Source organism: Cucumis sativus, chromosome 7 (assembly GCF_000004075.3).
Source record: "Cucumis sativus cultivar 9930 chromosome 7, Cucumber_9930_V3, whole genome shotgun sequence".
NCBI lineage: Eukaryota > Viridiplantae > Streptophyta > Magnoliopsida > Cucurbitales > Cucurbitaceae > Cucumis > Cucumis sativus.
In genome coordinates this window covers 19,784,259-19,921,597 of record NC_026661.2, presented here as the reverse complement: position 1 = coordinate 19,921,597, position 137,339 = coordinate 19,784,259, and the positions used below count along the sequence as shown (strand labels likewise).

General features: G+C 32.3%; 18 protein-coding genes and 1 long non-coding RNA gene across 32 annotated transcripts; 14 read left to right on the top strand and 5 right to left on the bottom strand.

Annotated features, from left to right (window-relative positions):
- The first annotated feature begins 69 nt into the window (after positions 1-69).
- Positions 70-2,215, top strand: LOC101220885 (hypothetical protein). Its single transcript, XM_011661170.2, has 2 exons — positions 70-309; positions 1,779-2,215. The coding sequence occupies exons 1-2, from the start codon at positions 173-175 to the stop codon at positions 2,020-2,022; spliced, it is 381 nt and encodes a 126-aa protein (XP_011659472.1). The 5' UTR covers positions 70-172; the 3' UTR covers positions 2,023-2,215.
- Positions 2,216-2,722: 507 nt separating this feature from the next.
- Positions 2,723-5,444, bottom strand: LOC101220647. Its single transcript, XM_004135855.3, has 3 exons — positions 5,164-5,444; positions 3,333-3,440; positions 2,723-3,195 (listed from the first exon to the last, which is right to left on the bottom strand). The coding sequence occupies exons 1-3, from the start codon at positions 5,224-5,226 to the stop codon at positions 2,977-2,979; spliced, it is 390 nt and encodes a 129-aa protein (XP_004135903.1). The 5' UTR covers positions 5,227-5,444; the 3' UTR covers positions 2,723-2,976.
- A 1,936-nt stretch (positions 5,445-7,380) lies between these two features.
- Positions 7,381-9,895, top strand: LOC101207956 (callose synthase 2). Of its 6 annotated transcripts, none has more exons than XM_011661167.2 (7): positions 7,382-7,554; positions 7,926-8,090; positions 8,248-8,348; positions 8,629-8,747; positions 8,835-8,928; positions 9,309-9,419; positions 9,548-9,895. In XM_011661167.2, the coding sequence occupies exons 2-7, from the start codon at positions 7,955-7,957 to the stop codon at positions 9,611-9,613; spliced, it is 627 nt and encodes a 208-aa protein (XP_011659469.2). In that variant the 5' UTR covers positions 7,382-7,554; positions 7,926-7,954; the 3' UTR covers positions 9,614-9,895. The 6 variants fall into 6 exon arrangements, with proteins under 6 accessions (XP_031744323.1, XP_011659469.2, XP_004136107.3 ...); XM_004136059.3 differs by having other exon boundaries at positions 9,538-9,895; XM_031888462.1 differs by lacking the exon at positions 7,382-7,554 and adding an exon at positions 7,579-7,636.
- Positions 9,896-11,732: 1,837 nt separating this feature from the next.
- On the top strand, positions 11,733-29,333 carry LOC101221120 (callose synthase 1). 2 transcript variants are annotated; one of them, XM_031888538.1, is made up of 43 exons: positions 11,733-11,884; positions 12,524-12,733; positions 12,891-12,991; positions 13,294-13,412; positions 13,500-13,593; positions 14,027-14,137; positions 14,239-14,355; positions 14,717-14,809; positions 14,891-14,982; positions 15,202-15,328; positions 15,902-16,039; positions 16,139-16,215; positions 16,300-16,393; positions 17,010-17,132; positions 17,236-17,353; positions 17,868-18,202; positions 18,298-18,350; positions 18,435-18,495; positions 20,149-20,230; positions 20,331-20,380; positions 20,479-20,565; positions 21,311-21,448; positions 21,528-21,622; positions 21,714-21,798; positions 21,879-22,045; positions 22,130-22,253; positions 22,332-22,429; positions 22,504-22,621; positions 22,816-22,967; positions 23,172-23,281; positions 23,361-23,516; positions 23,619-23,687; positions 24,237-24,399; positions 24,472-24,631; positions 25,385-25,504; positions 25,580-25,698; positions 25,813-25,896; positions 26,882-26,994; positions 27,093-27,322; positions 27,405-28,199; positions 28,305-28,355; positions 28,506-28,691; positions 28,801-29,333. In XM_031888538.1, exons 2-43 carry the CDS (start codon positions 12,550-12,552, stop codon positions 29,053-29,055), a joined length of 5,844 nt encoding a protein of 1,947 aa, XP_031744398.1. In that variant the 5' UTR covers positions 11,733-11,884; positions 12,524-12,549; the 3' UTR covers positions 29,056-29,333. The 2 variants fall into 2 exon arrangements, with proteins under 2 accessions (XP_031744398.1, XP_031744397.1); XM_031888537.1 differs by lacking the exon at positions 11,733-11,884 and adding an exon at positions 11,939-12,146.
- A 1,743-nt stretch (positions 29,334-31,076) lies between these two features.
- Positions 31,077-31,799, bottom strand: LOC116405031. Its single transcript, XR_004218088.1, has 3 exons — positions 31,785-31,799; positions 31,446-31,631; positions 31,077-31,342 (listed from the first exon to the last, which is right to left on the bottom strand). It is a non-coding gene; the product is annotated as an uncharacterized LOC116405031 (long non-coding RNA).
- A 1,538-nt stretch (positions 31,800-33,337) lies between these two features.
- LOC101208199 lies at positions 33,338-34,282 on the top strand. Its single transcript, XM_004136060.1, has one exon. The coding sequence runs from the start codon at positions 33,338-33,340 to the stop codon at positions 34,280-34,282; it is 945 nt and encodes a 314-aa protein (XP_004136108.1).
- Positions 34,283-52,620: 18,338 nt separating this feature from the next.
- LOC101221600 (homeobox-leucine zipper protein HOX11) lies at positions 52,621-54,379 on the top strand. Its single transcript, XM_004135859.3, has 4 exons — positions 52,621-53,039; positions 53,131-53,399; positions 53,526-53,605; positions 53,685-54,379. The coding sequence occupies exons 1-4, from the start codon at positions 52,736-52,738 to the stop codon at positions 54,010-54,012; spliced, it is 981 nt and encodes a 326-aa protein (XP_004135907.1). The 5' UTR covers positions 52,621-52,735; the 3' UTR covers positions 54,013-54,379.
- Positions 54,380-64,083: 9,704 nt separating this feature from the next.
- Positions 64,084-68,356, top strand: LOC101208443. Its single transcript, XM_004136061.3, has 3 exons — positions 64,084-64,711; positions 64,823-65,543; positions 67,097-68,356. The coding sequence occupies exons 1-3, from the start codon at positions 64,368-64,370 to the stop codon at positions 68,141-68,143; spliced, it is 2,112 nt and encodes a 703-aa protein (XP_004136109.1). The 5' UTR covers positions 64,084-64,367; the 3' UTR covers positions 68,144-68,356.
- A 137-nt stretch (positions 68,357-68,493) lies between these two features.
- LOC101221359 (protein EMSY-LIKE 3) lies at positions 68,494-74,608 on the bottom strand. 3 transcript variants are annotated; one of them, XM_031888603.1, is made up of 11 exons: positions 74,238-74,607; positions 73,491-73,579; positions 73,086-73,297; positions 72,886-72,995; positions 72,530-72,782; positions 72,244-72,450; positions 72,096-72,164; positions 69,605-69,844; positions 69,345-69,413; positions 69,200-69,263; positions 68,494-68,960 (listed from the first exon to the last, which is right to left on the bottom strand). In XM_031888603.1, the coding sequence occupies exons 3-11, from the start codon at positions 73,212-73,214 to the stop codon at positions 68,911-68,913; spliced, it is 1,191 nt and encodes a 396-aa protein (XP_031744463.1). In that variant the 5' UTR covers positions 73,215-73,297; positions 73,491-73,579; positions 74,238-74,607; the 3' UTR covers positions 68,494-68,910. The 3 variants fall into 3 exon arrangements, with proteins under 3 accessions (XP_031744463.1, XP_004135906.1, XP_031744464.1); XM_004135858.3 differs by lacking the exon at positions 73,491-73,579 and having other exon boundaries at positions 74,238-74,608; XM_031888604.1 differs by lacking the exons at positions 73,491-73,579; positions 74,238-74,607 and having other exon boundaries at positions 72,886-73,032; positions 73,133-73,272.
- Positions 74,609-74,918: 310 nt separating this feature from the next.
- On the top strand, positions 74,919-79,200 carry LOC101208684 (box C/D snoRNA protein 1). Of its 2 annotated transcripts, XR_004218474.1 has the most exons (7): positions 74,919-75,277; positions 75,764-76,069; positions 76,197-76,404; positions 76,836-76,904; positions 77,050-77,179; positions 77,637-78,345; positions 78,998-79,200. XR_004218474.1 is itself a non-coding variant. In XM_031889357.1 (6 exons), exons 2-6 carry the CDS (start codon positions 75,835-75,837, stop codon positions 78,249-78,251), a joined length of 1,257 nt encoding a protein of 418 aa, XP_031745217.1. In that variant the 5' UTR covers positions 74,919-75,277; positions 75,764-75,834; the 3' UTR covers positions 78,252-78,644. The 2 variants fall into 2 exon arrangements, 1 of the variants encoding a protein (XP_031745217.1); XM_031889357.1 differs by lacking the exon at positions 78,998-79,200 and having other exon boundaries at positions 77,637-78,644.
- A 5,231-nt stretch (positions 79,201-84,431) lies between these two features.
- Positions 84,432-89,046, top strand: LOC101221825 (vicianin hydrolase). Its single transcript, XM_004135860.3, has 13 exons — positions 84,432-84,651; positions 84,744-84,813; positions 86,082-86,140; positions 86,266-86,341; positions 86,446-86,523; positions 86,642-86,729; positions 86,852-87,104; positions 87,183-87,298; positions 87,369-87,586; positions 87,977-88,008; positions 88,105-88,207; positions 88,295-88,403; positions 88,505-89,046. Exons 1-13 carry the CDS (start codon positions 84,469-84,471, stop codon positions 88,671-88,673), a joined length of 1,554 nt encoding a protein of 517 aa, XP_004135908.1. The 5' UTR covers positions 84,432-84,468; the 3' UTR covers positions 88,674-89,046.
- Positions 89,047-89,228: 182 nt separating this feature from the next.
- On the bottom strand, positions 89,229-92,250 carry LOC101222061 (uroporphyrinogen-III C-methyltransferase). The gene is made up of 5 exons (XM_004135861.3): positions 91,495-92,250; positions 91,303-91,380; positions 91,138-91,207; positions 90,361-90,638; positions 89,229-90,111 (listed from the first exon to the last, which is right to left on the bottom strand). Exons 1-5 carry the CDS (start codon positions 92,038-92,040, stop codon positions 89,965-89,967), a joined length of 1,119 nt encoding a protein of 372 aa, XP_004135909.1. The 5' UTR covers positions 92,041-92,250; the 3' UTR covers positions 89,229-89,964.
- A 1,059-nt stretch (positions 92,251-93,309) lies between these two features.
- Positions 93,310-96,732, top strand: LOC101208929 (protein trichome birefringence-like 14). Of its 4 annotated transcripts, XM_031888375.1 has the most exons (6): positions 93,310-93,482; positions 93,929-94,182; positions 94,755-94,973; positions 95,156-95,351; positions 95,543-95,704; positions 95,887-96,027. In XM_031888375.1, exons 2-6 carry the CDS (start codon positions 94,026-94,028, stop codon positions 95,921-95,923), a joined length of 771 nt encoding a protein of 256 aa, XP_031744235.1. In that variant the 5' UTR covers positions 93,310-93,482; positions 93,929-94,025; the 3' UTR covers positions 95,924-96,027. The 4 variants fall into 4 exon arrangements, with proteins under 4 accessions (XP_031744235.1, XP_031744234.1, XP_011659465.1 ...); XM_031888374.1 differs by having other exon boundaries at positions 93,312-93,482; positions 94,764-94,973; positions 95,543-96,732; XM_011661163.2 differs by having other exon boundaries at positions 93,313-93,482; positions 93,935-94,182; positions 95,543-96,732.
- Positions 96,733-103,636: 6,904 nt separating this feature from the next.
- On the bottom strand, positions 103,637-106,374 carry LOC101222300 (30S ribosomal protein 2, chloroplastic). Its single transcript, XM_004135862.3, has 4 exons — positions 105,952-106,374; positions 105,109-105,210; positions 104,677-104,979; positions 103,637-103,840 (listed from the first exon to the last, which is right to left on the bottom strand). The coding sequence occupies exons 1-4, from the start codon at positions 106,261-106,263 to the stop codon at positions 103,802-103,804; spliced, it is 756 nt and encodes a 251-aa protein (XP_004135910.1). The 5' UTR covers positions 106,264-106,374; the 3' UTR covers positions 103,637-103,801.
- Positions 106,375-109,382: 3,008 nt separating this feature from the next.
- On the top strand, positions 109,383-111,784 carry LOC101209173 (FT-interacting protein 7). The gene has a single exon (XM_004136064.2). The coding sequence runs from the start codon at positions 109,383-109,385 to the stop codon at positions 111,696-111,698; it is 2,316 nt and encodes a 771-aa protein (XP_004136112.1). The 3' UTR covers positions 111,699-111,784.
- Positions 111,785-112,528: 744 nt separating this feature from the next.
- On the top strand, positions 112,529-114,309 carry LOC101222777 (60S ribosomal protein L6-1). Its single transcript, XM_011661161.2, has 4 exons — positions 112,529-112,887; positions 113,014-113,120; positions 113,700-113,881; positions 113,976-114,309. The coding sequence occupies exons 1-4, from the start codon at positions 112,637-112,639 to the stop codon at positions 114,129-114,131; spliced, it is 696 nt and encodes a 231-aa protein (XP_011659463.1). The 5' UTR covers positions 112,529-112,636; the 3' UTR covers positions 114,132-114,309.
- Positions 114,310-116,072: 1,763 nt separating this feature from the next.
- On the top strand, positions 116,073-121,168 carry LOC101222538 (chaperone protein dnaJ GFA2, mitochondrial). Of its 2 annotated transcripts, none has more exons than XM_031889255.1 (18): positions 116,073-116,396; positions 116,485-116,578; positions 116,784-116,858; positions 117,070-117,155; positions 117,334-117,417; positions 117,512-117,550; positions 117,952-118,050; positions 118,172-118,195; positions 118,276-118,363; positions 118,449-118,513; positions 118,610-118,684; positions 118,795-118,867; positions 118,987-119,078; positions 119,167-119,238; positions 119,802-119,858; positions 119,947-119,995; positions 120,566-120,632; positions 120,811-121,168. In XM_031889255.1, the coding sequence occupies exons 1-18, from the start codon at positions 116,310-116,312 to the stop codon at positions 120,905-120,907; spliced, it is 1,323 nt and encodes a 440-aa protein (XP_031745115.1). In that variant the 5' UTR covers positions 116,073-116,309; the 3' UTR covers positions 120,908-121,168. The 2 variants fall into 2 exon arrangements, with proteins under 2 accessions (XP_031745115.1, XP_004135911.1); XM_004135863.3 differs by having other exon boundaries at positions 118,151-118,195.
- A 2,448-nt stretch (positions 121,169-123,616) lies between these two features.
- Positions 123,617-126,337, top strand: LOC101209420 (histone H3-like centromeric protein CSE4). Its single transcript, XM_031889248.1, has 2 exons — positions 123,617-124,107; positions 125,713-126,337. Exons 1-2 carry the CDS (start codon positions 123,700-123,702, stop codon positions 126,130-126,132), a joined length of 828 nt encoding a protein of 275 aa, XP_031745108.1. The 5' UTR covers positions 123,617-123,699; the 3' UTR covers positions 126,133-126,337.
- Positions 126,338-131,506: 5,169 nt separating this feature from the next.
- LOC101202741 (cytochrome P450 705A12) lies at positions 131,507-134,455 on the top strand. Its single transcript, XM_004135866.3, has 5 exons — positions 131,507-132,257; positions 132,400-132,576; positions 132,662-132,827; positions 133,526-133,696; positions 133,921-134,455. Exons 1-5 carry the CDS (start codon positions 131,680-131,682, stop codon positions 134,398-134,400), a joined length of 1,572 nt encoding a protein of 523 aa, XP_004135914.1. The 5' UTR covers positions 131,507-131,679; the 3' UTR covers positions 134,401-134,455.
- Positions 134,456-137,339: the final 2,884 nt, after the last annotated feature.

Below are 137,339 nucleotides of genomic sequence, written 5' to 3'. Positions count from 1 at the left end.
TATTCATTATGAAGTTACGAAATTCAAAACAAATGTGTATTAAAAAATGAAAATATTGGTATGATAAGAAAATGACACGTAGATTACGAACGGAAGAAGCACCAACCACTCACTCTTTGTGTCCGGAGGCTCCAAAGTTTTTGTATTACGACTAAGTCACTGACGGTGAAGAATGGCTTCCGTCTTCGCTGCGCCGCCGTCTCAACTGAATCTCACATCCCGCCGGAGTTCGATTCACCGAGCCTTTCTTCCTTCTTACATTGCCAGCATTCAATTTCACTCGAACGCCTCTCCATTTCCTTCTTTCAGGTATCCTTCGTGTAATCACTCTTCTTCGATTCCTCGTATTCAACATTTTAAATCTCTTAGAAAATTTCGGGATTTTTATATGCTGTAATGAGACTAATGAGCATGCTTGCGATGAAGTTCATCTGTTACTTAGTCCTGTAAAGTGGATCGACTGTTTATTTTTGTTGAAAATGGAATGCAGCTGGTAGTTGCTAATTCCTAATTGCTTTTGGCTTCTAACGCAAAGTGCTTCACTAGTATTTGGTTTTATTTTTCTGAGTTTATATTTGACATACCTTTGATTTGATTACTACTTAAGCAGTTTTCTTCGATCTCGGTATTCAACATCTATAATCTCAGGGATATCCGGATTTTTATGTGTTGAATGGAGCATGTTAGCATTAAAGTGAATCCTCCTTGATTTGTGTGTTGAAAGTGGAATTGAACGATTGTCGCTGGCTTGCTGGTTCCTAGTTGGTTTCAGCTACTGACGCAAACAGCTTATTAACGTTCTGAATGTTTTATAGTTTAAATGTTGTGAACCTTTGATTTGATACCTATTTTAGCAGTCCTTTTCGACAAATTGCTTCTGGCTGGCATGTACAGTTTCAAAGGATATCTGAAGTTATTATTTGGTGTTGCACTGTTGTGAGCATTTTAGCATTCAAGTTCGTCTATAACTTTGTTATGTTAAGGTAATCCATTTTGATTCTTGTGCTGAAAATTGAATTTGAAGGTAGTTACTAAACCCTAAGCCCCAATTAAACACGCACAGCCCTCGGGCCAAACAAGGAAGCTCACTCCACTCCACCTAAACCCTCAGCCCAAACAGGCCCAAAGCTTAAATAGTGTTAGGATTGAGACTTCCTGATCTTGTTCGACGTCTACATGGGATGGATCTTTGATTTGATACTTATTTGGTCATTACATGAGCATGAATAGAACTTTGTCCATTATTTGTTGGTTTCTGGTGCAAATAGGGAAAGTCTTATTTGTTCGTTCTGAAGGCTCTTCTCTAATAGTGAAGCAGTTCTACTGTAGATTTCCGGGAAATAATAATTCTACAATGGCCTATATGGTTTCTTGAAAATAGAATTAAAACCTATTATCTTCTCAAATTGTCAGTTGACTCATCTGTGCATTCTCTGCCAAGTTACTCTTTAGAGTAATCTTGTGGAGTATTGGGGTGGAAAATAAAATTTCCCATCATTCTTGGTTCCATCTTTTAGGATCTTTATTGGCCTTTGTCTGTTTAGCTTTTCGCTTTTTGGTTTCTTTTCATATCATTTATTACTGGTAATTATTTACTCAGAAAGATATATATGGCAGGCTTGTATAAGGGCCAAACCAGTATCTGAAATTCTCTTTTCACATGCTAAGCAGATTTACTGGAAACTATAATACATTTAAGAATTAAGAGTATGAAATGACTGATATTTGTATTCGCAATATTTACTTAGACGAGTGCTTATGTGATTTCTTTTATACAGGTACAGGAAGAACATCATTGGATTAGAATTAAGGCAAAGATCTATAGCAGCCTCAAAATCCACAGATGGGAATTCCATCAAGGAGGAAAATAGTTCGAGTAAAGCAAGTAGTGATGATGCCCAAGGTCCTCCATTTCTTACCATTTTAGCTGGATTTTTTGTCTTATCCCTTATACTATGGATATTCAGTTCTGCTGTTACGTCACTTTTAGGTCTAGTCGTCAAGCTGATCTCAGCAAAATAATGTCGCATAATTGGAATAGTTTCATGTTTCTAAGCATAAATCTGTATGGTTATATTTGTAGCAAAACTTACTTTTTAGCCAGTTTTAGCTTTATTTGTAGTGAATAGATTTTGTTTTCATCTTATTTATGCCCTACCTTCAGCTGTCTTCAGGCAATTGAGTTGGTAAATAAATAATTGTGTAGATTAACCCATCTATTCAAATGTCCAAGTCAAGCCCTCTTTGGATCACCAATTAAATGAACTCAAATAATTAAATAAATGTTCAAGTCAAGCCAGAGCCTATTATATGTCTAAGTCTTTAAAGTTACATTGATTTCGAGTTAGTTAAAATTTGTCATGTGATTAAAGACTTGGTTGATCACTTTCAAAAGTGCACTAAAAACTAGTTTTGTTTTTCTTGTTTAGGATCATTCATGTTTAGAGATTCTAATATATATATATATATATATATATATATATATATATATATATATATATATCGTAGTAGTTTGATTGAATAAAATAAACATGTATTTAACCATTCAAGGCTTGATTTTCTTCTTTTCAACTTATTTTTTGAATTTGTATACTATCACAAGTAATTTTGATCCATTCAAGTAGATTATCTCCCGTTAAATTATGGCAAAATATCAAAATTTTACTTTTCATGCCTGATAAAGTTAATTTCGTACAAACAAAAAAATTAAAGGAAAAAAAGAAAAGGGCAATATCTCAGATTAGCATATTTATTTACATCAATATTTTTTTTTAAAAAAAGAACCTTTCCAATATTTATCTTTGGAAAATTATGAAGGATTATTTCTACAGACAAGATTGGTTGGAAGAATAGATCCAAGTTTCCAACCACTGTATAAGCTAGCTTTAAAACATATTCTTTATCAATACAACAAAATTATGATAGATAATTGAAATTACTTATCCTTTAATTAAACAAAAGAAAAAACAATGATATCTAACTTTCACAATTCGCTTCTGTTTCTGAATTTTCTCCTACGGAAGGTGTAAAATTTCGTCGTTCGTCTGCCGATGCAGTTATCACCGGCATCCAAATATCAGCAGTATCACTCAACAGAGACTGCACCTGTGGATCTGCAGCCATTGCTGAAGAAATCATTTCATCCACATTATCTAGCTTTTCAGATAGCTTATCCAACTCCTTGGCAATTTCCAGCTGAATAAAGGACATAAATAGACAAATTGGAAATAGACTTTTTAGATATTAGATAGAATCAATCTCTTCATGAAAATGCTTGCACGGTTGAACAAAGATATATGCAATGAATGTATGTAAAAGGTAACCATACTGACTTCATCAAGCTGCTTTAAGGACTTTGAGGGTACTTTTGTAACTTCAAGTCCGAGAGCTTCGATCTTTGTACGCAATTCAACTTCTTCCTGGTTGGTAAGTGATTCGACCTGCAAAATAAATTTATCTTTAGGTAAGAGAAAGTGCAGATAAATTCCCAAAATTACTAGCAAGCACCTTCCTTCCACAAGCTAGAATTCTCCTCCATGCCCTTTGGATTGTCATATTCCTTATCAGTAGTCACTACGCAAATCTTAAAAACCTTTGAAAGAGAGGCTGATCCCAACCCAAAATTGTTCCAAAAGGATGAATCTTTAGCATTTGCCACTTTAATTAAAGAACATTGCTCTATTAACTTAGATATGTTCCAAGGAATACATGGACTTCCGACTATTCCCTATTTGGCCGACCATCCCCTTCCTTCTTCCCATAGTAACTGGTAATCTCTTCCTGTAGTTCTTTGGAGGGAACCTTTGTAGCCATTTTATCAAGTGATTATGTTCCTCTCCCTAAGTTACCTATTCCAAGCCTTTCCAAACTCTAGTGTCGAGCTTCGATGTGCTAGTTAACAAGATGGCTCAACTTTTCTATGCTTGGGTCCATTGTTGTTAAATCTCTAAGAGCAGATTTGGTGGGTTTGGTTGAATCTCCCAGGAAGGGTCTTTATTCTATTATTTGGTCAGTCCATCATCCAAAGAAGATCAAAATTTTCTTTGGGACTTAGCGTTGGCGCTATATGGTTGATAGGTTACAATGATGAATGCTTTACATGCACCACTCCCACTTCTTGGTGCCTCATGTGCCGCCAAACATGCTAAATCTCCATATCAACTATTTTGCTCATTGTTCATTCGCAACTTGCTTCTGCCATGTTATTTTGGAAGCTTTTTACCAACATGTTGAATCTCTGAGGACCCAAACTATGAATGAGGTTTGATGACCCAACCCCATGCCAATATTGTTCAAAATCAAATTTGAGACAGTTCAGGAAGAGAAGACGTGTAAATTGAGAGGTTTTGGTTACTCATCACCGTACGAGGCTTCACCAATACAAGCGTTGTGATGAGTTTGGTAGGTGAAACACAAAACTGAAAACATGATATATGAATATGACAATACACAGAACAGGAGTGGTGACTGAAAGTTTGGTAGGTAAAGACCTAGTTCAGGATTTAAATCACTATGTTCCTCTTAAATGTTTACTTCCTAACACCAAGTTGACGTTCAAACCAGGACAACGCGCATCTTTTACAGAAACCATAATATCCTACTGCAACAATGCCCCGACTTCATTTATAAAGATTGAAATACCCATACCTTCTTCTATGTTTCTTAAGCATACACAAAATTCTTACATGCTTAGGACAATTTAGCTACACCCAGTATCCAACAAAAGCACAATCAAACCAAATTTTCAACTACCCAGTACTCAAAAATCAATGTTCAAATAAAGCCAAAGATACAAGAAAAGGTTTAATCAACGAAACATAGCAGGAAACACTACAGCCCCAAAATTTCCCAATACCAAATTCTGCATAAATCATAAATTTCCAAAATAAATAACAGAGAATTAAATGTCGAAGCAACACTGCGCTCGGTCCTGCTCCTGATGATTTACCTACTTTTCTAGACATCTAAAAGACACAATCAACCTAATTTGTCGTTCTAACAGAAAATCTCGACAATACCTAGATGAGAAATTAACCAATTCCAATACATAACTACTCTTAGAGCACGAATAGAATTAGAAAAATCGAAAAGGGTAGATCCCGAAAAATGAAGTAAATAATGAAAAAGTGATGAATTGGGAGGAAAGTGGTGGGAAATTTGGACCTGGTGAAGAAGATTAGCAAGAAGCTGGAAGAGTTGCTCGTCCGCCTTCCCTTCGTGGGCCATGTTTTTCTGGGATCGGGTTCGGATTTTGCTGAGTGATGTCGTGGGGATTTTGAGTTATTGTAGAAAGACAATGGCGCAAAATTTGAGTGATCTCTTTGACGTGGGATCGCCGATTATTGTGGCCAATGTGACACGCTCTCTCCTTCGCATGAACTACGGTCACACCCACTCATCAAATGAATTAAATTTTGGTTAACTCATCCAAAAATACCTATCAACGTTGGGGAACGCAAATTTAACCCAATATTTATAAAATACACTAAAAATTCAAATTCTATTCAATATTAGATATTAATAGATATATTTCTACTAATATTGATAAACACTAATAATAATATTGATAAACACTAATTATAATATTGATAGACAATGATAGAAGTTTATCAACTTTTATTATCGACAGAATTCATAATTTTACTGTATTTTGTAAATCTTTTAATTAAAAATACAAAAAAAAATCGTAGAAAAAAATAGAGTAAACATAGGAACTTAAACTTGGAACTAGAGAGCTATTTGATCAATTTATTACTGAGTTAACTAATAAGGTTGATACAAAATTAGTTATATAAATAACAAGCACAAAGTTAGAGGAGGGGTCGAGCATCCGATCATACATTAAATTAGTCAATGTTGACAAAAAAATAAAAAAAAATGATGATGATGATAAATAAATAGATCTTGAGAAAAGTGTAACAAGCACCACACCTATAGATAAGTTTCTTTTTTCTTTTCATTTTTTGAGTTCGGAGACTACATTTTTCTTCTCCTTATATAAATTCATCATTGATGTCACGTAAAAGTTATTCTTGTTTGAATTTTGGTATCAAAGACTCAAAAAGTTGGTGTGAATAAAACCTAAATATATTGTTGATAATCAAGGGATGATGGAAATGTGCTCATTACACAAATGTTGATATCGAGTTTTGAAATATAGCCATAGTTAAATGGCAGAAGTTATATAATGACATATAAAACATCCACACCATCTAACTAACCAATTATAAATGTTCAAGATGGCTATAAGGCAACGAGAGGTTGCTCCCCTTGATATAGGATGAATTGTAGATAATGCAATCAAATAGATAAGATAAAATAATTTGGTAACTTTGACTATTTGTATCGTGAAAGGTGAGAAAGTATGATGAACGTACCGAGAGATTGCTCACCCTAAAATTGAAGTTAATAAATTATTTGTACCACCTTAATTAACTAATTACCTTTGTGTTGTATCTGATTATATAGGTATTCCTTTTTTCAAATTGCTTAAACACAACTGAGTACATGTTACACATGACACTTGTATCTATTTTCATCTTATTTCTCTTGTGCAGCTAGTATAGTTATACGTATGGTAGACCATACGGTTCATATTTATACGGTATAGAAACAAATTGCATGAAGTTACATCACATGCCATATTCTTAAGTGCATTAATTCTCTGTTTTCGACCTTGACTTATCCATGAAACCTCTTGTTTCACTTACATTTAGACAAGTGAGAGGAAAACTTGTACATACACGATCTATCTTTAGACATAGTAATGTTTAAGTAAGCACCATGCATTTTTATTGTATTACCCTATCTTAGTCGCAAACTTAGAGCTATATTTCACATCCACAATACAACAGAGCACATATATTATATATCAAAACTAAGTACTCATGTCAATTAAGTTCAAAACTCACTCTGATTGATACATTATTACTTTGGTAACACTATCATAACTGTCACGAGTTACGTAGAGGCCAGGGCATGTGTCCCCTCAAAGTTCAACTTCCTTTCTTGATCTTTTTTGTTAGTCCAAAATCAGCCACATCTACTAAAGTTAATGGGTTAGTGTTCTGTACAATCCTAATTATAGTAATTAAAAATGAAATCATATGTGGAATGGCAATAGGCCATCAATAATGTCATTTAGTTACATTTTTCATACCTTGACCAAATTTAACAATGCCATGTGTTAGATTCTTCTCGATTAAGATTTACTAATGAAGACGGTTACTTTAATGTAAAATTGACAGAATATGAACAAATTCAATCTAAAGAAAACCAAAAGTATCTTTCAAAATAAACCACTAATATGCAAAAGAATAATTTATAACAAAAAGTATTGAAGTTAGGCACAAAATTTCATTTATTTACTTTTGCCACTGTTCTTTACTGTCTATACTTTGTAGCTAGCATCTTTTTGCCTTACTTTCTTCTTCCATCTCTAAACAGTCCACTTCTTTCAATCTTTATCTCCACTTTTCGTTGTTTTTTGGAATTCCAATCAGCCCTTTTGGTGATTTGATTCGGTTTCGCTGTTACTTAGCTGAACGAGCGTGGGTATGACTGGATTGAATTTGTACAGTTTTTTTTGTTGTTGTTACTTATTGGTTGTATTTTGGTATTAAGCAGCGAATTTTGGGTTGGTGGATGTATTACTTTTGAGTCCAATTACTGAAATGAATTGTGGAATTGGAATTTTTCTTGTATTTTTTGTATCTTCTTGCTCCGTTGCTTGCTAATCAAGTTTCAATCTCTTGATTAATCTACTGGTTGGTGGGGGTGGGGTTTTATTCTTGATAATTGCTTCCTTGTCTACTCATCAGACGTGTTGTGTTTTCAATTGGTTCTCTTTTTGTTAGTTCACTGTGCTACTCTTGCGAACTTTGAAGTGTGGATCATCTAAATTCATGTTGGATTTGTGTTTTTAGGATTTGGTGTTTAGTACTACTGGTTAAACATGGCTCAACGAAGGGGTTCGGATCAACAACCGGGTAATAGTGAGGTGATTATTCCTCCTTCACTTGATGAAATTGCTCCAATTCTTTGTGTTGCTGACGAAGTCGAGGCAAGTAACCCGAGGATTGCTTATCTATGTAAGTTGCAATTACTTTGCCTGGAAATTTGGAATTCATTTGAAGTACTACTTTCTCCTTTTAACTTTACTCGTAAGGCTTATTGGTTTTGAGTCAAGAATTAGTTCAAGAAGAAAAGTGATGTTAACTTCAGCGAACCATTGTATTTCTGGGTCAGGTCGATTTTACGCATTCGAAAAGGCTCACGGGTTAGATCCCAGATCAATCGAACGTGGAGTTCGGCAATTTAAAACTGCACTTCTTCAGCGTTTAGAGCGGGTATTTCAGTTCTGTCTGTTCTATATCTCTATGTTCCACTCTTTGCTTGTAGTTTTTCCTTTATGTATATTCTGCACTGCACACGTACTTGTTTGCAGCATACTGTGACTACATAGGACTATTTAGGACTAGGAGGTAATGGTTTATTTGGGTTTGCTTTGATGGTTTCTTAATTATATTTTCGTACCAAAGAAAAAGAAAATAATGCATTGTGATGAAGATAACAATTTGGACTTTACTTCTTTCATCTATGTTGTTGACTGGTATTGCTGCTTTTCAGGAAAATGAAACAACACTAGCTGAAAGGCAAAAGAGTGATGCGTGTGAAATGAAGAACTTTTATCGACATTACTACACAAAATATATAAAAGCCTTGAATGAGGCTGACAAAGCTGATCGGTAGTTTTAAAGAAAATAATGTAGTTCGCTTGGTTGTTTGAATTCGTTGCACTGCATTATTTGAACTGATGTTCTCTTCCTGATCAGTGCCCAACAGCCAGAAGTTTATAAAACTGCCGCAATCCTTTTTGAAGTTTTGAAGGCTATGAATCAAACAGAGGCTATAGATGTAGCTGATGAGGTAAAACTGATAATATTATAATGTAAACGTTGCAAGACATTTTTCTGTTCACCTTTTATTTGGTTTCTTTGCAGTCATATCTTGAACAAATGTGTTAAAGAGTATTGATATAATATTAAATTTACCATAGCCCATCAACTTAAACTTTTGTGTTGGTTGGTGATTAAGGCTCAAACTCATGTAAAGTGGTCGTTTCTTTTCCAAGTAATATTGAATTTCACCTGTGTGGGGACTTGAACAAACTTTCAGGCTGCTAGTGAAGAGGAGTGTTAGAGTGTTGATATAATGTTAAATTTACCATATACATCAACTCAAGCTTTTAACAAAGTGTTGTTTATTCACATACTTATTGTTAATATTTTTTCTTATTTGTGTCTAAGATTTTGGAAGCTCGCAACATGGTTGAGGAGAAACAGCAGATGTATCGACCATTTAACATACTTCCTCTTGATTCTAACAGTCAAAATAAGATAAACACGAAAATTCCGGAGGTTTCTTCATATTAATTATCTTTTTCATTTAATTGGTCTAGTTAAATAAGATGATTATGCATTATAAGTATCAAAAGAGTATTATGTATGTTTATTACATTTTAAAGTTTTAATGCAGAAAATTTTAGGTGAGAGAGAAGAGTAGTCGAGCAACCAACGTCAGGTGGGGGAGACACGCGACAACCTGGCGATAAGAGAACAGATGCTAGGTGATCTACATTGTGCTAGGAGTAAAAAATTGGTTGGCACAAATGTCAGAAAATGGAGCCAATGATGCTCAGAGGCTCAACCCGCATCTTGATGTTTTCACTTATATTTTTTTTATGTTGTATTTGTAATTTGAACCTCATGGCCGATAGGCCTAAAGTTTTATTTATGAATACAATTTCCTACTATTTTCATTTTCCCATTTCGAGGTTGCTCGCCTTAATATATAATGAGTTATATAATGCAACATCAAATAGATCAAATCTAAATCATCTAGTAGCTTTGAGTGTTTACATCCCGAAAGATGAGCAAGTACTAATGTACCAAGAGGTTGTTCGCAATAAATTTGAAGTTAATAAATAATTTATATTACCTTTATTGACTAATTACATTTGTGTTATATTTGATTGCGTAGACATTCCTTCATTCGCATTGCCTAAACACAACCGAGTACATATTACGCATGACCCTTATATCCATTTTCATCTTGTTTCTCTTATGCACCGTCTGGTAGATAACACGGTTCATAATTTTTATGGTATAGAAAGAAACTACATGAAGTTAAATCACATGCTATATTCTTAAGTGTATTAATTCTCTTTGTTCGACCATGACTTATCTATGAAACTTCATGTTTCACTTGGACTTAGACAAGTAAGAGAAAAACGTGTACGTACACTATATATCTTTAGACGTAGTAACGTTTAAGTAAACATCATACCTTTTTATCGCATTATCCTAATCTTAGTTGCAAACTTAGAGCCTATATTTCACACCCACGATACAAGAGAGCACATATTATATATCAAAACCAAGTAGTCATGTCAATTAAGTTAAAGTTCACTTTATGATCGATACATTATCACTTTGGTAACACTCATAATTGTCATGAGTCACGTAGAGGCTAGAGACATGTGTCTCCCTCAAACTTTAACTTCCTTCCTCGGCACTTTCACTAAAGTTAATGGGTTAGTGTTCTGTACAATCCTAGTATAGTAATTAAGAATGAAATCATACGTGCAATGGCAATAGGCCATCAATAATGTCATTTACTTACATTTTATACCTTGGCCAAATTTAACAATGTCATGTGTTAGATTCTTCTCGATTAAGATTTAATAATGGAGACGGTTACTTTAATGTGAAATTGACAGAATTTGATCAAATTTAATGCAAGCAAAACCCAAAGTATCTTTCAAATTAACCACTAATCTGCAAAAGGAAGAAGAAGAAGAAAAGAAAAAGGGAAAAAAGAAAGCAATAAACCATTATAATAAAATAACAATAACAATAGTTTAATTTGGATAGTGGAATCTCTTGGTTGTTTCTTTGAAAAAAATTAATAAAGTTTGCTTTACCTTCGTTTTGCTTTCGCACGATCGTAATTATTTCAATAATTTATAACATAAAGTATTCAAGTTTGGCACAAGTTTTGTAATTTTCAAAAACTTCAGAATAACATTTTAAGCATTGACGTCAATTTGTTCAAAGTCTTCCTTCCATTTATTATTTTTTTCTAATCAACTATAAGCTTTAAATTTAAAGTTCAAATAGAATGGAAGTAAGCAAACTTGGTCTCCGTTTCCATGTCTATTTTTGATGTCTTTATCGATATAATTAATATCAAATTTTGTCTACAACTCTATACCCTAAACAAAGAGTAGATTTGGATGAATCAAATCATCTGTAGTTAAAAAAAAAAAGATGAAAAAAGAAAAGGATTTGATTATCAAAGTGATATTTTATCCCTTTGCTTGTGGTAATGGACTTGAGATATTTAAATGTAGGGCCGTGTGTTTGCATGAGAGAAACGACTTCATGTACCCAATTTCATATGAAACCAAGTGAAAGTACACTGTCTCACATGCAAAATCATTTCTCATTCATTGGTGGGAATGGGATAATATAATAGGAGAGGGTTAAATATGTAAATTACTCAAATTTAGGGAAAGTTGTAATTTAATATTTTTGAAGGAAAACAAAAATAGTAATTTCCCGAAGTTAATAAATGGAACAGGGCCTACTTCGTAAATATTACAAGTACATGGGCATGTCAGGAAGGATGGCGGAAGTTTAATGAATTACGTGGCTTGTTGTGATTGGCTAAATGCTTAGAACTCAAAAATCTGCCCATTTTTCTTTCTTCACTGATTCGTCCACATCCGCAGTCACTCTTTAGTCTTCTTCCTCCGCCTTCTTTCCTTGCCGCTCTCTGTCTTTCTACTTCCTCTCAAGCTTCTCTCTCACTCCAACCATTTGTAAAATTTCTATTTCTTTTTTTTTTTTCTTTTTTCTTCTTCTTTCTTGAGCTATTTTGTGAACTTTCTTTTAACTTTTGCCACTCTTCTTTACTTTCTATACTTTGTAGCTAGCATCTTTTTGCTTTACTTTCTTCTTTCATCTCTAAACAGTCCACTTCTTTCAATCTTTATCTTCACTTTTCGTTGTTTTTTGGCAATCCCAATTAGCCCTTTTGGTGATTTGATTCAATTTCTCTGTTACTTAACTGAACGAGCTCGGGTATGACTGGATTGAATTGGGACAGTTTTTTTTTTTTTTCTTTTTGTTACTTATTGGTTGTATTTTGGTATTGAGCAGCGAGTTTTGGATTGGTGGATGTACTACTTTTGAGTATGATTACTGAAATGAATTGTGGAATTGGAATTTTTCTTGTATTTTTTGTATCTTCTTGCTCCGTTGCTTGCTAATCAAGTCTCAATCTCTTGATGAATCTACTGGTTGGTGGGGGTGGGGTTATATTCTTGATAATTGCTTCCTTGTCTACTCAGTAGACGTGTTGTGTTTTCAATTGGTTCTCTTTTTCTTAGTTCACTGTGCTACTCTTGCGAACTTTGAAGTGTGGATCATCTAAATTCATGTTGGATTTGTGTTTTTAGGATTTGGTGTTTAGTACTGGTTAAACATGTCTCAACGAAGGGGTTCGGATCAACAACCGGGTAAGAAGATCATGCGAGCCCAAACACTTGGGAATTTATCCGAGTCGATGATGGATAGTGAGGTGGTTCCTTCTTCACTTGATGAGATTGCGCCAATTCTTCGTGTTGCTAACGAAGTCGAGGCAAGTAACCCGAGGGTTGCTTATCTATGTAAGTTGCAATTACTTTGCCTGGAAATTTGGAATTCAGTTGAAGTACTACTTTCTCCTTTTAACTTTACTCGTAAGGCTTATTGGTTTTGTGTCAAGAATTAGTTCAAGAAGAAAAGTGATGTTAACTTCAGCGAACCATTGTATTTCTGGGTCAGGTCGCTTTTACGCATTTGAAAAGGCTCACAGGTTAGATCCCACATCAAGCGGACGTGGAGTTCGGCAATTTAAAACTGCACTTCTTCAGCGTTTAGAGCGGGTATTTCAGTTCTTCTGTCTGTTCTATATCTCTATGTTCCACTTTTTGTTTGTAGTTTTTCCTTTATGTATATCTGCACTACACACGTACTTGTTTGCAGCATACTGTAACTACATAGGATTATTTAGGACTAGGAGGTAATGGTGTGTTTGGGTTTCATTGATGGTTTATCTTAATTGTATTTTCATGCCAAAGAAAAAGATAAGCAATGCAGTGTAATTGTATGCATCTTGTGATGAAGATACCCATTTGGACTTTACTTCTTTTCATCTATGTTGCTGACTGGTATTGCTGCTTTTCAGGAAAATGTAACAACATTAGCTGAAAGGCAAAAGAGTGATGCGCGTGAAATGCAGAGCTTTTATCGACATTACTACAATAAATATATAAAAGCCTTGAATGAGGCTGACAAAGCTGATCGGTAGTTTTAAAGAAAATAATGTAGTTCGCTTGGTTGTTTGAATTCGTTGCACTGCATTATTTGAACTGATGTTCTCTTCCTGATCAGTGCCCAACTGACAAAAGTTTATAAAACTGCCGCAATCCTTTTTGAAGTTTTGAAGGCTGTGAATCAAACAGAGGCTCTGGATGTAGCTGATGAGGTAAGACTGATAATATTATAATGTAAACATTGCGAGATATTTTTCTGTTCACCTTTTATTTATTTGTTCACAGTAATATCTTGAATTATTATGTCAATGTCAAGTGTGTTAGAGTGTTTATATAATATTAAATTTACCATAGCGCATCAATTTAAGCTTTTGTGTTGTTTGGTGATTCAACATGGTGTTAAAGCTCAAGATTCTAAGCTCAAACTTATGTAAAATCGTCATTTCCTTCCCAAGTAATGTTGAATTTCACTTGTGGGGACTTGAACAAACTTTTAAGCTGTAAGTGAAGAGGAGTGTTAGAGTGTTGATATAATGTTAAATAACCCATGAACATGAACTTAAGCTTTTAAGTGAATTAGAAAGTTAACAAAGGGTTGTTTATTCACATAATTATTGTTAATATTTTTTCTGATTTATGTCTAAGATTTTGGAAGCTCACAACAAGGTTGAGGAGAAACAGCAGATGTATCGACCATTTAACATACTTCCTCTTGATCCTGACAGTCAAAATCAGATAATCATGAGAATTCCTGAGGTTTCGTCATGTTATCTTTTACATTTACTTGGCCTAGTTTGCATCTGCATCTTCATGAGCTTGAATGCTTGATGGCTATTAGCACTTATTTGGTTTTACAGATTCAAGTTACCGTCTCTGCCCTTCGTAACACCCGGGGTTTGCCGTGGCCAAAGAATCACAAGAAGAAAGTAGATGAAGATATCCTTGATTGGCTTCAGGCCATGTTTGGTTTCCAGGTGATCAATGAAGATTGTTAGACTTGTATAGAACAAATACAAATAGGAGAAAGAAAAAAAATCTTGATCTTATATGATGATTTGAAAGTGAAAACAACTATTATTTCTTCTAGCTTTTCACAGCAGAAGCCTTAAACGGCTGAAAAAACTAACAAACAGTCTTCCAAACAGCCACCAACCAATTAAAACAACGTCCTGACTACTTTCAAGACGACAAACGGTAAAAAATAACTTAGCCAGAATTCTATAAGAACAGACTAAACGAGATCTATTTCAAAGATTCTAGTAATGGAGCTAAATCACAAACATATTATTCTTAAGCAGTGGGATTCACATTTCACTCACTAGTCACTAATTGCAGGAGGGTAACGTGGCCAATCAAAGGGAACATCTGATTTTATTAATTGCAAATGTTCAAATGCGGCAGTTACCAAAGCCTGATCAACGACCCAAGGTTGTATTCTTCTCAACTTCTTTTGCTCATATTCCTTCCTTTTCATAGTCACTTATTGCTGCTAACTGTTTTACATTTTAGTTGGATGACCGTGCTCTTACAGAAGTCATGAAGAAGCTTTTCAAGAACTACAAAAAATGGTGCAGGTATCTGGACCGCAAAAGCAGCCTTTGGTAAGACTCTTTTTTTGTGCTTCTTGAATTGTTAAAATTCAACGGTCTAGTTAGTCTTTGTAGGAATGTCAACATTATAAAGTTTCTGCCTTTTGTTAGGGAATTTGGTTAGGAACTGCTATAGAGCAAGAATATCTATAATTCAAAGTCCATAGAACTTATAAACTAGTTCTATATCATTCACAGCTCATATCCAGTATGATTTTCCCTTCTTGGCAGGTTGCCAAAAATCCAACAAGAAGTTCAGCAAAGGGAGTTACTATACATGGGTTTGTATCTTCTTATATGGGGAGAAGCTGCAAATTTGAGATTCATGCCCGAGTGCCTTTGCTATATATATCATCATGTATATATTAACGTCTTTTACATTCTAGTGCAATATTTTTTGAACCTATATGCCTCTCTTTGCCTTTTCACTAAGATCAATGATAATATTTGTTCTTATAACTTTCTTGATCTTTTGCATCTTCTACCTATTGTTGGAAGATGATCTTTTTAGAATCTTTCCTTCTATATGGACGTACTTCTTTTAGTGTATACTAACTGGCCACTTGTCCCATTGAGTAAATCAGTTTACACTAGCAGAAACCCTCAATATTAGAACAATTTGTAGGATAATTTATCTTCAATAAATGAGAGTTTTCAGGCTTTGGTGACTGGTGAGGCCAGATCTTCTAGGGATATCTTATGAGGATCATAAAAAAATATATTTTCTTTTTCTTTTTCTTTTAAAAAAACTGTAATCTTCTTTTTCATCATGAAGTGAAATTATAAAAGCTTGATATGTACTTGGAACACTTGGAAGAATGTTATAAGTGGTGTAAGATAGCTAGAATCAGAAGTGCAACTGATTCCTATCTGTTAGTTGACTTGACTCTATGAATTCACTTTATAACTTTAAAACTTTAAATCTTTTTAGATGGCATTTGAACTATATGGCATGTTGGCTGGAAGTGTGAGCCCAACGACAGGAGAGCACATCAAACCAGCTTATGGTGGCGAAGAGGAGGCTTTCTTAAAGAAAGTTGTTACTCCAATATATGACATAATATCTAAGGTATTGCATATGATCTTCTTGATCATTGAAATGGGTAGGTTTTGAGTTTCTTCTGCAGATTGATAGCTGAGTATCTCCATTTAATATTTGCATTTATAGGAAGCAAGAAAAAGCAAAGACGGTAAATCAAAGCATTCACAGTGGAGAAATTATGACGATTTGAATGAATATTTCTGGTAAGCCTTTTGTCATCAATTCTCCATATCTACTTCATATTGAATTTTCAAAATTTGAAGAATTTTCGTGGTGCAACTCTGTAGGTCTATTGATTGCTTCCGCCTTGGTTGGCCTATGCGATCTGATGCTAGTTTCTTTCAACATCCTTCAGAACCAGTTAAAAGCGACAAAGATCATGTATGCAATATTTCAAATTCTGATAATTGTGTGTCCATGTTCATCTTGTAGATTCCTTTGACAGGTTATCTTTGTTTCTTTTAGAATTTATTGATCAGTCCATTTCAAGATGTTACTGTATTTACTTTTAAACACATTTTCTTCATTATGCCCAGCATTCTCGCATTCTCTTTCAATGTTTTAGATGTCTTTCAAAATAGTTATCGTCCAGATGAGAACTAGCATCTCTGATTTGATTGGAGTCTCCTGTTCTTATGGTTTGGGGAAGTGAACTTTGACATCAGCGTCATTACAATTACAAGCACAATATAATGCCAGATCCTACTCTGGACAAACAAAGAAACGAATATGAACAATGGACATGACTTGCCCTCAGTATTCATTAGAGGGACATATTCCTTCTAAAAAAGGAGGCAGCTTAATTCATCTAGCCATAAGATAAATCCTGATCCTACGCAAAACTTTATTTAGTTGTCATCCATTCTCTCCATGGTACATTAGTTGAGAAAAATTATTAGAGGGCTTTCTAAACATTTGATCTTCTCCCCCCACAGTTTCTAATCCTTAGACTTGCTGAAATAGTGTACTCATGATGGTAAAAATATATCATTTCCAGGAAAAGCAACGAAATGCCAGAAATCGATGGATGGGGAAAGTTAATTTCGTGGAAATACGTTCATTTTGGCACTTATTCAGAAGTTTTGACAGGATGTGGAGTTTTTTTATATTATGTTTTCAGGTAAATTACTTGACGTACTGGCTTCTTTTCTCCCCCCCCCCCCCCCCCCCCCCCCCCCCTTCTCTCTTAAATTGGTAATATTGTTGAAATATGTTCTTCGTAGGCAATGGTAATCATAGCTTGGAATGGTTCAGGGGATTTGGGTGCAGTATTCAAGACTGATGTTTTTAAGAAAGTACTGAGTATCTTTATAACAGCAGCAATCTTGAAACTTGCACAAGGTACTGAAAACTAGTTCATTTCTGCTAATTCTTGTCGTTTGGTTATTCATGTAAAAAAAAATTCCTCTACTTGTACTTCACTTATATTTTTAAGTTCTGTTTAGTTCTTTGGTTTCAATATTAAAGATTTTCTTATGTTTCTTCTACTTCCATTATATGATTTTTTATTCTAATATGTTGTTTAATTTCTCATAAATTTAAAGAAAAGAGTACAACAGACATAGAACATTAGATCCCAGTGACCACCTCTGCTACATTAGATCGTATGAGAAGAAATAACCTGTCAAATCTTATTGAATAACCAACCTCGCTTGAAGACAATCACACGGTCGGTTAAGCTTGAAACAACTATTTCACAATAATTTTAAAATCTAACAGACCGAATAAACTAACTCCAGTTAGTTGCCGTCTCTATTGTATTTTACACTTGATATTTAAACGAATGACAATTACAACAATTTGAGCAGTAAAATCAAATGTTGTTTATTTTTTAATTTGTTTGTTTCATTTTCAGCCATTGTTGATATTATCCTTAGCTGGAAAGCAAGGAAGAGCATGTCCTTCTATGTCAAGTTAAGATACGTTCTTAAAGTTGTATCCGCTGTGGCATGGGTTATCGTTTTATCTGTAGCCTATGCCTTGAGTTGGAAGAATCCCTCTGGCTTTACCCAGACACTTAAAAGTTGGTTTGGGAATAGTTTAAGCTCGCCTTCCTTCTTCATTGTGGCTATTGTTATTTACTTATCTCCAAACATGCTTTCTGGGCTGTTGTTCATTTTCCCAACGATTCGGCGTTACTTGGAACGTTCAAACAATAAGGCTGTGATGCTCATGATGTGGTGGTCTCAGGTAATGGGATCATTGCTTCAGACTTCATACAGACACTTCATGGATTTTGACACTCGTCTTCTGAATTATTAATCAAATGCTTGAATCCATTTCAGCCTCGGCTCTATGTTGGAAGGGGAATGCACGAAAGCTCATTGTCACTCTTGCAGTAAGAAAATTTTCTCGAGTATTGAGTAGGAAGCTTAAATCGTCACGAACTTCTCTTAATCTTAAGTTTCTATCTGACTTTCAGGTACACTTTTTTCTGGATTCTTCTGATTATGTCAAAGTTAATATTCAGCTACTATCTTGAGGTACTTCTTCGATTCAAAGCTTAGAATATGAACTTTTCTCCATAATCAAGGATTTGAAAGACCCCCATGTACTGATATTTATACAAATTTGTTTATCATAGTTCATTTGGTCAGCATAGTTACCATTCCGTAACAGGCCTCAACACTAACCATAACGGCTTAACCAGACATTACTAATATTAACACATGCCAGAAACATAAGACAAATTTTCCTGGTGAAGCTTTGGTAAAAATTCTACAATTTGATCTTTTGAAGAGACAAATTGAACCGACAGATACTTTATAAATCCATCTTTTTACACATACCCAAAAAAAATTATCAGTCTTGATGTTCTTTACATTTACACGAAACATTGGATGACTGGCTTAAGGAAATATCAGAAATATTATGGATGATGGAGGGCCCTGTAAAAAAGATGTTTAGATCACAAGGAAGTTGCCATGCCATAACCAATACAATCAATTCAGCTGTTGTGGACGGTGGAGATAAAGTTTCTTCTCTGCCTCAGTGGAAGACATTGAGATGGTTCTAAAAATTACATTTGTTCAATCAAACACGTATCCTGTACGTTATGTGGAAGCAGGGTGAAACGTTTTGAGATAAATTTTGTTAGAGTTTGGGGCTGTTGTAGGTTTCATTTGTAGAAAACAAGCACTTTTCATTATGAAAAATCAAATGTCATTGAGCCTTTAGAAGGGAGAAACGAGGCAAGAGTATTAAGTTGCCATTTGTTAGTAAGACAATGTTAGAACACTTGCTAACAAGAACAAGATCTCAATTTATTATAATGAACTATAAGAAAATACAAGATAAACCCAAGGATAAGGCACTTGGAATCTCCCTCTTGAGTATTCTCACCCAAGCCCTAAATCACTTCACAAAATAACCTCCCTCTCTCACTTACCCTCCCTCCATTTATAACAAGATGTAGCCACCCTAGTAACCACACTTACATAATAACTACTAGTAACCACACTTACATAATAACTACTAGTAACCACACTTACCCAATAACTACTAGTAACCACACTTACCCAATAACTACTAGTAACCACACTTACCCAATAACTACTAATAACTTCCTAAGTATCTAATTACCCTTACACCCCTAACCCTATACTAATCTAATTACCCTTATACAAGATAAACCCATGTATACAAAATCTAGGTATCTAATAGATAACTAGTAAGAATTGAACATCCTACGCAGTGGCCCCTGTAGGGTTTCTCCAAAGTTCTCTTCCCAAGCCATCCAATTCAGAGTGGCTCTTTATTAGTTATCAACGTTTCCGCTGTCAGTGGCAGTCTAGAAATAATTTAAACAACGATGACAGTTTATATTGTTTGTCTCCCTAAGTTCCTGTGTTTACACCGTGCACCACCATTTCTTCTTATGTTCAGTCTAGAAAGTATGAACCAAATGCATGTTATCCTAACTCTGTTAAAATGGAAAATGGATTTATGAATGAACTGTAGGGAGAGTGACACCTATTGACAACTTATATGAGTACCTTAATAGTTACCAATTTAGAAATCTAGTAATAACATGCTTCATACAATAATACTAATAAATGTTTGTCAAAATGTATTGATTTGGTTGGTGGTTTGAAAATTTTCTTAATGCATGTGCATCCATGCTGTTGCTTCTGCAGATCAAGCCACTTGTGGGTCCAACAAAAACCATTATGCGAGTTCATATTGGAAAGTATAGATGGCATGAATTCTTTCCTAGAGGTTAGAGCATATGGCAACATGAGGACAAACATTGATCCGTTGCTATGAAATGTTTTTTTAAAATTATTTTTAAATCTTCTATAATATTTTTTTATTGCAGCTCAGAATAACCTTGGTGTCGTGATCTCAATCTGGGCTCCCATTGTTCTTGTACGTGATTTTGCATTCAAAAATTATATCCGTTAATCCTCTTTTTCAAAGCACTGTTTTCTTTTTGCTGACTAGTTTAAATAAACTACTTTCTGCAGGTTTACTTCATGGATGTGCAGATTTGGTATGCCATTTTCTCCACAATATTTGGGGGAATTTATGGTGCATTTCGTCGCCTTGGAGAGGTTAGTGGACCTTCATTCCTTTTATCCTATTCCTAAAACGTCTCACTAACATGCTTCTCCTAGTCGTCACCCCTCTGTCTGGAAATATTCTGTTCATCAAATACACACAGAGACATATCTTCAAAACAATTTTGACCCGCTCTTGTGCATATGAATTTTCCAAATATTTCATTTCATAGAAAGCAAAAAGAGACTACATAAATTGGGATACTCTAGTAAAACCTTGCTAAATGATATATAATTAAATTTACCTTTATCCATAAGCTTAAGCTTCGAGTCAATTGGTTATTTAAAATGGTATCAGAGCATAAGTCCTATATTCTAGCCCCTACAATATTATTTTCTTCTTAGTTAATATTGATTTTCACTTGTTGAGTCTTCTTCCATAATTCAAGCTCCCAAGTGAGTGAAAATGTTTAACCAATATAATTAAATTTACCTTCAACCATATGCTTATGCTTTTGGGTCAATCGACAATCGATGATTTAAGAAACCCTATTACAAAATGTTAATCCCCCTCCACTTGGCAGCCAAGTTTTTTTCATCTATTAATTTTCCTCATCATTTTGGGCTGCAGATTATATTATAACAATAAAGTCATAAATTCATAGATTAATGATATTTATCAATCAGGCTTCTATGAACAATTCTCCAATGAGTTTTTAGGAGCTTTTCACATACTTTTAACCTACATATGTAAGCTTTTGAATCTTGGAACTTTACTCAATATTGATCTTGTAATTAGATACGGACATTGGGAATGTTGAGATCTAGGTTTCTATCACTTCCCGGTGCTTTTAATGCCTGCTTGATACCAGTGGAAAAGAAGGATCACACTAGAAAGAAGGGGTTGATGGCCAATTTTGGTCGTAAATTTGATGAGGTTTGGTTCTACTACTTGTACTAGATTTTAAATTTATTATAAAAGGATTATTTGAACTTATTGAGAAATTTATAAATAGATAACACCAGATAGAGATGATCAGGCTGCGAAGTTCGCTCAAATGTGGAATGAAATAATTATTAGTTTCAGGGAGGAGGATCTAATAAATAACAGGTGAAATAAGTATTCAATGTCTGTGCATCTTGACACTCCAAATACTCATTGCAGCATTTTCTAGTTCTTAATTTTTCCCATTTTGTTTCAGGGAGATGGACTTATTGCTTGTACCTAACTGGATTGACCCTGAACTATCCCTTATCCAGTGGCCTCCCTTTTTGCTTGCTAGCAAGGTGTTATATCTTTGCCTACTTGATTTTTTGTACGAGTTCTGCTTAACCTGCTATACTTTTATCTTGTCCTTGTTATGTAGATACCAATAGCATTGGATATGGCCAAAGATAGCTATGGAAGAGACCGCGAAGGGGAGCTTAAGAAGAGATTAAGTACAGACAAATATATGCTCTGTGCTGTCCAAGAGTGCTATGCTTCCTTTAAAAATATAATTAATTTCTTGGTTCTTGGAGAACATGAGAAGTTGTAGGTTTATTCTCATTAATCTTATGAAAGTACGTAATTTTGCCAATATGTTTATCTAACTTTCTGTTTGTTTGCTGTTTCCAGGGTAATAAAGGAGATCTTCACCATAATTGATGAACATATAAAAGCAGAAAATCTGATAGTTGAACTGGATATGAGAGCTCTCCCTAGTCTCTATGAACAATTTGTTCGGCTGATTGAATATATGGTGATTCTATCACTATATAACATTTATATTTTTATTTAATTCACTTGTATTAGTTCTTATTATATCTCATTGTTGTAGTTAACGAATAAAGTGGAGGATAAGGATCAGGTTGTAATAGTCTTGCTGGATATGCTAGAGGTTGTAACAAGAGACATAATCGATGAGGAGATTTCCAGGTATGTCTTTGTGGCTAGAATTGCCTTTTTGCTATTGTATTGTTTCCATTTATTCTTTTTCCCCCTTCTTGTAGTTTGGTTGAGTCAAGTCATGGTGGATCCTTTGGAAAAGATGGGAAACCAAGATCACTTGATCGGCTTTTTGATAAACTCAACTTTCCAATTCCTGAAACTGAAGCTTGGAAAGAAAAGGTAAGTTCCATGGCATGGACATTGATGCTAAACGTTGAGCTGATGAACTAATCGCATACAGATTTCATATTAAAATGCCTGGAGACCGGGCTCATGGCTGTTGATATAATCTTTTTTCCAGTTATTTCTAAGTTTTCTTTACTCTCTCTTTTGAAATAGAACTCTCCCTTGTGTTAACCTATAAACATGTGCAGATTAGAAGACTCCATTTACTGCTTACTGTTAAGGAATCAGCTATGGATGTGCCATCCGATTTAGAAGCCAGGAGGCGTATTTCTTTCTTCTCCAATTCATTGTTCATGGAGATGCCCCCTGCTCCAAAAGTTCAAAATATGCTATCATTCTCGTAATGTCTCGTCTTAGTAACTTTTTTCATACTACTACTAGCTCTTGGTTATGTACAACTTCTCTGGTTATTAGCACTTTTCTCATATGATGATAATACGATGCACCTTTCATCCGTACAATCTTTTTGTTTCTTCTACGGGTGAAGTTGTTGGTGGTAATATATTTGATAAATTTTAATGTACTTTCCTTTTTCTTGGCCTAGAATTCTAACACCGTACTACTCTGAAGATGTTCTCTTCTCCATGAATCTTCTGGAGAAGCCAAATGAAGATGGAGTGTCTATTCTTTTCTACTTGCAGAAAATCTTTCCAGGTTTTTCTTTTCTTGACTTTCTCTTGGATTTATTACGTACTGTTGAAGTTCCATTTTATAAGGCTTATAATTCCAATAGAGCAATGGACAAACTTTCTTGAGAGAGTCCAGTGTGCTAATGAAGAAGAGTTGAGAAATAAACTCGAGCTCGAAGAAATTCAACAAAAAACAGACGAGCTCAAAGAGGAGCTCCGTCTTTGGGCTTCATACAGAGGTCAAACATTGACCAAGACAGGTAAAGTAAAGACCCCCCCACCCCCACCCCCACCCCAGTGTCCGCTCTGTTATTAGTCATTGTTGTATCTTGACCCTTTTTTCTAACAAATGAAAACAATAGTCCGTGGCATGATGTATTACCGAAAAGCGTTGGAACTTCAAGCATTCCTTGATACTGCAGAACATCAAGGTATTTACAAAAAGTTTGTTTGTTATTTTTTTTTTTTTCAATCACTAGTGTGCACTAGTCCATTAACCATCCAGTGCTGATTGCTTTTCTCCTTCAAGTATGATTTTTAATTCCAACTAGCAATCACAAGAGTAGACAGTTAATCATAAATTCTTCAGATGTGGTTATAATAGGATAAACAGACCCGTTCAAATATATATACACCAGAGAAAATATAAGAGAAGGGAAGGCAGTGTGTTCTTATGTAAAGGCTCGAACCTGGGAAGCTGTAGAGTTTTCATCTTCTCACCTCATTTTCGCTATGTTGAATCAGTAGACTCTCAAGTCTCAACAATACCAATTACATTATCTGTTATCAATAAATCCACTATAAAAATTTGTGTAAATTGGTTCGAGGAATTAATGAAGTTGGGGGTAGAAGATTACAAAATTCTTAATATCCTTAATACGCTAGAAAGAGGCAAATGTGTACTAAAAGCTTAGTATTGTTCTATTTATAAATAGTATAAATGTAAGAAAAGCTTTTATAAGTTTAATGCCTTTACCCAGATTTATTGAAAGGCTACAAGGACGCTGTGGATAGCCCTTTGTGGGCGCAATGTCAGGCAGCAGTTGACATGAAATTTTCATACGTCGTCTCCTGCCAGCAATATGGTATTCACAAACGTTCTGGTGATGCTCGTGCTAAAGACATTCTAAAGCTTATGACTAAGTATGTTTCTAACAATAATTTTCCTCACTGATGCTATTGACTATATTGATGTTATAATTTCTCATTGTGTAGGTACCCATCTCTTCGGGTTGCATATATTGAAGAACTTGAAGAGCCAAGTAAAGATAAATCCCGGAAGACAAATCAGAAGTCCTACTACTCAGTTCTAGCGAGGGCTGCTTTGCCCACGAAATCAAAAGACTCCACTGAGTCAGTTCAGAGTTTAGACCAGGTATAAATCCAGTCTTTTGTTGAATACAGATTAGTGCAAGTACATGTACATCCTTGTCCAAAAAAAAAGTCCAAGTACGTGTACAATTATTGAATAGAATGTGAGATGACTCCTAACGTTGAACGTGAGATTTTCCTTTTATATTCTTTCGTTAGTTCTTCATGAATGCTTGGCTTCTCCTAGGTAAATTTATTGGAAGAGATTGTTCGTTGCAGTTAGATATATATCCTTGTGGTTCTAGAATTCTACACCGTTTGTTTAGTCTCTCATTTGCGGCCACCTGCATAGACGAATAGTCTAGAGTATTGTGGATTAGGTGGGTAAAGGCCTCACTTTTGGAAGGTGGTGTTGTAGAGATACCTCTGGACTTTCTGAGTTCCTGGAATAAGCAGAAAGGAATTTGGGATATGAGAATCCATAAAATCCACGGCCTTTCTGTTACTCTAAGCTTTGTGTGATTATGGTTATTTCTTATCAAAGCCAATTCAACTTATTGTTCTCACTATAACTAACACCAATTAAAGAATTTTTTTGTAACTTCATGGCTTTGTTTTTGCACTCTACTCTATATTGAAATTTTGGTTTCTTATAAAAAACAAATCATACAGGGGCACTTTGTCCCCTACTCCTTTAGTTTTTCTCGTGTGCTTAATAAATCATATATTTACAAGCATACTTTCCAGTATAGTTATCTACTTATCATCCACTTTTCCGACACACTGCTGATGCGAGTGTTAAATTTCCTTTATATAGACCATATATCGGGTAAAACTTCCTGGGCCAGCAATATTGGGTGAGGGGAAGCCAGAAAATCAAAACCATGCAATTATTTTCACCCGTGGGGAATGCTTGCAAACTATTGACATGAACCAGGTACCATATATTCCAATACAATGCGTAGGAAACTAGTATCTTTGCTAATAATCAGAATATTTTACCTTTTAATAGGATAATTACATGGAAGAAGCCTTCAAAATGAGAAATTTGTTGGAAGAGTTTCTTACAATGCATGATGGTGTCAGATATCCTACGATTCTTGGACTTAGAGAGCATATATTCACTGGCAGGTACTTGTCACTTTTGTTTACTGTAAATTGAATTCAAATTTTACATCGTTCTGAACAACGTGAGTTCATCACTGCAATTAAGTTTTTCACTTTTTAATCTGACCAATTTTGCAGTGTTTCATCTCTTGCTTGGTTTATGTCAAATCAAGAAAACAGTTTTGTAACTATCGGTCAGAGATTGTTGGCAAACCCTTTGAAGTAAGATTTCTACCTTGTTTTCTCACTACTTTGTTCAACAACATGGTTATATTGGAAATACTATGGTTATTATTGTAAACATCCATGACCTTACTTCAACCAGATCTATTTTATATGAAATACTCGTTAGATTGCACAACTTTGTTCTTGGGTTCTATGTAGATAGATTGCAAATGCCTTCTGTGTTTCGATCAGATTATATATTTTGAAGCAGCATCAGCTTAGAGGTTTTTCTTCTTAGTGAGGTTTAGATTTTTGGAATTCAGATTACTTTTCTGGGATGGCAGTCGTTACCACCCACATTAAAAGGAAAAGCACCTTAAATTTAGAGGATACAGCGTCTAACCACAACCACCATGAAAGACCATCAACCAATGTGAAGATAAATATTACAAATATAAATATATCATTATACAAAAAACAAAATTATAAAATAACCCTCACATAATAATATGCTTCACAACCTTGGGATCCGACATTTCATTTGGCCCTCTTGCCTATGCCAACAATGGCGACCGTCGGCTGAGATTGAAAAACTCTTGCCACAAATTACAAGGGAGAGCTTCATAATGTTGTGCTCTATATTCAATAACACACAAGATATTCCAAGAGCTTGACAGGGTACTCTTTTTAAAAGATTTTTTTTTTTAGTTTACTTTTGTATTAAATAGTTCTTGGTTAGTTCTATTGTTTCCCTATAAATGGTAGTTTTAAGGCATTTGTATTTGAAGAACTTGAGAGATCCAAAAAAAACATTTCGTTTAATAGTTCTTTGACAAATTTTAGGCTCCATCACAAGCAGAACAACTAGTATGATTCATTGTTATAACATTTTTTATAATTAGAACACAATATTAAGATCTGAACTTCATTCTATCAAATTTTTATCTAAATTATATTGATAACTACCACATATTTTGGGTGTCTTAATGCTCAATCTTACTCATCCCAAATTAATGTCTTATACCTTTGTCTTCACATTCAGAGTTCGATTCCATTACGGCCATCCAGATGTTTTCGATAGACTGTTTCACCTTACCAGAGGGGGTGTTAGTAAAGCTTCCAAAGTCATCAACCTGAGCGAGGACATATTTGCAGGCATGTTAATAGTTGTAAAAGCTCTATGTTTTGTATTCAGAGTTTCAAATAAGTAATCCGGTTTAATCATATATACCATTCGTGATTTTGATTTGCAGGTTTCAACTCCACCTTGCGTGAAGGTAATGTTACTCACCATGAATACATACAAGTTGGTAAAGGGAGGGATGTTGGCCTTAACCAGATCTCCATGTTTGAGGCTAAGATAGCCAATGGTAATGGCGAACAGACATTAAGCCGTGATATGTACAGGCTAGGTCACCGATTTGATTTCTTCCGCATGTTGTCTTGTTATTTCACCACAGTTGGTTTCTATTTCAGCACTATGGTAAGTTCGAGAAGTTTGTCCTCATCACATCTATATTCATTTTTACTTTATTCAGGAGATAAACCTAATTTTTCATCGACAGCTGACAGTGCTCACGGTCTACGTCTTTCTATATGGCCGCCTTTACCTTGTTCTCAGTGGCCTTGAGAGAGCTTTGAGTACTCATCCTGCCATTAAAGACAACAAGTCACTTCAAACAGCTCTTATATCACAGTCTGCTGTGCAAATTGGACTTCTCATGGCATTGCCTATGATGGTTGAAATTGGACTGGAAAGGGGATTTCGGGCAGCTTTAAGTGATTTCATTCTAATGCAGCTGCAGCTTGCACCTGTGTTTTTCACATTCTCTTTGGGAACCAAGACACATTATTATGGTAGGACATTGCTTCATGGGGGTGCAGAGTACAGAGGTACTGGTCGTGGTTTTGTGGTGTTCCACGCCAAATTTGCTGAAAATTACAGGATGTATTCTCGCAGTCATTTTGTCAAAGGAATTGAATTGATGATTCTTCTTCTGGTTTACCACATACTCGGCGTTTCTTATAGAGGTGTGGTTGCTCATGTCTTGATCACCATATCAATATGGTTTATGGTGGGAACGTGGCTTTTTGCACCTTTCCTCTTCAATCCATCAGGTTTTGAGTGGCAAAAGATAGTTGATGACTGGACAGATTGGAAAAAATGGATTGTCAACCGTGGAGGAATCGGAGTATCTCCTGATAAAAGTTGGGAGTCTTGGTGGGAAAAGGAACACGATCATCTAAAATTCTCCGGAAAGCGTGGCATCTTCGTTGAGATATTACTGTCAATACGATTTTTCATCTTTCAGTATGGACTAGTATATCACTTGAAAATAATAGAGTCCCAAAGCTTTCTGGTACGAATACTGTGCCCACACTCTTACCGATTCCTTGGTTTAAAGATGTTTTTGCTAATCATATAAGCATGGCTATTCTAACTTAATTATCCCTTAAAATTTCAGGTTTATGGCCTTTCTTGGGTTGTGATCATTTCAATATTGCTCCTGATGAAGGTGAGAAAAATGTTGCTGTGAATCCTCCTCCCTTGTTTGGGTCAAACCATAAACTTTGTGTTTCGAAATTGATTATTCGAAATGAGTAATATGAAACCACTACTTTCCAGTCACTGATGCGATTATCCTAATACCATTTAAACTTTGTAGGCGGTATCTGTTGGACGACGGAAATTCAGTGCAAGCTTTCAGTTGTTATTTAGGCTGGCTGAGGGTTTTATTTTCATCATTTGTGTGGCTGGCTTCATTACTTTAGTTGCAATCCCTCATATGACAATCAGGGACATCATACTTTGCATCCTCGCGTTCCTACCGACAGGATGGGGCCTACTCTTGGTTAGTTTACTTAAAAATCTCCATACTAAATACACTTTTGACATTAGCTTTACATTCCTTTGTACTCGACTCATTTATCGATTGTCTTCGTCTTCACGATTCAATACAGATTGCTCAAGCTTGTAAGCCCTTAATTCATCAAACTCCTTTATGGGGATCTGTTCGTGCCTTGGCTCGAAGTTACGAAATCGTGATGGGGTTGCTTCTGTTCACACCTATAGCATTCCTGGCTTGGTTTCCATTTGTTTCAGAGTTCCAAACACGAATGTTGTTCAACCAAGCATTCAGCAGAGGTTTGCAAATTTCTCGTATTCTTGGGGGGCCTAGAAAAAAGGAAAAGAGTTCAACCACAGACAAAGAGTAAATATTCACAAAACAATACAAAGATAAAGATGACCACAATTCTAAACTGTAGATATTATTATTGTAAATACCTCTATTTCCTCTGGCTCTCTATATTTATGGCTTGCCTTCTCTTATTGAGATGATTATTATACTGAAGATGGTGGTCATTTGTTCAAATGATCATATGTAGAGTCATCATATAGTGTGAATGCATTATACATATATTTTACTTGAATTCGGTTGTGGATTATTATAAGGATGAAGATTATGACAGCATCGCTTTTTTTTCTATTTTCATTTTTTGAAGTAGCCCTTAACTTAGATTCTCCAACTTCTAACTTCTGAGTTTGTCAAATTAGCTAAGTTTGTTATTTTATTTATATGTATTTGTTTTCATATTTAAAATCATTCTTATTTTTTATTTTAGTTTTGAAATTTTTTGTTCAACCTCCTCTCAGCTTCCTTGTTCAACTTTTATCTTCTACTTATAAGGTAAGTTTTGTAATTTATTTTCTCCTTTTAAAGTTTGTTGTTTTATTTGTATGCATTCTATTTTAATGTTTCAAATTATTGCTAAATAAGTTCGGTTAATTGAACTCTCCGACTTGATGAACAACAACATATGTGGTGACATAGTTATTCTACCATCGTTAACACACTTTGAAAGCTCAGGTATTTATATATCCATTTTCAATGTAGAACTACCATAACATTTTTTTTTTTTGTTATGAGTGTTAAACATTAAAGGTCTGTTTGGAGAAAAGAAAGTAACTGACTGAAATAGTTCTTTTCCTGATCTGGGAAAGGAATAGAGATTTAATTCCTATTTTTCCTTCTCAATCATTCACATTCTCGTTTAGTCTTTTACTTCATTTATTTGTTTTTATTATTTTGTTGGTTAAAATATCATTTTGTTCTTATTGCCCTCTTCCCTTCCCTTCTTATTTTGCTTATTAAAATTTCATAAACTAAAGTTGTTTAGTTTATTTTTATTAATTTGTTTGTTAAAATATCATTTTTTATTTTTTATTTTTTATTTTTATTTTTTATTTTTTATTTTTTATTTTTTTTTTTTTATTTTTTATTTTTTATTTTTTATTTTTAATTTTTAATTTTTGAGATTTTAATTCTAGTTATTATCCAATCAATTTTCTAAGTTTATCCTCCCCTACATTTAAGATTAATCAATTGATATTCTTTAGTATAATAAATTATAGTAGGCTAATATATGATTTCACAAGTTTAATTAGGTGAATTTTGGTAAGTTTAGTTTGACTATAAAAGTTAAAATTTTAGTCATTTAGGAAATTGATGAAACTTATTTTTTGGAAATATGACCGTAAATTAAAAATACAAATTTAAAAAAAATACAACTTGATAAGATTTGAGAAAAAAACTAGGAGAAGTACATGAGAGATTTAAGGATATGAAAATATTGTTAAAAATTTAAAAGAATTAAAATTATACTTATTCTAACAAGGTAAACTTTTCTATTCTATAGCTCTGATCATAAGAACTACAAAAGTATTCATGAATCCTATGTTGAGTGATCTCTAGAAATTTTTTAAGTTGACTTACTTCATGTAAATTTTGTTAGGATGCATGTGAATTGAATCCAAACCACCCCAAACAATCTCAACCAAATTAAATTAATAAAGAAAAGAAGTTTTGTAAGCAAAAATTGAGGGTTGAGGTATGTAGGAGCAAATAAAGTATTTACACATCTAGTCCTCGCAACAACTTTCTTCACAAGAATTACACATCTCGATCTCCTCCTCCTTCACAAACAACTTAAGAATCACTTAAATATCAATCTGAACAAGCCAGCCAAGAATCCGTTTCTTTCTAATCTTCTTCATCCTCTAAATTCTCACTTTCGCTCCAAAAATTGGAATCGCAATCACTGAACATTTCAGTTCCGAAAACAGAGCAGATTTTGAAGGATGCTGCTCTGTTTTTTTATTTTGGATTATTCTCTGTGATTGTTTCGATCAGAGTTTGGAACCAATCTAAGGCGCCTTTATCTTTGTATTGTTTTGGGAATATTTACTCTTTGTCTGTGGTTGAACTCTTTTCCTTTTTTCTAGGCCCCCCAAGAATACGAGAAATTTGCAAACCTCTGCTGAATGCTTGATTGAACAACATTCGTGTTTGGAACTCTGAAACAAATGGAAACCAAGCCAGAAATGCTATAAGTGTGAACAGAAGCAACCCCATCACGATTTCGTAACTTCGAGCCAAGGCACGAACAGATCCCCATAATCGAGTTTGATGAATTAAGGGCTTACAAGCTTAAGGAATCTGTACTGAATCATGAAGACGAAGACAATCGATAAATGAGTGAGTACAAAGGAATGCAAAGCTAATGTCAAAAGTGTATTTAGTATGGAGATGTTGAAGTAAACTAACCAAGAGCAGGCCCCATCCTGTCGGTAGGAACGCGAGGATGCAAAGTATGATGTCCCTGATTGTCATATGAGGGATTGCAACTAAAGTAATGAAGCCAGCCACACAAATGATGAAAATAAAACCCTCAGCCAGCCTAAATAACAACTGAAAGCTTGCACTGAATTTGCGTCGTCCAACGGATACCGCCTACAAAGTTTAAATGGTATTAGGATAATCGCATCAGTGACTGGAAGGTAGTGGTTTCATATTATTCATTTCGAATAATCAGTTTCTAAACACAAAGTTTATGGTTTGTTGACTCAAACAAGGGAGGAGGATCCGCAGCAACATTTTTCTCACCTTCATCAGGAGCAATATTGAAATGATCACAACCCAAGAAAGGCCATAAACCTGAAATAAGGGATAATTAAGTACAATAGCCATGCTTACATTTTTCTCCGTCCATCTTTTTGATGTCATATTGATCACTTTCTCCGTCTGATTTCTCTTCTTTCCAATCTCTCTCTCTCTCCTATATTTCTTATTCTTGTCATCTCCTTTCAGCTACATCAGTGTATGTATATGAAATTTTGACTCCATCTAATGAAGATTTTAGTCATCTTCCTTCAACTAATTTAACTAATTTAATTGTTTATGAAATTGAAGCTCTTTAGGACATTTATAAAAAATATATAACATTGAGTTCAAGTTCTAATAATGCACCCTTATTTAGGCTATAGTGATTGAAACCCCTTAAACTAGATCAATGAATGGACCTAATTGCAACGACCATAAAACTATAAGAGGTTATTCAATCAAATTAAAGTTTAGTGGTGTGATTGTAACTAACACATAGAGTAGTTTTTGCAATTTTTACTTTTTTTTTTCTTATATCATCCATTTGGTAATTTTCAAATCTAAAAGTTATTTTCTATGTTTAGTGATTATTACAACGTTACAATTTTAATTTGTTTAAAAGATTTGAACTCTCCACGTTCATTTATCAATACTAATTCTCTACACACAAAAAGAAAAATTTGAATGTAAAGTTTGTAAAATGATAACAAGTTTGAGTGTAAATAAGATTGGAGGGACTTAATATACAGTTAAAACTAGTTGAAGCTCAATAATTTTGGGTTTAAAATAAGTAAAAGTGGAAGAAAGGTGAAAGATACAAATTTGGATAATAGAACAAAGACAAAACAGAAACAATATCTATCAAAAGAAATTGTGGACTAAAATGTATTTTCTTTTACTAATAAAACAAGATGACGTGTTGGATAAAAATGAACCTTTTTAAAAAAAATAAAAATTGAGGAGGAAGAAAACGATTGGTGTGAGGGTAGTTGGATAATTTCCATAATAATTTAATACGTTAAAATATTATTTTATTTTCATTTGTAGTTTTCATGAAAACTTAATTTCAAATTATATTAATCAATTAATCGATTAAAAAAAGGTTTTCTTTTTCTTAATATAAAAATGATTCAGCGCTTAATTAATCAAATGAACAGAGGGTTTCGGTTCCGCCAACGATATCTCCGCTAAAGACGAAGCTGAAGAATTTTATGTGTTTATAATCTTCTCTCTCTCTTCTTTACTCCAAACCCTAATTTCAGATTCATAATCCCACAAATTATGAAACTACAACACAATACAGATTCACGAAGTAATTCCTTTTTTTGACTTCTCCCTTTCAATTGTGTTGCCTACTACTGACAAACTTCTCTTCTTTCCATTTCTAGGGTTTCAACAATCGGTTGGATTGTTTGTTCTTGTTCATACTTGAATCTCCCATGCCCTAATTTTCTGTTTTTGTTCTACCGGTTTCTTTCTTGCTTTTTTTTTTTTTATGTGTTTTTCTGTAATTGGGGTTTCCGAATTTTGAATTTTGTTTCGATTTGATGAATGATATGGATCATACTCAGATCTTAATGAATCATAACTTCGTTGTTTGGACTCAGCCTCCCAATTTGCCTCCGGTTCTACCGTTGGAGAATCGAGGTAAGTTTCTTCAAGCCTCTCAAAGGTCGCTCTCCACACCTTCTACTTCTATTCATGGCCGATGTTTTAGAAAAGGGAAAAGGCCTGATATGAGGCGAAAAGACTTAACTGCAATATCCTATAAAACCTCGAATTGGAACGAACTACAGTACCAAAATCGCTTGAAATCGAGGCGTTTCTATCCTAAGAAGAAGTCCAATTACCGTTTTCCTCCATTCGCGCCTCGGAATACCACTTCCTTCTTAATTCGAGCCAAACGATCCGGTGGTATTGCGTCGTTGGTTTCGCCTTATCCTGTCACTCCTGCGGTGTTGCCGACTCCCATATTTTCGCCTCTTAGAGAAGTTCTTGTTGATATGGCTAAGGAGGAGTGGGGTCTTGATGGGTATGGCTCGATGAAGGGTCTGATTAGGCTTCGGTCAGCTAAAGACTATGAGGACGAAGATGAAGAAGAAGAAGAAGATGAAGTTGGGGAATCTGGTGATAGCGATGTGGAAGGACATTTGGAGGTGGAGAGACGGCTGGATCATGATTTAAGTAGGTTTGAAATGATTTGCCCAACTTCTGTGGGTGAAGAACAGAGTACTCTTTTGGAGAATAGAGTGGATGATCGAGATTGTCACATATCCCAGCTTGAGGAAGAGAATTTAACTTTGAAGGAAAGGGTATTTTTCATGGAAAGAGAGTTAGAAGATCTAAGAAGAAGGGTTCAGTGCTTGGAAACTGAGGGTTGGCGCTTCCATCTCATGGACAATAACAAAGAGGAAACTGCAGCATCTGAGAATGCCTTTGATAATGGTGGCAACGACCTTGCATGCTCAGAGAAGAGCATTAATGACATTGGGAATGAATGAGATTACAAATTCTCATTTACCAAAGGTCAACTGAGGTGAATTTGTGCAAAATATTTGCATTAGGATTAATTTTAGAGATTTGACTTTTCAGTTTATGTAGTTTAGTAACTTTTCTTTAATCCTTTTCCTTTATGGGTCTGACTTAAATAAGAATAGATACATCTTATTAGTGTACAGAACTAACCCTTGTGTAAGAAGTTTGTTCTTCTATCTGTTCTTTTTGTTCATATTTATTATTAATCCTTTGGTCTTTATATGCATTCATTTCACTTGTTTTTATATATTATTAGAGAGGGCTGTGTTTGGTTCAGATCTTTGTGTTTTTCTAATGGAACACATTTCATAAAAGTGCTAGACGTCAGGACCCATTGTTATGAGGAACATTGTGACGATGGCAGCGGCCTAAAAATGGAAAGGTAAGTAAAAGAAAGAAGTATTTGTGGGTGAGTATCACACCTGCCTAGCCCGAAAAGAGTATGGGTTTGGTAACGTTAATAATTCACATCTTCAGGCATTGCATCACCCCCTTTGACTCCTGGAGCCTGCTGCTGCACTTAACCGATATTCTTCACAGAGCTGAATTCTGTTTCTCAAGGTAAGGTCAAATTTTGACGAGCACAGGTTGTTTTTCCCACCTAATTTTCTAGATTATAGTTTTGACTATCCCTTTTTTTTTATCAGAGTGAAATGCACACTTTTCTTTATAAATTTTGAAAGAATTATTCACTACTTAGCTGTATCATTTATACCAAGAAAAATGATTAAAAAGATTTTTAAAAATTGGAATAAGAAGAATCCGCTATGTAATAAATTATAGTTGAACTTGTAGATGTTATTTGGATGTGTATTTATATATATATATATATATATTAATTTAATTTTAATAAATCTAATGTTGGAAAAGTCTTTGGTTGCATTAAAATTATTATTTGTATTAAAAAAATAATGATTTTATGGAGTAAGTTCTTTATGTATAGAGGATGGAAGTTGAATAGGAAATGAAGCCGAAAATGGCATGGTTGTATTTGGAAGTTGATTGGAAATTGAATATATATTAGGAATGCAGTATGAGAAGTAATGCTATTTTTGAATATATGATGTTGAAAAGACTTGAACATATCTACGATGGTATATAAGAAGAGTATTTAAGGGTGAGAAGAAAAAATAAAGGGGGCCGGGCCCAATAGGGGAGAGGTGGGCCGATGTTTTCGGGGGAGGAAGAAAAGCCCAACCCAATGAGAGATTTAGAAGTAGATGGGTCTCGCACGTGCAATGGAAAAGTGGAGATTTGCGAAACATTTGAAAAAATAAAATAAAATGAAAGGCAAAGAAAAAGGGGAAATGTTTTATGATCTGAAGAGGAAGGAAGTGGTCATTGCACGTTTCTTTGTCGGTTTAAGGACTTCTCTTTGACCGGGCCCCACCAAATAATCGTATCAAATTATATTATTATTTATTCAAATTTTATTTACATTCATCCTTCTTACTTTGCTTCCTTTTGATTGTGTAATTTCAGTTTTAGTTTATTAGCTCCCATGACTTGAATGGTTTTAGCTTTTGAAAAATATGTCTATAAACACTCCTTATAATTTCAATTTCTTTCTATATTTATCTTAGAAATGAAGTAAAAATGTTATTTTATGACTAAATGCTCATTCTCCGATAATAAACATTTTGAAAGAGTAAATAAAAGTAAGTGCAAAAAAGAAGCCCTTAAAACCTGCGCTTGTGATGTGATTGGTCACATCTACTGATGGGCTAACAGCCTCCAATATATATGAAATTAAAATCACAATTAATCTTTATAAATGGACCTAAAATTCAGTTCTCAATTGGTAAATTTTCAAATGATTTATTATTAGAAGATTATAAATAATTGAAAGTGATATAAGAATAGTATCATTGACAATGTGGAGGATATGGTATAAATATTGTAAATTGTGCTTCATAGTGTAACTACGTATTTGAATGTTGAGAAGAATTTTGTAAGTACCCATTTGTTTTGTTTTGAAATTGGTAGAGAGTTAGAATGAGTGGGGGAGAAGAGTTGGGACGTGGGAAGATGTAGTAATGTTGTTATATTTAGAGATAGATTTGAAAAGGGAAGGTGGGACCGAGAAGATCCAAATGATTTGGGAGAGGATGGAGTTTGAATGATAATTGATTGGACCAATGAAATGCAATTATGAAAATTGACTTTCTGTCATTCCCACGCCTTTCCCTTTTCTTTTTCTATTTTTCATTTTACTTTCTACTTCTCTACTTCTCTACTTCTCTACTTCTCTACTTCCCCCCCTTACATATATTTACTTTTCTTTCCTTCTTTTTCTAATATGTGAGATTGTTGGAACAATAATTGTACTACTTATAAAGTTTGGTGGCACTTACAAAATCACCAAAACTCTCATACCCTCAATAACTTCACACACCATAATTTTCATATTTTTAGGTTCCACGGTCACCAACTTTTTGGACCAAACCACTCCTTCACTTAAAAACCTCTTCAAATGTTAATGAGTTGTTCTCTAGACCATAGTGAATTAAATAATCCAAACTCATGTTTGGATTTGGAGTTTTGTGCTACGTGTTCGATACAAAACCTATTTCATTCCTCCTTAGTTTTCAATTCGATCATCTTTTCTACTACTTTCTATTTTTGTTTTGCTCTCAAATTTTCATGTATTTTAATCTTGTTTCTTGAGATTTTGAAGAGAGGACACAATGTCAAAGGCATAATTTAATCGTAATAAAATATTACTTAATATAATATAAAAATCGAGAATGTTAATATGGTGTGTGTCCTCTAGTCCCTTGATAAATTTTTTCCTTATTGTAATTTGATTGTATTCCAATTCTTCAAACAGTCTAAAAGTATTTACTTTTAGTTTGTTTTTAGAAGATCTGTCGATAAGATTGGAAGTTTGTAAAACTAGTAAAAAAATTTATATAAATATAAATTTATATTTTAACATTACGTGGGGTGAGAAGTTTGAATCTCTCAATAAGTTGTATCTCAATTTAATTATGCTCTATTTTATTCGTCCTATACAATTTTAAACAATGAACTTTTAAATTTTAATTTGTGTTTATTTAGTTTCTACATATAAGATGATTTCTTAGGTATGTCTGTCTCATAACAATATGGTAATGTATATTTAAGCTTAAATTTTTTATCAGTTCTTTGGGTTCTCAACACAAACATTTTTTTCCTAATCATATTAAAACTTTACCAATGTTCCAATGTAACGAGATTATATATAGTTAACCATGTTACGCTTAAACATACTTTGAATTTTGCACAATATATTTAAGCAATACTATTAGCATCACATGCATTTCCTTGGATTTATTAAGTTAATTAAAATGGCCAATTAATCAAATATAACTTAAAAAATTTAACACTCATTCTAAAACTTCTTCTTAGCTTCAACGATACCATAAATACAAAACTGAAAGCTCAATAAGATCTAGAGAGTAACATACAAAATAGGTATATCATAAAAGCCTTGAGAAAACACATAATTTAATATTTACCCATTTTAATTTAAATAAGATAAAAATGGAAATATGTATTTATATCTAAAAACAATAAAATTAAATGTGGCCAATTATATAAGTGAAGAAGAAGAAGAAAACCCATCCAATAATTATACATATATTATTTGAGCATATGCAATAAATTAATAATGCACGGTAATAAATAAAACAATTGTAACGAATTATAACTAATACATGCTAAAATTATTTCATGACATCCCAAAATAACAATTCAATTATTAATTGAGATATAATTTATGTTCCTATATTAGCTAGCTAGCTATATAGCTACAACATTAACCTATTCCATCATTTTTTCAAAAAATAAACGTGACTAACTTAAAGAGGTGACAAATTTTGAATTATTATTCAATCCAATATACTCCACTAATTAAAATATGGATCAGATTCTGTTATAGGGTTGAAAGTTTCAATACTCATTTCCTTATTTTTGTTTTGTTGTAAAAAAGAAAAAAAGGTAATAAACAATATTGGTATGATACGATCTTAGTCGTTGAGCTTTTACGTGAGTGTAATAAATATGTAGTATAGTTCTTAACTTATCAATATGTCTAGAGGTTAAGTCTCTAATTTGAATTCTTACATGTGTTGACAACAACTCAATAATTTGGTAAGCAAAAACTCAAAAGTTATGAGTTGGATTGACATTATACACGTTCAGTATTAGAAACACCAATGATATCAATACTAACACATGTAATTGTGCTTTTGTGTTAAAGAACTTGCCTATAAAATAGTCTCGTTTAACTACGTCAATAACATTGTTCCTTTGTGTTAAAGAATTTTAACATGAGTAATTTGTATAAATTTTCTAAATAACACCTATGCAAAGGTTGGATTTGGATTTTATTAGTTTGTCCATCAAATTAATTAAAACGTTCAAACCAATATATTTTTGTTTTCTTCAAATGCAAACCAAAATGTCTATTTTTATTTTTACTAAAACCCAAAAATAAACGAGTTGAGATTAATTTAGATTGGTCTAACTTTTCAGTTTTTGGTTGACTCTCCTAAAAGAAAAGTAAGCCAAAGGTCCATTAAACAGTCGTTGTAAAGTCCAACATATGTAAGATCTTGCACAGACATATAATATAACGAAAATGTTAATTAATATGGCATTATGGAAGTGTAACTCATGAGCTATATTGGTATATACAAGAACCATATAATAAAATCTCTCCAACCTAAAAGTTAAAACTCTAGTGGATAACACTTATTGTGTTTTTGTTTTTCTGATTTTTAAATTAGATTAAAAACAGAGAGCTTAGTAAAAATATTGCTTTTTGTTTTTTTAATAAATAAAATGAAATAATTTAAAAAAGAAAAAGAAAAGTAATATTAGGAAAGTGGCCGTGAGATATTAGGGAAAAATAAAATTTGATTGATTTAAAGAAAGTGTGGGAATAATAGAGAAAATGGGGAACCTATAAATTAGAAGGGGAAGGGGAAGGGGACCGTACTAATGATTGCTATTGTCTGCGACTAGTCACCTTCACCCTTCACCCTTCACCCTTCATTATTTTATTATTATTATTTCTATTATTATTATTATTATTATTATATAATTCTTTTTTTAAAAATTTAAAATATATATATGTATATATATATATATAATTATTTATTATTACTGTTATTGTTATTTTGTGGGGTATTTAAACTTTTTCGCTTTCTTCCAAGGCTTCCCTGATTGCCTCGATCCATGGGGATGGGTTGAGGACCCAAAAACTCAAAATCTACTTTTTCTCTTCTCTTTTCTGGGTCCCACCTTTCTCTTCCCCTTCTCATTGGCCCACGTCATCTCCCCCTTCCCTTTGCCTTTCCTTTTCCCAACACTCCCCCTTCCCCCCCTCTTCTTCTTTTTTTTACCATTTCTTCATTTCTCTATTCTATCGTTCCACCATTTTTACATTCACTCCTTCTTTCATTCCTCTACTTTCTCACCATTTTCTATCTACTACGTTTTTTATATCTACAAAAAGTTTCATTAAAAGTTTTTTACCTTTCTTTTCTTTTCTACTCTCTCTCTAATACACATCAAATTTCTTTATACAAATCTCTACTACTTTCTTAAATATAAAAATATCAAATTTTATATTACATTCAAAACTTTGTTTTCATTCCAGAACTAACTTTACTAGTTCTTTAAAAAACAGTCTAACATCCTAAACATTTCATTAACTTAAAGCCTAAGATTCATTATGGTAAGTACTATATCCGTACTATGTTGTTCCATTTTGAAAGTTACATTTTTTTTGTCAAACATAGATGAGGTTCTTTGCTAAAATTTGTGCAATCACGTAAATCATAAAATTTGAAAGTACAATATTAGAATGCATCGAGTCCTAAAGTAGAGGACATCAAAATGATTTCTATAATACATTTAAAAATAGTATGTGACACGAAGTCAAGTAATTGAAGAAGGTATTTTGTCAAATCCATTTTAAAATGATTATGTAGTTCTCTTGCTACTCTAAACTAATTTAAAATGCTAATTTAACTGTGATTACTCGTATAATTGAATAACTAAATTTATAGTATGATTATCGTAATCGAATAACTAAACTTATATAAACTAAATTGTTATAATTATCGAACATTCCATGCTACATTCTTATACATCATAATTTAATATAAAAATTGAATTTTCTAATGCTTGAATTTTGAATTATTCACAATAATAGATTTTATAAATTACAATTTGTTATACTATTGTTTTTAATATATAAAAAAATCACAATAATTAAAATTTAAAGAAAACAATATTCGTTATCTTACATAAATAAAAAAAATTAGCATAAACGATCAATTGAAAAAAACAAAACCCACAAATTTAAATCAAAATGTAATTTAACAAGAATATGACGATGATGATGTTTCTATCAAACATTTATGATGAGATAATGAGTGTGTATGTAATCAAAAGTTATTTGGAAAAAAAGAAAATGAGAATAGAGTGGAGAAAAAATTATTGGAAGGGATGTATATGGAGGAAGAGTAGAAAAGAGGGTAGAATTATAGAAGTAGGTAAAGGGCATGGCTTTAAAGAATATTATGATATCAATAAAAAGTAGGGATAGGGACATTAACGTTATTATTATTATTCTAAAGTCAAAAGATACAACGCATGCTCTGACATCAGATACTCCCCATGCACTACCAAATGTAAACAAATTTGTAATTCTAAATATAATCTCATCTTTCTCATTCTCTCTCTTTTTTTCAACTAAAACAAACCCTAATTTCCTCTTCATCTGCCTAACCCATCTAAATCATATTTACACTTTTTTTTTAATATGCAAAAAATAGTTAGTGCATCCGAGATTATATTTGTCTTATAGAAAATTTTCAGTCTTCTTTCTCCATTTATATATATCGTGTGTGTTGTATTATCAATTTTTCTAAAAAAATATAGTAAGATCTACTTACAATTACAACCTTTTGGCCTAAACTTAGATGAATGTTGTAGTATATGAAGCTGTAAATTTGACCATGTAGGAAGTACTACAGTTTTTACACTTTAGTAAGTTTTTTTTTTATAAATGCAGTCACTATATTTTATCAAACTATGGTATAAAACCGACATTGTTAGTGCTAATCTTTAAAACCAGTGAACTCTACACTTTTCTTTTTAATGAATTTTGAAAATTTGAAAATTTATATAATTTTAAGGATGTGTGACAAAATATAATATTTTGACATCTATAACAAAAGAGTACGATTGAAATCTAGGTATGTGATTGGAGATATGATATTTGAAATTAAAAAAAAAAAATCCTATTTTTTTCATGTGTTAAAAACTCTTCTTAAGTATTATTTAATACCGTTGTCACCATCAATTTGTTTCCCATATGTGTAATGATTGTCATACTTAAATAATAATAATACTCACATTTTAAAATCTCAAATTAGTTAAAAATAAACATGTCATTACATAAATCACTATGTATTTTCAAAATTGTCTTCATCAACCTTCTCTCTTTCTTACTTTCTTAATCTTTAATACATACTTTTCCTTTTATACATAAACTTGATTAAAAGGTTCATTCAACTTCTTTACTAAACATAATTTTGACCATCATGGTTTACTATCATCCATCACCCATAAAAACAAATAAATGTTGTTACATTTATAGATATTTTTAACTATAAATCTTAATTAATTACATGCAAGAATTAACTTTAAAATAAGTCAAGTAATTAGGATATATAAATCAAGTACCGTATGATTAAATGTTGTGTCAAAAGTTTGTATTTTTCATTTGAGTTGAACCACACAATAAATGAAATTTGAAGGCCTTGAATTTATTTTCAACCACTAGACGTTTTTAGGTGGAAGGGAAGAATTAGAAAAATGATATTCAAATTCTAAAATTTGATTTTTAAGAATGTAATTATTATATATGATCGACTTTTCATATCATCTCTGCTGGGTCTTCTGCCCATATCCCGGGGGTCATTTTGATTTTTGTTAATGGCCATTAAAAATAGTCAACCTTTCTCTCCCAAAGTCTCATTTTACCTTGCATGGATGCCACGTGTCATTGCTTAAATAAGCCTTTAACACATTGCTATTCATTTTTCTTGAAACAAAATATTCTCACCTACTTGTTTGACTTGGTCAAATCAAAAGATTTCTATACTAACCTTTATATCAAGTAAATTATTCAATGTGTTCAATAATTAATAATAGAGCTTAATGTATGAATTATCACGAGACAGACTAGAAATTTCCTCGTCAAACCAAAGTCTAAACCCATTCAGTTTATGGTTCAATTTTTTCATTAAAGTATACGTGTGTAATTTTAATATTTTATATTTGACTAATACATACCCACTACTTATTAATTTCCAGTTAACTAATTAAAAATAAATCAAACAATCATTGACTTGCATATAGATGTTAATAAGGGATAAATAGATTTGTGGTTTGAAAATAATAACATTAATAATAGACTAGCTTTCTAAAATTTTATTTAAACCGTGATAAAAATAAACAAAAACTACTTTATTTTATTATTTTCAATTTAGTATTATATATTTTGAAATCTAACAACAAAGTTAAGATCTTAAAAAATAGAGTAAAATAGAAAACGTTAAGGTAGAGATGTACTAGATAAAACTTAAGATTTTAGCTAATCATGTAATCGTTAAGTTGGATTAAAATTTTATTAAAAAGATTTGTGTGGAAGTAAAAGTTGATGTTAGGTGGAGACAAAATTTATAGGTATTTTGATGTGTGTGTCTATTTACCAAATTGAGAATGTGGGCACTTTACACGAAATGATTTACATAGCCTAACTTTGAAATTTGGTTGCTAAAATAAAATTAGTCCATTCACATGACTTTATTTTTATTCTAAAAGTCATATCATCCAAATAATTATTATTTTTATATTTTTGATAAGAAGCAAAATTGGAATTATTGTGAAGGTTGAAAAAAGGAAGTTATGATTATCATTATGCTTTCCTAACAGTGAATTTTCATTACGATATCATTGAATAAGGTTTGCAACAATTATTCATTCATCAATGTCTCTTTTTTTAGTGAAAAAAAACATATTATTAAGGTTAAATTAAATCTTTTATATCTCAAAACTTTTAAAAAAATGGGTAATAAATCACTTGAAGTTTTGATTTAATTTCCAACAAACCCTAAACTCTAAAATTTGTATAGTTTTATGTTCATTAAAAACTTCAATTTAAATAATTATGTTGATTATATGAATGCATTCATTATTTGTCACAAAAACAACACTTAAAAAGTCGGTTGAATTCGTGAAAGTTGATAATATGTTAAATAATCAATATAAGCAGTAATTTCGCATAGAAGCAAACATGATAGATCGAAAAATCAAGTTGATCGACAAAACTGAAGTCTGGCAGTTGAAAATCGAAAGAGGCTAGTTTCGAAAATTTTAAATCCATTACTTTTTAAAAAGTATTTTTAAGTGTTACAATTGTTACTCGTCAATATCGAAGTTGATTTAAATATTTACTAAATAGATTATGATCAGTAGTCTTGGATAATAAGATAAAAATTGTAATGGAAAGGTACGAATAATTAGAAATATTATTTAGTTTGAGAGATGAATAAATGAAAAGAATGAGGGTGATGTTTTGAATGAGAGGATGAATGCAATATAACGAGGAGAAGTGGGGAAATGTGATATAAAGGCTTTTTGGGGTTTCAAGGCACAGACATTTTACCTGATTTTATTTAATTGTTTGTTTAAAAAGAAAAAAAAAAAGAATAAGGAATAATAAATGATATATAATAATTAATTTTAAATTTGCATGACTTCAATAATTACAACGCTCCTAAAAGCGTGACAATTGGCCAACACTGTCATCCCATAGTTGACCTGTTACCGTTCCTTCCTGTCTTTTCTCACCCGTCACCTCCTCTCTCGCTCTCTCTCTTTTTCCTATTTATTATTATTGTTTCGTTAGGTTAATTATTGTCTCCTCATTAATCTCTCATTATTTTTCAAATCTATTTTAAGCATAATTCTTTTTACCTTTTTCTTTTCCCATTTTAACTCTCTTATTCCTCCCAAAAATAAAAACAACAGTATATTAATAAATTATTAATATAATTCAAAATTTTACTATTGCGCGTAAATATGCTAATTAAAATTAAAATTGTTATCACTATAACAGTAATCAGGACGTAGTTAACGTAAATTTTCATTTTATAATAATAGTAAAAACTGTGGTGATAATTACTATAATGTCTAAACTAATGTTATGGGTATTTTAGAATATGTAGGCAAAACATGGTAATCAAATTTTAGCTTTTGAAATTACACCAACAGAGTTAGAATGAATAACAATTTGAAATTGCCTTCAAAATACTAATTACATGTGTAAATAGGTTGAGGACATCAGACATGTGATCATAGTTTTTTTAAGAAAGTGATTGTGGATACGTTTTATTAATTAAAAGTATGTTGATTAAAATAAAAATTTGAAAGTTGCACAAGTTCATTGAATGCAAATTATATTATACGATATTTTGGGATTAATTTTTTTTTCTTTTTAGGGAAAATAGATAAATTTGTGGAGTTAGGTTTGGTATCAATCTTATCAACTAAGTCAAATAAAATACGTGAGAAGCTTGTGGAATTCTCAACTATCAAATTGATTTGAACATTGTTTTCTTAAAAAACGTATTAATGATAATGGAAAATACATAAATGCATGTTTTATGTATAACCCTTTTTTCCTTTTTCTTTCTTCACATGAGTCCCTAAATGTTATACTTTTACTCCTAAATTTTGATTTTTGTCTCTTACTTAGTTCTTAAATTCAAAATGTACTTCTTCTTCTACCAATTTTTAGCTTATCCAATGGAAAAAGTTCATTATTTTATAATTTTATCTCTTAATAACTATTAATGCTTGTTTTAGTCTCACGTCTTAACTTTTCTATTCATTAATAATTTAAAATAATTATGTGTACAAAATAATTAAATTAATTTAAATCAACTGATAGATATTAACTTTAAAAACCGAGACTCGTGTTTAGTAAAAATTAAAGTTAAAGAGTTTCGACCTTAAAATGTATATAAAGTTGAAACAAAACTCAAAATTTAGAAAAAAAAAATATATGGACGTTCGTAAATGTAGCAACTAGATTCAAAATATCGGCATATATAGCAATATTTTAAAAAAGTTGCAAATATAACCGAGTCTATAGGATTTGCTATATTAATTGGCATCCATTTTACATGTTGCTATATCATTCATTTTTATCTTAAAATCGTTACCAATTATAATTACTAAACTTCTATTTTCATTAGAATCACTGGAGAAACATGTCAGAAAACTATACGGAAAACCTAAAAGTAAGAAAAGCAATTGTAGTAAAAAGGAAGAAATTGAAGTTTGTGGTTTGTGGTTTGTGGTGACGGGAGAGAGAGCGCCGCCGCATGCGGTGGTTCGGTGGCTATAACAAAAGAAGAGAAAAAGAAAAAAAGACCTGAGAATTGATGTTTATTTAGTAAAACAAGTTCCAAAAAAAGCTGCAGAAAAAAAAAGTAAAATTGATTTTGTTGGGTTTTCTTTATAGGAAGAGCACTTGATTTTGTTCAGAAGGGAGATTTCTTGGGTAAACCAGAAAGGCTGCTCACAAATCTTTTGGAGTTAATGTTTGACTTATCACTTCAATAACTCACCATTTTCTTTTTCATTCTCCCCTCCCCCTCTTTTCTAAATTCATTATCTTACTCACTCCCTTCTTCCTTCATTCATCATTAATGGACTATCTACTTCTAACTATTTCCTTCTTCACATTAAATCACATTTTTTCATAATAGAATCAATACTTTTATATAATGCAAATTCTACTATGTAAAAATAATAGAAATCAACTTTTAAGTTACGTGATTAAATTGTTACACTATGGACTAAATTTTTATAAAAAAATTAAAAGTATAAGGAAGGATATGAATCAATTTTAAAAGATAATAGTGTGCTATATTAATGAATGACTAGAAAAATACCGATGAGTTTTAGTACTTTATCTATTTATTCCTTGAAAAAAATGTAGTTTATTTATTTTATAAAACTTATTTGACATGTGTGAGGGCACTGTTTGGCTGCTTAATTAGATTTTGAACAATGTTGTAGGTGGCTAAATTAATAATGACAACAATGACAATGATGAATGGACGTTTTTATTTGATTAATTGAGACAATAATTTAGAGTTTATCTACTGTTTAAATAGTGCTAATACAGTTAAAGTTCCATAAAACTTATTTAAAATGTGTAGGACAAACTATATTGTTTCGTTGATAAGTTAGATTTGAAACGAGGTTGTGGTGACTCTATTAATAATAATAACAATAGCGACAATGATGAATGGACTTTTTTTTTTTTTTTGTTAATTAAGCCAATAGTTTAAAGTTTATCCACGATTAAAACAACGTTATTAAACTCGAACTTTAAAATTTAAAACCCAAGTTTCATAAAACTTATTTAGAACATGTGATGTAATCAATACCGTTTTAGTGATAAATTAGATTTATAACGATGTTGCGGTGAGTCCATTAATGATAAGGAGGGAATAACGTTTCTATTATTTGACCTAATAACTTAGAGTTACTCTCACAATAATCATTTTGTTTTTAAACTTTGAGATTTTAAGTTTATAAACACTATTCCTAGGTCAATTTGGGTCATTTTCAAAAACCTAAATTGATAATAAAAAAAAACAAGTTTAGTTTTATTTTTAAAATTTGAATATTTCTCTTCAAAATTTAAGTTCTCATTTTAAAGAAGATTTGAAAAAAATCATTAGTAAAAAATAGGAGTATTTATATTTTTTTTTTGTTTGAAATATAAACTTCAAAGATTAATATCCTTTTTCATTCCTTTTCTTTTTAAAACAAATTCAAGTAAATATATCTATTGCCTTAACAAAAAAAAAAAAAAAAAAACCACTGTTTTTTCATAAAGCTTTTGTTTTAAAAAGGTTATCTTAAAAACTAAAGTTGAGTAAAATTTTAAATAGATTATCTTCATGAAGACGACACAAAAAGAAAGTACTAACTTTCTCATAATTCTAAAAAATTTCCAATGAGTGTCAATTTCTCTATGGTTAGAACTTTTTGTAAATATTCATGGCTAAAGGGTTTTTTTTCTTTTTTTCTTTTTTAAGTTAGGCACAAATTTGGAGATAATTTTAGACTATTGATTCTAAATTCCAAGTTTAAACAATGATTAAATATTTCATGTGTAATGATAAAAGTTGTTTTCCTTGCATTAAAGTATTGTTTGAATGATAATTACAAGTTAAAAAGAGACTGCTTTTGTATTACCCCATCATTTCTATTAAGAAAATTATTGAAAGTAATTAATAGTTATATTATGATTGTCACTTTTTAACTATTAAGACCCCTTTTTAAAAAATAATTCAAAACTTTTTCCTACACACTTCACAATCACAAAACGGAAATTTTGCATGTAAATTTTTTAAAAAATTATTACTGCAGAATATAACAAAATCTTGTTATTACTATCTAGATATTTTGACATTTGACTATATTTGAAAATGTCTGTTATAATTACTAAGATTGGTGGAGAGATTTGAATATTATACTAAGAATAGCTTTCCACCTCTAGAATGGTTCAAGACACATAGATTATTACTTAGCTTGAAACCCAATATTTTCTTTTCAATTATATGCAATATGACATGTTCAATTATTCATAATGCATTATTTAAAAAGAAAAAAAAAAGTTGAACTATGATGACTTTTGTTTTTTCCTTGATGAGAAATAGTCAAATTTGAATGATGTGTTACTAGAATGGTAGATTGAAAGTTCAATTACAATAAGAAAATAATATCACTAATAATATGATTAAGTTGTTTTGATTAAAAGTCAAATATTGTATTTAAGTGGGTGATTATATGGGTAACATTTAGTTAATTAAGGAAAATATGAATGATGGTAATATAATGTGTAAATTGACAATTAATTCTAAAGGGGAGTGAGTATTAGTTGTTAGTTTGGTGATTTGACAAATATCAGTCTCAATTAACCACCAATCACTCACCCAAATGATAAACACAAATTTTGGCTTTTTTTAAAACTTTTCTTTCCCCTTCTTCCAATAAAATTTAAGCAAACAAAACAAAACAAAAAATGCTTTTTCAAAATTCTTCTTCTTCTTTTTTTTTTTTCCTAAACCATTTTTTGCGTATGTTAAACGCAGCTTTATTTATTTATTCAATAAATTAAAAAGTCTTTAAAATATATAATATATTGGAAGAGAAAATCATTTGAAACGATGCTCCAATGCTATATAATTAATCTAACATGACTGTTTGTTATGTTTATGATTGTGACCAAATTGACAAATCAAACTTTTTGGTAATAATAATAATACCAATAATAGTAATGACCTTTTTTTTTTTTGGTTGAATGGAATTTTTGGGTATCAATTGCTAGTAGGAAAATAGGGATTTTGGTAGTAGGAATGACCTAATTGTTGTTGTTGTTTTCTTTTTTCTTGAAAAAAAATTGAAAATTGATTGGCCTTTTATTATCCTCGCATCATATCCCTATTATTATGGTTTTGTTAGCTCAATTTTTCATGGTTTTTTTTTTCCTCCATACTTGATAATTTATACTTAAACTGAAAATTAGGAAAAAATAACAAAATTTTGAATAAAATATAAAGTTAAGTGTTATAAAAAGTATAAATAGTTTATGAAGTTTTTCTATCTAAAAATGAGTGATGTTGTAATAGATCTAGAAAATTGGATTTTGAGAGAAAAGATAATAAAGTGAAATATTTTTAAAAAATAAACATATTATAAAACACAATTTTGAAAAGAAAAAAAATCAAACCAAAATAATATTTTGATCCAACTTTTTAAGTCAGTCCATCAAATAATCCAGGAAAATACCAACAAAATCTCCCAAATCTTTGTGTGTGGAACAAATCTACCATCAAAATTTGTGGCCCCTCTTCTAAGTTAAATTTAAATATTTTTATGGTAATTTTATTTTATTTTAGTTTCGACACTTTAATTACTAAAAAATAATCAATTGAATAAACAACATTAAAACAAACAATACAATTCAAATATACAGCTGCTACCAATATTAGTTTTCAATTTGATGGGTAAACTTTAAATTTTAAAAAAATTACAATCATCTAATCAATATTTGTAGTATTTGCAAAATGTTTTAAAGTAGTACTATATTTTCATATTATTTGCTATAAATTTTCACATTTTCATTATAAGGTTAAATAATGTGAGATAAATAAAATATAGAGAAATAAAAGTATAATAATTACATAGTTTTTTTAAAAAAAGAATATTGGAGTAAGAAATGAAATAATGATATGTTATAATAGATGTCATATCTAATAAATAAAGTACTATTGAAAACAATAATAAAACATGGAAGTTATTGAAAGAAAAAAGAAAAAAAGAAAAGGTGTGGGTGACATATTTGAGTTAGTAATAGCATGTGAATGGATGATATGCATTTATGAAAAATTTAAAGAGGCATTATCATGAGGATGAACCCCTCTTGTAACCTTCATCACAGACAAATAAACCTCCACCTTTTATTACCATAATAAATATTATTTATTACTATTATTATTATATATATTCATGAATTTAAAAAAAAAATACCAATTTTTTGTTCCTGTTTCTTTTCTCCACTTTTTCAAAAAGATTGGGACGTGATTAGGGCAATCTTTCCAATTTTTTGTTCACATATCATAATGTGAATGACCAATTATTTTAATCTATATTAATTTATGTGTGTTATGGACCATGTATTTAAATATTACTTTATATATCACAAAATATTAGAGCTTAATTAGATTAGTTTTCTAAGTGTTTAAATAAGTATTTTCAATTTTTTTTTAGTTTAAGCAAGTAATAAGATAAAATTAGTTTTCAAAAATTTAACTTATTCATTGGATAAGGAAAAGGTGAAACATGGTTCAAGGGGCTACACTCCGATTTGGTTAAGGATTTGTTCACACCAAATTCCAAATATCTATTTCTATCTATATATTTATATATTCAACAATAAAAAGAAAGTATAATTATTTGTAATAATTATTACATATTTAAACTTGAAATTATTAAAAATAATAGAAGCAGTCAAATGGTGTTGCATGAAAGGAGCAGGTAGGTCCATGGTGTAATTGCAAAAGCTCAAATAAATAATATAGATAAGATGCGGATGACGCTTTCATTCTTTGTCTTTCTCCACCATATATAATTTCATTTTTTTAAAAAAGTTAAATCCATTTTTATATATTCATCCTAAAAATACAAAATAACTTATACCCAAAATATGGTTGCATGCCAATATTAATCTCTTTAAAGTTTTATTATAAAGCACACCCAACAAAACAAAAATGTCTTTAAAAAAACAAGAATCATACTAGCTCCATACAAGATATATAATCACTTACAAACAACAAATTAAAACATTCAATCTAGTAAAGACGCAAGATAGCATCATGATATACACACATATTACACTCATGTCAAATATGATAATAACAACATTGTAGAGTGTAGCATAGATTTTGTTCCTCAATCACAGTAGCAAAGTTTGAGTCTACTTATACTAATTTGAAACAAACACTTCTAAGCATCAATAGGTTAGAGATTCAAATCCTCTCCTTTCATTATTGTTTTGAAAAAGGAAGTGATGATATATAGAATATTTTTATTAATCTTTCTTTAGATTAAAACCTACGATATTTGATTAACGTGTGTTGTGTGTTTTAAACTATGTGTTGAATTAAGATGTAGATGTAGGGATAAATCATAAATTTAAAATGAAGATAGAGAAAAGGAAAGTATAGAGTTTAGGGAGGGGGTAGGGAGAGTTATTTTGACATGAAAAGAAAGGGAAAAAAGGTAAGGGTGACCTTATTCTAAAGAGAGCATATAGGCTATGAACATGCATGCAACCCCAAATCCAAGGTTTTACTATTAGTAATTAATAGTAAAATTTGGAAGAAAAATACATAAAGAATATATATAGAAAATTGAAAAGAAGAGTCCGTATAATGGAGAGGAATGGAGAAACGTAGGAAAAAGGTTTGAAAGAAGAGAGGATAGAGTATTTGGAGCGTGAGATGGACGTGAAGAATGTATAGGATCTGAGGCGTTAAGAGGGGATGATGAGCACGTAATAATCCGTGGACCCCGATTTGACTCTTGAGTATTCTCACGCGCTTCTTTTTTTTATATATAATTTTTCTTTTTCCCCCACACGACAACCTTAACCACCAAGCCACTGCCACCAAAATCATCCTCTTTTTTTTTTTTTTCTTTAAATAAAATAAATTCTATTTTTTTAATTTCAAATTTCAAATTATACATTATATAATTTAAATTGGAAAAATAAAAATGGGGTATCACGTGTGTTTGTCAACCTGAGAGATGTATGTCGGTCAAACTGGTTTCCCACACACCATATGAACAACTAAACAATAATATTGCTTCTCTTTTTCTTTTTTCCATTCTAAGTTTTAATTCCTTTTTTAACATAACCTTTCAGTGTAGCTCAACTTATTTTGGTCATACAGATATAAGAGTTTTCAAACTTTTAATTTAATGATATATTTGAGTGAATATATCTTTGTATGTCTTATGTACACAATATACGTGAATCGTACTACGTACTATGTACCTAAGATTTTTATTTTAAGGTTTTACTTAAATAAACTTGAAAATAGAAAGAAACTTTAAAGTCAAGTATTCTTATAAATTCTCACATTACGTTAAATTAATGTTATTTTAAACATATTTACTTATTTGTTGTCGAATGGAACTTAGTTTGATAATTATTGATATGACATTTGATTTTAGAAATAACAGGTTCAATCTTTATCTTTATTAATTAAATATGTAAACAGTACGGATAGTTGAATATATATATATATATTTATTTGTAAATTGTCTACCATAAGGATCAGCAATAAAATGATAGATAATAGATTTCATTTTATCCAAACTATTAATAATAAATTGATTTGTATGTTACGACAAAAATATAAAATTTCTTAAGACAAGTTAAATTTGAATAAATAAATAAATAAACAAATACTAATAAAATGAAAGTTTAAAAAGAAAAATAGAAATTAAAAAGAAAAAAGAAAAAAGAAAAAAGAAAAAAGAAAGGAGAAAATCTTGAGATTTAAATGCACACAGCGTTTTAAGGCTAATTAATATAGTGATTTTCTAATTTATTTTTTGGAGTCTGCATCTGCCTTATATTTATTTGACTCATCGTATCGATATTTCTGTACTCTCTTTTTCCATTTTCCCGCAGTCCTCTCCACTCCCGAACTCCCCGTTCACTCCATTCCTTACCTTTCTCCCTCTGCGCCGCCGCACAGATGGAGCTTGGCCTCAGCTTGGGCGACGCCCCCAAGCCCTTTCGCTTTGTCGAGAAGCAATCTCAAGTCCCCTCCCCCCAGCGCCGACTTTCCCGCAAAGATTTGGGCTTCTGTGTCGACTTATCGATTGGCCGTTCCGTCGCCGGAGATAAAGAAGACGACGAAGACAAACCTAATCAAGGAGAAGATGAATCCGACGGTAATGAAGATCCACCGACTCAACTCGATCTTCTCCCTCATAATCCCGTTCCTCGAAACCTAACTAACCCGTACCAAGGATTTCCATGGCCGTCGTCCGAAAACGGTAAGAATCTCGAAAGGCCGTACTAAATCACTACAAAAATCATCGAATCATTTCCCCCCTAATTTTTCTAAAGGAAATCGATTATTTGCAGATGAAGGCGAAGATCGAACCGCATCGCCGAATAGCGCAGCGTCCTCGTTTCAAATGGAATTTGGACTGTACGGCAGCGGAGGTAACATTTCTTCCCGGAGAGATCAAATGGAAAATGGCGTAATGAACGAAGTAGGTGAATCTGAAAGAGCTTCTTCAAGAGCTAGTGATGAAGACGAAAATGGTTGTACAAGGAAGAAACTCAGACTCTCTAAAGAACAATCCGCTTTTCTTGAAGAAAGCTTCAAAGAACACAACACATTGAACCCTGTAAGTCCGAAATTTCAACCAAGAAAAAAAAAAAAACCCATCGATCGATTCGTCAAAGATTATTTCCGAATCCGAATCCGAATCCGATTTTTTTTCTTCTTATTTTTCTTTTTATATCGATTGCAGAAACAGAAACAGGCACTGGCTAAGCAACTGAATCTCCGTCCTCGCCAAGTGGAAGTTTGGTTTCAAAATAGAAGAGCAAGGTTGGTTTTGGGTATGGATTTTCGAATTGAATTGGGTTCATCTATGGAATTTGTTTTCTAATTTTAGTGAAACTAACAGGACGAAATTAAAGCAAACGGAGGTAGATTGTGAGTATTTGAAAAGATGTTGTGAGACATTAACAGAAGAGAATCGACGGCTTCAAAAGGAGCTTCAAGAATTAAGAGCTTTGAAAACCACAAATTCACTCTACATGCAATTACCAGCTACAACACTAACCATGTGTCCGTCTTGTGAAAGAGTAACCTCATCTTCCGCCGCTTCCACCGTCGCTGCGACGGAGGGAGTTACAAAACGATCTGGGTTAGCCATTGGTGGTGGGCGACCAGGTTCTTCATCTTTCCCATTTTCTGCTAAAACACAGTCCCACCAGTCAACAGCTTCATGATAACGAGATGGGTTTAGGCGAATCATGATGGTGGTCCCTTTTGTACATAAACCCTTTTCCCAAAAGCAAAAGATGAAAAACAAAAAAAAGGAAAATCAGTAGAATCCGAGAAAAAGAAGAATGAAGAAGAAGAAAAAAAAAAAGATAAAACAGGTTATTATTTATCATCATCATCATCACATTTCTCTTTCTCCTCCCCTCTCCACTCTTCTTTGAGGTGTTTCTTCACCATTTTGGGGGTTGTTTGTTTGTTCAAGATATTATTTCTTTTTTCTTTCCCCCATGGATTTTCTTTCTGATATATTGTGAAGAAAGAAATCTATAAGAAAAGAATTCTTATATACAATCATTAGTGATTTGTGTTTCTTGTTGGTATTCCTTATTTATTTATCTGCTGTTTGTTTGTGTAAATATGATTACTAGAAGAAGGGGAAGTGAGGAAAGAGGTTTATTTTGTTAACGATCATGATGTTGGCCATTGAGTTAAATGACCCGAGAAAACAGAGTTTCTTGAGGAAGAAGATGATACAGTAAAAAAAAAACCAGCGGATGGGGTAGGGGAGAGGGGGGGTAATAATGTAAATTGACGTCTTCTTGTTCCTCGTGGATGTTCCAATTATTATGACTGTGGTGTCCCCAACCGGCATTTCGTACTTTTATGTTTGCGTTTTTAAATTTTATTTATTTTTTAACCTCACTAAAATGTATTTCAAATTTGTTTGCTTATTTATTAACACTTTATTTATTATTAAATAATCTCTCATCATAATTACACATTCAGGCTGGATATATGTTTTTCGGCCATTTTGTTATCTCAATATACCAAATTTACATCTTTAAGACTTCTACAATTTCTCCATCTACTTTTATTTTATTTTAAAACTTATTAATTTTTAAATGTAGTTGATTAATAATAATTATTGTTATTATATTTAGAAAATAGATGAATGTGTTTCAAACATTATTATTCAAAAGCAGTTTAAAAAATAATTGAATTAATAATTTATTTATATTTTATAAGTAAGATTAATTTTTAAATTTATTAAAAATGTATAGACTGAAATTAAATTAAACTTAGAAATATATGGATATAAATGGTTTTTTCTCTCTTAAAGTTCAAGTTGAGGTTGAGGGAATTTAAATGGTATTTAAAATTATTGTTATTATTTTGAGTTTAATTGCACGTGAGTACTCACGTGATTGATCTGCCGCCTCCCTCCCAATCTTTCTCTTTGCGCGTGCTTTGACTCGTGAAAAGAAAAACCTCAACAATTTTTAATACAATTCTTTTACTTCAGAGGTCCTTTTTTGTTTTACCCATTTCAATTTAATATATTCTTTATACCTTTTGTATTCCTTTTTCCCTATAACGTAGTTTAATTATAATTGGTTCCTGAATAGAGGAGAAAGAAGTTTGTTAGACCTTTTGATTTAACAAATTATTTCCTCTTAATAAAAAATTAAAAAAAGAAAAAAGGAAAGAAAAAAAAACGATATTTTAAAGATCATGAATCAAAATAGTTTTTTGTTTTCAAGTTTAGAGAGTAAAATAATTATAAAACAAATCTAAATGTAAAGAATTATAAACTAAAACAATCAAAAGGTGTTGTGGTGATGATGATGTGGTGTGTTAGAAGTATTCCACGTCACCCAACATGATTTGATTAAATACTCAATTAAATTAACAAATTAGATATAAAAAGAGAAAGAATAAAGTATGAAACCGACCAGGGTCCCATTTCCAAATCATTATTTATAAAAAGAAAAATATATTAAATTAGGTGTATGTGAAAAGAAAAAGGGTAACGCAAACGATGAGCTGATGTGTAATTAGAAAGTTAAGTTTGCTTAATTATAGAGGTAAAACAATAGTGAAAGAAAGGTTAATTAATTTTATAATAATGTGTGTTAAAATCTAAAGAGATTTAAAGAGAAAGGAAAAAGAAAGAGGTTTAGAATAGTGTGTAACAAAATTTGGGGTTTTAATGGTTCAAAGTTGGTGTCTTGGAATATAATATAAAGTTTTTAAGATGATGATGATGCATGGTAAGAGAGGCATGATTAATTAATTAATACATGTTGGGGAGGAGATTTCCTAGTAAACTCAAGTGGGGTCTTCAACTTTTCAACCATTTCAAAGATTGTGATCCATCAAATATTGGTGGGTGGGAAAAATCTAATGCTTAATCAATTTTTACAATTATATGACTTTTTCAAACTCTCTAACATTTTATTTACAAAATAACGTTCTTTGTTCTTCTGCCTAATTTTACATTTGGCAATAAAATCATAATTTATATACTTTTTAAAAAAATTAACAGTGGTATGGTGCAATTTAAACTCTAAAAATAAAATTTTAATGCTCCACCTATTTTGATGACTATTTTATTTGCTTTCTCATCATCAATAGTATTGTCAAAACTCTCTGTTTGATTGATTATTTGGTTTTGAAAATTAAATCTATAAATATAAAAAAATTTGAAAAATCAGAAAAGGGTTATTACCAAAGGGTGAAGTAAAATTTCTTCTTGGGGGTAAGAATTAGTAGTGGATATAAAAGAAAAGTAATTATTGAAGAAGTGTATTATATGGTCCCCTTTGAAGAAAGAACTCACTCCCACCTTCACCTCTTCCAAAGCTAAATGTCACCAAGCATGAATATGTACAATTTGTCATAATGAACATCTCTTCATCTTTTTCTTTATTGTGTCACTATCCCTATTCAAATTCAATCTCATTCTTTAGGTCCACTTTCCTAAATCCTTCAAATATACTTCTTCTAATTGCTAAAATCTAATTCATTACTATTTAACTTAATCGCAACTTATTTAATCTAAATCTGTTACTTTCCTTTCCACTTTAATCTAAGTATGTAATGTTATCATCGTAAATATTTTTTAAATTAGATGCTTTTAGGTCAAGTTCAAAACTATCGATATCATTAGTAAGAACTTAATAAAAAGAATGAGGCAATAAGGCAATAAACTCTAGGTTGTTGTAGAGTTTTTGTGTATTCAAAAAATCAACTTTAATTTCTTCACTCCCTTCCATTTGCACATGACGAACTCTTACACAATCAAATACGTACCATAAGAAAATGTTGTTATATCCTTTTGAGTCAGCAATGAAAGAAAGTCTACTCAAGTACTAACCAAATAGACGATTCATATACAAAAAAAAAGAAAAAAGAAAAAAAACCATTCTTTCACAAAGCATAATGATCTTATCGTGACAACAATACCAATCATAGTGTCCAACAGCTACGGATCAATAATTAAAATATGAACTTCAAATTAAACAACACATTCAACATGTTTTCTAAATTTTTGATTGGAACACCAATTAGTAAAACTATTAGACTTTTTAGGGATAAAAAAAGTCGGAGGAAAATTTCGTTCTTTTCCAAGAAATTTCATAGAAAGGGAGGGAGAGAAAACAAATATAAACCAAAAGAAAGAAAGAAAGAAAGTAAAATTTAAGAGGAAGATTATGACATTTGATTAGAAGCATAATGTGTTGTATATATTTAAGGTTTAGGGGCATATACCAAAATTGCTTTTTGAAGAAAGCAAAAGCAATTTCATTTCGCTTTTAGGAGTTTGGATAAGGCCAAAGATTTGCACGAAAAAGAAGAGCTTGCGCATGCACTATGCTCCCCTTGAAAAACCCAACCAATACACACACACACACACACACACATCATTTTTATTAAACTATATAAAGTAGTCCTCATATATACTAATACTATACCATTAATTAATTTAAATTTTGCCCATCATTCAACTAAATATAGGCTCACAAATTTAAAACTTTTAATCTTATCTCAATATAAGTGATTAGACTATGAAGATTTGTTAAATATGATTTTTAATTAAAAAAGAAAAAGGTTGTCTCTAATGTTTATGTACATAAGATATTGTATGTCATATTATATAGTTGATCAAAGTATGTTTTAAAAACTTACTTAAATATTGTCTTTGACTTTTCATACAAGTGTGAATTTTAAATTAGCTCAATAAATTAAAACCATTTGTCTAAACAGAAAAAGAAAAGGTAAAATAAGTTTTTTTTCATGTTGATTTGAAAAAATCTAATTAAGTAGCTAAACATAAATGAACTTTTTAAAAATTTGGATAGGGCTATAAAAAATTTTGAAAAACAAAATTGATATCTACTACAATTTATGTTTGAATTGATTATATACCACATATTTAATAGCGATGTGGCCGTGGAAATTGGAAGGCAATTCCAAAAGTAATTTTGCATAATCATTGAGATTAGAAAATTAGAATTGGATTTTCTTTTTATTAAAAAAGTTCCTATTTTGACTCCTCTTTTTTTCTTTTTCAAAAAAACTTTATAAAATTATGCTTCCTTTCTTTATCCGTTGAATCTTTGCAAGAAAAAGGAAAATTCCACAATGCAAATGACCTAAGAAAAAGAATTCAACTTTTTTTACTCTTTAATATATACATAATTGAAAAAGAAAAGTCAAGAGATAAACCAATGGTGGTAGTTGGGGTTTTGGTGGATTAACATTAAACATTCAAAGTAAAATAATCATAATAATATATTATTGTTACTTATTATTATTATTTATGCCTATGAATTGGAAAAAAATTGCAATAACTTAAAAGAAAAGGCCAATTTTTGTTTTTAAAATCATGGCCATCCAAATATTCTAGAAAACGAAAACACTTTTTTTCCATAAATTTTAATGACCATGTAAATAGCTACCATCCAATTTGATTCATACACTTTTAAATTAATTATATTTTCAATTTTCGTTTCCGAATCTACTAATAATAAGTTGTCGTTTGAACCTCCATTCCAAAGAAAAAAAAATTGCATTTGTCTCCCTTGGTCGCAAATAATTTTACGAAGAAAAATAAAATTTAAAGTAATAACTATTTTATAAACATATATGTTTGTATTATTTGCATTAAGTATGAATGGAATGAGATGGACTAATAAAGATTTGACAGTTTATCAACTTGTCTCAAAAGTATATATTTCATAAAATAAAAGCAAAACTTTAGTCATACTAATTAAAATAGTTGTATCATTTGAATTTGGACATTTGATTTATGATTGAGGAATTCTTCCGTCATTTATCACAACTAAATTTCATTATCTAAGTAAAAAGTTTCCTTACTTTATCATTCCTTTGTGTACTAGTGGAGACAATTAATTTTTATTAGACTTCAATTAAGTATAAATAAAAAATTCAATAAAGAACACAACATATTTAAAATTTTCACGTAGCTCAACTGAATTTGACGTAAATGAAACATTTTACCCGTAAAAATAGATTTATTCGGTAACTTTGATTGGAATTGAATGTAATTTTGGGGACACAAAGTTTGGCCTAAGTTGGATAAGAATGGGGTTAGGGTAAGTGTGATTTTATATGGTTAGATAGTCAAATACGGCAAGAATTGACTAAACATTCTAAGCAAAGATCGAGTCGTATTAATTTGTCAATTATAAATTTCACAAAAATAATTCAGAAATATTCCTTTTCCCGAAATAAATAATAAATAATTACTTTTCCTTTTTAAAAATATTATTTAAAGAGTAATGAAATCTTTCCATTTTCTTGAAAGAAAGAAATATTGACTCCCTTCCATTATAATAATAAATATAATTTAATCTTGGAAAGCATAGGTTAAAAACATCAAAGTACTTTTAGATTAATAATTAATTTTGATATGAATATGTTGTAGTTATATGTTTATAATATTGATAATAATCGTATTGATGTTAGATTTAAATGTTAGGCCATAAGGTGTTTGTAGTGGGTAATGGTGGAGGATCAAGTCAACCTTGGCTTTTCAATTTTTTTTTTTCCTTTTCTTTTAAAGTAAAACTCTATGCTCCAATGGTGGATGTTTTAATCAAAGTTGATATTGGATTATCTTTGCTTATTAGTCAAACCTAATTTATGAAGGTAACTCTCTATAATTGTTCAAATTGTACTTAAATTGAATTCACATACAATTCGGGTTCTTATATGCCTATACGGTATGAATAACGACGTCGTTCGACAGTTGGATAAATCATTCTAGTAGGTGATTTAGGTCCACGAGTAAGAACATTGGTTTTGGGCCTCAAATGGGCTTGTGCCTCTAATTTTAGAAGTCCGTTAGCTTTCTTAACCTGGGCCATCTCATGGGCCGAGTTTATTAATTATTTATGGAATAATGAAACATAAATTGTATTTGCGCCAAATTAGTTTAATTCTCTTAAACTCAAATCTAGTTTTTTTTAGTATAAAACTTGTGGGATGGAAGATTGAACATTCAACTACAAAAATTGTGGACAATATAGTTAGAAGATGTTTAAATCGTCAACTTCATTACTATTCGTGAAAAATCTATAAATCTCTAAATTCGAGTTGTCCTTCAACCTCAAATCAAATCTTTATCTAGTCCGTGCTTGTAAAAATATATTTAACACCTATTTTTCTCCATTTAATAGTCGAGAGACGTCATCTATGACTATTTCAAAAAATCATGATTCATATCTCTTGTTGCATTCAGGTTTGAAGTCGAACACTTCAATTTTCATTGCAACATAGAATATCGAGAACTCGAAAATGAGAAAAATAAACCCATGTTATTTTTTGTATGTATATTTGTTTTTTAAGAAGATATTTAATTTAATTACCACACATCATTCATTCATACCAACTATTTAAAAAGCTACATCAATATCAAACTAAATTTACATCAAAATGAGGTACTCCTCGTCGCATTGTAATGATATATTTTGTTTGTCGTAATCCAAATGAATGTTTTTAAATGGTAAAAATTTAACTCCTTTTATTTAAATGCGTATTACGTAACACATGGCCTGCATGTAAACTACCAACTCAAATTTGAAACATGTTTCTATATATATACATGTATATTCTTTAATCGTTAATGTTTAGTCAACGTATACACACCCTACTAATAAAACAAGAGAACATTCTCGACCTTATAACTTTAAGCGGAATATATCTCATAAAGTCGTTGTCTTGAAAAACGTGAATAAAAAATTGGAGGATGTACATGCACGGATTGTTTAAATCTCTAGTTCACCTTTCAATTTTAATCTCTAATCTTATTAAATGTATGTTTCAATTCTTTAAAAATTGAGTTTATTTGATTTTTTGCATAAGCATAAATATCCAAACTCAACTGTTATACTATCACCGCAACGTGGTACAATACCACGTTCTTTCTTTCAAGATATCTCCTTCTTTTGCCATGGACCTGAAGCCCAAGTAATTTCCAACAGTTAGTAACAAAATTAGATGTAAAGAATAGTATATTGAAGTCCAACAATGGAGGATTGGGTATTTGAAACTTCAATCTCGAATATGATATTATGTCGATTACGGTTGAACTAAATTTACTTTAGCTACATTTTTTAAAACTTTTTTAATATCGTTATAATACATATTTCTTTTCTTTATCAATTAACACATTATTTTTATTATGTGATATATGATATTATTTGAGTTCATAGATACTTGCCCCATAAAAGTTCATTTTTCAAAATTAAAAGTGACCTAATTTTTTTTTTTTTTTTAAATTAGAGTGACTACTAACAAAAGATGTTTAAATGCTATGAATAGTATCTTCGTTCTAAGAACAAATTCTTTTCAAACTTCACTAATAGTACAAAGAATCTCTTTTCAAAATCACTCTATACCAAGTTTCTTACAAATTGAATAAATTTTAAGAATCTAAACCCTATCACTTCACATATTTTCAATACTATTCTCTTGTATCAATCAAATTTAGATCTATTCATTTTTTAAATTTATATTAACAAAGTTGCTTCTCATATAAATTTCATAAATATATCAGTAATTATCTTATAATAAGTGGATGAATTAGGTTAATTTTCGTCAACAAAAAATTGTGGATTTTTTTTTAAACACAAAACTATTTTTTAGATGATGACGAGTATGCACTTAATTTATCAAAATTATTATTTACAGTAACTATTTGAAAAGTTACGTCAACCTCAAACTAAATTTGCATGAAAGGAACTACTTTTTATAATAGTTAAAATTGTATATTTTGTCGTTTTAATCAAAATGAATGTGTTTATATAGTAAAAACTTTAAGCATCTTTTATTTTAATACGCATCATATAACACGTGGCTCTCATGTAAACTATCTACGTCAAATTTGAAACATGTTTCTATATATGTGTGTATGTATGTATATGCATTCTTAATTGTCTAGTCAACTTATTCATACATCCATCAATCTAATGAGATAGCTCCCCTGACCGTACAACATTTTAGTCAAATAATGTAAAACTCCATACCTATTTTACCCTAAAGTAGGCTAAATAATAAATGAAAGGTTAGTAAGAATTAATAATAGCTTAAGTGTTATCCCTTTAGGGGGATGCGCGACGGGGTAGAGCGAGCAGCAATATGGCTGCATGGCTGGTGACTAGCACGCTACCAAGGCCTTGCACGTGCACAAATTTCTCTACCGCCCATGACTGCATGTTAGCCCAACCCACCTACAATTCTTAGGCCTTTTGAGTATTTTGGCAACTTTTGCTTGAAGTTTGGATATTTTTTGGATTTAAAAGACTTATTAGAGGTAAAATATGATTATTTTCAAGCAAGAGGAGTTTGGAAGAATATTTAAGCCGAGAGGATTGAGCCACAAGTTGAGGTAACTTGATAGTTGTCTTGATTAATTGGTAAGCGGTTTCAATATATGACAACGCTTGTCAACTCTCGTACCCTTTTTTGAAATGAGTGAGTGGGAGTTTGGAGGCATAAAAATAATGGCAACGACTTCTTCTTTCTTTGTTCGTTCAAAATGAAGAATAAATTTTGCAACTAAAACTAAAGAAAATATAAGAAAACCTTGGGGGCATATTCTTCAATTCCAAAATAAATTAGAAAAAAACAAGTTTAGAGGAAATATATATATGGATAAAATTATTTTTCTAACTTAAAATGTTTAATAATTATTTAAAATAATAAAACTCACCTTTTAAATCTTTCAACTCAGAAGAATCCTCTTGAAAATTTCTTTGGAATCTTTCAATGTCAAAGAAAATAAAAATAATTTATACTAATTGAAATAATTACATAGCAGAGGCATAAGTATTGATTCTACATTCCCATTGTGCTACTTAGCCTCATAATCTACGCATCACTTTTCTTTATCTCTTCCAATCAACCAAATTAGCAACTAGAATAGTTAAGTGTTTGAATTATAGGATGAATTGACACTTCTAATCATAGTATTAATTAAAACTTTTTTAACCGTTCTATATTAAAAATGGTGGATTGAAAACACATTGAAACATGAACCAAATGCACATACATAAAAAAATATTTTATTATTTAAAAAACGAATGATTTGATCTCTATTTTCACCATTATTGAAAAATACAACTAAAAAATATATATGAGACAACAAAAATATTAGAGGGAAAAGGAAGTAGGAAGTCATATTTGGTAAAATTTTAGAAAAAGAAAACGAAAATGTTAAATTGTATAAGCTACTCAATTATACCTCTAAGCTTTTGATTTTTTTCTATATTTATATCAAAACTTTAAATTTTGTTCCAAAAATATGTTGGATTTTAATCTTCACATTTTCAATTATAATCTTATAAAATGACTAATTTTGTCCAGCTATCTTACAATATTACTATAAGGTGTATGATAGTGGGGCTAATATGTTTAAAATGATTTTAAAAGAATGTTTTAAAGTTAGAGTAAGTAAAATAAAAAGAATAACAATAAATAAATAAAATGGGGGGGGGGAGAAGAGATAAAGGGACATAAAGGAAAAGGGGGAATTAGGGAACGCCGCTACGTTGGCTTATATTTGATATAATTTGAAATTGAATTGGAGGAGGAGGAGGACAAAAAGGGTGTAATATTAATAAAATTATGAGGGTATTTACGTAAAAACAAATATATTCACGAACCAAATTGCGTGCTTGAGAGAGATCAGAGGCCCAAATTGAATTGAACGAACCCCCAAAACAAATTTACATATAAAAGCCAAACCAAAACCACATTAAAATCCTTTTTTTTTTTAAAAAAAAAAACTGGTTTGGGATTTTTATTAATTTTTTTTTTTGTTGGCTTCAAAGCCGCAGAGGAAAAGAAAGAATACGAAGCAGAAACAAAGAAACCCTAATAACAAACTTCTGTATCTAATGGAAGAATTTTCCCTTTTTGTTTCTCTTTCTCTATGATTCTTTTTTTTTTTTGTTTTTTTTTTTTTGAAAAATTCTAAGAGGGAAAACAGAATTCAAAGGATGACAAACAACACTGCTTAATCAATCGGGAATCTCTATGCTGTTGTAATCTAATGGCGGACAGTGAACAGATCACCGCTACATGGGGGACATTGGAGGAGCTTTTACTCGCTTGTGCAGTCAAGCGCCATGGATTTAAGGACTGGAATTCCGTATCCATGGAACTTCAGAATCGTTCTTCTCTTCCTCCTCTCTTAACCACCGCTCGTAACTGCGAACTTAAATTTCAAGACCTTAAACGACGATTTACTTCTTTTCAAAACGACGCCGTTTTGAATCACAACGCCTCTGGAATTGCCGATAAGCTTGATACCGCCTTACCTTGGGTTGATGAGTTGAGGAAACTCCGCGTTGCCGAACTTCGACGAGAGGTCCAGCGTTATGATGTTTCAATCAAGTAAATCTCTATCGGTTTTGTTGATTTTTCTTTCTTTTTTCTTTTTCTTTTTTTTCTTTTTTTGTCTTGAAATTTTCAGATCTGAGTTAATCGTATTGAGATTTTCGGCAGCTCGTTGCAGTTGAAGGTCAAGAAATTGGAGGAGGAGCGAGAACAAGGCGTGAACGATAGAGAGGCCAGCACTGGAAAACCAGATCTAAAAACGGAGTCCAGAGAGCGACGATCAGAAAACGACAAAAAACACTTCGGAGAACCAGACCATCGGTCCGGACCAAACGGAACAGTCACGAAGCCGCCGGCGGTTCCTGGAGAAGATTCCGACCGGGAAAATTTCTCTGTAAACCAATCCAATTCCACTGGTTCTAAAAGCGGCAATCGTAAAAGCACAGCCGAAATCGCCAAATCCGAAACTAAACCGGATTTCGCCGGCTCATATAGACCAGAACAGAACCGGGGAACCTCCGAACCAGCCGGTCCACAGTCGGATGACGGCAGTACGGATACTGTGGTTAAAAACCCGACGTGTGACATATCAGAGACAAAAAAAAAGGAAACGCAACGCGTCGACGATTCGTCCGAGTTAGCCGACTCGGAGGCTCAGTCACATGGCGGGGGCACGACGACAAGAGAGAGCAGCGAAGTACAGAGCTCGGCGAGTTTGACGGGTAGGATGAAGAGCAAGAGACTCCTCAGGAAGGAGATCTCCGGCGGTAGTAGCGGCAATGAACCTCGCCGGTCGGTAGGGATTAAGTCCCGACGGTTCGACGAGGTTCTACAGTTGATACGAGCGCACAAACATGGCTCCTTATTCGAATCTCGTCTTCAAAGTCAGGTAACATTTCTTCATTTTTCTCTTTCTTTTTTTTTTTTTTCAATAATAAAATAAATAATCAGGTTCTTAATTATATAAATTAAATTAGTCTTAAAAATAATCCTAACAATCCAATTCCAATACAAAACATTTTTTACTTTAAAGTTAGGAATAAAAACATTAAAATTTGATAGGATTTGTCACTAAATTGTCTAAATCAAAGCATTTTTCTTATAAAAAAAACGTATAATAAATATAAAAAATTTAAGGTTAAAATTTATGTTATAGAAATAGTAATTAAATACTAAATATTTGGTTGATTTTTGTTATTTTGAAGATTCTTAACACAAAAATTGATTTGAAGATATTGATCCAAATCTATTAAAAGCTTTACGACCAATAAATTTGGACCATTTCCAATTGCAAATAAATAAATAAATAAATAAATAAAGAAGAAGAAGAAAAATAAAAAAGAAAAAAGGGGACCATTCGTTTAAAAGCTTCGATCCACGTTGCTTTTCATTGCTAACTTTTGTTTTGGATTTTTTTAAAAACAATATATTATTTATGTTTATTACTATACGCTTTGCTGAATAATTGATAGATAATTAGAGTTTTTTTTGGGTTCAATACTAAGATAATTTTTGGATAAACCGTTTTCTTATCAACAAATTCTGTGAGATTTTTGTATTGTGGGCCCAAATTTTTAGCCCGAAATGGAATATGCTCATTTTTAATACTCAAGTGAAAATGAAAATTATTATTGTGCACGTCTCCTTCCTTCCTTCTATTTTAAGTTTTTTATTCTTCCCCCCAAATCTATAAATAAAATTGATGTGTAGTATTTGGTTTGGTAAATTTAAAGTCATCACGAGAGTCCAATACACATTTCTTGGCCATTACATTTGTTACAACGTTCTGGAAAATTCTATGGTTCGGTATATCATATATGTGTATAATTGTTTTATAATTTTAAAGAACACTCTAGAGTCAATTAGTTGGTTCAACATTATTATAGGTTTCAAACCTGTTTTAAAAAAATAAAATTTGTTTTCAACAGAAATTTTATTATTTTGAATGGGAAAGTTTAACCTGTGGATTATTATTGTTATTGTTATTTAAATTTGGAAGAAGAAAAAAACCCTATTTCGAAGGGCCATGAAGAGATAGTATTTTGTCCCGGCGTATAGGATGTACTTTTTGGGTAGCGATTAATATCAAAATAACTTAGGCCATTCCCATGGTTGATAGGGCCCTCGTTAACCCCACCCAGCTGAGTCATCAACCATTTTCTGTCTGTAGCCTTTTCATGTTCTATTTCCTTTTAAGGGTCAAGACAGACCTGAATATGTGGGTGTTGCCCTTAAAATATTATTATAATTTTAGTTCTTTTATGTATAAACTAACACAATTCCAGCCTTTCCTTGTGATCTTCTGTGGTAATTATTCTAGACCAAGAAAAATAAAATAAAAGTTGGCAAGTAGGAAAGGTGGTGTATTTCAATCAAGTGCTTTTGACGCTTTGACCAATTGGGTCGGATCTGTTAAGCAGCCCACCATGATTTTTCGTGCAGGAAACGGAAGAGTACAAGGGGATGGTCCGGCAGCATTTGGACTTGGAAATAGTTCAAAGCAAGATCACTTCTGGCTCTTATTCATCATCCAACCTTGCGTTTTACCGAGATCTCTTGCTTCTTTTCAATAATGTGGTTACCTTCTTCCCCAAATCCTCAAAGGAAGCGGTAGCCGCTTGTGAACTCCGTCTTCTCATATCCAATGAAATGAAGAAGAGTTTGCGGATTGCTCAGACTGACCCTTTGCCTGAAGTAGTGGATTCGTCCCCAACGATTCCTTCTCGATCCAAGGGTCCTGATCTTGAAGGGTCACAGTCCTTACTTGCCAAGCAGAAGTCCTCTGTACCTATAGTAGTTTGTAGGAAAAGAAGCAAGATTTCTAACCCTTCAACGACTGGTGTTGGTGAAAAAGGTGAGCGGAGCAATGATGATGAGAAACCAGCTGCTGATCTAAAATCAAGTATCAAAACCGCTTCAAATCTTGTTGAAGACGAGGATACTACAAAGGATAGCAAGGTCAAAGAGAAGCCCACAACTGGAGCCAGGAGTATGAGAAGGAGCAATGATAGTGCCACAAACTCCAGCGGCCCTAGTAGCAGCAAGAAACAGAATATAACTTCCAGATGGAAACCCAGTTCAGCCAATGAAACCGAGATACCAACACCAGATAAGAAGAAATCTGAGACAGTAGCGCTGGAAAAGAAGCGTAGTGCAGCAGATTTCTTGAAGAGGATCAAGCAGAACTCGCCTGCAGAGACTACAAAGAGGAATGGCAGAGGTGGAAGCAGTGGCGGTGTCAGTAATGCGACTCCGGAACAAAAGAAGGGTAGTAGCAAAAATGAGAAAGGAAAAGAGAGAGTGTCGACAACGATGAAGCAAAGCAATGACAGGAAGCGCCCAAAAGAGGATGCCAGCCCTTCCAAGCGCAGTGTAGGTCGACCGCCTAAGAAGGCAGCAGAAGCAGAACCCCCAACACCAATAAAAAGAGCCAGAGAAGGGGGTGGAAAAGAACCTCTCAAGAGGCCTAGAAAAAAGTCTAAACGATGAAGATCTGTATTGTTTGTGTATACTAATAGGTCGCAATCTGCAGTGTCATATCTGTATTGCATTTAATTATTTTTTCTTAACTTCTAATTTGTTACACGAGAAAGTTGGGCAATATTTTCTCTTTAACATCCAAAATCTAGTTAACCATCCATATTGTTAGATCAAATTAGAAACTCTTTTAATGGGTAAATTCAATCTATTTTGACCTACTAATTAATTGGAAAGATCTGGACCATTGATTAAAGAGAACCATTTTGTTCCAAGTACAAGAGTGTGATCTTTGATGATAAAAACTGATGTTAACTTAATGTTTTATTTCAACTATCTTTTGAATTAACTTTCATTAGTTGTTAGTAGGTAAAGTTTAGCTTTTTCTAAACCAAACAAATTCTTAAAAGTTTATACATGGGTCACATCTTAAATCACTATTCAAATAATGTTACACAAGTATCATCAGCCTTCCTATGTTAATTCTTACCATTGCCAACAAAAAAAGGGAGAATAATAAGAAGAAAAGAAGAAAACAACCAACCCCACCCCATCCTCCTAAGAACCATCTCTATGCTAATAGAACAAAAACCCCATAGTTAACCTAAGCGAGGGAACATTCATCTCAATTCTCCTATATTTTACAGGAAAAGGCCCTTGAGAGTTTTAGGGTCAACTCCCCATTTAACTCAAAAGTTGCTTACCACATCCCGTCGTCTTTTTTTTTTTACCAAAAGGATGCTCTTACTGAGTGAACCACCTTCGTTTTGAAACTGTTGTTATTCCCGGTCCATAGATTGCCCATGCGAGAACCGGTGGCCACCTTCGTCTGTTATAAAAGCAACCAAACCAGATAGGGTATCAAGGAATGTAGAGTTACAATTCATGAATGTGTTGAACTCAAGAATGTAAACCACCAAGAGAGAATGAACAAATTCAGGTGCCCAATAGTCAGAATTCCTAAGATTTTAAGGCTGGTATTATTGTGGACTGTTCTAAGTGACTGAGTTGACAAGCATGGGAAATAAAAAAACGAAAAGCATTGGCTGAGATTGATATGAAATTTACCGCTTCCTACTTCAGAAATATCTCCAAGCTTATTAATAGCATCAATAAGTGATTGTTCATGGTCCTGGACAGAGTAAGTTAGTATATTGATTAAAAAGGTAATGGAATAGAATGAAAGACTGCAGGTGCATCTAATGCTTCTTACATTAAGAACTTTCTTTGCCCTTTCAATTTCAACGGGATCAGGATGATTTGAACCAAAGACTCTCTCCACCTAACCAGCAGAAAGGAAAAAAAGTTTATGGACACTAGAAAGACAGTAAATTCATAAAGATCAAAAGAATAAATCCACAGTGCTTGAACCAAAAACTCTCCAGCTAACCAAATGAAGGAAAAAGAGTTCATGGACACTAGAAAGACAGCAAATTCATAAAGGTCAAAATAATAAATCCACAGTGTTTGTACCTCTCTAATTAGAGTTTCTGTGTGGAGTATCCGTATATCGTCGGATGTCTTCTTGCCAATACCATTTTGAGATGGCAAGAAATCTTTTCTGGATTGGGACTTGGGGACTCCTCTACCTCTACCTGCACCAGAACCATCACGGCCTACAGATCGGTTCATTCCATGACCTGATCCACCATAACCACCTCTATGTGGGATTCCAGGATCTTCATCAACCCATTGGATGTCCTCAGGAGATATCTGGGCAGAATATTTAAGATAAGCACTAGCAACCATTGTACTCCATTTCTAAAAACTCTGGATCTTTAAATCTAGTAACATTTCAAATAGGTAGTATGGAATTCAAAAAATATAAAATTAGGGAATATCCCATCACTATTAGACACTATTGACACAACCATATATCAACGGGTGAAAAACATGCTGAAGAAAAACCCTTAAACATGTTTTGGGTCCGCTTGGATTGACTTAAGAAAAAAGTATTTTTCAAAAAACTTATTTTTATTTAAACACTTTTGATAAAGATGGTTTAAATATACTTCAAAAGCTACTTTGAGTAGTTTCCAAACACTCAAGTTTTTTCCAAAATAACTTATTTTTAAATTAAACATTTGTGAATATCTTCCAAACACACCCTAAATCATTAATCCAACAAATCACAGAATATATGTACGCATGCAACTATACCATCTTGAATTTGGATATTCACATAAGGCCCGACCATATCATCTAACATATGTAAAGAAGGGGAAAAGGCATGCTTGATACAACTATAAATTTGATACTAGGAAAAGAAACCCCAGCGACCAAGCACTTCCACCAAACCCACTGACCTTTATATTTCGTTAAATTCAATGTTGTTTACCTTTTCCAGTCCTTAGAAATATGGAAGTTAGGACACCTTCCTAAAGTTTGGCTCCAACATGCATACTTTTAGCAACGAAAACCCCAGATAACTTGATCCCATCAAGTTCAAATGTGACTACTTTCTAACTTTATAACATTTAAAGCAATATTTAATCTTCTAAGGTAACTCTAATCTAACACTTGATTTAATCCAAATTGTTAGTAAGCCACTGTGTAGCAGCTTAGCCTGAGTAAGAAACTTAACTGTAAAGGAAGAGGTCCACAAAGAATTATGGGCAATGATAATCATGATCTTCCTCTAAATTATTCAGAAAATTTTCGGTACAGCTGAGTTGCCATATGTGTTGATCTTTGAAAAGGTGGTCAAGTGAAATATACTAATCAATAGCAAAGAACACTGTATGCCCAAAAGAAGATCTCAGTCAAAGACTGGATGACCTTATCCACCATATCCTGACAATTCAGTCTAGCACCCAAAGAAAATTGATCTTTCCCTAAAATATGATCTAGATTTTTCAACCCCAACCACCAACACAAAAGGAAACCACTAAAAAACCTTTTTTGAGTTTGGATGGAAACCATGATGTTAATCTTCCCAAATGCTACCAGCTAAGAGAGAATTACATCTCTAAATTTTCAACTTCTTGAATCTGGGGAAGATGAGGGAAGAGGAAGATAGAAAAAGGAGGGTTGAGCAATCAAAGAATAGAAATAGATTTTAAGGATATCTTTAAAAAATCTTGGGTTCGAGTATGAAAGTCACTAGAATTTGAATAAAGACTCATGCAACAAAGAGAGAAGTGAAGTTGATCCAACAACATGAAATCAGAAAGAGATCTACTAAAATGGATGTAATAAGAAAGAGAGACAGAAGACCGCCATAGCACAGCAGGACAAGATTAACTATAGTACCTTTGCATAACGAAATAGGCAGTAGGCACATAACTGATATGGAAGGTGTCACTGCCAAGTGATCCTCTAAAAAAGGATATGAAACCAATCAACCATCCCCAACAAAGTACTTAACAAACTTTTTTAAAACATGAAGACTGTGAGATGACTTTCTGAGATTTCCAAAAAACATGCCTACAGCAACCTATTGTTTTCATTAGTTCTATACACGGAAACTAAAATTATGTAGAATATATTGTCAAAGCAATTTAAGGGCTATGAGTAGAATCAATTTCAAAAATTTTTAATTTAATTACCCAACACTGAAAGGAAATTAAGGTAATTTACATTCCATTTTTTTTTTTGCTTATAATTTCATTTTTTATATCACATTAATATGACAGCAAAAAGTTAAGGACTAGAGTGCTGCTTCAATAAATATCACAAGAACTATCTAAGGTGTAACCATTCAGGCCATAGAAGAGATCATGTAAGGTTAGACAGAGTGTCTCGTAAGATTAGTTGATATGCACACAAGCTCGCTCAAACACTCGTGGATATTTTTTTAATATGGAGGAATTTTTTAATTCAGAATTGAAGGTCTCAACAATTTTCACACAAATCCAGATGTGGAAACATATAACCAGGTGATGCAAATGGCTACACGGTGAGGATTATAAAAATGAGGATGCAAGTATCTTAAGTTCAAATAAAATGTATTAGATGGATATACCTCTGAGAGATTAACCCACTCCCACGTCTCATTAGCAGAACCGATATCATAAACCAAAGCATGCCGTCCCTGGAAGACAGCAATGCATTTTCAACAACTTTCCTTACTGAAATGTGAATTAGTACACCGCTGGAAGAAGATAGTTTACCTCAGCAGCGTTGTAATCAGTTATCACAGCTTCATAAAAGTTATTATCATCTGGCCATCTAGTTCTTACTTTCCTCCCAATAAGTGGATTCAATGTTGCTCCTTCAGCTGGCTCAAGGGCTCCAGAAGAAACTCTATTTCCTACTTGATTCCTACCACTAGGAACTGAAGTTTGGTACTGTTTAGCTGAAGATGCCCCAGGTAATATCTGAGGAAAGGGAACAATATAAACAAAACAAAATGAAGAACAAATAAGTCCAATCAGAACTAGTGCCTCTGAAACTTACAGATTTTTGTTTCTTGCCCTTGGTGGGAGGGATAGCTCCTCTTTTTGCAACAGATGAGGATGGCTGATGAGGGGGAGGAACATTTTGTTGGTGAAAGGATGGAGATGGGCCAGTAAATGACTGTGGAGGTACCAAATGAGTTAGTTTCTGTTTCTTGCGTGATGCAGAGACAGTAGGGCTGGGAATTGGATCATGAATGGCTTGGCTAGTACTGAGCTTGCCAGGCTGATGCCCACCTGCCTGTCTCCATTCCCTATGACATGAACCAAAAAAGTATCCATCAAAATCTAGAAGAGCTCTGAACACTACAACCTCCTAAAACATTGGTTAATATTCTTTTTATCAAGTTATCAAACCTTATACTTCTAATCATGTCATCTGCGTTAACCCGTCCTAGAAGCTCCCTGTGCTCCTCATTGGACAATCTTAACTCTTTTCTGAGTTCTGTGATCAAACTTTCTTTCTCCTGAAGAAAATACATTTCATGTAGCAATCATTTAAACCTGATAAAACAAATTTACCAATATTAGATACATGAAATAGAAACAAAAAGTACCCAAGTAATGGCATCAGCTTGAGCTTTAAAGGCTCTAAGAACAGAACTGTAAGCTTCCTTCTCAAGTTGATGAATTTGAGCTTCCATGTCAGTTTCAGCATACATCCTGGGATAAGGAACAGAACCCATGACTGATCTTCCATTCCCTGAAACACGCCCCCCTCCTCTTGCAATTCTATTCTGGTGAGATGGAGGGAGATCATCGTCAGTTCCTGAAACGGATAGCACCACAAAAAAAATTAAACAGCTGAATTCAAATAATAGGAGCCAGGAACAAGTGTAGTAATTCTTTTTCTGAAACAAAAATGTTGAAGAACTAAACCCGCGGATCAATAATCAAGAACTGGCTACTAATATAAACAGGTTAAAAAACGATTTGTTTGAGGCTAAGGAAGTACTGGATACCTTCAAAAAGGCAGAAGGTCAGTCTAAGTCTTGCATTCAAAGGAGAATCGTTAACATGTGTGCAAGTGCGGCAATAGCTTAGACATGAACTGCGTAAATTGAATAAAACTGATAAACTAGTTCCTTCATAGATATTTTTAAATGCTCAGAAACCAAATAGCCAATTATCCAAACAACTACAACTATTTTCATACTTGCTCTGTTCTTAGCCTCCTCGTCATGACTCGGGCTTGAGAAATCACATATAATGAGAAAATCAGGTGTTTCTTGCCTATTTTTTATACGAACAGACTTTGAGTTGATATTAAGTGAAGAAATTTGGAGAAAAAGAAAAGGAACAACAATGCCGTGAGAAAATACAACTAAAGATAACTCGAACAATATTTCAATTTCAACAGCTTGTCACGCTCTGGGTAGGTATTGCAACAATTATCAGGCTAAAGATCATACACAGAAGAAAGGATCCAAATTTTCATATGCAACACATCCTCAAGGAAACAGCCAGCAACCCCTATGTAGTTAAACAAATTTCCCAAGAAGGATGCAAAATATAAAGAATTCCCTTCAAAGAAAAGAACTAGTGTAAAAGGTTGAAAAACTCGGGTGTTCCTCCAAGCAACCTACAACTTCCCTACGCCCCCATAAAGCAAGATTAGAAACCCAATTCTAAAAACAAAACCGGCAACCTAAAATTCGAAGAAAAACCCTAATAACAGAAAATGAAAGCATCGTGAGAGTAAACTTTACCGCTACTATCATAGGGCTCGTAGTCCATAGCCAGCTCGCAACCGGGCGGAAACCCTTGAATACAGTGAGAAAAACAGCTAGAGGAATAATGTAGAAAAGGAAATCGGAGAGAGGGGAAAGTAGAAACGGCGAGAAATGTCGAGTTTTGGAGCTGAAATCTGCCGGGAAGAAGAGGAATCTCCGGCGAAGTGTTGGAGAAGTTGGGATTGAGATTTGAGATTGAAGTAGAGAAAATTGAAGTGAATCAGGAACAAATGGGAATCGACGGCGATGTACAATGAGAACACTCAACTCCTGACCTGAGTTTGGGACTGAGTTTGTGTGTGCAAGAACAATTTTTTTGGTCGCCAATATTATTATTTCTTTTCCTTCTTTGTTTCTTAATACAAAAAAAATAAAAATAATAATTAAAAAAGAAAAAATAAACACGCGGATGTGAACTCCATTTACACCCCAATTATTTTCGACCTTATAGTTGCATTCAATTCCGCTCCCAGGCCTTCCCAGATCAATTTAATCTCTTGGGCCTGATCTTGGGCTGGGCTAACCCCACTAAATATTCCTAACTTAAACTTTTAACTAATTAACATGATTAATTATTTAATTGGTTAAAAAATGTATTAAAATTTTAACCTTTAAAAATACAATAATAAGCAAAATTATAATCGATCCCTAAGTATTTTTCGTAATTAAAAAATAGAAAAAAACTCTCTTGGTTTTTCCTCTTTCTTTTCATTCTTCCTTCACATTCCCCCGCGCCACGTTTACAGCCGCCACTGTTTCTTCTTCAACTCCGGCGATTCTCCATAGACCCACGATACCCTCCGCCGCCAGCACTCATCATTGCGACTCCGACCAGCGACCCGTGCCGCACCTCCACTATTGACGACTGTTTGCTGCTCTTCTACACCCTTGCAGACGGAGACCCACGGCGCACGATGGCGGAACATCCTCCAGCACCGAAACCTCGAGCTCCACATTTTGAATTCTTCTGTTGATAACTTCGGGCTGATCCAACAAGATTTAACGGCGAAATTGGGGTAAGAACTAGTCTGGAACCCTCTGATTATCTTGTGATTAGACTAATAACGAATTAAGTTTCAGCATTAATTTTACAGAAATTTTAGTTTAGTTGAAAGTTAAGTGAGGGAACCTTTAGAATCATTTTGTAAATTGAAACTTAGTGGAGCAAAAGTACATTTTATCCAATAAATAAGAAATAAGAATCGAGCCTATCTCAATTATTATACAAGTGTGTTAGTAATATGAAGTCTTTGTTTGAATCTTTCTATCTCAGTTGTGTTAAAAGAAATAAAGAAATAATGGTTGAATGAAAATATTTGATATTGAATCTAACATACGTCAATCAATTCAATGTGCGTGTTTTTTTTCTACAAATTGATGCACATGCTAAACAGAAAATAAAAAATTTAAGTTTCCATTATATATACAGTTTAATTCTATATGCAATAGTTACTATTGATCTTTTCTCCAAATTTTCTTCATTTTCTGTTTCAATTCTACAGGCGAAACAATATAAACCGTATTCAAATTACGAAACCTAGTCGTCGTTGCTGAGGAAATTTTGTTGTCCAAGATGGCGGAAGTGGATGCAACTGTGGCAGTTTCCACAAGCTCCAACCAGCAAGGATCATCACTTTGCGAAGAGTGTAAATCAAACCCATCAAAGTACAAGTGCCCCGCGTGCTCTATCCGTTCTTGTAGCCTCAATTGCGTCAATGCCCACAAGCGCCGCAGTGGCTGTACTGGCAAGAGAAAGCAGACCCAATTCGTCCCTCTTTCTCAATTCAATGATAGTATCCTTCTTTCTGGTACTTGACATTCTTCCCTAAATTCATCTCACTGGTTTTGAATGATTCAATTAGTATGATTTTGGTTCAGAGTTTCTGTGTTGTTTCTGATAATGAATATTGCGGTTGTTTTTGTGATGGTTTTTAGATTATAATTTGTTGGAGGAAGTTAAGAGAATGGCTGAATCAGCTCAAAGACTTAGAAAGAAATTGTGCCCTTACACTCATGCTTACTTTCGACTACCGTTTCATCTTAAAAGTTTGCGTGCTGCTGCTTCAAATAGGAGAACAAAAATTATGTTTCTCCCCACCGGAATGACGAAAAGGGAGAACAATCAAACTCGATATGATAAGAGGTTTTCTTCTCCTTTCTTATGTACCACGGATTATCTTGAAAGCTGTATCGTCATACATTGACTTAGATGTTTTTGTCCAAAAAAGAGTTGTTGGTTTGTTGTGTTTATTTGAAACTTTGCAGACTGTTGATGATCTCTATGTGAACATTTTGTATATCAAAATTCATTTTACCGTGTTCATTCTTCAAGTTTTGGATTTCTGAAAGAACTGTTTCTTAAGCCTTGTTCAGTAATCTTCAAGTTTGGACTACTGAAAAAATTGTTTCAGAAACAAAAACAATAATTAAAATGGTTACAAACAGGACCTAAAAGTTTCAGCTTGATAATAAATATTCTTAAGGGTTAGGCTAATCATCACTCATCTAGTTTGTTTTATGGGAAGCAGTATTACTTAAAGTGTTATTTGAAACATGAAGTTTCGTTGTTTACAGGGAAAAAACAATCTTCTGGACAATGGAATGGCGGTTTAACTCCACTGACATTGTTTTAGTTGACCATGAGTGAGTTTTCTTCTCCACGTCATTGGAAGGATGACGGATTATGTATATTATTTTTGTCCTTTCCTCTATGTTCATGGCACAAGTGTCATTTTCTTTGGGTCTGAATGATGACATACTTTAAAAAAATATTTTCCTTTAACTGCAGAGTTAATGAAAACTCTAAGCTTTCTACCATTCTTGAAAACCATCTACGACCATGTCCATGGAAAACTCAACTTCAGAAGTTCTATGAGCAGCTGGATTGCCTCAAATTTTTTGTCCGTACATACCCCAAGGTTATAGCTCCAATTACTTTGGGTTGTTTCTAAAGTATATCGTATTTAACATCCATGTAAGATGAAGTTAATTAATGTCATGGCTAGTGCATTTTTCCGTTGCATTTATTTAAGTTTTGTTTTATTGGTTATGCACTCAAGGATATACGGTGTTTGACGCAGCAGTCAGCTTGGCATTTGCTTATCATTATTTTGTAATTACTAGGTTGAGTAGAGAGCAAGTTAGTTTTTGTTATACGTAGGAGCTAATTACTTGTAACTTGTAAGAAAAGGTAATGTAAACCGTTCTATTATTATTGTGCATGTTTAAGCTTTGAACTAGAACAATTTTGTTGATTTACTAATAAAGTATTCCTTTAAGAGAGGTTTCACCGTAGCTTATTTTCTTGAAATTATTTAATTTCCAAGGGCTCCTCTTAACATGCTTTATTATTTGTTATGTTTAATATGTATACAGGGAGCTACATCGTCTTTTTGTGAGCTGGACTCGACATTGCCAATAAGACAACTGTTTTCCAATTTGGCTTTTGTGGAATACCCTGTTATATATGTTGTTTTACCCTCTCAAACTCCTAATTTTGAAGTAGTTAAAACTGCCAATCCAGTGAGTCGTAATCTAGAAGGTCCAAATGCTCTGAAAAATGATCTTGCTAGCCATGAAGGCGTTTGCTTCAGAGTGGAAGAAATAGAAGAAGACGAAAATTCCTGCAATCCTCAGGTTCTTGATCTGATGAAAGTATCAACTTCAAGCCCACATTGCAAAGTCAGCCCCCGAAACCTACATGGAGCAACGCATAGTTACTCTACAGGTTTGGTGGGGAAGCAGGAAGTTGGGAATAGCCCCAAGTCAAGCTCCCAGGCCAGGGAGCCAGGGGTAGTGAAAGAGTTGGAGTTTGATTTTGAGCAAGATCTGATAGATGCATACTCAAACATCATGGCACAAATTAATCCAGATGATTTTCTTGATTGGGATGGAGACTTTTCCAAGGAAGTGGAAATGGAAGGAAGCGGTGAACTTCTTGGGGATGCGTTCACGGTTGAAGAACTCGAGGAAGGAGAGATTATGGAATAATTTTGGTCATTTTTGTTGCACTTCATCTGTCAGTCTACGAGCGGGAACCAATTTTTGCTTGATGCAGAGCTTTCCAGTTCCTACTTCACTACAGGTAAATCTTGATATCATTTTACTTTATTGATTTGCCCCTCTCCAAGCAGCATCCTGGATTTTGGCCTTTGCTAGATTGGAACATTCTGGAATCGTCTGTTAGCTGAATCTTCTCGTTGTTTACACTTGTTGCTAATCTTGATTTGATTATATCAGTGAGTTGTTTGAGAACATATATCTTACAGAAGTTTATACGATCTGTTAAGTTTTTTCTCTCAGAGTTGATAATCAAAATAGGAATATGAATTATATGATAAAAAAAAATTAGAATACTTAAGTGGAAAATTTCAAATTCTCAAATATTTGAGATTATTTCATCTTCTTGCCTTTCATCTTCTATTAAATTTCATTTCTCTTGTTCGTCGAGTGCATTCATACTTCAGTTTAGTAGAATTGAAAGTTTTGGTTTTGGATATATACGAACTCGAAATTGTTCTGTAGCTCTTATCAGAATCTATCGTCAAGGAATTAAATTTCACTCCCAACAGTCAATTATTTAATTTGAAGTCATCTTGTAGTTTTACTGATCTAGACATCAAAACTCTTTGGAAAAAAGAGAAAGAGAACATTGATAATAGATTGTTTTCAACTTGGAGGACCATATGAAATCAACGAGTCTGTGTAACTTTTTTTCTTTTTTTTTTGGAGTCGAGGTCGTTGGGGGCATTGACTGCACCAAGGAAGAGAACTGGAGTTGGGGAGGATGAAGGAGACCATCATCATCATTGTAGAGTTAACATCAGTTAATAATTGAAAGATTAAAATCTTTTCTAAATGTTGGAGACAACTGTTCAATTTTGAAATTTCTAGAGATTGATTTGACATAAATATCAAATTTTAGGGACTAGAAGCCTAATGCATCCTTTATTTTAAAAAGATTAAGAAAAAACTGATAATTTCAAAATTGTGTGTCAATACTTCTTAGAAGTATATTATTTTAAATGTGAAATTTAATTTTTTTTTTTTTTTTTTTTTTTTTTGCGTTTAAAAATACATTGAGATTGTTATTGTTATTATCATCTTCAACAAAATGGTGAAGAGATGCTTAATATCATTGAAACGTGGTTAAAGTGAATTATGTGAATTGACTTGACTAAGTTTTATGATTAATATTGTAAATAACATCGGTTTTGTATCAATTCAAAACCCATTTAGACCATAAATACAGATAGTCCATTATTTAAGTATAAATTAGATGTAGTGGATTTGAACACGAGCCCTTGTTGACGGATAAATGGATTATTTAAGTATTCATACTTCTATTTCTTTCTAAAAGAGTGAAGTAAAAATACATTAGAGGTTTTTTTTTATAGTTTTTTTTTTAACAATTTTCTTCGTACAAAAGTTTAAGTCTATAAGAGCTTATCCTTTGAATAAAAGTAAGAAAAATCATTTTAATCGTTGTAAACTCTTATATTCATCTCCTAACTATTATAACCACTCAGTTTCCTATAATAAATACGGTTTAATCATGTGCTATTTGAAATTATAAGCTAATGTTAAATTTATTTGATAATATATACATTATACTGTTTGATTAAATTTATTTAACATCACAATATCTCATACAAATATATTTTAACTTCCTTTTGTCCAAATATTTCTTAAAAAAATAAATCCATATCTCAGTATGTTGACTTTCTCAAAAATATATTTTTTCTTTTGTTTCTTTGCTCTCACAAAATTACAAGAATCGGAACCCAACAATATGCTTTGTCTCATTTTATAAACTTTTCAATTAATTAATTACTACAAGAGATTGCTTCACTCTTTGGCTTCTTTATATTATGCATCTCTTCTTTTTCTTTCTATTTTTTTATTTAATTGTCATATCCTTCTATTATTGCTACATATATGACCCACACTTTAAATGTTATCAAAGATGCCCAAATTTGAATAGAATGTTTATTTGAAGTTAGTCCCACTGATGAAAAAGGTTGAAAAATCATTTTAAATGATCCTCACGCTATATTTTCGTTTATAATTTATTCATATTTTCAACTTTTAATTTAAATGAGGCGTGAAATAATACATTTAATATAAAACTAAAATTGTGTTGTTCTTTTAATAAATCGAAAAACTAAAAACCAACCATACTTACTCTTCATAGTCGATTTGGTGATTCTTTGGTTAACAAATCGATTCGGACGACAATGATTAACGGTAATAAATAGATATATCAGTCAACGTTTTTATTCAAAAAATAAATAGTTTGGATATGATTTTCTGAACGTTAGGATATGATTTTCTGAGTAGGATGTGATTCTCCATGCTGTTCACGTATATATTATAATATGTATCCAAGTAATGATTGAAGATTTCTTCTTGTTTTATTAGGCTATATCTATATTTGTTAAAATTCTGTCTAATATCAAAATAAACAATAACAAGGGAATTTTTCAATTCAAACTCTTATTTATTACGATAAGCAAATTTGGTTATATATTTTTATAAATATTTTTTGAATTTGTTTCTTTATTGTTTAAAATGGGAGTATAAGGTTGATGATTTCTTCATATTTTTAGAATTCCCATAAAGAAAAGAGATAAAAACTTGTAGTAGGGCAGCAACCAAATGACATAAATAAATGCCCTCAATCATATAGCTCGTGATACACGTTACTTCCTTTAATTTGTGAATGTAGAACAAAATTAATATTTTAACTTCATAAATTCAACTAACATATCCGGCCTAATTCTATAAAATATAGAAAATCTCAAGAAGGTGGCGTTCACACTCATCATACATATGTGAGATTATGATACTAATCATGTTTATTTTTATAATTGCCTTTGTTGTAATATGAATTGTAATTTTGTTAGTCAAATACAAGATTGCTTTGTCAAAATTTTGTGGGCGGCTTAAGATCATTAGGATCAATTATTAGTGCTATCGTTTAGAAAATCTAGAAAAATTTACAAATAAATTAAATGTGATCATTGAAATTTCTTCGGATTTTGTCCTAATTAAAAAGTTTGTAGAAATAGTCAAATGTACCTGTGTTCTTTTAATAATAATAAAATTTGAGCAAATATTTGCAATGTTTTTAAATATGTATTTGATGGTGGATTAGAAAAAATAAAGTTGAGAAAGAAAATTAAAGTTTTGTTTTAAAATGTATATCTATAAACGATAACAAAATTTATGGTTATCCACTAAGTTATTAGGGTGTGTTATTTATTATTAATTATTTTGTGAATTGTGAGTGTGTTTTTTTATATAAATAAATTATTTATAACTACTGTTTTAATATAACATTTTTTATTATTTGTAATGTATTGTTCTATTCATATTTTAATTTTTCTAAAAATATAATGAAAGAATAAATTTATCAAAAGGTTTGTCTTTCTAAATATATTTTCACTACATTAATTAACTAAGTAAAAATTATTTTAATAAAATAATACGTTATTTTAGTTGTCACTCGAGAGCACGGTCGTTTGATTTTTAAACTCAATGATTTTTCCTTCGTCATAGTTAGAATGAGTGAAATCAACATTTCCTTCGAAGTTTGCTTTTAATAGCAACTTTGAGTCTCTTGCTATCACTCTTTATATATATATATAAATCTAACTTGGCTTCCACTAATTGTTTAAGAAGTAAAATAATATAAAAACGAATACATGTTATTTACCATTTACACTTGATTTGTCCATTTTATTTTATTTTTTTAAATCTCTTTTATTTTAAATAAAAACTTCAACTTAGTTTTGAAAAGTTAGGTCATTACATGATAAGTTAGTATTATTTCATACGTGTTACTTGCTTCAAACCACAAATAGCTTTGTTGAGCTTATAGACATAGTTAGGATGGGTCAAATCAACGTCTCATACAGGTTAAAGTTTCAATTGACAAATACACTATTCTTTCAACCTAACAACACTTAGAAGAACTCAAACAGATTAATTATAATTCTAATGAAAGCTCTTAGTAACAAGTTTGGGTTTATATTTTAACTTGTGAAATGTAATGGTATTTTGTAACTACTTGAATTAACAACTTTTATTAATTCATATATTAAAAGCAATAATTCTCTTTTTTTTTTTTTTTTGAAACTTCAATGATATCTTTTTTAAGTAAATTTTAAAAAAAATATAAAAGTTGGATATATATATATCATCTTGGTTTTTTAAAAAGAATATAATAATAATTTGTTAATAAGAAATGGGTGGAAAATAATATTATTCAATTAATTCCGTTGCTGTCAAGTAAAGACAGGTTTGTCCTTTTTGAAATAAAAAAATAGAAAAAAGAAAAGGTGGAAAAGACAGCTTTGGTGAATCAAATAATGGAGGAGCCGAGGAGGTGAGAGTTCTACATCACTCTCTTTTCTGATTCATTCGCCATCGTTTTTTCTTTTAATGTGGATTCCACAACACTTCATACAGCCCTACACTCGTCACACTTTCGTTTCTATGTTAAAAAAATCACTAGCTCTATGTTCATACTTAAATGAAATTATTGTTCAATAAATGTGATCCTTTTTAAGGTTGGAAGATATGGGCAAAATAAGACTTATTTACCTAGGTTCCATCTTGAACCTGCATGATTGAGGTTGATCACGTTCATTTGCAAACTTGAAATACACCAATTCATTAAAAAAATTCAACGACTTTTACGACAGTAAATTTATAATTTGGAAAAGAGAATACTTTCATAAACAAAGAAAGAAGGTTTTGATGTTAAGTCAATAAGAGAATAAATAATATATTTTTTTATGAGATTTTATTTTAATCCAACTATGATTAAAATATGTAATGTAATTAACCCTTGAAGATATGACTTTTTTTCAAGATTAAATATTGCCTTATCTTATTTTATAATATATCATATTATTTTGAATTACTTTTTATTTTTAATTATTATATGCAAGATTTCACTTCTCAATTGTTCTAGAGGACTATTTTTTAAATTTGATTTAAAGTCGATTACATTATCATCCTTGGAGTATGAATTGTTTGCATATCTCATATTTAATAATAAAAACCCAACTTTAATATTTTTATTTTTTACGTTTTGTCAATTTTATTCTAAATATATATTTACCATCTATTAAATACATGTGATAATGTTTTTATTGAATTGATTTTTTTCACCAAAATCTTATTATAAGGTAAAAATGGCAATATTTATTTACACTTATGGTCTAATTTAATAAAAATTGAAAATGTAATATCTACATTCAGGAAAAATACCTTTTTTTTCTTGAGAAAAAATGTATTTATTTAATTTTTTTTATCTTTTAAGTTTTGTTATCAATTTGTAATCGAACCACTAATTATTTAATTGATTAAGATATTGAAATACGTATTACAAGTTTAGAAAGTCAATGATTTGAATGGATTCTCTAAACTAAAAGGCAACAAAAAAAAAAGTATTTTATAGTCGATTGATGATCAATATAATTTTACTTCCATAATTGCTTTTCCAAAACATGACTCGTGTACTACTTATTTAATATATTATCTTTAGACTATAATAGCAATATTTATAAAATAAAAAATGTACTCAAAATAATAATATAACTACAACTACTTTCTAACTTTTTTCATAATGTTATTTGAAAAAATAATGTAAAAAAGAGAGTAATGAAAAACTACTATCAAATAATAATAATATAATGCTACTTAACTTTAAATAAATATTAGAAGTTTTATTTGGTCGATGTGAAATATATTTTATAGAAATTTCTCTTGAGTTTACTAAGTAACAAAGCTTAGTTCTAAAGGTATATACTTCGTTTAATAAACTTTTATTCTTATGATTAGGTAAATTTATTTGATCCGAAAATTTTCAAAATTTATATTTTTAAGTTCGATCATTGGATATTAACAAATTTCTATTTCTATTGACAGTACATGTGCATGCATTCATGCATTGATGTAAAATAGTGGAAAGAATTTTTTAATTGATTAAAATTTACTGACTTTTATTACTATTTAAATCAAATACAAAACTTCACTTCATCACTACTAAACACACAAAAAATATAAAAGAGATCCAGATTTAATTTTAATATTAATAATCTTACACAAACCCCCAAGTTATGAGCGAACTCTCATTATTTAAAGGCCAGTTGGGGGTAAGGCATTTGCACAAGATCCGACGACCAAGTTTGTAGCCATGACGGCGGCGTATAATGCTCCGGTGCTTCTGATAACGCTAATCGCGGCGTCCATTGCCAGTGGCGCTTTGGGCACCGGTGGGACCAGCCCTCCTGTTGAGCCAAGTCATACCTCAGTTCCGTTCAACCGGAGTAGTTTTCCGGCAGGGTTTATCTTCGGAGCTGGGTCCGCTGCTTATCAGGTTCCTCTTAATGTCGACATGTCGGCAGACTTTCTTCTTCTTCTTTTGTCAAATTTATGAGGTGGATAATGTACGTTGTTGGTTGTTTACAGTTAGAAGGAGCAGCCAGTCTTGATGGGAGAGGTCCAAGTATTTGGGATACTTTCACTAAGAACCACCCAGGTCTCACCTTTTGATTTCCCCATTTACCAAAACTTTAAAATTAACTTTTTTCTTTAGGTTTGATAATTTTTAATTTAATTAGTATATGTATGGAAGAATTTTAGGGTTCAATATGTTGTATTTACTAATAATTTAGTTTTATTTTTTTTCTCTTATAAGTTAATTAAGCTTACAAATACTTTTCTAACTACTAAGTTTATTTTTTATCTAGAAGATTTTGTTTAGTCTACTCTAACTTGAAACTCACTGGAAAAAGTAATTAAAATATAATACATTTTAAATATTTTATTTAAAGATATGAAAACCCTAGTAAAAAAAATAGTGATAGAAGTAAAATTTTAGAAAAACATAAAAGCAAAAAATAAAGTTGCAACTAAATTAAATGGGTCTACATAACTTGATTTAAAAGTATATAGTATTTGATTTACATAATCAACTAAACAGAATATCCGACCATTCCTACATAAATTATGACATATTTAAACTTAAATTTGAGATTGAAATTTTAATCTTTAAAGAACAAATCAAAACTATAAAGGATTTATCATTTAACTTGTAATGTTATCATTTATTTGATCAACATATACCTCAACCAATTTTATTTGATTAAATCAACAAACATATAGTTTATGTTCCTTTATAAGTTCTTCAATTTGAACATTTACTATGTCGATCATCACCTAACTCAGATCTACTAATGTTTATCTCCATTAGTATTATAATCTATTAGTATTATAAATAAATGAGAAGTGAGAAGAAGTAAAATGTCTTTTCAAAAGTACTCATCTTTTATGCCAAAACTATTTTAATATATATTTTAAATCTACCTTAGAAGTAATTTTTCCTTTTTAAAAAGATTTGTAGATCACAAAAGTTGGTAAAGAAAATAGTGTAATGGTAATAATTTAGACAAACAATTATTTAAATTTAGTTAAAATGTTGGTTATTTATTTTAGACTTGAATTAAAATTTTGTTATACGATTAGGTATAGTTTGTCAAATTTTTTATTTTTAAAAATATCTCTCATTTATAGGTATAATTATTTTCAAAACTAGTTTTTTCCAAATCTGAAAACAATGGTTTTTTTAAAATATGTAATTATATTAAATGAATATTATTCTCTGAGAAGATATATAATATTATGTTATATCAATAAAATTCTTTACATTTATTAGTGTTTAGATGTGAAGAAAATTAATTTAATTATTTTAAAAATTGTGACGGTTCTATTTTTGGGATATTGACGAAGAGAAATAAATGAACACAGAAAAAATATGGGACCATAGCAGTGGAGAAAGAGCTACGGATTTCTACCATCGTTACAAGGTAAGATTATGGTTTTGTATTTAATAACTATGACCCAAAACTATATATTATATCATGTGTTACATGGCTTGTAAATACCAATTGTTTCTTCTATTATTATTTTAAATTTGCAATTTAATTTTCAGGAGGATATAAAATTAATGAAACTAATGGGGTTGGACTCTTTTAGATTCTCCATCTCTTGGTCTAGAATTCTGCCAAGTAAGATCATACTATTTTCTTTCCATTATTCCATCTCAATATTTCCCTTTCACTTCATGATAAAAATTTTAATTTTTCTTTTTTTGTAAAAAAATAAATTGTAGAGGGGAAAATTCGTGGAGGAATTAACCCACTTGGCGTCAAATTCTACAACAATGTCATCAACGAACTCCTTGCCAATAGTAAGTTTAATTCATCCATTGAATGTTTGTTTTGATAAGGAAATTTATTGGTGTTATTATTAATTGTCACACTTTGGTGGCATTCAAATGATGTAAAAAATGGTAAAATATAATGCAGAAATAGTGCCATATGTCACTTTGTTTCATTGGGATCTCCCTCAAGCACTTGAAGATGAGTACGGAGGATTTCTAAGTAGCAAAGTTGTGTAAGTAAATATCATCCTCCAGATTTAATTTTCTCACAAAATTGTGTAAGAGCAACCAAGTTACTGACTTGATCGAGTCATATAAACATATTTTATTTAGTGATGTTTCTGTGGTTAAACAGGAATGATTTTCGGGAATATGTGGATTTGTGCTTCAAATTATTCGGTGATCGGGTCAAGTATTGGGTAACCCTCAACGAACCATTTTCATACAGCTTTAATGGGTACAACGGCGGGACATTCGCTCCCGGAAGATGTTCCAACTACGTCGGAAATTGCACTGCCGGCAACTCCGCGACCGAACCTTACATTGTCGCTCACAATCTCCTTCTCTCCCACTCCGCTGCTGTCAAACTGTACAAGCAAAAGTATCAGGTATGTATTGAAGAACAAATCCCTAAATTAATCTGTGTTTAACTTGTTTTGATTCGAAAAACGATTTGAGATCTACAGAAGAAGCAGAAGGGTCAAATTGGAATCACATTGGTGACTCATTGGTTTAGGCCCAAACGAAATACAGCAGCTTCTCAAAAGGCGGCGAATCGAGCTCTTGATTTCTTCTTCGGATGGTGAGTTTTTTTTCTTCATCATAATAGCTAATTAAGAAATCTGGGTGAAAGTTAATGAAATGAATTGTAGGTTTATGCATCCAATCACTTATGGTGATTACCCGAAATCAATGCGCGAGTACGTCGGAGATAGGTTGCCGAAATTCTCCGTTGCAGAGTCGAAAAACATTAAAGGATCGTTTGATTTTCTTGGACTAAATTACTATACCGGGAATTTTGCTGACGATGTGCCTTTCTCAAATTCGCCGAACAAAAGCTACAGTTCTGATATGCACGTCTCACTTTCTAGTATGTCTTCATAAACCTACTGAGATATCTCTGCCTTAAAACTCGAATTTGCTATGCACTGTGTATTTATTGAACTATTAAACATAAATATGTTACAAAATGGGTGGAAATTTAAGAAAAAATGAAATCAGAAGTTTGTAAAAAAAAATTTAAAATTTTACTAGATGGTCGATTTTGGCACATTATCCTTAACTGGGTGAGCTGCATTTATTGAAATCAGTGAGTATTCAAACATGGGTAGGCTGTTTCTCTTTCTTCTTTCGAAAATGGGTAAGTAATGTAATTGAAGTTGAAAGTTAAGGATGAAAATTGATGCATGGGATCAAGTTTGTTTAGGTGATTTTTTCAGTGATCCTTAACATATACTTGTTTTTCAATCTGTTTCTACAGCGGAGAGAGATGGCGTTCTAATTGGACCAGCGGTTCGTAATCTCACATTCTTTCTATCTGGAGCTGTAATTTTCAGTGTTTTAATTAATAGCTGAGTTCTTGACCTATAAATGGGTTTCTCTCTACAGACTGGTTTGAACTGGCTTTACATCTACCCAGAGGGTATTCGTCTATTGTTGAAATATATAAAAGCACAGTACAAAAGCCCAACTATCTACATTACTGAGAATGGTAATTCTCTCTCTGTTTCTACTATGTCTCTCTCGAATGAATGGGTATATAAACTATTGGCTTTTGTTGCGTGTTTTACTATTATAGGTATGGCTTATTCAGACAATAGTACACAACCAATTAAGGAAGCTTTGAAAGATGGAACAAGGATCAGATACCACCATGCTCATCTTGCCTCTCTTCTTCAAGCTATTAAGTATGAATGATTTCATAAACGCCAAACTCCATTGTTAACTGCAGATGAACTCAGAACTTTTCTAACGATTTGGGTGTTCTTTTATTTCTTTGACATTACAGTGAAGGAGTGGATGTTAAGGGATACTATGCATGGACACTTTTGGATGACTTCGAATGGGATGCAGGCTACACGGTGCGGTTTGGCCTCGTCTACGTTGATTTTAGGCACAAATTAGGAAGGTACCTCAAGTATTCTGCTTACTGGTTGAAGCGATTCCTTCTCCGTTGAGCTCTGCAGTAGAAATCTCTCCCACCTGCCGGAGCTTTCTATGGAAGCAGTGTAACGAATAAGGAAGGTGAAGAGGGTGAAGTAAGGGATGTGTTTTGTTCGTGTGTTGGGAATTTCTCGCACAAAAGCTGTTTTGCTTGGTGTGAGAATTCCGATGAATTTTCAATGTAGAAGTATCTATGAATCAGGATGAACCAGTTCAATTTGTTTATGAATCAAGTGGAACCAGTTCAAATTGATCGATCTGGTTAAGTTATTATGTATCGTTTTTCTTATTGATTCCACTTAAATAATAATAAAACTATTGATGGTTCACGTTAATTTTGGCTTGTACAAAGATTTGGAAATGATGTATCAATTCAGACCTTAACTATGCAATTTCTTTCAATTAGAACTTTAACGAGTGTATTACGAATTTACATAAGGTTATTGCCAAGACTTGTTTAATGAAATTGAACATTTAATCTAAGTTGGTATTATTTGACAAGTTTAGAGGCATAGTTGACTCAAAAAATAAAATAAAATAAAATGGTGCTAAAGTATGGCTTCCGAACAAAGTTGGAATTGTGATCCTATTCAGACTTAAAACTCAAGCACTTCGAAAGATTGAACTTCCGACCTCTTGGTTACGCCAATGCATTTTCCAAACAATAAAATCCAGACTGCAGAAACCATAAATTCATATTTGAGGTGAACATCAATACGTATGCCTTCAATATTTGTCATTTCTAAAACTTCTATTCAATATAAAGACAATTCTAGAGCTGGAACTATCTCGAGAAAAGGGAACAAACAAAAGACGTTAGCTGATAACAAATACACCAGATAGTCCAATAAAATTTCTGAATTTCAGTCACACCATGAAGATTTCTTCAACAAGATTGGTTGCTGATAAAGTAATCTCACTGCACAAGATTCTTCATGAACTATAAGAAAAACCTTGGAGTTTGGAAGTTTTATTTGAATCATTGCAAGAAATGGCAATGAGAACATGCTGCTTCACCGTGCTCGGGTATAGCATCTGATAAAGAAAATCACTGCATCAGTCCCCTCCATTGAGAAAACTCCTAATCGAGTTGTTTGAATGCAATGGGCAGACCAATCAAATGCAGAAGAGTAGATGGGAGAGTTCGCAATTCTTCTTTTCCACACTCATTCATGACAAAATCTTGTGGAGAAACTCAATATCCCAAGCTTTTTATCGCAGTTGCTCCTCAAAAGTAATTTTGAAGTGACAGAATGAAGAACTATTCCTTGTTTGCTTGACCTTTTTCTAGGCTCCGTTATTCTATTAGGCTTCCACCAAACTGGATGCTTCATTGGAAGAAAGAGACCAATGTGGTGACAGAGAAACCACTCTTCCAATGACAATTAAAGTAGGTGAAACCAACTCTGCTGCTTTGATTTCATCTGCAAGATCCTTCAGTTGTGCAAAAACCTACACAAATGTAACAGATCCAAGCAAGATTTGTTATAGACACTACCAAAACGAAATGAAAAAACTAAAGTGAAAACATATCCTTCCCCATTGATATAAATGTCTAAAACCTGTTCACTAAAAATGTAGAAAGACACAGATAAGAAAATAGATTTGACATATGAGAGATCTCCTACTTTAAGCTGAGTATATGATTGAACTCTACCCAACCCATGACAAAAGTTTAAGAAATCAGAGAATTGTTCTTACAGTTCTTTGTTGGGGTGTTGTTCCTCGTTCAACGGCAGCGGCTGGGGTATCAGGAGGCAGACCATGATGCATTAACTTAAGGGCCAGAGATGGAAGAGTTGATAGACCCATGTATACAACCAAAGTTGAATCTGGATCAGCTGCATTTTCCGCTACATATAAAGGATCAGTTCCACCCTTCCTCGAGTGGCCAGTAAGAAACCTGACACTCGTTGCAACTCCTCTGTGTGTTAAAGGAATTCCCAATTCAGCTGCTATACCTGAAGCAGCAGTTATACCTACAAGGGAAACAAACATATCTCCTAATATGAGGTGGTTTCCTTAAAATGTTGATGCATAGACATGACATTGGGAAATGAGAATGCAACATATTTATAACAGTTAATTGATTTGACTCCTAGCCTGAAGTAAATTCAAGCGACCTTGTTCTAGGGAATGAGAATGTCCCCCCAATCCTATTTCAAACAAGCTCACTCCTACTGGCTCTATTCAACATAACTTAATGTCACTCCGTGCTCTTTGTCCTTGAGGAGTTGAGGGCAGAAAATAGAGTAGGGTGGTGGGGTGTAGGAATGTAATGCCCCGCTTGGGGCGAAATCCATGAAGTATTTGTGCCTTCCCTACGAAATTCTCCAGTCGAAACAAGTGTTACATTTTATGATCCAAAAAGAAATGAGTGCACTGAACTTCTAACAAGGAATTTCCATATCGTTGGAGTCACTTGAAAACACTTAAGACAATGTGCTTAAAACTGCAAATATTCAGAAATGCACTAACCAGGAACAATTTTTACTTGAATCCCTTGCTGTTGCAAGAAATCCATCTCCTCCCCGCCCCTTCCAAACACCTAAAAAGCCCAAACAACACAACTTTTCAGGATACATCACTTGAATGACAAACCAAATTCACAATCGCACTTCAACCATTCAAATTCACACTTACAAGAGGGTCTCCTCCTTTAAGCCTCACAACTGTAGCTCCAGCTTCAGCAAAGTTCAGAAGTAACTCATGAATCTCCTCCTGAAACAATTCCCATTCAGCAACAAAATTGAAAATGCTCTACCCATTTCACAAGAACGATAGATAAACATAAACAATCCTCATGAGAAGAGATTTTTAGAAGAAAACGCTCACCTGGGTTCTGCTATGGTAACCTGCAGTCTTTCCCACATAGAGAAGCCTAGCATCAGGACCCACCAATTCCAATACATCATTGGAAACCAATCGATCATACAAAAGCAAATCAGCACTCTGAATCACTTTCACTGCCTTCAATGTCAAAAGCTCTGGATCACCGGGGCCAGTCCCCACCAGAAACACATCTCCAGGTCCACATTTTCCATCATCGCATCCATTACTTACCCTTTTTTCCCTAAGCACCTCCAGCAATTTCTTGAGCTCCGGAAGCTGCATGGCAATGTCATTCTGCCGAATGGACTCAGAATCATAAGGAATAGAACACGATGAAGTAACAGAAGGTTGGTCCGATTGGTACTTGTACAACCAATCGTCTCTTTGGTATCTCTTGACGGAGTGTTTCTCTGTAAATGGGGAAGAAGAGGAAGATGATGCGGAACTGCAGTGAAAAGAGAAAATGGGTTTGAAATTTGGGGACCTGGGTATTGTTGGGTGAGAGGAAAATGGGGAAGAAAGCGATTGAAGGTCGCAAAAACGAGCCATGGGAAAGGAGAAGTGGGAAAAAGGGGAATTGGGTTTGGAATAAATATGGGGATAAAATAAGAAGCGGCTGGTTGGCTCTAATACATTGGAATTTGAGGAAGATGAGAAGGCAAAAGGAAAGGAATGGCCTTTTGAGATGTGGGAGAGACCAATTTGAAATTCCTTTGGACTGGATTCAGTGAATTTGAGACTTAGATGAGGATTTTTGGTGGTTTTCTTCTTCTCTTTTTAGATTTAATTAAGTTATACAATTTCAGGCTGCTCTCGGCATATGCCTCTTTGTTAAAAGGAAAGTTTTTTTTCTCCTTTTTTTTCCCTTTCTTAATTTTAATTTATTTGTTCTAAGGCTAGCACAGCTAACCTTGTCCCAAATTGTTTAGAAAGAAAATGATTTTATAGTTGAACCTCTTCATCAAGAATGATGGGAGAAAGAACAATCCAATCGAGTCCACCTCACCCTGCCATGATCACATTGAGTTGCTAATTTAGAAGGGGAAGGAAATGTAGGAAGTCAACCCACTATAACACCCATCCAACTCACCTAAAGGATGTACCATTAACCCTTCAAAGCTTTGATATTTGGATACCATTTATGAAATAGATCTCATTTCAACAGCTCTACAAGCATCAAACACTTTATCAATCTCCTTCCTATAACTTGAACGAGTCTCTATAGGTCATAGTAATATAAATATGACATTCAAACCTTGCTAACACCAAATAACCGTACAAGAGCACGTAAACAAATCTCTCCCAAATAATCTTCGTATTATATTCCACGTGAGCACCAAAAAAAGAATCTATGATAGAGAAGGCTAACATATATTTTAGATTTTAGAATTTATCTAATTTTAGTCTCTTTTACTTTTAAACATACATTCCTACTCTCTCTAATTTTAATTCTAGAGATTAGATTGTTAAATTCAATTTATTTTAAAAAATTGAATATTTGATAGTATAAATTAAGATTAAAGGAACAAAAAATTGTATTTTAAGCTTTTAATAATAATATTCTGTTGTTCAAACTTTTACAAACAATCTTTTAAAATTAAAAACGAAAAAGAAAAAGTTGTTTTCATGTAAAGCAAAACAATGAATTTATTTAGAAAATAGTAAAATAATATGTTATCATAAAGAAAAGGAACAATTTAAATAAATCGAACTACCCTCTTAGCAGCTTGGGACACAAACAATCACAACACGCCACGTGGGAAACGTAAGGGGTATTTTAGTCATTCAAGTTTCACCAAAGGCGATCTCTGTATTCAGTCTTTGGTGCTGAAGAAACCTCTCTTTTGTCTCATCATCGTCTCTGAACTTTCCTTTGGATCTAATCATTTTGAGAGAAGAGCTCTGTATTTCTCTCTTCAAATGTTAATTGCCTAAGATTTTCTCCTAAGAAACCGCGCCAGCATCTCCATCTCCTACTTTCCCACATTTGGGTGCGTGAATTTTCTTGTTTTATTCACCTTTTTCACTGCAATCTCCATTGTTTTAGCTTTTTCTTCCTTACCCTCCTCTTATTTTCTTAGAAATCACAATGAGTCGAATCGATCGGTGGGTTAATTGTACAAAATCACATTTGGGTTCTGATTGATTGTGGCAGCTTAGTTTCTTTAACACTCTCTCCTTGATCGATTTAGCTCTGGCATAACTGATGGTTTTAGCTTCTACTTTCCAAATTCACATTTGTTTGAGAACCTCGTGTGGCTGTCACTTTGTTGTTAGCTATTTCAATGGCATTGTGTTAGACAATCTTTTGGAGCTAACCAATTAGCAATTCATTTTCTTCCATAATGTCGTCTAGGGAACTGGAATTAAGATTTTTTATTTTTTTTTTATTTGTCGTTTTGTTTTTGCTGATATGTCTGCAAATTTTTATATGTAGACACAGTTACATAGAGAGGCATATGCTAATGTGCTGAAGAAATGCCCCTAAAGTGACCTGAGGGAATTTTTTCAATACATGTTCATATAAGCAAGAGATGAAAGGTGGAAACATCACCAGGCTGAGGGGGGGATATCTTTCCATTGCTCTGGTTGTTCTTATGTTTACAACCGTATTGTTCTGGGCTTGGGATAAAAAATATATTGCCAGTTTTCTTCCATTGACAAGAGAGCAGTATATGATACCAGTTTCAGGTATTTAGCCAACTGATCATAATTATATGATTAATTATCATATTCTTTCTACTTTCTAATATGAATGGGATAAATGTGTAAAGGCTTTGATGGGATATTATTTGTAGAATTCCGTGCTTTCTATCTTTGGTAACTTGACTTGAATGCTTAATTGTCATCAATCTGTTTCTTGGTTTGCAATTGGTCATAGATGTGAAAGTTGTTACCTACATGTATCACTGTGTATGGCCTACCATGAACTTTAATGATTTTCTTAATTCTGTTTTTTTTTTACCATTTCTGGTGTTGTTTTAAGAATATCAAATTTGGATAATTTGATTGAGAAGTAAAAATAGAGATGTAATTATGGTTTTTTTTTCCTTCCGTGATCTAAAGATCACAATGCTAATCAGCTCTTGAATGCTATACCACTAAAACAAGCATGAATTTGTAACTCCTCTAAAGAAGAATGACTGTCTAAACTTGATTTGCTTAAATCTTTCATGTTCTCTCTCTCTCTTTTCTCCATGTACAATTCCTTCACTTGCATTGTGCTTATAACTTGTGGATTAATTTTCTCTATCATGACTTAGAATATGTAGTGGGCGTGTCAAATAGTTCCTCAACATCAACTAAGCCAAAGAATGAAGTGGTCAAGTCAGAGGATAAAATGAAGGAAAGAAGTACTAATACTGATGAAAAAGAAAAACCAAGAGAAATCTCACACAACTCTGATGCTGATTCTTCCTCCAAGCCCACTCCCGAATTAAAAGACAATGAAGATGGTGTTATCTTGTCTCCTTCCTCTAAAGGTAGAGTCTAGATTCTCAAATTGTCACCACATAGTTGTTCGTTCTTAATGTTACCCTTGAAACTGAATTCATCTTTTGTTTAGAATATGCCACAAGCCAGATTTGCTTGATTCATGCATAAATTATATTCTCCTTAAAAAAATGTTATCCGTTTCATATCTAAGATATTGCTGCTCTTTCAGTTTGCAACTACGCCAAAGGTAGATGGGTTGAAGACAACAGGCGTCCATGGTATTCTGGATTTGGATGTAAACAATGGCTATCAATAATGTGGGCCTGTAGACTTACAAAAAGAAAGGATTTTTCGTATGAAGGATACAGGTGGCAACCGGAAAATTGCTATATGCCAGAGTTTGAGCGTTCTTCATTCTTGAGAAGGTATTTGAGATTTTCACCTCATGTGTTGCAAATAATATAATGTTACTTTCAGTTTCTGAAGTAGGGCGGTTCTGCATTTGACCTGTATATAGGCTTGGTTTTGTAGTTGTATGAAAATGGTTTTATCATCTGTGTATCGTATACTTAAAACTTGTTATTTCTAGAGATTTGAATACCATTTTGATTTCTAGAATGCAGAACAAAACACTTGCATTTATAGGAGATTCCTTGGGTAGGCAGCAGTTCCAATCTTTGATGTGTATGCTCACTGGTGGTGAAGAAAGTCCTGAAGTCGAAGACGTGGGAAGAGAATACGGTCTCGCGAAAGCCCCTGGAGCTCTTCGACCAGACGGGTGGGTTTATCGGTTTCCAAACACAAACACCACGATTCTATATTACTGGTCAGCGAGCCTGTCTGATCTAGAACCTCTTAATAGAACAGATCCATTAACAGATATTGCGATGCATTTGGACCAACCCCCAGCTTTCATGAGAAAGTTCTTCCATCAATTTCATGTATTGGTTTTAAATACAGGTCACCATTGGAACAGGGGAAAACTTCAAGCAAATAGGTGGGTGATGTATGTTGATGGAAAACCAGCAGAAGAAAAGAAGCCTTTGGATATGGCGAATGCCAAGAACTTGACTGTCTACAGCATTGCCCGATGGATCGATTCACAACTTCCCCTGCATCCTCATAATCTAAAAGTTTTCTTTAGGACAATCTCGCCTAGACATTTCTTCAACGGGGATTGGAACACTGGGGGATCCTGTGATAATATGATTCCAATGTCGGGCGGGAGCGAGGTTGTCCAAGATGGATCCAGTGACATTGTTGTTGAAAGTGCTTTAAAGGGTACCAAGGTAAAAATCTTGGATGTAACTGCCATCTCTCAGTTGCGCGACGAAGGCCACGTCTCGCGCTACACTCGTAGAGCAATCCTAAACACAAGTGATTGCTTGCATTGGTGCTTACCTGGCATACCAGACACATGGAATGAACTTCTAATTGCACAGATATAGTTTTCAATGACAGTGCTTCAAGACATTCACAAGTAGATTCCACCATTCATTTTTTGTAGTCCAAGAAGGCTAGAGTATACAAGATTCTTAGTAATGGTTGTACTTGTACCTAAGAATTTATCAATTTACATTACACCAAATAGGCTGCCTGAAGGTACTGTTGAAAAGGATGTCACACGTATCGATGTCTTCTACAAAGTGAAAATGCCGAGCTATTTCGACTCATAGTATGAGAATAGTATCAATAATACCATTTTTGTTTTTTCACAAATGTTTACTGTTGCTGGCGACAAATTTTTCTCACACGCTTCGTTTGGTGAAACGTTTGTTCCCAATTTAATTTGGTTAATTGCATCAATGACTGCTCCTACCTCCTATCCATGCGAGTCATAGCATTGTTCAACACGCACAATCTTGTTTTATCAACACGCACAATCTTGTTTTATCAACAGAAATTTGACTGATAATGATAATGAAACTCAACTGTTCGTTAAGAAAGTCGTTCTTAACAAGCTCTAAATTTATTTGAATGTCGTCATTATCTTCATTGACATATTGATGATATTAATAGATTGGTTTACTCATATACGTTATATCTATAACTTTTATGATGAAGACGTTTCTTGCTGTCATATTAACTCTGTCCTGGCAGTTGAGCCATCTTCATTCCAAACAAAGAGACTCGGAGGCAGTTTTATAATCACATGAAGAATCACGGCTTCTACTGCTCTTGACTGCCACTATTTTATGAATTGGAAATTCAATTTTCCATTATCAGTGGTTTAAATCAAAATAATTAACAAAGAATTGATTTTTCTCTTGTGAGAAATGCTTTTAACTAACACAATCCAAGAAAAATGGATTTTTTCTTCTTCTTAATTCACGCTTATTTCAGTTTCATCGTAGTCATGGTAAAAACCCTAATATAAAACCTCTGTTATTCTCTTGCTCTTTCCAGTTCTCTTGATAAACCAATAAATCATCAACAAAAAAATTCAATTTTCAAATGCTAAATTGAGTATAATTTAACTTCATATCAATTATGTCCGATTTTATTATCCCACTTTTTATTAAAAAAAATTAATTTTCAAACATATCTTTCATATCCAAAGATATTATATTTTGTTAGATTGTACACATCGAACAATGAAGAATCTTGGCACTATTTTAACATTTGAAATGCCAAAATTATTTGAATATAAAAATCTATATATACATATAAGGTCTCCAACGAAGAACAAATCAATAAACAAAGTTACAGCAGAAAAGGCAACAATATGAAAATCCCAAATAGAAGAATGAAAGAAAAGGCTTCATCTTCTTCAACCTTGGATTCAGTAGGAGTCGTCCACTAGAGAACATAGTTGATAACGGGAAAAGAAAATCACAAGCGAGAGAGATTTGAAGAAACAGGGAAATAAGAAAGGACTATTGGAGCTTTAGGAGACTGTGTTGATGTTGATGAATCAGATTTCGGTTTCTGTTGTTTGAGTTTTGAGTTTGAATGTTGTTGTTCTTCATGGGAGACCTTTGAAGATTTAGAAGGAAGGAAACAACCAAACAAAGTTGAAACTGAGGCAGAAGAAGGCATTTTTTAATTACTAATGTAACAAAATCCAAAGCAGAGACAAATTTTGAGAAATGGGTTTTGTTTTGATTTTGAGAATGAAGATAAATAGTGTTGGATTTATAGTGGACATGAGGACTACAAAAAGTGGAGAATGGTCAATCAAAATGTTGAACTTGGGGAACAAGTATTGGCTTTGCAAAGTTGTATTTTTCTTTTTTTGATGAACTTGTATGCGAAGGTACAATGTCAATCACTCACACCCTTTCTATACTTTTTATCATATTATATCATGTGACCAATAATTACTTTCAACCCAAACATAATTTAATTCAATCATAATTAACATATACGTATTTTTTCTAACAAGAAATCCACAGTAAAAGTAGGGAGTAGAATTATAAGTTGAAAAACTGAAAAAACAACACCAAATAGCATGGTCTAAATGAGTCACTCACTTGTTTTTTTTTTCAAACAACTAAGTGAATATAAAGACAGTCTTGGGGGAAGAAGAGTTGGAAGTTCAAAGAAACAACATCATGCTTTCTCAAATAATTAAAAACCATACTTCTTTTGACCAAAATCCCTGCTTTTTCACCTCTCTTTCCTCTTTTAACATCACTAAATAAAATTCTAACTAAATTCATGTTTTAGGATTTAGCTTTGGAACAAAAGTTTTTAAGTTAAATTATTTCATTATAATTATTTGTTTTAGGATTTGTGGTTTTTTCACTCAGAGCAACAAGAGATGTGAGTTTGGGATGTTAGATTTGTGGATTTGTAATAAACAAGTCTATCACAACACTCGGTTTATAAAAGACGAATAATTTGGTTTATGCGAGCAAAAGTGGTGCACTTTGTCTTTTGATTTTGAATTTTTAAGAGCTTTTAAGTCAAAACTCAAAGCTAGTGCATTAAAGCATGCTTCTTTGCAAGCAAACGTTTAACATTAGTTTTAAGAGATAGGGATGTATTTTGGTTTGGGTCATTTATTTGATAATGAGTTTTTCGCCATTAAGTAATTCAATCCTAACTTTTTATGTTTTTTTTTAAATAATTATACATTTTAATTGAAGATAAGATTGAAAAATGTGAAGAAAAAACCAATAAAACAAAAGTTGAATATTATTAAATCTCCAATAAATAAAGAAAGTATTGACCTCACCCACCTCACAATAACAATAATCAAAACAGAGGTAGAACAAACAAGTATTTACTAAACTCCATCAAGACAACAAAAGAAAGAAAAAAAACTTCATCTTCTCCAGCCTTTGATTCAGTTGAAGTCACTTGCAGTTCAGAACAGAGTTGACAATGGGGAAAATTACAAGCGAGAGAGATTTGAAGAAACAGGGAAATAAGAGACAATTATTGGAGCTTTAGGGGACTGTTTTAATGAGGAATCAGATATTGATTTCTGTTGTTTGAGTTTGGAGTTTGAATGTTGTTGTTCTTCATGAGAGACCTTTGGAGATTTAGAAGGAATGAAGCAACCCAACAATGTTGAAACTAAGACAGAAGAAAGCATTTTGAATTACTCTGTGTTTTGGGTTTTAATCTAACAGAAATCAAAGCAGAGGCAAAGTTTGAGAAATGGGTTTTGTTTTGGTTTTGATTTTGAAAATGAAGAAAAGTAGGTGTATTTATAGTGAACATGAGGGGTTGTACTCGTAGAAGTAAAAAAATGGTCAAATGTGGAATTTGGGGAACAAGCAAAGATTTTCCAAACTTCTTCTTCCTTTCCCTTTCCTTTTCTAATTGTTTCCCTAACCCACCAAAGCTACACCCTCCTCGCCTTTATACTTTCAACATCTCCTCTCGAACTAATAAGTTTGATATATTTATGGAAGTGTTGAAAGTATATTTAAATATAAAAAATGGTCAAAAATAATAAATTTGACAAAATATTTAAAATATATAACAAATTAGTTAGACTAAATTAAAAAGAAAAAGAAAAAAACCTATATAAATTTTGAGCAGTAGGTTTTTAAATATATTATTTTTAGTTACTAAAACTTTAAAAAATAAGTTTAAAAATGTTTGGAGATTTTGTTTCTTCATTGATATTTTGGCTCCCAAACACAACAAGTCAACTTTGATGGGAGAAAACGATATATATCAATTTTAACTTTAACTTCTTGTATTTAATTTCTTTTAAAAAGAAGTTGTCACTGGTCATCTTTTTCGATATGAAAGGTGTTACATCCTAATTAAACAAAAAAGACTTGTAGCCGGGAGTATTCCTAAGTTTCTTGACAATTGTATGGTGAATTATTTAACTTAAATTTATTTTAGTTTATTCCAATAGTTTGTTTACATCTCTTGTTTTCCACTTAATCTCAATAAACAATATGAGAACTCAATGCTTCCCTATGAGTACTTTGACTGAAGTAGATCATATTCTTCACATTCCATTTGTTTTTCTGGGTGAAGTGAAAGAAACTTGAAGAGGAAGCAAAACATACATGAATTTGAACATCTTTTTATTAATTATTAATTGGTGACGATTTTATGCCATTAATTAAGTTTAAACTGAGAGGGTCAAAGATTGGACAAAAGCAAAGTTAATAAGTTCTTCATTTTAGTTATTTGCTTTCATTTGTTATTAATATCTAAAACCACGTGGCGTGGGTTTGGAGAATTACTTTGGTTCCTGACCTATCATGATCATTATTAATTAGAGAGAAGAAAATTATACTTGTTTACTTACTGCTTTTTCCACAAAGAAAAATACAAATAAAGGGTAATGTTTGAAATAGTAATACTACCTTTGAAATGTGGTGAATATAAATTATTAAGTTTTAAATACTATTTTGAACTATATTCTTCCAACTTTTGTTTAGTAATTTGATTACTACCAATCCATTAATATTTGGAACATGATTAAAAAGAACATGATACTTTATAGTATTAGAAGCTTTTATACACAACGATCTAGGTTAGATTAAGGACTAATATTTGTCTTACATTTTCTACCTTAATTTACTTGATTTTATACCATGTTGATCGCTATTAATGGTGGAATGTCTTGGATGAGTTCAAATAACCAAATACGACACACTTGTGGGGTTTGAGGATAATGCCTCCCTAACCTATTTAAGTATATTTACATAATCATTTACCGTACTATAATTCAAAAGTTTAATTAGATGAGTGCATTGTCTATATATATTCTTTAACTCTATCAGCGTCATTTATATTGTAACATTCTTTTGTAGGAATTACTATTCTCGTTTTATAAACTGAATTCTTTATTAATTTATCAGTTGGGTAACAATTCATATTATCATTACTTTCTTAATTCTTTTTCCTTTTAAAAAAAAAGTGGTCATTATCATTATTGAGTAAATATTCGAAAAAGAAAACAAGAAAACATTATGTTCATGTGGTGTGCGTTTGATCGGACGTTTTAGAGATTTTGCACCTTGTAATTAATAGGACAGATCGGTAATGTCTTGCCAAAGAGTATTTTATAATCTAACAATATTTGCAAATCACAATATATATATATATAAATTTCTTTGAATATCATATGTTCATATATATTCTAATGACGAAAATAATATAATCTAGAATTGGCTTTCTTTTTTTTTTCCCCCTCATGGAGTACTTTCTTTCCTATTTTGAAACCAATTCACAGCAAGCGTCTTGATCACCAGCTACAAGCGAGAAGCATATGAACCAACAGGAAAATAAGAAACTACAATCGGAGCTTCCTTACGCTCCTTCTTCACGGGTCGTTTGGGTTTCTTTGACCCGGGAAGATCATCTTTGCGATCGTCGGAGACTCTGGAGGGGGAAAAACAGGAGCTGAACATTTGCGAGAATCCCATATTGAAGATCCTGTAGAAGTTGATTTTGGTTGTGGAAATTAATGATTTAAATGTTGGAATTATTTATAGACAGTTAGAGGTAGGAAGAAGATGAAAGAAGAAGCAGTGTGGGATTTGAGGTGAATTAATTGCTTATCCTACAAGGAAGGAGCCGTGGATCTCAAGTTCTAAGCAGCCATTGGCCCATATCTGTCACCTTTCATATGGTCCAAATTTATTCTCCTCTTTCATTTTCATTATGTCATAGTGATATAGTTATCACTCATAGTCATTCTTTATTATCTTCTTATTTTAACTTTTTCTCTCTCCCCTTTATCTTTGCATCACATTCTTTTAGTAAAATTTCATAAATTAAATCAGGTTTCCAACAGTTGGAATTGGTTATCATAGGTGCCCTAGGTGGTAGAATCACTCCATTTAATATATACCTCAATTCCACTACTTAGTCTAATGCTTAAATTGTCTCTACCCCTACTTCTTAATTTTCTTTTTCATATTACTTATACTAAACTTAAATTTAACATAAAACTTTCTTTCTTTTATCTCACTTTACGATATAACAAATCGTGCATAAACAATTAAAATAAACATACCTTTATGTTGAATTTAAGAACAATTCTCCAATTTGTATCACCAAAATTCTCTATACTCCCTTTGTGTATAATGAATTTATGTCTTTGTTGTATTTAAAATAAGACCTCAAAGTCTTATTTATAGGGTTTGTGAGGTTTCCTAATAAGCTTAGGTTTCCTAATCTTATTAGGATCCTACTAATAAGTTTAGGTTTTCGATCCTACTAATAAGTTTAGGATTCCTAATCTTATTAGGATCCTAATAAGTTTTTAATTCTTCAATTTAATTATGTATTTAGTCATATAACATTATCAATTATAATTCATACCAATCTTAATTTATTAGAAATATTATTATACAATATAATAAAAGAATAACTTTTATTAAATAACTTATTGATAAAATAAGAAATCATCAGAAATTTCACCCAAATATACAATTTAAACATTTATAATTGTAAATTTAAGCTTACAAATTCAAAGATTATATAAATGAACTCAACTGTATCTTTATTGATCATTTACTTTAGGGACTGTAAAAATAAAATAAAACAAAAACAACGGCAGTTGATCAGAGATCACCGTCGTCGGTCTCGCAACGAATCGAATCAACCGGAAAATAAGCCACAACAATTGGAGCTCTTGGTGGCGGTGGTGCCGGTCCTTGACGTCGACGGCCACAGAGGAGATCCGAGGGTTGAAAAAACGGGAAGATTTCTGGGAAGAACCTCTCATATCTTACGATCAAATTTGGGAATTTGGGACGACTTTAATGAAATTGAAAGCTGTATTATTGTTATTTTATTACATTTTTAATAATTTATTGTTCCTGAAGTACTTTTATTCAAAATGCTGTGAAAATTGTTTGGCTGGAAATTGCTTCCTCGATAAGTAATTACTAGTCAGTCTCCCAAATTACTATAGTAATGCATTTCAAAATTATACCGCAATTTATTCATGGTGGGTTTTCTTTTTCTTTTTTTTCTTTAGTTTTGAATTTTGAATTCTAATATATTTGAGTTTGTGTTAGTTTGAATTTTCAATTGACATCTTTTTATAGTGATTTAAACTTGACATCTTTACCAAATAATATAAATTTGCATACTATATATGTTTTGTTGCTATTGGTTGTAGAAAGTTAATGTTGATTGTGATAGCTTTTGTAGCGTTTTAATTTGATTAGTCTTGAGTACTCAGTTATATATGTTATAAATGAATGATTACTTAATTTGAAAATGATTTTCAGAATATTTTGATATGTAATCAAAGATTTGCATTTTAAAGTCTAGCTAAGTTAAGATTTGATGCTTAAACAGAAAAATAAACAAGATTATACATTAGTGATATGAATACAGAAATTGTGTGAAAAAACTGCCCTCTGCTGTTCATCAATTTCATTCCAAGAGGCAAAAGTGAAACTTCCAAACATTTTTGTTACATAGAACCCTACAAAATTTAGGCCTTGTTTACACGGATTGGTTGGCCTTCCAACAACTGCAGCAAAGAAAAACATATCAGAAACACAAGCTTCCCGTAAGAATTCGAAAACAAAAGATGTATTAGATGTTTCAGGTTAAAATGCCATCATCTTTCAGAGCGTAGCTCATCCATTCATAAGGTAATATCAATTAGACATTCAAGTTGGTAATGCCTATCAGTCAACTAGTTTAAGAAAAGTTTCAAGCAAGTTTGTGATTAGAAATGTTTAGTTACCTATAAATATGGCCATATTAAGTAGGTTGAAGAAAGTTAGAATTTAGTACTTATGGTTTTAAAAGTTTCTATCCTTATAGTTTGATAAATTCACATAAATAGTCTCAATCATTTGGTAAATTGTTATTTTATATTATTTTTATATCCATGATTGTTCCGTCCTTATGGTTTTACCGGATCAACTTTATAACATTTGGATGTAAAAAAAAAACTTGTAGAAAATTAATTTCTAGATAAGTGGCCACTACAGATTGAACCCTTGACCAATTATTTAATAAAATTATAAAGTCATCATTTAATAAAATTATATAGTCATTGTAGTAGTTAAATAACTTGTAAACTATTTAACTATAGAGACTAAATTATAATTTTCTTCCAAATCTTTTGAGGGCTGCGTATTTTAACCAAACTGTTACTGAAGAACATAAAGTGAAACAAGGAATTCTCTACTAGACAGTGCCAACTAAACAGGAGCAAGAGTGTTGCCAATGCATGAAACTTAAACCATGGGACATTATGTGATAGGGACTAAAAAGTGAGGTGGAGTGTGCATAGACCGATATCGGAGCCACAGCATTTAGATATGAATCATATGAGAACCGAAGCAAGTTACTTACAGCATTGTTAAAAGATGAAATGGCAGCGTCGACTTCCTCCTCTGAAGAGAAGGTAACAAAACCGTAGCCACTTGATTTCGAGGTACCTGGAACCCGTGAAACCTTCGCACTGAGAACTTTACCCTTCTCAGAAAAGAAGTTTTTGAGTGTTTCTGTAGAAACTGTACTCGAAATGTTTCCTACATATACTTTGTAAGGACTGTCAATGAATTGAGATTCCTCTGCCTGAAGAAATGACATGTCAACTGTATTAACAACAGGTTTTTCTGTTATGTTGACTTTAATTTTACGTCCTCCGACTTCCTGCCATTAAACAAACATTGTCAGTATAATCAATCCATCTAGTCAACGGTAAGAAACAATTCCTTCGTTCTCTTTTCTTTTCAATTGTTGTTGCACTTTGTAGATAACTAGATATTAAAATGAACTCACTGTCTCATTCAGTTTCTCAATTGCTGCATTTGCGTCTTCAACTGTTTTCATAGTAACAAAGGCGAATCTGCGGCTTCTCCCAGAGTACTTGTCATACATGACCTGGAAATGGAACAAAATAAGATTCTTAAGGCCAACACCAACAGTTACCAAGTGAAGATTAAGAACAAAGGGATGCTAGAATTCTTGAAATCAATAGATTGCAAGAGCTAATTCATTAAAAAAAATAAAAATGTTGCTGCTAGCTACTTGATTTAAAGGACCGTTCGGTTCAAGTGCTTTGCCTCGGAGTTCAAGAGAAAAAATTAGCTAGTTTTTCAAAATGACCATATGGCATAAGATATTCAAGTTGGAGAGCACATTTTGGAAAGGAAATTACAAATAAGCAATAAACATAAATTACCAAGTGTTATCTCGCCCAAAGAAAGCACAGTTTTAACAGTAATTGACATGCACTCGTAGATTTAAACTAGAGTTACTTTAGCAAGAATCGAAGTATATCTTATCGTATTCTAGAGCTCAAATTACAGATGACAAGAACCAATCCAACTTCAAATGTAAAAGAACCCTCAATAGCTTGTCCAAACAACATTCAGGAAGTAAAGGGTAGACAAATTCAGCCCAAAATCAAACTACATTCAGCAGTTTTGATGAATTTATAAACAAGTAAACTCAATCAATGCAAAGGTTCAAAACAAACTAAGCACGTATAAACCCTGGAGAATCCAGCAAGCCTCAAAATCAACAATACGACGCATGGTATAAAACAAATTTCAGGATACCCAAAAGAGGAAAATGAAAAAATAAAAGAAAAAATAACAAATCCAAGCAGAAATTACTCACTTCAGCCTTCTCCACAGCCCCATGTTCTTGGACAATCCGAGTAAGCTCCTCGTTATTCACATTTCTAGGTATATTCCCAATGTACAATTTCCTTTCCGCCACCGAACTGGCACCCTGCGTCGCCACTTCTGCAACGGCGAAAAGTCTGGTGGGGGGTTTGGCGGCGACGGGAGAGATGCGGAGAAGGATATGAGGAGGGTGAAAGGAGATTGGTCGGAGAAATTGAGAGGATAAAGTTTGTGGGATATCTGTGGGTTTTTTGGAGCTGTGAATGAGATTGGTAGGGGTTAATATGGATGAGATGGAAGCCATTTTTGTTGTGGAGAGCTTGAGAGAACAGAGAGAAGAAAGCACAGAACCCTGAGGCGTGGCCAGAGGTTTATCCAGTCGACAAGAAGAAGAAGAAGAGATTGAGCTAATCTTGTGCTGTCCGCACGTGCCATCTCTTCTTTTTTTTTTCTTTTTCTTTTATATCGTTTTATATAAACCATTAAACCATTTTCAATTAACTACCCCCATCAAGTTATACATAAATTGATATGATAAATAAGGAAGTTATCATTTATATAATAAATTGAATATAATGTAATTAAGGAATTAATTTGAATTTACTTTCTAATAATATAGATAAGGTTATAATTGTCCTAAAAATATAGGTTTTTAAAAAAATTTAGGTATTTTCTCTAAATATCTTTTTAAAAAATAATGACAACTACTAAGACTATGTAGATTTAAATATTCAACCTCTCAAGCTCTTAAGATTTTAAAGTTATGATCAATCTTAATATTATCATTTATCTAAAAATTTGAAGACTTAAAAAATTAAATATTCTTTAAATTTGAAAACTGAAACATTTAAATTTTGAATATTGAAGCTTTAAATCACTCAAATTTTAGAGACCGTAGCTCTAGAGCTCTTAAGTTATAAAGTTCACGTGACAAAAAATTTAACTCTCTTGAAGTGGTAAAGCTAGTCCAAGCCAAATGGTGGTTCAAATTGTTCACAAGTTCAGCGAGCAAATGACCGATCCTCTGAGAAAAACAACAAGCCCAGAGATCAATCATCCAATAAGATCAATATGCTTGGAAAGTTTATTTTTCGAGAGAAATAGTTAAATTACCAAATATTATAAACTGTACTCACAGTATTTAAATTAACTAATACAAATACAATGTTCAAATTTCATAAATTAAATTTATTAAAAAAATATAGTCAAACAATGTTGTTGTTTACTTATATTTTACATATATATGTGATACATGAATCTACGTCCAAATTAGTAAACAAAAGCCGCAATCCAATCGAAGAACGAAGGATGATGAATCATCGATTATCATTTGGATTATGATTATCCTTTAAGAAAATACTTCATTTTGACACCGTTAAATTCAAAAAAATTCACAACACAATTTAGTTACATTTGCAACTTAATTATATTTAAGATTGTGGTCAATTACGATTAATCTAACAATTAAATTTAATTATGATTACCCAAAATTTAATTACTAATACATAGTCATGACCTTACTTAAATTTGACCTTTAACTAAATGAAATAAATCCTTATTAAGGTTTTAATTAATACTTCATTTGCAATTTAAAATCTTACGTTTTGATATTTTAAGAATTACCATTTATAACCGTTGTTCTTAAATTTGGTTAATAATTAGAAGAAAAAAAAAGGATAATTGAAATAAATCCTCAAATCTTGATAAATTTGGAAATATATATATATATGGAGAGATGTTTGGAAATTAAAAAAGGAAACTATAAAATTTGAAAATCAAAGCAAATAAATTGGTAAGAGAATAATCACAAATATTTGCTTAATTTTTTCCATCATTTACGATTTACAACAATTATCTATTCTTCTTCATCACTTTGATTCTAATCTCTCCACAAAGTTCTTCAGGTACGTTGAGTTCATACGTTTGTGCATAAAACTTTTTTGAATCTTTTTTTAGCATAATGTTTTCGAAGTATCGATCTTGTTTATTATGGAGTATGTGTCTGATCGAATAGAAAAAAGAAAAACTTAGATATATTATTTAGAATATGTGTTTGCATATTATTCACTATGTTTTTTTCGAATTTTTTCCAAGCATACTATTCACTTTTATTTTTTTAGAAGGGTACTATTCACTATTATTAGAACACGAGTTTATATGTATAACTGTTTATTTGGGTATATTCTTGATTTAAAAAAATAAAATAGGACGTTATAGAATGAAGATTGAAATAATCGTTAGGATCCAAAAATTATTTTGAAAACCAAATAATTTAGTAAAAAAGAAAAACAAATTCTTTATTTTTTAATATATTTGAAAATAGCTTTGACTCCAATTTACAATTTGAAATTTAGATTCAACATTCAAATTTGAATCAAATTTTAGGTTTGATTGTGAATTTGAAAACGAACAAAAAAATGACAATTTATTGTTTTTGAAAATTGACCATTTGGAGTGTTGTTTTTTGATTTTTTTTTTTTAAAAACCAAATATACTTCCAATTATTATCATTATTACTATTTTTGTTTTTGAGAAAATGAATCACTAACATTAAATTTGGTTGAATTTGGGAGTGAGTTTTTTTGGAAATTTCCATACAAGAGAAAATTTAAAATATCCTAATAAATATTTTAATAAAATACTACAACTAACCTAAAATTGATTTGCTTAGTTCTGTATTTTAATTAATGAAATTACACGTCTCATAGCACAAATTCATTGTATAAACTGATATGATACACATACACAAAATTTGAGTTTATACAATTTTTTAATGCACAGTTTTATTTGAAAATTACAATTGAAATTAATTACATTTTGATATTTTTAAATTACCATATAAAAAAATTAATTGAAATAAATCCTGCAATCCAAAGGTTTGATAAATATGGTAATTTGTAACCGTTGTTTCTTTCACTAATTAATCAATAATTTTCAATGCTAAGTTTTTTTTTTTTTTTTTTTTGAAGTACTTAAATATTTCAAAAGTTATTTTTTGAAGAGTATATTATTATTACTTAAAAACATGTCCATTTCGAATATTCTAATATTGATATTATTATTTTTTAAAAATATCGTTAATTAAATTTAGCATTTTCAAATAGAGATGTTAATTTTTTAAAAAACAAAATTAACACTATATTATTTTTAATATCGTGATTTATTTTCCGAATTGTCCTCCCTGTCATTCCCTCTTTCTCTCTTTGCTTCACCTTCTCCATGAGTTACCATCTCCAAAAGATTTTCATTTTCATCTATCTCCTTCAATGTTTCAGATGATCTGAGTCAGATCCTTCGAACCCACCAAACTTTTAATGGTGATTCCTCCGTGTAGTTCAACTAAAGTGAAACAAAATCCTCTGTTTTCTCTCTGATAACATGGGAATTTGAATGTATCCTTGTGTTTGCAGGTCGTTGTGATTTATGGAGAACAAGAATAAACCAAACCCACATAAGAAACATGAAGATTTCGCTCTCAAAGAGACCTCCCCCAACATTAATGGGGGAAAATCATCTGTTGGCATTAGTACTGCTTTTGATCTTGTCGAACAAATGTTGTTTCTTTACGTCAAAGTCGAAAGAGCAAGAGATTTAACGGAAACTTGTGACCCTTATGTTGAAATCAAGCTTGGAAACTACAGAGGGACCACGAAAGCTTTTGAGAAAACACCAAATCCAGAATGGGGTACTGTTTTTGCCTTTGTGAAAGATCGAATTCAGACAACTGACGTTGAAATCTCTTTGTTTAATAAGTCAGGGGCCAATGCAGAGATCGGCAGCATTGTTATGAGCATTGCCGACGTTCCATTGAGGATACCACCCGACAGTCAGTTGGCTTCGCAATGGTATAAACTCGAAAATCGAAACAGCAATGGCAGTCGAGTCAGGGGTGAGTTGATGCTCTCTGTTTGGATGGGGACTCAAGCCGACAACCATTACTCAATAGCGTGGCATTCTGATGCAGCATCGGTCAGTGGCGACGGTGTCATCAACACACAATCGAAAGTTTACCAATCACCAAGGTTGTGGTACTTGAGAGTGAACATAATTGAAGCTCAAGATTTAGTAATCAATGACAAGAACAGAAAGCCAGAGGTTTTGATTGAAGCAAGACTTGGGATTATACAAATGATAAGCAGAATATCAGAGAGTAAGAATTTGAATCCAGTATGGAATCAAGACATGTTGCTTGTTGCAGCAGAGCCATTTGAGAAGAATTTAGAGCTTCGTGTGGTTGATAAGATTGGCCCTAATCAAATTGATGTTCTAGGTGTTTGTTATATTCCTCTAGAGAAAATTGAAGTGAGAAATGATAGTTCATCTGTTGAGAACAGATGGTACAATCTAGAGAGGCCCAATGGATTCAAGGCAGGGGACGAAGCAAAGGAAGTGAAGTTTGCAAGCAAGTTGCATTTGAGAGTCTCTTTAGATGGAGGGTATCATGTTCTTCATGAGCAGATTCAATATGCGAGTGATCTTCGAGCAACGTCGAAGTTGTTATGGCCGAAGTGCATTGGTGTTTTGGAGTTAGGTATCCTGAGTGCTTCGGGGTTGTCGCCAATGAAACAAAGAGAGAATCAAACTGACGCATTTTGCGTAGCAAAATACGGGCCGAAATGGGTGAGGACTAGAACAATTACTAATACTTCTGCTCCCAAATGGAATGAGCAATACATTTTTGAGGTTTATGATCCGTGTACTGTTTTAACTATTGGAGTGTTTGATAATGGTTATCTCCAAGGAGGGGATATAGGAAAGGATAGTCGCATTGGGAAGGTTCGGATTCGATTGTCCACACTCGAGACCAATCGAGTTTACACACATTCTTACCCTCTTGTGGCATTGCAAGCTTGTGGTGTGAAGAAGATGGGTGAGATTCAATTGGCAGTGAGGTTTTCTTGCTTATCTTTTATCAACATGTTGCAAACTTATGCTCAACCTATGCTACCTGAAATGCATTACACTCTCCCTTTGTCCATTTACCAAATAGAGCACTTGAGAGATCAATGCTTCAACATTCTTTCAGACCGACTAACACGTGCTGAGCCAAAGCTAAGGAGGGAGGTCATCTACTACATATTGGATGCAGACTCACACTTATGGAGCATAAGAAAATCCAAAGCCAACTTCAACCGAATTGCAGCGCTTTTCAAGTGGTTGGTTTTGTTTTGCAAATGGTTTGGTTGCGTACAAAGTTGGACAAATCCTACCTTAACCGTTGCAGTTCACATAATGTTTATACTCGTTGTGTTCTTTCCTAAACTAATCTTTCCCACTATCTTTTTTTACGGTTTCTTGATGGGTGTGTGGCGGTACCGTTATAGGCCGAGGCATCCACCACACATGGATACTGAGCTTTCGTACGCTTATGCGGTGACACCTGATGACTTAGAAGAGGAATTTGACACATTCCCGAGTAGAGCGAATGGAGGAGCATTGAGAAGACGATACGACAAGCTTCGATATATCGGGGGGAGAATGCAAGTGTTGATGGGGGATTTAGCAACACAAGGGGAGAGGATTGAAGGGGTTCTAAGTTGGAGGGATCCAAGAGCAACTGCACTTTTTATGATGTTTTGCCTTGTTGCAGCTGTGGGAATGTATGTAATTCCTTTCAATGTTCTTATCCTTTTAATGGGTCTTTATGCAATGAGACACCCAATATTTAGGATCACTTTACCTTCTTTCCCTCAAAACTTTCTTAGGAGAATGCCTGCTAGAATTGACTCTTTACTTTGATCAAATGTTACTGTTCTTCTTCTTTTAATTACTTTCAACCACCATATTGAACGTGTCTGTTTTTAAGTGATCTTTTTCTCCTATAACATATATTAGTTCTTCCATTTTTGTCATCCACTTATTTATTTGTTGTATATCATCCAAACGACTATAAATTGTTACGTGATAAATGTAAAACATATTTTACATTACCCTAATTATTATTCAATTATTTTTTTATTTTCTCTTTTCCTTGGTGGTAGTGATGAACAATATATAATTTTTTTTCTTCATCTGTACACAATCTCTTTAATCTAATCTTAACTAAAAATTGTAGACATAAAAAACTAACAGGTATAACAATAATAATAATAATAATAAAAACAACAAGAAAAGAGGTTTGTTCAACCATGGATACAAAATTCTAAGAAATTCCAAAAGTTTGAAAAAAAAAGCAAGAGAAAGGTAAAAGAAAAAGGGCGAGAAAGATGTTTCACGTTTTTTAATTTTTAAGAAAAATTATTCATATATAAACATTTCATAATTTTATTTATTGAAACTCAACATTTCAATAAGCAATTCTAAAAGTTTTTACCCCTAATTTTAGTTTATTTTATTTGTGATTTCTCAATTTTAATTTTCTAAATAAACCGACATATTAGAATTAAGAAAAAAAAAATTTGTACGTTAATTTTATATATATTTTATTTTATAATTAGTAATAACTTGTTATAATGACTAATAATTAAAAGAATGTAATAAATATACAAATACTATATAATGGTTTTAGTTGGGTCGGACCCAAAGCCCAAACTATCGGACCTTTGAGTTAGGCTTCATTTTATTCCAAAAAAAATTCTAATATATAAATAACATTCTTTGTGAATTAGGGTTTCTGGCAACCCTCCTCTTTCTCTCGTTGCGAAGAAGAAGTGTACAGCAGCACCAGAGCAACGTCAATGGCGCCCAAAACCCCGCGAGTTACCAGAAACCCGGATCTCATCCGAGGAGTCGGCAAGTACTCGAGGTCTAAGATGTATCACAAGCGTGGTCTTTGGGCCATCAAGGCTAAAAATGGCGGCGTGTTCCCTCGTCACGACGCACAGCCGAAAGCTGCTGCCCCAGCCGAGAAACCGCCAAAGTTTTACCCTGCCGATGATGTGAAGAAGCCCCTTGTTAACAAGCGCAAGGCCAAGCTCACGAAGCTTAGGTATGATTGCTCCGTTTTCGTTTTTTTTTTTTTTTTTTTGTGCGTTGAGGTTTATATTATTTTCAAAATTTGTTGAATCTGCTTCTGCGACGTTTTTTTTAACTCAAACCTTTTTTCGGATTTTAGAGCTAGCATTACTCCTGGTACTGTGTTGATTATTCTTGCTGGGAGGTTCAAGGGGAAGAGAGTTGTGTTTTTGAAACAGCTGCCATCTGGGTTGCTTCTGGTTACTGGTGAGTTGGTTCCTTGTGAAATAATGGTGGATGTTTCTTGCTGTTATATTGTATTTATCTGGTTTTGATCCAGGTTATGTTATAATTTGCTGTTATCTGTTGGGTCTCGTTTGTCTCTTTTCACTCGTATGTATTTGTACCTGGTTTTCCTACCAACTCGAATCAGTTCTTCTATTAAAATGTTTGCATTTTGAAAGTTTCAGTGTGGTCTAGTTCGGTTTGCTGTATATTAGAATTGCTAAACTTTTCCTCACTTTGTTGCATGCTTAGTTAAAATCACTACTTTCATTTTCAGTATCACTAAAATTATGATTGTAATAATTCATAATCAATTTTAATAGTATGATAAAATGTGTCTACAAGTGTACTATTGAACATTGAATTGAGTGATTTTGAACACCACAAATGTGACTAACTATTTCAAAATCACTCCTTAATACGTCAGATATGTAGTATGCATCGGCTGAACAATTTATTCCATTGCCCACTTGCAATCAGAAATACATGAATGCTGTTCCTCAACTATTTATTGCAAAGTTGAATCTTTTTATACTAAAGGTTAAGTATTTATGACTATAGGGCCTTTTAAGATTAATGGTGTTCCTCTGAGACGGGTGAATCAATCGTACGTGATTGCAACCTCCACCAAAGTTGACATCTCTGGAGTGAACTCCGAAAAGTTTGACGACAAGTACTTTTCCAAGGAAGCCCAGAAGAAGAAGAAAAAGGGTGAAGGGGAATTTTTCGAGGCAGAGAAAGAGGTAGGAAGAACTGGATTTACAACTCTGTCTTTCATTGTTTTAGTTGTTTATCTTTTTGCTGTTCTAATTTTTGGACTTCAACTTATTACTATAGGAGAAAAGTGCTCTCCCAGCTGAGAAGAAGGATGACCAGAAAGCTGTGGATACACCATTGATAAAGTCTATTGAGGCGGTTCCGGAGTTGAAGGCATACTTGGGAGCAAGATTTTCTCTTAAGGCTGGAATGAAACCTCATGAGCTTGTCTTTTAGATAAGGGATTTGTTTTTTTTCTTCTTCTTATTATCGTTTCTTTTTTACAAAAGTTATCACTTTGTTTTTATGTTCATCTGAACTTGGTATGACTTGTAGTAATTGCCTAGCCCCAAATTTTGATTTTAAATAGAGATTCCATGGCTCATAATTTCTGTTTTCGGGTTCCAAAATTTCATTACAGATTCAGGTCTTCGAATTTATTATGATATTTGACTAGATAGGAAGACATTATTTTGAAAACTATTCTAAATATGATAGTGAATTTAGAATATTGTAAAAATAGTTTACGTGTGGGATTTGACTATAGCTATACTCATATTGGTTAACATTTCGATGCTATCTATTTTAATGGGATGTTGCACTTTATTTTATTTTAATAGTTCATCATTTTTATGTTTAGTAATCAATTCAATGATGTATAGAATTTTATAGGAAAATTTCTCCTTGGGCTCGATGTTTGAAAAATATCATTAAATTTTAAATCTTTCAATGATTTTTATGGATGATTGTGGGCAATTTTATCATTTTCACGTTGATAAAGAAATAAATATCCTTGTACGTATTTTTTCTATTTTCAAAGTTTTTTATGAATGGATAGATAAATTTACATTTGTTAAAAGGAGAGAAAATATATTTGATAATATCATCATACTTAATTTTCAATTGGAAAAAAAAATATAATTTAGTATTGAACGTAGATCTAAATTATATATAGATATATATATGTATAAACAACAATTACATTCAAAGATCACTAATGTTATGTGGGCTACAAGGAATATAAACGTCAATGGTATCATATACCAAAACACCAACTTATGCGATAGAAATCTTGCTCTCACTAGTTAAGGAAACATCAAAGAGGTAATATGAGAACACGACTATCAATATTTAATTGCCATCGATTTGACAATTAGTGGTACAAAGGGATGGAAATGAAATTATACAAGCTCATCATAACAACACCATGGTCGTCAATGACCATCGTACCAATTTCAGTGACTCTTATAAGACAAGTATGAAACATTAACATAAATCCAACAAAGAGCGAGGTGGAATCCCACACAACTATCACACATTAGAAACGTCAACTTTAGGACCCCCTCATCCAACAACGTATATTCCTCCAAATAACTAAACAATCATTTGCATTTACCCTCGCTTCAGCCACAGTCCCACATTAACAAAAATCATTATGATCATTCTAAAGGTCTCAACAACCAATACACTAAGTGCCAAATCCGACGTGGAAGGTTACTCTACAAGAAGCAAAAGATAGCAAACGTTTTGCAATCTACAACACCAAAAGAGGACATGAATAATTGTTTATGGTTGTTTGAAACAATCATTCGTCGTTCTACAAGGCAAATCCTCGTTTGCAAAATATCATAGGATCCAACAAAATATTGTTGTTCCACATGCAATCGATAACCACTTTTGACGTAATAGTACCCTTAAAATCAAAATGTTGCATTCAAGCACCATTTGTCAACAAATTTTCGCTAAGTAATCCAACTGTAAGATGAAGTACCTCATTCGTGAGAATTAGTTAAAGCAGATCCATATTCAATCAATGTCATTCAATAATAAAGTGACCAACTAGGAAAGACTTTAAAACCATGGTCTTAGCCGGAGACCAAATAAACTTGATCAAATGGGATCTAGGAATGTAAGGATTGTTATACACATAAGTAGTGAATCCAAGGCCGTGAACTTGCTATTCAAAATAATAAAATAATATATAAATGTGAAATATGTTTTCTTTAAATATATAAAAAAATGTTTTGAAATAGAACAATGATATTTGTATAAATATACAACCAAATTTATCATTTAAAATAATTAATAGTAAGAAATAGAAAAACCTAAAATAGTTAAAAAAAGAAAAAAAAGAAAAAGAATGGTAACGTGTCTTTTAAAAGTGCTTCCGAGGAACATGGGGGATTCCTCTCTACCATTGAAGCTTTTATATTTTCTAAGGTAAAGAAAAGAAAGGGGAAAAAAAAAAAAAAAAAAAATCGATTTTCCTCTTCCTTTCCATCCTCACCTGCTAGAACCTTCCGCTTTTTTTTCTTCACCCAATTAGGGTTTTTACAGGGTTTATCATTTCATCAATTCCCCCATCTTCCAACTCCCCATTTCACTTCACTGAGTTTCTGTGTTTCTTAGCCCCAAATGGTTCGCTCCGATGGCCTCAAGCTCATTCGTTTGCTGGCTCGTCGTTCTTTCACACCCCATCTCCCTCGCGAATCATCCACCTCTGTATGTCGATTTTATGTTATTTCCTCTTGTACCCATGCCCTTGTTGTAATAAATTTCTGTTTTTTATTTGGGGATTGGTTCTTTGTAGGTAACCGATGCTGTTTTTCGAGGGAGTTGTAGGCAATTCCATTCTGGGGTTTGTAATAAATTTGCTTGTTTTGGAAATTGCGCTTCGAAGAATGGTCTGTATTTGTTCTTTCTTTTACCCATTGATAATTTCTGATCTTTATTCGTTCCTGTTGCCTCGTGTTAATGGTGAAAGATATTGCAATATGTGGGTTTTAGTTGAATATTTGTTAGTAAGATAGGTGTATGTGTACGTTCTCTATGGAATTGGAATTAAATCTTCGTCGGTTGTGTTTATTTTATCTCTGTTTTTTGGTGCAGTTAATAAAAAGAACTGGTTTCGGTTAGGAGTTCTTGGTGCCAACTATGGAGAAGCAAAATTCATTCATGGAACTGGTATGAGACTGTGCACCATTCAGGATATATTTATTTACTTTCTATCCTATTCCCTTCAATTGATTTTCTCCGTTGCATCTATAGCAGAGGGGTGTTCATGATCAAGTTCTGAGTTGTGTATGCAGATATTATTATTATTATTATTATTTTACTCTACACAGGTGTCATGAATAATTTTAAGTTTGTATCGTTTTTGTATTTTTTGAACCAGCACACATGTCTGCTAACAATTATTACGATACCCTTGGAGTGAACAAGAATGCAACTGCATCAGAAATAAAGAAAGCATACTACGGGGTAAGTTTCTGCAATTGGTGTCTTTCTAGAGGAAATTTGAAGCATAGTATTTGTCTTGATCATAGGACACTCTGTAAGCGGAATTTTAATTACAAATTAGAGGAATAGATTATTTCAAGTGACTTTGCTGTTAAGACCGAGCAGTTTATTTATAGTGGAGAACATTCTTTTTTGGCAGCTGGCAAAAAAGCTTCATCCAGATACAAACAAGGATGACCCTGATGCAGAAAAGAAGTTTCAAGAAGTCAGTAAGGCTTATGAGGTAATCTCTATACATTTTTACCTCTCTGGTTTTTGCATAAATGTACATATAAATACAATTCAGGTTTTTAAAATCTCTATGACCTTGATCTCAGGTTTTAAAAGATGAGGATAAGCGCCGACAATATGATGAGGTATCATTTAAAATACCACATAGATGAAAGTTGTTCTTGTTTCAATCAAAAGAAGGAGAAAAAATGCACATGGATGTTTAGTTGGTGGGCTCTAAAAGTTATTAGTTTAGTGTGCAGTGAAACATGCTTCTCCTCATTAAGCCTCGTTGAGATGGAAGTCTTCATTTGTTCTTACTCACAAATAATTTTTCCTATTTGCTTTCTGATACAGAAAGCATACCACTAGGTCTTCCTTCACATATCTGAAATTTCTACCTGTTTATTAAGATTTTGGAACAATATTGGAGTTGATATTTATTTGGCGTTGATATATAGTTTTAATTCTCACGAAGTTCAGCATATTCAGTATGAAGTCATCAACTCGTCTCTGCACATATTTTATGTCCATTGCAATGTCATAGGTGGGGCATGAAGCATTTACACAACAAGACCATCATGGTGGCTTCCCTGGTGGTGGAGGCGGTTTTGACCCGTTTAGTGGAATTTTTAGGGAATTTGATGTAAGCCAATCTTCTATGGAGCTTATTTTTCCATGCCTTTTTCCTTTTGATAACTTACAATGGTCCTTTTTTTCACGTGTTTTTTGCATGTGGTGACCAGTTCTCTAATATCTTTCGGCAGAACTTTGGTGGAGAAGATATCAAGGTGGTAATCCTACCTGTTTATGTGCATTGGGCTTCATTCTTAAGCAGCACACATATTATTGTAGGTTTTTGTTTTGGTAGGTTGTTTTGGAGATCTCCTTTATGGAAGCTGTCCAGGGATGCTCAAAAACTGTATCATTTAATGCAGCTGTGGCATGCGACACTTGTGGTAGGCCAAATCTATTCAATTAATGAATTGTTGTCTTCTAGTTTCCTGTCTCTTAAGTCTTTGATAAATGTATGGCGATTTGCAGGTGGAAGTGGTGTTCCACCCGGAACAAGACCTGAGACATGTAGACGGTGTAAGGGCTCAGGCATGGTTAGTTTTATCTGTTATACTACTTCCACAAGTCATTTTTCTATGAATGTGGTCTTGTGAGATCTAAGTCATTTTGTTTTTCATGCTCAACACTAGACATACATGCAAACTGGTCCATTTAGAATGCAAACTACATGTACGCAATGTGGTGGAAGTGGGAAAATTGTGTCGGTATGTCCCAACCTTTTGTTTATCCTTCTTTTTTCACACACACATGCTCACATATATAAAGAAAGTTGATCTATCCATCTTGGATATTTATGTTTCTCTAAAAATTTCAGAACTTCTGCAAGTCTTGTAATGGGGAACGAGTTGTGAGAAAAATGAAATCTGTTAAGTTGGATATAATACCAGGCAAGTCTTTCTGGTTTCCATACAACATTTAATCTTTAGATGTTCCCTAGAAAAGGAAAACTGTTTTTCCTTCACACTTGTGGATAATGTTGGATTGGTGTTCGTAATGGCTCATACAGGGATAGATGATAATGAAACTATGAAGGTCTTTAGGAGTGGAGGTGCAGATCCTGAGGGAAACCAACCTGGTGATCTATATGTTACTGTTAAGGTGACTTAGATGTTCCTTCTCTCAAGTTTATATTGATGGTTTCCTTTCTTGCTGATGTGATGTCTCTTCTGTTTATTGGGAAAAAAAGGTTCGTGAAGACCCAGTTTTCAAAAGAGAAGGTTCGGACATTCATGTGGATACTGTTTTAAGCATCACTCAGGTAATCTCTGTTTAATTTGTTTCTGAATATCAAGAAGTGACCAAATTTATGGAGTTATTTTTCTGTGGCTATATCCTTCCTTTTTATCAACAATCTTGCTATTTGGTAGCTGCAGATAGATTGGCTTGAATTTTATTCCATCTATGACCCTAAACCACATTGTAATTGTCTAAAATAAGATTGTTGATTCAAGTAACTGTTGCCTTTGAAATTTTCTGCCAGACCGGTTTAAAATTTTGCATGGCAAAAACATTTAGTGTTTTAGGATGGCAATCATCTTTTAAAAGAGAAATGGCCAACAAAATTAGGAACTTTATTTAATTTCTCTAGATGAAAGCTCGTTTTTTTTTTTCAATTTAAAAATGTAAACCTTCAAAAGATATACCAAAACTTGAAGGATGTTATTTCTAAGTAACCTATCAGGGATACGTTTGAAGATTTAAATTGTTCACATTTCATGATATTTTGACATGGTTGTTTATTATATATGGTTCAAGTCTTCTGCTGTCTTGCTTGTATCAAATTTTAAATTCACTTGTACTTGATATACTGTCTCCGTGCAGGCTATATTGGGAGGCACTGTCCAGGTTCCTACTCTAACGGGAGATGTTGTCCTAAAGGTTTGGCAATATGTTAATATTGATAACCATGGATTACCATTCTTGTGGATTCATTGGCAGATTGACTATATTAACTTTTAATTATTAGGTTCGTCCTGGTACTCAACCTGGGCAAAAGGTTGTTCTGAAGAAGAAAGGTAATATCACCAATTTCTATTCGGCAATATCATTTCTTTAGGCTTCTCGATGGCATTGGAAAGAGCCATTTATGCCATTCTGTCTTGTTTTTGTTTTTTGTTTTTTCAAATTAAACGATGAGAAATGTTGAAATGTCATATCGACTACTTTGACAAGGATTAAATTGTGAAGAGGAGTGTTTTCAGTCTGATGCGTGGCCACGATTATTTCCAATATCTAACAGCTTTTTGAGTTATCCAAGTGGTCAAAGGGAGCATATTTGGTTTTAACAAGTGGGAGCCGTGTTAAGATATCAAATGTTCTAGAATTGTACTTGGAAGAGTGACAAGAATTATATTAAAAAATCAAAATTAAATCCTAATTCGTTTGCCAAATTCCTTTGTGTTAGTTTCTAACTACAACCACTCAACCTATTGATTTCTAACTATTGACTATGTAGCCTCATTCCTATAGTTTTAATTATACTCAGATCCTCCCTCAGATGTTTGGCTGATGCCGATGATGACTATCATGATCCACAGAAAGTATTTTACTAACTACTAACCCGTTCTCTTGGCGTTGTCTTGCAGGGATAAAAACAAGGAACTCTTACTCATTCGGCGACCAATATGTGCACTTCAATGTCAGCATACCAACGTGAGTTTTACCCATCTCTGCATCTTTGGCAAATAGTCTTAGTTTGGCATACAAGCAGGATTGTTTTGTCTGTTATCATTTTTTGATAGAAGGCAATGCGATGTATGCATTTAAAGAGCATGCACATCTGTTGGTAGATGATATTTTTACATAAATAGCACTATGTTTTCGTCCTTAGGACCCTTACTCCAAGGCAGCGTGAACTAATCGAGGAATTCTCCAAGGAAGAGCAAGGAGAAGATGATAAAAGCAGGGCTGCCGGAGCATCTGGGTAAGAAGATGCAGCATTCTAAACTAATTCTTTAAACACTCAAAACCCCGATTTTGTTGTAGCAAATTCTCCAGTTTTAGAAAGGGAAGGAAAATAGTAATGGGTTTACCAATATGAAAGTTTTGTAGGAGTATTTGGGCGAGAGACGAACGCCATATAGTGGAGATACTTTAGTTTCATTTGTATAGACTTGTGTTATTTCATAATGGGCATTAATTCATTGTCCACCACATGATATTTATGATATTTTCTTTTGTTTGGTTGATTTCTGTGTGTGGGGATGTGAGTCATACTTACGGCTCATACCCATAAAGGGACATGCCTTAAGATAAATCGGTGCTTCAGTACTTATTTCTTATCTAATCTATAAGATGGTTGTAAAACTACTCCATGATCCACAAGGTAGTAATTAATGATGATGTTATATAATACATGTTTTGTTTTAATTTAACAAGAACAATTGAACTTATAACATGATTCAAAAGTTGAAACGTGAGCTTGTTTGGTTGACAATTTGAGTCTCGTTTTATGTTTTTAGATTCATTGAATTGAACAAATATGTGTTTGGTGATGATACGTTGCAAATTGTTACAATTTTAAGATTGAGAAAAGCACAAATTTTCAATACAAATATCTCAGATTTTATTATAATACATGTTCATGGATTGATTTATAATTGTTTATAGTTAACCTTAAGTTGACCTTGTACTGGTGGGTATATGATTGGCTTTATAGTTGTACATAGATATAGAATCAAAGCACCCATAAGAATCAGTAAATTATAGGAAATTTTTTAAAAGTTGTAAATTTTACAAAATATTTACAATCTATAGTAAATTCTATCGCTGATAGTCATTAATATGTTATAGTGATAGAAAACTATCAGATATAATTCAAAAGTTTACTATAACTAGTAAATATTTTAATTTATTTTACTATTTTTAAAAATACTTCTAAATTATAATATGATTTCAACCATATGTATGAAAACATGTTCATTGAATCAATTGTTTTTGTGTTGTTCTAAGTTTCCTACCGAGCGGACCTACAAATATTAAATCTTCACACTATTTGGATTATATAGTTCATAATTCAGTTTTTTGAAACACATCAAATGTTTTTCAAATATAATATTTGTTCAAGTTTGAAAACATAAAACAAAATTTGAGTTGTCTAACGAGTGAAACATATGAGAATTTATAGAAGTTTAAAGTGTCGAGTCTAGTGAAATTTTTTAAAGAGATGGAGAATATTCTAGTGGAGCTTAAAGTGAGCTCAAAAGGACATGTGGAAATAGCCTAAGAGAGCTTTGTGGACCTCGGGAGAAATAGAACTTTATCCTAGGAGTTATAAAACCTAAGGAGAAAGTCTAGAGAGGTCTTTGAGAGACAAGTCCATGAGAGCTCGGAGAATCATAATCTATGTGGAGAGTCTAAAAGTTCAAATGACTGGTGAGAAGAGCCTGTTGAAACTTAAGTTAGCCAACGAAAGCTTCAATCACTCACGAGAAGGGTGTGGAGCTCAAAGGAACGCATGAGAGGCTAGGAGACTATAGGAGGATACGTAGGAGAAAACTTATAAGGAGCTCTAGGAAAGGAGCAAGCCCGAGGGAGTAAAAGAGATGGCTCTAAGAGAGGAACATAGGAAAGCTATGCTTGAGAGAGTCTAAAAGGTAGCAATCAGCGAATAGCTCATTGGAGCCTAAGCTTACAAGTCTTAGTGGGAGCAATAGAAGAGAGAAGAGTCCATGTAAAAATATGAGAAGAGCCTACTGAAAACAAATCAAAACACATAAATTTAGGGTGACAGAAGGATTTATTAAGAGCCAAGTAGATCTAAAAAGACCTATAAGACTTCAAAGTAATATGATTAAAAACCATATACATTTTCAACGAACGAGCTATGAGGAAAATACTGAGAAATCGAATGAACGATACATTTAAACATGAATTGCAAGAAAGGTGTGCCAACCCAATAGTACTAGCTCTAGGGTTTCAAAAAAAAAAGAAGAGAGACAATTATGTGCCCAAGTGTCTATTGTGTTTTACTACTATATTAACAACCAAATCAATTTGTTGAATATACACCTTGACCTAATATACACTACCATTTCTTACCGTCAAGTTATTCATAACACCACACAATCCATACCGATGCTCAAATTTTCTGTCATGTATCTAAACTTTTTTCTCCCATAATACAAATTTATGGTCAAACCATTTTTCTAACATCAATCTAGTGCATTGCTTGCACAATTCAACACGGATCCTAATAGATAAAGAAACGAAATCAACATACAAATGACAATCATTATTATTTGTATAGTTTAGCTGCTAGTTTAAAATAAGAAATTTGTTTTTGAACTTTAACCCAAAAGATTCGAACCCAAATTGCTAAAAGAAAAAAAAAAACTCTAATCCATCAAATCAATACTTAGAAGTTTTGATCGGACAGCATAAACTAATTTAAGAACTCATTATTAATTTAGTAACCCAAAAAATAAGATTGAGATAAAAAACAAAAAATCGAAAAACATTATTTACACGTGGGAAAATACTATTGGGTGTTGAGCATTGCCACGGATCGAATCCTAAATAAACCAGTAAATAAAATCTCAACCGTCCATCCGACGGCCATCCATCGCGTACCAAAATCCGAAAATTTCAAAGCTTCCCGCTTTTCCTTTTAACACAACCCTTTATATATTTCTTCACCCCCCAATTTCTTAATCATCACAACCAAAATCTCAGTTCAACCTTCCAAATTCTTCAACTTTCGTCAAATCAATTTCCCCGAATGGCTCGCACCAAGCAGACAGCCAGAAAATCTACCGGAGGCAAGGCTCCGAGGAAGCAACTCGCCACCAAAGCAGCCAGGAAGTCAGCTCCGGCTACCGGTGGAGTGAAGAAGCCACATCGCTTCCGTCCTGGAACCGTCGCACTTCGTGAAATCAGGAAGTACCAGAAGAGCACTGAGCTTTTGATCCGGAAACTTCCGTTTCAACGTTTGGTTCGCGAAATTGCTCAGGATTTCAAGACCGATCTGAGGTTTCAGAGCAGTGCCGTGGCGGCACTTCAGGAGGCCGCGGAGGCCTACTTGGTTGGTTTGTTCGAAGACACGAATCTTTGTGCGATTCATGCCAAGAGAGTTACGATTATGCCTAAGGATATTCAATTGGCTAGAAGGATTAGAGGGGAAAGGGCTTAAAGTTGTGGATTAATTTTTTAAAAATATTTTTTGAGTTCATTTGGTGTCTAGGGCTTTAGATTGCTTCAGGTTGGATGTATATGTGAATCTTGAATCTGCTTACGGAATGAATCACCGTTTTGGAATTGGATCTTTTTTTGTTCGTATATCCTTGTTGAATGCCTTATTTACATTCTATAAAATGAAGATTGATTGGAAGAAGTGCAGATTATTTAGATTCTTGGATTAAGTTTAATTTTGTTATCTAAACAAGAAACATATCAAAGCAGGAAAACATATTAAACACATCTATAATAGATTTTAGTTCATTGAATTCATGTTATTCACTTGAGATAATTTTGTTCACTCTTTTGTTGGAGGTTGAGGAGTAATTGTTCACTTTGCTTTGTCTAATTTAATTTGGTTATTCTCATAAATGGAAGTAAGGATACTATTTATTCCAACAAATTTTGATGAGTATTTGAATGTTTGTTTTCATGTTCTCCGATTTAAGAGAAACCAATTGCTAGATAACAATAGTTACCCAATTTAGTTTCTTGATCATATACACGATTTGCAACTACTAGCTAGCTTGTTAATAATTACATGGACTAATTTGAAGTTGAATGAGATGAAAATTTGTACTCATATTTATATGTTGAGAATAAAACAAAGTTTGATGGTGCTCAAATTTGATTGTGTATTGGAGGTTGCTCATTGTGGCATTTATTATTAGGCTTTGATGCTTGAAAGAACATTTTATTTCTTCACAAATGTGGTTGATGCTATTGGTTTTGTGTTGTCAGCGCTTTCTTTTGGGGTATTTGTGTTGTATGTGTTGCCCAAACTTACTTTTTTGGTCAGCATAGAAGTCATTACTTCTAGTACAAATAATGGGGTAACAAGAATCCTATGCCAATTGATGATGATTTTTGTGATGATCATTGTGCTATTGAGGCAATGTCCAAGTAGGACACTTAACTTTAGCTACTAAAGTGATGTATTTGGTTTCAATTTTTATTTGTACATTTTGTCATATACGAAAAAGCTAACACAAAAACATTAAAAAAATTACATCAAATTATCACTGTAAATGCAAATTAAGAAAAATTGGTAAGAAAATGTTAATTAAAAGATGCACTTTTATGATATCAAAAGTTTAAACTATTTAACAAATACAAAAAAAAAAACTTATGAATAATGTGATAGATTTTGTTAATAGTTTTTTTTTAATATTTTAAAATGTGCTATTAAAAATTTGGCCGAAAAATTAAATTAGAAAATTGCGCGGTTAAATGGTTTCCCTCCGGTGGGTAACTAAGAGAAGGCGGGGGGATTTTCTACGTGGCAGAATTGTATTGGATGATAAATTTCCCCACGGATCGCAATCCTAGATAGGAAACAATTCGTGTAATCTGACCGTCCAAATGGGTATCATCCAACGGTGACTCTTCACGCTAACTAAGAAACGAACCCACCAAATTTCCCCCAAAATTTAAAATCTCCCGCTTTTCTTCTTCTTGCAAACCCTATATCTCCATCACCAAACCATCGAAGTTTCCTCATCGCTCAATCGAATCTTCAACCTCCAGAACTCAAATCTTCCAATTTCTGCTCTACTGATTTGCCCGAATGGCTCGCACCAAGCAAACCGCCAGGAAGTCTACCGGAGGCAAGGCCCCCAGAAAGCAATTGGCCACCAAAGCTGCCAGGAAGTCAGCTCCGGCTACCGGTGGAGTGAAGAAGCCCCATCGTTTCCGTCCTGGTACCGTCGCACTTCGTGAAATCAGGAAGTACCAGAAGAGCACCGAGCTTCTGATCCGAAAGCTTCCGTTTCAACGTTTGGTTCGTGAAATTGCTCAGGATTTCAAGACCGATCTGAGGTTCCAGAGCAGTGCCGTCGCGGCGCTTCAGGAGGCGGCCGAAGCCTATTTGGTTGGTCTGTTTGAGGATACGAATCTTTGTGCTATTCATGCTAAGAGGGTAACCATTATGCCTAAGGATATTCAATTGGCAAGGAGGATTAGAGGGGAAAGGGCTTAGAGGGTTTGGTTTGATTATTGTGTTTTTGGTTTTTTACTTTTTTAAGTGCTTTTTCTGTCTCTAGATTTAGTCTATGGTGTAAATCTACTGTGTTTTGTGTTTTGATATGCTGTCCCATGAGTATATGGTAGGTCACATGTATATGGGACTCAACAATCTGTTTACTAAATGAATTATCTCTTTTCATTTATTATCTCTATCTAAATTTGTTGACTTCAAATGGTATGAGTTAATATTATTTTGTTGTTCTAGTGAACTCGTAAGTTCAATTCTCTTTTACCCTTTTGTGAGTTCCTAATTTTGATAATGTGAATAAAATGTTAGCTAACAACAATTTCTGATGTTTTACTACATTGGTCTGTTGGTGTATGAAGATTGGGACTGTCATTGATTGAAGTCTATTTGGTTGGACTGTTCTTGGGATGAACAGTCACTTGTTAGAAGGTTTCATTTATCTCTAATGAAAGTTTTTATTTAGAATGTAAAATTTTGGGATGCATTGTTTATACCTATTGATTTTCTTGACTTCCTCAGGACTGTTTCACCAACCAGGTGCTTTCCTTCTGTTTCACCTACACATAAACACGAGTTTTGCAATTTCTGACACCCATAAAATAAAAAGAGTAAAGATAAACCTCAGAAAATACATAGCTAGTAAGAGAAACAAAAAGTTGCACATTGCATTTGCAAGTGGGTACTGTGTTAGGAAGATAGTGTAAGAAAGCATGAGTTACTCTCAATATAAGCAGCATCACTAGATAGAATATTCATCTTCATTTTAACTTGAGAATTTTATCTGTATTCAAAGATGAAACAGGCGATCTTCAAGCCTCTGGAGTTTCTGGTGTTCATGTTGGCAATTACATCCTTTCTAGGGCAAGCTAAAGCCAAGTTCTGTTCTAACAGTCTAATTTACTCTCTTGTTCAGCTAATTCCTTGTAGGCCTTCACTGTCTCCATTCCACCCTATACCACCAAGTCTTGTCTGTTGCGATGCTATCAAAACTTTAGGCCAGTCTTGTATTTGTGCGTTGTTGGATGCTCCCCCTGTTTCTGGTGTTGATTATAACTTGGCCATGTCTCTGCCTCAGAAATGCGCTGCAAATTTCGAGCCATGTAACTATTTCTCCTTGCTTCTTGATCTCTCTACATTTTTCTAGTTTTTGTGTTGAAGATTCTTGAGAAACTTGGTTTCTAATGCAGGTTTCTAGAAGTTGGGACGATGGTGGGGTGTGTGAAGATGATGAATAACGCTGCTTATGATGTTTAGATAGATGTCATGGTTGGATATATGTTTAAGTTAAGAATAACTATGTTTGTTTCAACTTTGGAATGAGAACGACTTTAGAAATTCTTAGAGGTGCTTCATATGGACTCATTGGTTGAAAGATGAGTTTGGTGAGTGATGTGAAATGTGAAGTTGAGATTTCTAGTCTTTGACCATTTTATTAGATAATACATAACTTCTTCTCTTTATTGGATTTTACACTAATGAAGATATGCGAGATGGGTAGCATGTCATCCAAATTTATCTAAAACAATATCTATGATGAAGTGTACCAAAAAAGCGAATAAAAAGTATCATTAACGATGATAAGAACATCAATTTAAAATGGGTTATAAGTCGGGAGACTTTCAAAGTTTTAAAAGATAGAATTTAGTTCTTATAGTTGGATAAAACCTCATAAATAGTTTATTGGATAAAAATTTTATAACATAAATAATCAACACCTCAAGAATTATTTGTTAAAGTATAACATTACATTCTAATTATAAATTATGAAGACTAAATTCGACCAAATTTGCTAATGATCAAAAAATGATTAGCAGTTCATAGGATGATTATTTGCACTTATGTTTATGATTAAATAGATCTGAAACAAACAACAATTGCCCTCCTTTTCTATATGTTTTGTTTCATTAAGTTTGAACAATCAGAATATCTTTTTTCTCTTCATAATTTTATTTTTATGATTAATTTAATATACCTTACTTTCCTTATGCTTCAATTATTTAAACTTATTGTTGTTTAATATAATAAAAAATTTCCATTTCATATTTCGTGCAAGTATGTCATGCTAAGTTATGAATACACACATATACACATATACATAATTCTAATATGTAGATATAAAATAATAATGCAAGAGATCTGGTCCAGTTGTGAATACTTTTTTAGTAATGGTCAATTAATTGCTGTTATAATTAAATAATGCAACATGATCTGACCATTTATTTCTTTTTTTTTTTCCCTAAAACAAAAGTAATTTATTTTACTTAACATACAAGTTATTGATCAATACACACACATTTTAAAAAATGCAGCTTAAAATGGGAAAAATTGAAGGAAAAGAAGGATTGAAACTTAGATTTATAGGTAATATAGCATGAAAAAATATTCATGTCTATTTGTATTGGATAGATATATATATATTTGTAAATATTATTCAATTATTTTAAAGCTATAGGAGGATAAAATGAATTTTCTGTTATAAAATATTGGACATTTGTTGTAAAAATGTTTATAGGAAAATACTTCATTAAAGATATTTAATTTTCTCCAAGAAGTAAATTTAAATTGGAAGATTTATATAATGGTAGACATAATGAAGAGGAAAGAGTCCACATTTCCAAAGCATTTGAATAGTATTGACTACAAACACTAAGTAGGATTGAAGGAAATTTATGGAAAATATATAGAAGTAGATATCATGAGAGAAAGAAGAAGAAAAGAAAAATAAAAAGAGAATTGAATTAGAAAAAGAAAAATTAAATGAGATAAGTGATTGTTTTTTGTGTTTTGCATTTGGATACGACATTATGTTATGATGTAACATTAATGTTTCATTTATTTTCAATTGATATTAATTACGATTATGATGTAACATTAACGTTTCCTATATATCCACAATAGTTTTAATTAAGAACATTAATTTGATTATTTTGTAGCACTTAGGCACAAATCCACTACAACATTTGCATAATTTATTTCATACGAAAATTGAATGGTAAGTAGAAAATATTTTATGCAAAGAGAAAAAAAACCTTATATGAGTTTTTGTGACAATGATGGGAAATTATTCTATGATACATACATACATCAAAGTTTAGACTAAGGGCTTTAGTTGGCAAAGTCAAGGAGAGAAAAAAATAATAACACCTAAACTTTAGATTTAACTAAAATATTAACATTAGTCTAATAGTTACATGTCATTCATGGATCCATTTCATTTTTTTTTTATTGATATTACATTTGAAATTGAAGGTTTTTAATAATAAGTTGATCTATATTTTCGATGACGAAGTACATTAAAGAAAGAGACAAAAATTTAAAACTGCATAAATGAATTAAAATATAACTATTAGTTACCTGGTCAAATCATTGCCTCTTAGTGAAAATCATTGTCCCTTAGTAAAAGAATAAAAAAGATGAGATTAAATGTTTATGAATACAAATTTCGAATAAACTAAACAAATTTAGTTTAAACTATGATCTAATTATTTAAACAAAGTATATACAGTTTTAATTTTATTAACAATCATATTCATAATATAAATTGTATAACTTATTGGCGATGCTATTTTCTATATATTATTCCCCATGAGGTACCTTCATATATGGGTAAGAATTATACAATTAAGTTTTTAGAGAAATAATGAAAGGAAAAATTGAATGAGGACAAAAGTTAATAATATATTTAATTAGTTTATAGAGTAAGACACACACTATATTAATTTAATTAGTATGAATGAAATAAAAAATATATATTCATGTTGCATAATTAAAGAAAAAAAGGGACAATTGTCTTAATTAGATATATTTTTCAATTTCAACCATTTGCTCTCACAATTAATTATATATTTATTTGAAGGAAATACATTATTTAAAATACCAAAGGTGAGTTTGTTTTATAGAATAAAGTATTAAAATTTGACTTCGTTAGTCTTTAGTCTAAAACTATGTTCTAATGAAAGTTTAAGTTACCTTAGTTTAATATTTTTAAGTTACCTTAATTCTCTCCATAGTGTGAATAGTTTATTAGATTTTTTTTATAAAAAAATTATGATTTAAATATGTGAATTATAATTGATTGGATTAATAATGGTAAATAGATTAACACAAAAGTTAAATATTGTTCAATTTTCTCCCTTTCAGATATTGTTAAATAGTATTAATATGTAATTAAACTAAATTATTATAATATTTTAAAAGTTTAATCCTAAAAGTTATTTTTATCTCTATTGAGAAAGAGATTAAAAGATAAAAGAAATGGACTTGTGAGTCAAATAGGGTTTTGAGTGGAAAGAATTATTGTAATTTCTCTTAGAGTTGAATTTTGACTTTATAAAGAAGGAAAACAAATTTTCTTTTTGGAATTACCAATTATTATTTAACTCCTTTTCAAAATTACACAAATATCAATGAATTTACAAAAATGTTAATAAATGATGGGAGTTTTATTGGAGCTTTTTATATATTATGAAATATATATAAGTTCCACCCTTTTTAAATAACCAATTATAATATAAATAATAAAAAATGGATCCTTATTATTATACTTTTGTACTAAATAAAAAAAAAAGGCCATTTGAAAAATTACAAAATAAGTAATAATAATATGTGACACTTTACCAAATCATTTAATTCAACTAAACAATATAGTTCCTAAATCATTTATGTTTCATTACTATTATATACATTTTAAGGCATCAATTAATATTCATTTCTAGAGACAGCCCCATGGGACATAAATATTAGTATAGGGGAGAAATAATAAGGCATGGACATAAATATACTTAACAACTCTTGATATTATTAAAATCTAGATCAAAGACACAAATTTATGATAAATTGAAAAGACCACCACTAAAGTATGATGATAATTGCAATTATACTCTATCATTCAAAATGAAATTAGACCTTTAAACGTACATAATTGTAAGAACGGTAATGATTGGATAAATTTGATTTTTATCATTTTGGCGGTTCAATCTCTATAACTATTGTAACTTTGATGAGTTTTAGAGTCTAATTATAACTATTACTAATAGATAACATGTGATACCATTTCGAAATCATTTATCTTTATAAAAACGGTGAAATCTCTTAATTTTTTTAAAAGGAGATCCTCAAAACTACTCACTAATTATATGATACAAGTTAAAAAAGTATATGGTTTTGATAACTATTTTTTTTATGTAGATTAAAATATTATTCATGTCTCCTAACAAGTTATAAATATTATTTGTCATGCTAACATACTTAGATTTAATATTGTCTTAAAATGGTAGTCGATATTTTCATTATAAATTTGGTCACTAAATGAAATAATTGGAGTATAAATGGAAGGGACTCATTTGAAATCTCAAAATCACATATAGGGTGAGAGAGATCCAAAGTCTATGAATTCTATAAATAAAAGAGAAGAAAGGAAGGGTCTCAAACGAGATGACACAACAAAATTGATTCATTCCATCTTTCATTAACTTCATTCTCATCTCTCTCTCAACTTCTCAACTCAAAACAACAACAAGAAAAGAGAGAAATATGACAGAAACAAACACCTACATCCTCTGTTTCATCTTCTGTTTCATCTCAACTCTCCTCCTCCAATATCTTTTCCATAGATCAAAAACCACCAAATCCTCCTCCAATCTTCGCCGCCTCCCGCCGAGCCCCCCGTCCATCCCTATTCTTGGTCACCTCCACCTCCTCTCTCCCTCCCTCCACAAGTCCTTCACTGCCCTCTCCTCCAAATTTGGCCCACTTCTCTGCCTCCAACTTGGTGCTGTCCGTTGCATAGTCGTCTCCTCCGCTTCCCTCGCTACCGAAGTCTTTAAGACTCAAGATCTCGCCTTTTCTTCTCGTCCAAAGTTTGCCTTCAGCGATGAAACCCCCTATGGCAGCTCTGGATTCTTCGCCGCTCCTTACGGTGACTATTGGCGTTTCATGAAGAAGCTCACCATGACCGAGCTTCTTGCACCGAAACAAGTTGAACGATCACGCGCTGTTCGGTATGAAGAGGTTTTGAGATTCTTGCGAAAAATGGTGGCTGCTGCCAACAACAACCAGCTCGTTGATGTTGGTGCAGAGCTCATGAAACTAACCAACAATAGCATTTGCAGGTTGATATTAACTATCCGCACTATAGTCTATCACGATAGATCGAAGAGAATGACTTGAACAAATAACAACTTTTGAACTAAAAGAATTAAGTTGATATGAGTTGTAGTAAATTTTAACTTTTTTGTTTTTAAATTTCAACAGGATGATGATGAGCATAAGGTGCGCAGATGACAGTGACGAATCCGAAAAGATTCGACAACTAGTAAAAGATACAATGGAGGTTGGAGCAAAAGTAGCCTTCGGCGACGTGGTGGGATGGCCGCTGAAAAGGGTGGCATTTTGGGTGTATGGAAAACAAGCCATTGACGTGACGATGAGGTACAAAGGACATAACTTGGATCATTTTGATCGTATATGATCATATATACGTATTTGACTAAATATGACGAGACAACTCTTACAGGTACGATGCGATATTAGAAAAAGCATTAAAGCAACATGAAGAGAGAGGGAAGGTAGAAGGTTTTGACAGAGAAGACAGAGATTTAATGGATATAATCTTGAAGGTTCATCAAGATAGTCAAGCGGAGTTTAAGATTACTAGAACAAATGTGAAGGCTTTCTTGTTGGTAAGTTTGTTTTTTTCTTCTCATTATTAATAACTTATTTGCATCATCTATTTTTCTGTTTTTATTGACACATGAAATGCTTTTCCTTTCTATGTAAATAAATTTTCCTTAATTTTTCTTGTCATTTTGTTAATCAAAAGAAAAGAGAGAGAAAAAGGGGGTTTGGAATATCATACTTTGAACAAGAGAAAAATATGGATCTGGGGTTTAATTAGTTTTCTTTAAAGTTTGAACTTTGACAAAAATTAAAGTATGTTTATTTCAGTTTGAAGCATTAATGGTTGATCATATTAGATTTATGGAAGGAATCTTAGTATTTTATACTCACATATTTAACATTACTATAATTTCAAAGGTTGTTGCCTTCATTTGTAAAAAGTGGGTTGTCAAATTTATACACTTCACATTTTAGATCGTTTTAATCTATAAATTTAAATAGTTATTGCTATTATTTTGCTTTTTATAAATAAAAAGAATAAATAGTCTTCAAATGCTATATTTAAACCATTAGAAATATATTAGTTATTTTCAAATGATGATTGATTCAATAATTTGATTATTGTCGGACGTGTATTATCTGCCGGCCGGTGGCGGCAAGGAAGAGAAAGAAAATGGCGTTTAAATTGTAACAAATGTCGTTTTGTGTATCTGTCATTATTATTGTATTAGTCTGTTAAATTGAGGTGTTTAATTCGTAGGATCTTTTCGTCGGCGGGACCGGAACGTCGACGGAGGTGATGCAATGGATAATTGCAGAGCTAATCAACCACCCAAAAGAGCTCAAAAAGCTAAGAGAAGAGATACTCTCCGTTGTCGGAGACTCGAGACTTGTTCAGGAAAACGACGTTCCCCATATGCCCTACTTGCAAGTAAGGTTTAAATCCTGCCTCTATCATGGAGGAAACTAAGTAAAAAAAACAATTTACTTTTTCGTTTGAAAAGATTTGATATTTTACAAATTAGTTATTAAAAAAAGATTGAAACTATTTTCACATCGTCTAACAGTTTAGATAGTTATTTTGTAAATAATTTGAATTTTTGTGAAAAATGTCTCTTATTTTTAGTTAAATAGTGTGAACTGAAAATTGTGTAGGCGGTGGTGAAGGAAGGCCTAAGAATGTACCCGGCGGTGCCGGTGGCGATGAGGAGTTGTCCACAAAGCTGCAAAATCAACGGTTACGACATACCGGAAAACACCATGGTAGGCGTTAATCTCTTCGCCATTATGAGAGATCCCAATTCCTGGGAAGATCCCAACGAGTTCCGGCCGGAGAGATTCATATCACAGGCCAAGGAAGGCGACAGCATGAAGCAGATCCAGTACGAAATTAAGGGCCAAAATTTCAATTTCGTTCCATTTGGCGGCGGACGGCGCGGCTGTCCCGGGTCTACCTTGGCTTTCACCACCAGCACCGTCGTAATCGCCGCCATGGTTCAATGCTTTGACTGGAAAGTGGACGGCAAAGAGGAGAAAAAGGCGAATATGGAAATCGGATCGGGTCTCGGGTTGCCCATGGCCCACCCGCTCAATTGCGTTCCGGTTGTGAAATTCAACCCATTTGCTTCTGATTAAAATATAAAATTAATATTGGATATATTATTTTAAGAGAGGAAAAAAAGAAAAAAAAGGAAAAAATGTGTATTTTATTGTTTACTTCTCTATTTTAATTACCACTTGTGAGGTTCAAGAAAAAAAAATAGTGTTTTTTTCTAAATAAAAAATTGTTGGAAACTATATGAAAGATGATTAATTATTATTTTGGAAATTTTAAGAGATAGAACAAATACAATTGAATTTTGAACTTTTTAATTTTACATACAAAACTATTTTTCCAATGTTTTAAATACAATATTATTTTATGTTTGTTTATCACTATATTTTGTTCGCAACAATCTAGTTGTTTTATTGTTAGTAAATTAATATTGCTATCAAATCGTTTGAATGATGTATCCATACATTATGCACAAACCATGTAGTTTCATATCCACACACGAACATACCTAAAAGATCCTTGAACAAATTATGTTAATTAAGAATAAAAACAAAACCTAGAATTTTAAGTTTGAGATTAATCCATGTTTTGTTGGAATTAAATTTGATAATATTTCAAAACCCTATTCCAGATGTAATTAATGACTAACACCATCTAATTACACAGTTTGATTAATTAGGGTTAGGTTATTCCTTTTGTTTTATTATACAATATTTTCTTCGTATTGTAAAATTGAACTTCAATTTTTTATCTCAAACAAAGTTACTTAAGCAAAGAATAACCACTAAACTTATGACACACACATTACTACCTAAAATTATAAATCAATTTTTTTTTTTTCTTTTTAACATTATCATACCATAAATTTAGAATATCAAAAGGATCATACATCACACATACTTATTAATTAATGACAAAAAGTTAAATCTCTCACTCATGTGGGAAGTTTGACCTTGACCTTACCAACTTTTCATAAATATTATATCATGCTATTGAAATAATTTATATATATATATATATATGATATATGATATATGATATTGCTTGAAAAGAAAAAAGAAAACTAATAGTAATAATAAGTCGTGGTGGTGTGGGCATTGACCAAAAAATATTATTTAGGTGTTTCTTATTGGTTGTAATTGGTGCTAGTTCATATTTGAATGATTCCAAACATTGTTTATTACAACAAACAAATCCTATAAATCTTCATAAATTATATATTTATGTGTTTGTTACCTTATATTTTACTACACAAAAATCAATCTATTCCTTTTTTTAAATGCTTTTTATTTTTTGTATTTGTAATATTAATTTAGGTTCATATACTTCCTAACCTCCTAACATGTAAGTCTATGTGTTTTCAAGTAAAAACAACAAATTTTGGTTTAGAAAAATATTGGATACTCAACATACACTTGTATATGTATCGAGGATAAGACGTCTCGGGTTCAATATTTTTTTTAAAAAATAAAAGATTTTTGATCGGGTTTATTAACTAGTTTGAACGTCTGATTGGTAAGTAAAAATTATGTTTTATATGTTTTTGAATTTATGAGTTTAGTAAAAAGGTGTGTTAGACATATAATTAACGACTTTTGCTTTTGAAAATCATCTTCGGATTCTACCATCAAAATAAATTAAAATTTGACTATGTATCAATTAGTTTCCAATTAATATTGTCAAAATTTTTGCTTGTACCAAACTTGAACAAGACAATAAAAAAATGGAATTATACCTAACTATACCAATCATAAATCAAATAAATGATAGATTCAACTTGAGTATATTTATTATTTTAGAAGATCTATAAAGTTTTATTCGGTCAATGTAACAAGTTCTATTCTATGAACCACGTCATATACAGTATAAGTTAATAATACATTTTTTCTTTTGTTAGCAGCCACACAACAACACTCTGAACCAAAACAAATATTCAAAAAGAATAATATATCTGGTTAGAAGTTTAGTTTTCAAGTCAGCAAATCATCATGAGAGGAAGCAAAAGCATAACGAATTAGTTTATGCACTTTATAATTTGTAATGATTTAGTTCCTATCGAGACCAATATTAATATGATGGAATAAAATGGTAAACAAAATGAGTAATTTCAAACAAAAAAATAATAATGATGATTTTGAATGCCTCACAATAATGAAAATGGTTTATAGAAGAAGTCTCTTTTTCAATTGGATTTGTTTAATCCTTTGTTTTAGTTTAATTTATCTACTGATTTGTCTTTAACCAAACAAATTGTTGAGACCAACTAAGCAAAACCCTTCACATATTTCTAATAATTTACAATTCTTAATTTATAGTTTATAATCAATTTGGGCAATGAATTTGATATAATAATGATTAAGTTTGTTTAATTCAAGAGTCAAAAACTAATTTATCTAATTAATATAATAACGTTGTTTAATTTTTAACAAGTTCTTAATTACCATATTGCTTTGACTTCAACTACATAATGCTTCAAAATATTTTTTTTTATAAAAAACTAAAGGTATTAATTATTATGACTATGGTTTTTCTCCAAAGAAAAAAAACTATACTTTCAAAACCTAAATGGATAACGGATAGAAATAACGTTTATATGCTTAACTTTACAAAACCGAATGATTAGCAAACGGTTTATTTTTCGAAATTAGGTTTAGATTTAGGGTATTTTTAAGTGTAACAAATAGAAACAAAATATTTACAATTCAAATTTACCACTAATAGACGCTGATATAGAAAAAAGAGTATATTCGTCTATATTATTAATAAATTTTGAAAATTTACTATATATTTTTATAAATATTTTCAACAGTTTTTTCATTTACGATAATTTTTATTTTGTAAACGTTATGAATGGATAACCAGAACCAAGAAATTCATTTGTTTATTAAAAAAACAAGAAGATGAGAATGGTGTTTTAAATTTTGGATTTTGAAAATTGAACTTATACTACTCTTCACGTCTATAGATTTGGTTATATTTACATTTCTTTAACAACGTTGTTATACACTTGAGTATTAAG

Excerpts from the sequence above, each read along its gene's own strand:
- LOC101209173 (XM_004136064.2), top strand. The coding sequence starts at position 109,383 with ATGGAGAACAAGAATAAACCAAACCCACATAAGAAACATGAAGATTTC.
- LOC101202741 (XM_004135866.3), top strand. The coding sequence starts at position 131,680 with ATGACAGAAACAAACACCTACATCCTCTGTTTCATCTTCTGTTTCATC. Across the intron at positions 132,258-132,399 it reads ACCAACAATAGCATTTGCAG|GATGATGATGAGCATAAGGT; the intron begins GTTGATATTAAC and ends AAATTTCAACAG. Across the intron at positions 133,697-133,920 it reads CCCATATGCCCTACTTGCAA|GCGGTGGTGAAGGAAGGCCT; the intron begins GTAAGGTTTAAA and ends AAAATTGTGTAG.
- LOC101221120 (XM_031888538.1), top strand. The coding sequence starts at position 12,550 with ATGTCTCAACGAAGGGGTTCGGATCAACAACCGGGTAAGAAGATCATG. Across the intron at positions 12,734-12,890 it reads CCCGAGGGTTGCTTATCTAT|GTCGCTTTTACGCATTTGAA; the intron begins GTAAGTTGCAAT and ends TTTCTGGGTCAG. Across the intron at positions 28,692-28,800 it reads CAGGATGGGGCCTACTCTTG|ATTGCTCAAGCTTGTAAGCC; the intron begins GTTAGTTTACTT and ends GATTCAATACAG.
- LOC101208199 (XM_004136060.1), top strand. The coding sequence starts at position 33,338 with ATGGATCATACTCAGATCTTAATGAATCATAACTTCGTTGTTTGGACT.
- LOC101222777 (XM_011661161.2), top strand. The coding sequence starts at position 112,637 with ATGGCGCCCAAAACCCCGCGAGTTACCAGAAACCCGGATCTCATCCGA. Across the intron at positions 113,121-113,699 it reads TGGGTTGCTTCTGGTTACTG|GGCCTTTTAAGATTAATGGT; the intron begins GTGAGTTGGTTC and ends TTATGACTATAG. Across the intron at positions 113,882-113,975 it reads TTTTCGAGGCAGAGAAAGAG|GAGAAAAGTGCTCTCCCAGC; the intron begins GTAGGAAGAACT and ends TTATTACTATAG.
- LOC101209420 (XM_031889248.1), top strand. The coding sequence starts at position 123,700 with ATGGCTCGCACCAAGCAGACAGCCAGAAAATCTACCGGAGGCAAGGCT. Across the intron at positions 124,108-125,712 it reads GGATTAGAGGGGAAAGGGCT|TTTGCCCGAATGGCTCGCAC; the intron begins TAAAGTTGTGGA and ends CTGCTCTACTGA.
- LOC101221600 (XM_004135859.3), top strand. The coding sequence starts at position 52,736 with ATGGAGCTTGGCCTCAGCTTGGGCGACGCCCCCAAGCCCTTTCGCTTT. Across the intron at positions 53,040-53,130 it reads ATGGCCGTCGTCCGAAAACG|ATGAAGGCGAAGATCGAACC; the intron begins GTAAGAATCTCG and ends GATTATTTGCAG. Across the intron at positions 53,400-53,525 it reads AACACAACACATTGAACCCT|AAACAGAAACAGGCACTGGC; the intron begins GTAAGTCCGAAA and ends TATCGATTGCAG.
- LOC101222300 (XM_004135862.3), bottom strand. The coding sequence starts at position 106,263 with ATGGCTTCCATCTCATCCATATTAACCCCTACCAATCTCATTCACAGC. Across the intron at positions 105,211-105,951 it reads GGGCTGTGGAGAAGGCTGAA|GTCATGTATGACAAGTACTC; the intron begins GTGAGTAATTTC and ends TTCCATTTCCAG. Across the intron at positions 104,980-105,108 it reads TTGAGAAACTGAATGAGACA|GAAGTCGGAGGACGTAAAAT; the intron begins GTGAGTTCATTT and ends GTTTAATGGCAG.
- LOC101220647 (XM_004135855.3), bottom strand. The coding sequence starts at position 5,226 with ATGGCCCACGAAGGGAAGGCGGACGAGCAACTCTTCCAGCTTCTTGCT. Across the intron at positions 3,441-5,163 it reads TTGCTAATCTTCTTCACCAG|GTCGAATCACTTACCAACCA; the intron begins GTCCAAATTTCC and ends TTTATTTTGCAG. Across the intron at positions 3,196-3,332 it reads CCTTAAAGCAGCTTGATGAA|CTGGAAATTGCCAAGGAGTT; the intron begins GTCAGTATGGTT and ends TCCTTTATTCAG.
- LOC101220885 (XM_011661170.2), top strand. The coding sequence starts at position 173 with ATGGCTTCCGTCTTCGCTGCGCCGCCGTCTCAACTGAATCTCACATCC. Across the intron at positions 310-1,778 it reads TCTCCATTTCCTTCTTTCAG|GTACAGGAAGAACATCATTG; the intron begins GTATCCTTCGTG and ends TCTTTTATACAG.
- LOC101207956 (XM_011661167.2), top strand. The coding sequence starts at position 7,955 with ATGGCTCAACGAAGGGGTTCGGATCAACAACCGGGTAATAGTGAGGTG. Across the intron at positions 8,929-9,308 it reads CTATAGATGTAGCTGATGAG|ATTTTGGAAGCTCGCAACAT; the intron begins GTAAAACTGATA and ends TTTGTGTCTAAG. Across the intron at positions 9,420-9,547 it reads TAAACACGAAAATTCCGGAG|GTGAGAGAGAAGAGTAGTCG; the intron begins GTTTCTTCATAT and ends AGAAAATTTTAG.
- LOC101222061 (XM_004135861.3), bottom strand. The coding sequence starts at position 92,040 with ATGGCTCGTTTTTGCGACCTTCAATCGCTTTCTTCCCCATTTTCCTCT. Across the intron at positions 90,639-91,137 it reads TCAAGTAAAAATTGTTCCTG|GTATAACTGCTGCTTCAGGT; the intron begins GTTAGTGCATTT and ends TTTCCCTTGTAG. Across the intron at positions 90,112-90,360 it reads CAACACCCCAACAAAGAACT|GTTTTTGCACAACTGAAGGA; the intron begins GTAAGAACAATT and ends ACATTTGTGTAG.
- LOC101222538 (XM_004135863.3), top strand. The coding sequence starts at position 116,310 with ATGGTTCGCTCCGATGGCCTCAAGCTCATTCGTTTGCTGGCTCGTCGT. Across the intron at positions 116,397-116,484 it reads CTCGCGAATCATCCACCTCT|GTAACCGATGCTGTTTTTCG; the intron begins GTATGTCGATTT and ends GGTTCTTTGTAG. Across the intron at positions 119,859-119,946 it reads CGGGAGATGTTGTCCTAAAG|GTTCGTCCTGGTACTCAACC; the intron begins GTTTGGCAATAT and ends TTTAATTATTAG.
- LOC101208443 (XM_004136061.3), top strand. The coding sequence starts at position 64,368 with ATGGCGGACAGTGAACAGATCACCGCTACATGGGGGACATTGGAGGAG. Across the intron at positions 64,712-64,822 it reads CGTTATGATGTTTCAATCAA|CTCGTTGCAGTTGAAGGTCA; the intron begins GTAAATCTCTAT and ends GATTTTCGGCAG. Across the intron at positions 65,544-67,096 it reads AATCTCGTCTTCAAAGTCAG|GAAACGGAAGAGTACAAGGG; the intron begins GTAACATTTCTT and ends TTTTTCGTGCAG.
- LOC101208684 (XM_031889357.1), top strand. The coding sequence starts at position 75,835 with ATGGCGGAAGTGGATGCAACTGTGGCAGTTTCCACAAGCTCCAACCAG. Across the intron at positions 76,070-76,196 it reads TGATAGTATCCTTCTTTCTG|ATTATAATTTGTTGGAGGAA; the intron begins GTACTTGACATT and ends GATGGTTTTTAG. Across the intron at positions 76,905-77,049 it reads ATTGTTTTAGTTGACCATGA|AGTTAATGAAAACTCTAAGC; the intron begins GTGAGTTTTCTT and ends CTTTAACTGCAG.
- LOC101221825 (XM_004135860.3), top strand. The coding sequence starts at position 84,469 with ATGACGGCGGCGTATAATGCTCCGGTGCTTCTGATAACGCTAATCGCG. Across the intron at positions 84,814-86,081 it reads TTTCACTAAGAACCACCCAG|AAAAAATATGGGACCATAGC; the intron begins GTCTCACCTTTT and ends AAATGAACACAG. Across the intron at positions 86,141-86,265 it reads ATTTCTACCATCGTTACAAG|GAGGATATAAAATTAATGAA; the intron begins GTAAGATTATGG and ends TTTAATTTTCAG.
- LOC101221359 (XM_004135858.3), bottom strand. The coding sequence starts at position 74,265 with ATGGACTACGAGCCCTATGATAGTAGCG. Across the intron at positions 72,783-72,885 it reads GACATGATTAGAAGTATAAG|GGAATGGAGACAGGCAGGTG; the intron begins GTTTGATAACTT and ends TTCATGTCATAG. Across the intron at positions 69,414-69,604 it reads CAGAAACTCTAATTAGAGAG|GTGGAGAGAGTCTTTGGTTC; the intron begins GTACAAACACTG and ends TCTGCTGGTTAG.
- LOC101208929 (XM_011661163.2), top strand. The coding sequence starts at position 94,026 with ATGAAAGGTGGAAACATCACCAGGCTGAGGGGGGGATATCTTTCCATT. Across the intron at positions 94,974-95,155 it reads CTTGTCTCCTTCCTCTAAAG|TTTGCAACTACGCCAAAGGT; the intron begins GTAGAGTCTAGA and ends CTGCTCTTTCAG. Across the intron at positions 95,352-95,542 it reads CGTTCTTCATTCTTGAGAAG|AATGCAGAACAAAACACTTG; the intron begins GTATTTGAGATT and ends TTTGATTTCTAG.